The 144,179-nt window shown below is 43.1% G+C and overlaps 2 protein-coding genes across 2 annotated transcripts; both read right to left on the bottom strand.

Annotated features, from left to right (window-relative positions):
* Positions 1 to 6,887: 6,887 nt before the first annotated feature.
* Positions 6,888 to 75,378, bottom strand: LOC147637769 (uncharacterized). Its single transcript, XM_086799589.1, has 14 exons — positions 75,079 to 75,378; positions 46,360 to 46,415; positions 46,111 to 46,282; positions 45,809 to 45,910; positions 29,582 to 29,653; positions 28,126 to 28,242; positions 27,954 to 28,031; positions 27,769 to 27,831; positions 27,565 to 27,661; positions 10,880 to 10,958; positions 10,561 to 10,769; positions 9,928 to 10,073; positions 9,706 to 9,828; positions 6,888 to 7,347 (listed from the first exon to the last, which is right to left on the bottom strand). The coding sequence occupies exons 1-14, from the start codon at positions 75,163 to 75,165 to the stop codon at positions 7,198 to 7,200; spliced, it is 1,551 nt and encodes a 516-aa protein (XP_086655715.1). The 5' UTR covers positions 75,166 to 75,378; the 3' UTR covers positions 6,888 to 7,197.
* LOC147637770 (uncharacterized) lies at positions 30,157 to 33,694 on the bottom strand. Its single transcript, XM_086799588.1, has 4 exons — positions 31,546 to 33,694; positions 31,106 to 31,448; positions 30,853 to 31,014; positions 30,157 to 30,718 (listed from the first exon to the last, which is right to left on the bottom strand). Exons 1-4 carry the CDS (start codon positions 33,006 to 33,008, stop codon positions 30,302 to 30,304), a joined length of 2,385 nt encoding a protein of 794 aa, XP_086655714.1. The 5' UTR covers positions 33,009 to 33,694; the 3' UTR covers positions 30,157 to 30,301.
* Positions 75,379 to 144,179: the final 68,801 nt, after the last annotated feature.

Below are 144,179 nucleotides of genomic sequence, written 5' to 3' on the forward strand. Positions count from 1 at the left end.
TAGACAAGAGAAGCATCAATAAAGTTGTGAGTACTACCATATTATCAAATAAAACATGTACACAGGATCCCATAACTTCACTTGTCATCCAAATAAGGTCATGTGGACTAAACACCCCCTCATTAAAATGATATTTCTCAACTGTTACTGAAAGAATAGACATCAATAGAATGAATGAGTGGATCACCTAGAATGGTACCTCTCCATACCAAAAGTGAACATGTGTTGGTGGATACATTGTTTTGTCACCACCACCCAAAGACTTTTCCTTGAATGGATAGTTAAAAGCATAGTGGCGTTGTGTATGACATTTAAAACATGCGTGTCTCCCTTGTTGCGAGCATTAGGGGTCATCGTAGAATCCGATCGAGGCCTCTCACCAAGAGACTTTAATTTAGATTGATCCAAAGATGAGGCCTACCTAGAAGGTTGTGGCTCGCCAAGTCTCGGAGAGACTACTGCCTACTCCTTTGGTAGTTTCTCTTCCCTTTTCTTTTCTTCTTTATTGCTCTTCTCTGGTTAGAAGAACATGTACTATCCTTTTTTGTAGTTACAATTGTATCATTATAAATATGCACAAAGAGCAACACGTTCTCAAAGGACTTAATCGCATTCTGTCTAATACTCCATGTATAGATTTTACCAACGTACACGTAAAGTAAGCTCCGATCACTCGGATTTAGAAAGGCGTCCCAATATAAACCTATCTAGGAGAATTCATAAATAATTAAAAAATATGAAAATATAAATATTACATGAATTAACTCCTCATAACATGCCCTGAGGGGTGACACAAGCAATTGTCATTAGTTGTCACAAAATCATAAATAATCATCATGGAATAGTATGAACATAAGATGTAATTAAGGATGGATACGCAAAGCGAGCGCATGATAAAGTAGTCATTAAGAATCTTTGATGGGGTGTCCTTTATACTTGACTAAATATCTGTTTACCTTTTCTTGTTATTGTGGGAATTCCTAGCAAAAAAGGTTAATAGTACAAGAATAAATTCAATAAAGGAATGTGAATGATATGTGAATAGAAAATTAGAATACAAGATTTGTCATCTCTAATGGATGGTTTATATGCAACAAGTAAAAGTGTTGTTTTATAATCCTCTAAAAACATGTGTATGCACTATGACAAATATCTTTATAGAGGCTAAGCGAGATTCAAGGAAACATAAATGTGTAAGAAAGTGTTCACGAGCGACTGTGGTATCATCTTTGATTTTGTATTCTCGAATGATTCCATGTTGTTCCATTTGACAAAACTTAATGTAAGGAGGAAAGATGTGAGTGTTGCCAAAGGGAATCATGATGAAACATGCTTCATGATCTTGCATCCAGATCTTCGACCATTAATCTTCAAGTTTGTCCTTCAAAATTTGTAGCAATGCCTCAAATAGGTGTGAATTATGTGTGCGGATATATAAGCAAGTCAAGGACATTTCACCATAAGTTGTAGGAGTTCGGATGGTTGACGAGGATTACGAGGAGATGAAAGAATCATTGTGATGCGTCTAAATATTTTGACAAAAAGAATTTCTCAAGTGTGCTAGCTTTAAAAAGTAACAATAAATAATTTACATATTGGTGGCTTGATTGAAATACGCGTAAGTGGTTGAAAACGTGCCCAATTTCTTACATAAGCTCCGAAAAGTTTTTAAAATTTTTTGAAAATTGTTTTGAAAAATTTTAAGAAATTTTTTGGCTCACAAATAAGAATTTTGAATTAAAAATAATGATTTAGAAAGGCAAAAAAACACTCTTGAATTTTTTGAAAAATTTCAAAGAAGGGAAAAATCTGCAGTGTCTCTGTTGGGTTGTGGGCAAGATATTTTTTTCAAAAAAATTTATGGCTTGATGGGGTTTGAAAAAGCTTTTAGATAAGCTTTTTAAAGCTTTAGGCTTTTCAAATCTTTTAAAGCTTTGTATAAGCAAAGCTTATACCATGGAGAAAGGTAATGGCAGCGTGCAGCACACATGTGAAAAAGATGAAAAGTAATTAAGGAGAAAAATTTTGTCGGGTTGCGAGGGGAGAAGATGAAGTGCATGTGGGAAAGATATCAAGAGTGGCTTTGGAGCCTCCAAGGTGGGAGGAATTGATATATGGTGTCAGATCACGAAGATTCAACAAAACTACTTTTGGGTTCTGGGTAGTTTTGGGAAGTGGTTTTCCACCTTTCTTTGACTTGTGGGTAAAAGAAACATGAAAATTGGTTATCCAATGGACAGAAACAAACTTTCTTTAAACCTTTAAATTCCCTTGTAATTTGTGAATAAAAATTACCTTCTCTTGAACTCCAAGGCTTCTTCTTCTAGTTCTCCATCACTTTTAATTTTTGCAATCAATCTTAGCTCTGATCCCACTATTGTGGGAGGTTGACATGAACCCAATGAATTGATTGCAAAATATTAAATGCCAAGCATAAAATAGAATTAACAATTACTCACGATATAAGATTGGGTCCAATTTTTTCCCACACAAGAGTGAGCCCATGCTTTCTCTTGATGTATTTAAATATATTTCTTGAAATAACTTGTGGGGCTCAAAATAGTGTCCTTTTACAAATATGTCGACTTCTTCAAAAATAGTTTGCTTTATTGGACGTGCAAGCTAATCTACTTCAAAAATAGATGTGAACTAAAACCATATAAATATGTATGTCTCTTATAAAATCAAATATGCACAAGGGAGCATTCACATGTTCCAATAAATATATATACATCGTCAATAAATATGGATGACGCCCAAAATGAATTAATAGCGCTTGTTCTCATAAAATTAAATAATATTTGTCAATACATAAAATCGATTATCTCAAAATATTCCTAACCACCGCCAACTTGCCTTCATTATCTAATCCAATTATATGTACTTACATCAACTATGCCAATCAATTAATAAATTAATTGATTAAAAATACTAATAACCATAAAAAACTCATAACATCAAGACGATGCAACCAATACTCCCACCCATGTATACATTCACCTGTGTATGCGTAAAGTAAGCTACGATCATTCGGATTTGGAAAGGCATCCGAATCTAAACTTGTCTAAGAGAATTCATAAATAATAGGAAACGTGGGAATATTAATATTCCATGAATTGACTCCTCATAATAAGTAAATGGCAGGACCAAAAAGCTCTTTAAATTTAAGAAGCTCTCTCTCTCTCACACACACACACACATTGTACATGAAGTTGACCTTGTTTTTGGAATGTTTACTTTCATGTTTTGTTAATGTTCGGCCTACTACCTTTTGTTCTCATGGATCTTTGTTTAGTAGACATTTCAACATATTTCTTTCTTTAACTCTTTCCTTTGTTCCTCAACATGATACATATAGGAAGCCAGAAGTTGTATACATAGCAATATGCTACTTTCCCATATTAGAATCAAGCTCCTATACTTGGATGTGGAGGAATTTTTCTACAAGGGAGAAGTTCTTCTACTTTACAATGCAAGGATAGCACAAAGATGACTTTCATGAGGATTCATTGATCCTTGCCAAGGTTATGCGGCATGACGTAGACACAAGCAGATGCTAAGTTTTGCCCCACTAATGGTGTACTACAAACACTTGATTGAGATGGGTACAACCAATGCATTTAATAGAATGAGATGTTCACCCACACCCTCAAGTTGTACTTGTCATCTACATGAAGATGAATAAGAGCACACCCTCTACAATATAGTACATAAGAGCATAATAATTGAATATCTCACGGGGTCCCCCGGGACTACCTTGGGCAAGTCATGGATTATGCGCATTTAAAAAGCTTATGTGCACCCTTTTTGTCCTGCCATTGGAGGATTATTTGAAGGGTTGAACTACCTTGGGAAGTCATGATGGATTAGGCAAAATATTGGATGATCCTATAGTGTGTTCTTTTGTTGAGTTTTTTATTTTCTAATATTTTTTAAAAGAAGTAAAGTCTTGATAAAGAGTTTTAGTTGAAGTTTTTATCTCCTTTTGAGATGCAATAGAGTTAATGCCCTTTTTGGGGGGTAACTTGTAATTGCGCTTATTATTATTATTATTTAAAATGTCATGCCAAACTAACTAATTGAGTGTGTCACATTTAATGTGATTCTTGGTTTCATTAATGGACCGTTTTAATTATCCAGATCATTGTCATATTACAAAATTGACTAAGCAAAACCCAAATCGTTCTCCCTTATGTTGCTTATCACATTGCACAAGTGCATATGATAAAGTTTTGCTTTAGTGATCTTATTTGAACTGTGCTATGCTCCTAGAGGTCCTAGAGTAATGAGGTGTATTGGTTTCAGTGAATCAACTTATTTAAGCATTTTGTTGAGGTAAGAAGCTATACATTTCTCAAAATTCCCTTACTTTTCTATCTTATGATATTGTACAAGCCAAACATCCATAAAAAAACTCATAAGAGTGTAAACAAGGAATGCTATTATGATGTGAACACAATGATTTGAAGATGTAACTGTTTAAAACGTCTTTTCTATGTAGATGTAGACATTGGTATACTAGAAGTAGCAAGGGAGTTCTTGGCAAAGCATTGCAAAAAATTTAACATCGAGCTTTAAACCTCTTTATATAGTTCTTGAAACACCCCCAATGAAAGCAATCCAAAATTTGGAAATCATGCTTAGAGTAGGTGGGGGAAGGAGCACTACATACCCTCTCCACCGGTACACATGCATATGTATTTCCATATCACTTTGGAGCACATATCCTATATTGTTTGACATAAGATACTTGGGTAACATTGAGCTTCATGTATATCTTTCTGTGGACTCACCTATGCTCGCCATGTGACACATTTACTATTTATAAAGAGCATGGGTGATAAAGATCGAGCCCAAGCTGAGCTTAGGATGTCGTGTGTTTGGAAATGGCTTACTCACTCTTAAACACACCCCATGTGTGACAAGCTTGTGGATGAGAGCGTGTGTGTGGGTTTGTCATTTGCTCATTGCCATATGCTCGTCATTTGCTTGAGCTGAGTTAGAAGTGAGTGTAGTGTGAGATGCGAGTGCTCCTTTCCTTAGATTAGGTTCATTCCCTCTTGTTAGCCTCTTTCCTTACATTAAGTTATTCATTGTCCATTAATCTAGATTACAACAACAAAGATTAGCATATTCTCATTCTTTTATTCTTTGCTTGAGGGCTTGCATGAGAGACAAGCTCTAGAGCATCTCCCATCAACCTACAAACGTTCAGATTAGAGAGCATCTCACGGGTGGGTTAACAATGGTTCCGTTGTGGGGACAAGTTTGCAAGGAGACATCTTCATCAAAAGAATCGTCAACAACAAACATCTTGGCTACATCAAAACTCTTGTGTTATTTTGTACTTCCATAAATGTAATCTCCTGACGGAGTGCAAGGAAGAAGTTTTTTATTTATTTTAAAGAAGTATCATAGAAGGCCAGTGTGGCTTGCGACCAAAGAGTCCTACCTACACCACCATATATATAGCCCAAGGGGCGGGCCACCAAGAAGTAAGCATAGCGCCGAGGCCTCGCACACAATGCCGTTGAGGCCGCCGTAGAGCCACATGTATGGTGCGCACAGCAAAGGGGGTAGAGGTCGGGCAGCTCAACCAGGCAAAGAAGGGTCATTCGTGGCTCTTCGGCAGCAAGCAGCAGCAGCGCGTGGCACAGACACAGAGGCAGACTAAGCAAGCAAGGTGAAGGTGTAATGATGGCGGTGCTGAAGCGAAGCGCTGTCAAGTAGCAGCGACGTCGTTGGCCAACGGCGTAGCGTTGAAGAGAAGGCCCTGTGAGTAGTAGAAGGCGACTATCGTGCAAAAAAGTAGCCCGTCGGCGCTGTTGGGAAGGTTGTGGTGGCAGAGCTTTGAGAAGGGCTGCACAGCTCAGCAGCAAGTGGAAAGCCCGCTGAGTCAAGGTGGAGGTGGCAGTGCTGCTGGCAAGGAGCAGCGACGCCGTTGGCCGCTAAAGAGAAGGCAGTGTGAGTCGTGGCAGGGCAACAGAAGGCGACTATCGTGCCGTCAGAACTGTTCATGGCAAGGCTTTGAGAAGGGCTGCGCAGCTCAGCAGCAAGTGGAAAGACCGCGGAGTCGGCTCCAGCCGTGGGAGGGGTGAGGCCGGCGCCAAGAGGCACCGAAAGGCAGGGGATGACAAAGCCCGCCATCCAGAGACTGGCTCGCAGAGGCGGTTGCATACACTGTAGCCATGTCTGGAAGCAGCAGCAAAGCAAGGTGGTGTAGCCTAGCTAACCAAGGCGCAACTGGTTGTAATTGTGGCAAGCAAGGAGAGAGGAGGTTGTGGCTTACCAAAAGGAGCAGGAGACAGCTGTCGGAGCCCAACGGAGAGAAAGAGATAAGGCGCGGTGACCTGACGTTGAGCTGCGTCAGCGGCGTGGAGAGAGGAGGCATACTCTGTCTCTGCACCAAGCTAAAGAGGAGAAGGCGTAGTGTGGCGGGCCTAGCTGAGCAAGGCAGCGCAGCAAAGCAGAACCAGGTGGTCGCTGTCGTGGCCGAGCAATGCAGTCGACGGGAGACTGGGTGGCCGTCGTTCAGAAGAAGGTAGCGGCTACAGCTGTCGTGGAGAACCAACCACCTTCGGCTGTCATGAAGTAGCGCTGCAGTAAGCAAGGAACAGTGCCACAGAAAAGCAAGCTGTTTCAGTAGAGTTAGTTTTTTTGTATTTCGAGCCATTTAATACAAAACCCATTTGCTTCAAAACTTTTTGGGCGTGCAGTTTGTTATTAAAATGTAAACACTCGTAATGTCCTTCTATAGTCTTATGAATGGGGTTTGAAAATCTTTTTTTTCTTTTTGAAGAAAACACACGCCATCACCATCACCACCACGACTCAAACAAAAAAAGAAATCCTGAGATTAATATCAAATATAACGTAGTTAACAATTCAAAAAAAAATCTCGTTGAAAAATGAGTTTTCATCTATAAATGTTGTAGTAGAAGGTACAACCAAACTGCCATGAAAAGAATTTCAACACCATATCTAAAAGAATTGCTGTTAAAAAAATGTAATTCAACACCTAATCATGCCTAAACTGGATAAGTACTTGGTTCTCTAGACAAGAGCATGTCACTGTTCTCTAACCTTTTGATACCTTGACTATGCTCAAAAGAATGTAGTTGGCCTAAGACTTCATAAGCAACAGTGGTGCCGAAGTAAAATAAACACATTATATAAGCCAAATTAGGAACCACGAACCTAGTACAATTCTGCTCTCGAAATTCTCACCATCTTCCTGAGCTGCTCAGATGGTCGATGCAAAAACTTTTGCCAATCACTTTTGATTGTGTGAGCAGTCCTTCGGGTGGTTTCTGACTTGTTGCTTGTGTCCTCAATTTTCCTGTCTATCTGCAGACATTTCCAAAACAGCATTTATATCATTTTTTCACCAGTGAACGATAGTACTGTTATTTTTTTTAATACAAACAGAATGACCCCTCTAGATTTTATCAGTAAACAACTACCCCTTTTAAGCAGATCAATGACAATAATCCAACCAAAAATTAAATCACTTTACTTGACGGCTAGAATATGTAAGTGAAAGGATTTTGCATTTCCTTAGATATCTCCTGAGGCTATGTTATGCTTGAGCTCTGGTAGTATGCTGATAAGGCTTAGGTGACGGAGCTGGAGACGGAGGGATCTACAATTAACATGGGAAGGGCAGTCGATTGTTACACAGTTAATAAGATGATCCCATAATAGCAAGGCGATTAATAGGGTCAATGAGCCTATATAGGTAAATGCCATCCATGTAACCAGGTTATGAGCATCTCTGTGGGTCAAGGGCTTTGCCAAATACTCCACGCTCCAAATGCTCCAGGGTGGCTGTCAAGCCTACTTCCCCTCCTTACCAATGATCTGACACTCACCCTAGATGTTGGGAGGGAGATATCTCTGCTGCAAATTCTTGACAAATCTCATCTTTTCAAACCTCACCCTTCTCGTTGATTTGCCAGTGAGGTGGATTGAAGCTTTGCAGTACCTTCCTATTGTCTTTGATCCTAACTATCAAAGTCACGCAGCAACAGCACGCACACCACCCTAAGGCACTGAGCAACATCGGTGGCTGGTCTCCCATCTCCCAACGGCGGTTTCTCCCCCAAAAACCTGGCCAGAGGAGATATCTATGACAAGGTGCCACCACACCCTATATATGGCTCTTCGACTTCCCATGCTCTAGATAATCCACCACAACTAGTCATGTGACAACCCCGAGTAGCTACGCAAATTGCCACCTCCAACACCCTCCTTCAATTCGAGCACCTCAATCAACAGAGGTTAGGACTGCCCAAGACCACACAGGTTGAGCTCTGATACCATGTCAAAGTCACGCAACAGCAGCACGCACACCACCCTAGGCCACTGAGCAACGTCGATGGCTGGGCTCCCATCTCCCAGCGACGGTTTCTCCCCCCAAAAACCCAGCTGGAGGAGATATCTATGACAAGGTGCCACCACACCCTATATATGGCTCTTTGACTTCCCATGCTCTTGCATATGGGATAATCCCCCACAACTAGTCATGTGACAACCCGAGAGTAGCTACGCGAATTGCCACCTCCAACACTAACCACCTAAAAATGAGGTGCAAACTAGTGGCCTCAACCAAATAACTCAGTTGGAGAAACTTGACCCAAATAATGTGTTCTCAAGGGTGGTTGATTTAGCAGCAAGCTCTGCTATGGAGGCACCAACCAGTCCACTAGGATAGAAAGCTGAGAAGAAGTGTAGATCTTGAAGCTCCCCTGCTAGAACACTCTTTGTCTGTCCTGCATGCAAGCTCCCACACCCCAAGCCCTTCTGCACACTAGCCCCTTACCCCCCCTCCCTCCCTGCTTGCTCCCAGGCCCCCTCCCCGCCTGCCCTCTTCTTGCCCACCCCCACCGATTTGCAGGTAGCAGACCCACCCAAGGACAGATTTGTGATCTCCTGCAAGCCTTGCTACTTGGTGAGCAAGACCAGATCACTAACATCTAGATCCTTGGCAATGGCTACATTCAGATAGAGTTCGACTAGGTCGCCCTTGTGGAGAGTTTTGCAGCTGAACCCCATTGTGGTATGCAGTGGACATGCATATTTAGCTAGACAGCACCCTGGCTTCCACCCCCAACTCTGACCTGCTTGCCTTTGTGGTCGGCTACCCAGTAATCATCTGATTTCTGGGCCTCCCAAAAAGAGTACTTTTGAGCTTCTTCTGATGATTGCCCACAGACAACAGTAGCAGCCGTGGCATGGGCAACAGTACTCCCCTCCCTCTGACTGGTCACCATCCCCTCGCCACAGAACCTTCCCCAGTTTCATTTTCTTCAGTTGGTAGAGTTCTCTAGGCTACCCAACTAGTGCTCGGTGTGCTGCCGATAGGGCAGGGCACATTACACCGTCAAGCCCCCAGGGCCCACCAGCCACCCTAGCACCCTGGCAGGGGACGGTAAAAAGGCCAGTTCACAGCAGCAGGGAACATACCCCTAGGGCCCTACCCCCCTCTTAATGTTGACCTAACCGTAAAACTTAGGGCCTGCCCATGTATTTGTTTTTTTTTTTTTAAACTAATCTCTCTTTCTTCCCATCGCATGGCCTTCAAAAGCATGCAGTAATCCTCTTCTTTTACTCATTGAGTTTTTGAAAGAAAGCTCATAAGCAACATCAACATCATCATAATTCTTTCCCTTCACTTTCACTCACCCAATCCTTTTGAGTCCTTACCTTGTAGATCTTCCCATTACGGAGATGGTATTGCACACCAGCCCAGTCAATTGACTGGGTAAAGTGAGAGTATATAGCTGACAGAGGATATAAAAAGTTGTCAACAATAAGAGCACAAAAGACCTGCAAAACCATGCAATAACCCCATGTGTTAAACATTAGGCTTTCTCAAGTGATGTGTGCATTTCAGCTCTATGAAAAAGAACGTAATTCTCTGCTTACAAGGAACCAGTTAAAGGATTGGATTGAGAATGGCTCCTGCTCTGGTGACAAAGCATTGCATAAATCTATCTCCACTCTTGAAAGATTCCAGAGCGAAGCCATCTCAATCATGACACAGAGAAGGTGACTGCATGCCAAGACAGAACCTGCAGAATCACAACACAATGGAAGCCTTACAAGGCATGAAACTCTGAAAAAGTATGAAGCTATTTAGGATCTCATTCAGATGTTTTGAAGAGGGTTGGCATCTTCAAGTGATCTGTCTGCCCACCTATTAACCAACGTTGTCTGTCTATATGCAAACAGAGACAATGCCATATTTTGGTTCACAACCATGGCTAAAGGCCTCGACACATCATTCCCAGCCCACCATCAGATGGGCCAGGGCTTAGACCGGGAGATCTCCTGGCCAAGAAGGATGGGCAACCACGATTCCCCATTTTCACAGGAGGAAGTGTGATTTGTGAGCACCCTAAATAGCCCATGTGGTATTGCAAGAACCTACTGTCCCAAGAGCAATAGTCAGTGGGTGGTAGCTGAGATGCAAGGCCTAGGTCTGGGTCAAGGCATAGGATTCATCCCATATTTTCAAGTGATGAACGGCATGCCAAATTCAAATCGAGTTATACAAACCAGTGGTAATTAAGTCTTTCTCCAGGTAAGGGCTGCCAATCAAGAATCTGAAGAGGGATGATAACTGCACTGCAGACATCACGAAGGGCAGAACAAAGCTCCATGATAACCAGCAGTGTGAATAGAATAAAGCCCGGTTCATCAACCAATTCACATGTGTGTTGTATGACTCTAAGACAAATGTTTGCTTCCTCAAATAGTTCCAGTACCTGAATCCAATAGAGTTACAGACAACACAAGCACTTTACTACCTCTTAGACTTACTAAGGCAAAAATCCCCACATTATTGAAAGAATTTCGAGAGCACATGTTTACTTACTGTGAGAAGGTGATATTTTTGGCGAGAGGATGGAAAAAGATTGCTACTGGAGGAGAACTGATTATCCTCTTATTGGCTCCTGTTGTACAACAAACAACCGTAGATGACTAAGCACAAGCATGTACACAAGCCAAAGAAAAATAACGCAGTCAACAGACAATACCAAATCACAAGACACAGAACAAAATTGACAATAAAGATATAACTATATTGCCATTTATTGAAGCATATGCATAGTTAAAAAGTGTGCACTAAGAGAAATGTGGTTGTCGTCCTCCATGATTAGAAATAATACCCTACCTTCAAAAACAATTGTAATCAGCACACCAACAGTAGAAAAGGTGCACACCTATGACACACAAAGTTAGACAATGGATAGAAGTGGTCTCTACTGGAGGCAGTTGCATTGATAATTTGATTAACAGGACGAGATAGTCTTGGAAAAATGACTCCTCACGACAAACCCCCTCATTCATGGCTCTATATCATTTTTTCCCTATTCATATTTGAACCTATACCCACCATTTTCACTATGATCAAAACTCCTTCGTTATCCACTGCTGCTCCTCCTGCACCATTTAGAGAGAGGTCCAATTGCTAAGAGACGCTTAACTTCATAACTTTTTCAATCTCTGGTTGGTAAACATGAAGACGACCCAAACACCCACCTTTTAATTAACACCCCTGCTATGTTCATCTGTTGGTCCTTGTATGTGGCATGTGCTACATTGATCCCCTGCTTGACTGACTCCAAGATTTGCTCATAAGTTTCTGCCACCCATCAAACCGCCTGCACGATCCTACATACATGTGGCTAAAGACATGAATGGACAACCAAAATCTGCCTTGTATGGCATTCTCCCCATGGTTGAAGAAAATAAATTATTCAAAGTGGCCTGTACTGATGGCCAAAACTCTTCCCACTTACACTGCAAAAGCCAGCTTATTATAAATTCACATCTGACCATCTGATTGCAGATGAAATGCACTTGCAAACTACTCTCCAAATGTCAATGGGAGAGGTGAAGGTAATTGTCTTCTGGGGATATGAACCTGGTAGGACCGATGAATATCCCTAGATAGTACATATTATCCTCCCCCAAAAAAAACTACTCTCCAAAAGTGTCAAGCAACCTTACTGTCACAATCTGTCAAAATGGCTACTACAGATTCTTGAACACCAAATTATATAAAAATGAGTGCCCTATACGAAGTAACGAATGGCTACAAAAAAATGTGCGCCCTATACAAATGGCTACTATAGACTCTAGAACACCAAATTATATAAAAATGTGTGCCCTATACACACAAGTCCTTGCAAGAAATCAGCATCACAAACTTGCTTCAACGTCAACAATGATTTTGGATTGAGCGTTGCTTGGCAATTCAAGGTGGGTGGTGATAAAATTCATGCTAAAAGGCATCACGAGAGACACCAGCATCCTACCCTGCTGCACTTCAACCTTTTGACAAATTTAACACTGACTCCCATAATTGTAACACCGTTTGTGCATCCAAGGCCAGAAATATCAGTGTTCGAACTTTTTGACAGAACAATTAGGCAGCCTTTGTAGAACAACCATCTGTCATGATACCCTGTATGTACATGGAACCATGGCTTACCAAATTCTGACAAGTATCCAAACTTACCCTCCTGCACTATGCTAAATTGTAGAGAGGACGTACCTTTCTGCTAAGTGCATCTACTACTACATTCTCCTTCCAGATGCATTTAACATGCCACCAAACTCCTAGACAATAGACTTTATCAATATTATTTTCTCCATCGCCACTCTTTTGCAGGCATGTTGCACTTCCACACAAGACCAGTGAGCATGTAACATGTGGAAGCTTATGGGAACTTTGGCTTGAAAATACAAGAGAGAAGCCTGTGTATTACCTTGCAAGAATCAGGAGAGAAGAATAGAGAAGGAAAAGACAGAGTAGGGGTGTTGCACAGTACACCAGATGGGGTCCCAACTACCCATTGAAGGGCCCCCCTCTCTGAAGAGAGTATTTGCTTGTATTGCTCCAGTAATGAGTGAGTACAAAAAGGACAGCAATCTACCCTGAAAAAGGACTCGACTGAATGTGTAAATTACCTCATATGATGAAGGTTTATGCACGTACCAACGGTGGGCTGGATCTGGGACAGATTGGGCACACCTCAAGACTTGCATTGTTCTCCCTACTGGCCAGGGTAGTTGGCGACCAGAGATCATCACCAAAACAACCTTCTTCTTTGCATTTTCAGCAATTTGCGGGTGCACACAAGCAACCAAGGCTGAGGACTTGCAAAAACAAAAGATGGAAATGAGGGGGAGGCTGGGTCATAGTCACATGGAACGTCGTTCTGGAATGCAGGGAACGTAGGAATGCCATGTAGCTTGCGTAGGGAGCGTGGAAACGTTTGAGGCGGCCTGTCACATAGTGTGCGTTCCGAGAACGTCTGGAACGCGTTCCACAACCGGCTGGTTTGAATGGAGCGGATGCGCACAAACAAAAAGATAATGGCAACATGGCATAGTTTTTTGCCGTTTTTGGTTATTGCCAGGTCTTCTTGGCCACGCCGCTCAGTAATGAGCGCCTAACGTGCCTGCAAGCAGCGGCCAACCACACAATTAGAAACAGTGCTGACACAAGTCATTGGCCAGCCACACAAACTCGAAATTACACACAAGAAATACGGCCACACAAACTTTGAAACGGCCTGCACAAGAAATACTTCAAAATTTTTTTAAGAAAAAAGAAAAAAGAAAAAAAACGCATTGCCACCTTGCATAACATCCTACGCTCCAGACAGGGGGGGACATATTCGAGACATAGGCCAACGGACCCTTATCGACTTCTTCAGAGCAGCATACCACGAGTCGACTCGGCCCACACAGCCACCTCGAGGAGTCACCCTGGACAGGGCTGGAGAGCTATGTAGAGCACGGCGTCCACGACCCGCTGGGCCGCGGCTCCAACCGAGACATTATCAAAGGATACAAGCGATATTGGCTGTAGTGCATGGTGACAAGATAGCTCATCATCAGTGCAACATTGTACAACAGTAAAACCCTTTAGGACTTGATATTTGTCGTACGTTGTGACCCCATTGTAATCCTCAGTCCAGGATATGTCAGGCACGAGCTACGTAGGTCATTCCTCTGCCTTGGTGAGTCAGTCAGTCAATCGAAGTCCCTTAACCCACTTGGGGAGAATCATTCATGCATATAAATGCCATAGAAGCCTTAGAGTTTGCATTAGGACATGTGTGCATTCTTGCATAGCATTCATCCCATATGCATTTAGGCCATCTAGAACATTGCAGAAGCCTCAAAATATTATCTGATATTTTCCCCATATTTTATAGTATTTATTTAGCATTTTTCCACATTATTATCATCATTATACAGTTATTGGCAGGACATGAAGCAGTTGGCTAGTTTCAGCCAGCCGACTTGCTCATGTAGTGCATATAAATAGCACAGCCATTCATTCATCTCATATAATTCAGCATTAAAGGTCTTCAAGCGTTTAATCCTTCAGCACAAGGAGCATAAACGATTGAGCATTCAGTCCTCCATCAGCAAAAACACAGCAACATACAGCATTCAGCCCACATAGAACCTTACGTTTTCAGCATTCAGATCTTCATCGTTTTTCTACAGCCATCCGGTGAAGGGAAAACGCACGCATTCATTCATTTTCAGCATTCATACACAGCCTAGAAACAGTCCCAAACAGCCCATATCTCAGCCTCAGATTTGCAGCCTTCCTACATTCCATTGGGAAGAGTGCATAGGCTTGAGATCAGTCATCATTGGTGCTTCTGCAGCCCGACTCTTGGCCTTCAGAGATCTTGTGTTTGGCTTATCTACAGTCCAAAGTCATTCTCTTCAAAGTTAATAAAGCGAATACTCCTAGCAATAGGAGGGGGCCCTTCAGTGGGTAATTCGGGACCCAATTTGGTGTACAGTTCTCTCTCTCTCTCTCTAAATCTCTTAAAGTTTGAAGTGATAAAAGTGGATTGCTAAACTCGCGAAACTTAGGATAAAGGCGGCGGTGTGAGACTTGTGTGACACGATCCTTGATTACAAATACTTCCATTGCATGTTACAGGGATGAGTCTATCTCAACGGCTTCCCCTAGCCTACCATTTTTCCAATTCCACACTTTTATCAGATATACCTTTTTCTGGCAGTTGTATTAGGCCACTAGTTCCTCTTTGGCCACATGTTATAGCTAGTTGTTTTTCAATTTATGCTTTTCATTTTCTACTCGAGACATTTAGTTTCCTTGAGTTTTAGATGTATTGGTACTTTTGTCTCATAGGCCACTTTGGCCTCTTGTAGACGTTAACCTATGGCCCCTTCATTGATGTATACCATTTTATACCCCCAGTATGGTACAGGATGGAGCTAGCTAGGTTGCATATCATGATTGTATACTCCATGCATATAGCTTTGCATTCTCCTAGTAGTAGAGCTCCATCCCCTTCACCACTCACTGTACTTATTGCACACCCAGATTCAACTTTTTAGTTCAGTACTTTTTCATTTTGTTGGGATGACAGAGGATACCCCATCCAGGTACACCGATTTGTCTCATAGGCCGAGTTCGGTCTTTTGGAAGACATTAATAATCTCTCTCTCTCTCTCTCTCTCTCTCTCTCTCTCTCTCTCTCTCTCTCTCTTTTCGTGAAATGGTGTTTTATATTATATGTAAAATGTACATCAGCCACATGGCTCACACAGAACCTATGGCCCCAAAAAAAACCCCACAAAAGATCCTCTAAAGGATCATGACCATGCAAACCTGTACACTAATAAGAAAGCCTCCTAGCCAAATAAGCATCCCAAATAAAAGCATCAAAGATGAGCCAGCCAAGCCGCCGTAGACCATAACAAAATAACATCTGCATCCAGTAGAGCTGAGCTGAGAAAAGAGAAGAAAACTGCCAAAGCAGCAAACCGCAGATACGTAGAATGTGCCCATGTATTCCAGACAAGGAATCAAAGATGAACCCATTCCGTGTAGTCCAAATATGCCAAAGTCATGTCTATCTAAGGAAATGGAATATCACAAGGTGACTGTCCGAAGTAATGACTTGAGGACAAATCCCAAATATCCACTGATGAGCTGAAACAGTGGACCTCTCTACTACCTCCCAACCGTGAGAGACAAAAGACCAAATCTGACGGGCCACTGGACAACTCATGAACAGATGCATAACTGTTTCAGTGCATGTCGTGCAGAAGAAGCAAGAGGCCAATGTACTTTTACGACGGCTGAGCTGATCCCGTGTAGGTAACCCTCCCACCAACATCCTCCAAATGAAAACCTTACCTTGGTAAGGGAGTTTAGACTGCCAACCACGCATAAGATGGCTCGGTGGGGACAGCCAAGACTGTGGGCTTGCCCACGGCTGTCATGGTTGGGAGGTGAGTCAGGCCTGCACCCCCTTGTTTGTTTGTTTGCTTTGTTTGCAGGATTCGAGTCTCGAACCAAGGACGATCACGAGGAGATCCGTGGGGATTTGACAAGAAAGCCATGCATTGGTAAGGTGTACGAAGGCATCGACAAAATGGTGGAGCACATCAAGGAGCTGGAAGTAGATGAACACAAGCGAGAGCAACTCCGAAACCTATGTCAGGATAGGTGGGATCAATACCATTCAAATATGCATGTGGCTACATTTGTGCTAGATCCAGAGTTCCAGGGCTATGGGCAAGAGAGGGATAGTGAAGTCTCTGAAGGTTGGCATCTTATTCTTGAGAGACTGGTTCCAGATGCTCTGGTACATAGAGCAATTAGAAGCCAGCTCTCCTTGTATAGGAGCAAAGCTAGAAAGTTCGGTTCTACAAATGCACAATGGCAGGACACCTGTGAGGGCCTCTTTGGTGGGAGGATTATGGAGCAGCAACTCCATATCTTCAACGTCTTGCCATCCGCATTCTTAGTCAGAATGCAAGTTCCTCTCCTATTGAGCAACTATGGAGTGCCTTTAGCCATGTTGCCTCAAAGAAGAGGAACCGCATGTTAACAACTACAACAAATGATTTGGTGTATGTAGCAGCCAACTTGAACCTTTTGGCTCAAGTTGCAAGTGGTAATCTTGACAATGAGAGCTTCATATCCATGAAGGGAGATTCAGATTCAAATTCCAATAAGCTTCCAGCTTCACCAACTCATGATGCAGCTACAAATGAGAGTTTGGATGATATTCTAAGCTCTAATTGACATTCTCCTTTTTAGAGTGCCTTAATAGCTCTTTGTATTCATTTCCTTAGTTATGCAAGCCCTCAGTTGTACCCTTGTTTTCTTCATGATAAACATGGCTAGCTGCTGCTACTTTTGAAAATTGTTCTCTTTGAAGTTTTTCCCAGTTTGTACGTTGTAAATTTATTGCATTCTTTACTCTATTTTCCTATCTTGTAGCTTGTTCGCGACATAATTAATGTCTTATTCCTATCTAAACTCTATCTCATGATGATGTGTCGTTCCCGTTCCGAGTCCAAATGTCCCCGTTTCCCGTTCCAAAGTCGGGCCTCATTCCCGTTCCCGTTCCATGTTCCATGTGACTATGGGTTGGGCCATGTTTATATGCTGCCCTGGAGCCTGGTCAAGCAGGCCAACCAGGCATGGAGGACTTGGGGACTGACAAACTTGGGAAAAAGGGCCCCTTTTGTGTTTTTATTGAGCACCCAGGCTGGCTGCTCATGGGTGCTGTCCATGGCCCTAGAAGGGCCCAGATAGGTGCATAGAAGCCAGGTACGGGACAGGACATATAATACAGCGAAGTATAATACGTGTACTGGACGTCTTTTATGCCAGATTGAAATATAATACGTCATTTTTTTATATATATTTTAAAGGGCCTAGGAGTATGGTCTTGTCAAGTAGATCATAGATGATAAATATTAAAATCATAGATGATTCTTTCTTCCCATGATGCTTAATTGGGCCAAACTCTAGAGAGAGAAACACACACGGGAGCATTCGTTGAAGTTTCAAATGTTAAAACATTCTCTCTTTTACAACCTTATAAAACTGATTTTTTTTTTTTAAGAATACAAAGGCTCACGTTTTTTTATCATGTAGACATTTTTTATTAAAAAAAACGTGACATACAGTTATATAAAATATACGTACTTTAGCTTCTATGGATAGGTGCACATTTGGCCTTCCAAGGTTGCCCACAGCGTCCTTCCTCCAAACAAGAGAGGGGCAATGGAAAAAATAAACAAAGAAGACCCCAAAGCCCAGATCAAGAAGCATTTCGAGCAAATCAGCAAGGAAGACCCAAATCCCAGTTTTGGGGCCACATTGGAAGGCCAAGGAAGAATCCCAAGCACCCAAATCAGCCGCCCAAAGACCCCATGCCAGAGAGCTTTGAAGTTTGACTGTGGGCCAAAAGTCCTTTAAAAATGAGTGAAAACACGCCCAAAGGCCTGTTTTCAAGCCCACAACTGCAGAAATGTCCCTTCCCATCCTCATTTAGACATCACCAACCCTCAGCCCTATCAAGTAAAATGCAGCCCACGTGACCTATCAGCAGCCCAGACACCAGAAATCATCAGTTGGCAGCAGCCTACCCCGTCACAGAAGACAGAAAGTGAGACGAAATCGGATGGAAAAACGACGGATGGACCAGATGAAAAGTAAGAAATGGAACGAGACAGTAGTGCAACAGAAATTTCATAGTTGTTCAATGCGCTGAGAGCACAGCCGTTGGGGGCACCCTGGCAATTGGGGCACAGTAAAGTGTCTCTGTAGGAATGCACCTGCTTTGATTCCAGTGTTCACCCAATCTTGTGCGTATGTATATTGTTAAGTAATCACCTCCACCATACTCTCTAACACACAATGACCTCTGCCCCATACAAGAAATTTTCAAAAGGACCTCTTAAGCCACTTCGGGCTCTGTTGAACTGTCTTCAGAATGACCTCTGTATCATACAGGAAATCTTTCCAAGTCTGCTTTGATTCCAGTGTTCAACCAATCTTGTGCATATATATATTGTTAAGTAACCGCTTCCGCCATACTCTCTAACCACAATGACCTCTGCCCCATACAAGAAACTTCGGGCTCTGGTGATCTGTCTTGAGAATGACCTCTGCATCATACAAGAAATCTTTCCAGTCCTCGCATCGTGGATCATTGCCAAAATCTCTTCGTTAAAGATTCAACTTAGGTCCTTTCAACTTCTTGCTTTCATCTTCTTGCGACACTGCCCAACAACATGATGTTGGCTTCCCAACTGCCTCAAAAGGCTCCATAATAATGATATGATAGTGGAGCAACAAACAAAACAGACATGACTAACACTGCAAAAACTCTGCCACCTCTGAAATACCCACCTGCTCATCTACCAGCACCTCTTAAACCAGCCCCCACAAGGCACTAACCACCCCTCTCAAAACTTCACTACCCCTCACTGAACTCCTTATATTAACCTTGTAATGAGGGGTAGCAGAGCCTTTACTGAGCCTCATCCTTGTGAACCTTGATTCAAGGGGCTCGTTTGGAAAGGGTGAGAAGAGAATTTAGAGGATGTCCTGCTGGGTAATGCGCCGGCCCAGGTCGGAGTCACTGAACGATCTGCTCCTGCGAGCTCCGCCTCATCCCCCCCCCTCCCGTCTACCTTCCCCCTGCAGCTTCTCGCCGTCGTGCGCCCCCCTCTCCCCCCCCGCCATCCCCTCCGCCTCTCTCTTCCGCCTCCTTCCTCGTTTCCCCCCCCCCCCCCCCCCCCCCCCCCCCGCGCCATCTCTCCCCCCCCCCCCGCCTTCTCCTCCCCCGCCTCCTTCCTCGCTTCCTCCCCCGCCATCTCTCCCCCCCCCGCCTCCTGCTTCGCTTCCTCCCCCGCCATCTCTCCCCCCCCCCCGCCTTTTCCTCCGCTTCGCGGCTCTTCCACCCGCCTTCTCCCTCTCCTCCCCCCCCTCCGTCTCGCCCCTCCTCCCACCGCTAGCTCCCCCGCCTCAGCTCCCCCCCCCCCCCCCCCCCCCCCCCCCCCCCCCCCCCGGCGCTCCGCCCCCGCTATCCTCTCTCCTTCCGCCTCTCCGTTTCCTCGTAGGGCTGTGTCCCTCCCGTTGGTGACCCCGGTCTCTGGCCTTTTCCCTCTGGAGGACTCCATGGAAGCCGCTTCGACCACCCCTGCCGATTCCGGTCTCCGTCTGGAGTTCACAGATGCAGATCATCAGTTGTTTGTTTCCACAGTATCCGCTCTTGAGGCCTCCTCCTTGGTCTGCAAGATAGTGGGTAGCCGTCCGATGCGGAGAGAGCTTCGCGACCTTCTGCAAGGCAGCCTCGTTGGCGTGCCTGCCAAGATCGTCAGCGTCGATTTTTTGGGACGTGACTACTACCAGGTGGATTTCGAGTCCCCCCAGGCAGCTCAGACAGTGCTGGCTCGGAGCCCCATTGCCCTCCGCTCATCCCGGGCGTTCCTGGCGCGATGGACTAACCGTTTCGACCCCGCTTCTGACCCGCTAGCAGGCACGACAGGTTTCCCCATCACTATATGCTTTCCTGGACTCCGCAGGGAGTACTTGCCCCTCTTGTCATCCATTGGCAAGGCGTTCGGGCAGGTGGTGGAGACGCCTCAGACAGCGGCTTCAGTGATAGCTCGGGCAGCAGGACTCCCGGCCATTCGCGTTGTGGTTCCGTCACCGGAGTCCCTCCCGAAGACGATCCTCCTCCCTTGTCTTTCTGGAGGACATCTGATACAGCGCGTGGAGTATTCGGGCCTCCCCGGCCAGTGTTACATCTGTCGGGAGATGGGCCACCTCGCACGCGCCTGTCCCAGCAAGGGGGTTCATCCTTCACACTCTGCCGCCTCTGGACCCCCTTCAGGAGGCCCGAGGGGTGGCCATCCACCTCAGAGACCGGACATCCCTGGCTCGTCTCAGCAAGCGCCATCATCTGACGAGCAGGCCCCGGCGGAGGATGCTGCGCAGACCCAGGAGGCTGGCGGATGGCAGGAGGTTCGCCAGCGGAAACGCCCAGCCCGCAGGGACCGCCGCAGACGCCAGCAGGTAGCACAGGCTGGCGGACAAGCGACTCCGGCTGGCGTCCAAGCACCTACCCGCACTTATGCTCCAGTCAGGGATAGGCGGCCAGCAGGTCCCACCCCGATGGATGAGGATTCAGTCTCAGTGCCCGTTGAGGCCGCCGGTGGAGCCCCCCACGTGGAGACCCCGCTCCTGCCTCCCCCCGCGAGGGGCCCCGTCCCCTCCATGGAGGGGATTCCTGAGGATCCCGGGCCGCACTCTGCGACCCCCGGCCCCTCTTCCCCTCACTCGGAGAGCACTCCTTCCACCCCCCCCCCTCTCCCCCCCCAGCCCCTCCCCTCCCGCCTCCCCCGGCGGCCCCCCCTGACACCTCTTCTCTGGCGGATGCCTCTCCATCCTCTCCTCGCTCTCCCCCCTCCTCTCCGCGAGCCACCATCCCTCCCTCGGCCTCTCTAGGATACTCCTCCAGACCACCCATTGCCCTAGGGCAGCGCAGCTGGGTAGGCCAGCGTTCAGTTCAGCGGCTGTTCCACCGCCACTCCGGGCCGGTGGAGATGGCGATCCTAGCTTCGCCCGCCACAGAGTTCTCTCCAGCCTCCCCTGGGGGGCCCCCGCGAGTGATGGGGCTCCCAGTGGATTACGGTTTTTTCAGGTGTCTCCAGCTGGATGCTGGCCCTTTTGAGTCACTGGTCGCGCCCTTGCGAGTTTGCGTGGTGTGCCATCCCTCTCGTTCCCCTTCAGTGGTGAGCAGCATGGTGGCCTTCTCCTTTCCTCTTAGTGTTGCCCCAGGCACAGCTTGGGATTGCAACTCTGTAGAGGAAGTTTTGCGTGATCAGATACTGGAGTTTTCTCACCACTTCAGTGACTTGGGGCTCACAGACCTATTGCAGACCCGATTACACTCAGCCTGCATGAGCTTGTTTGGTATAGGAGATTGGCGGGCGGATCCGGTCCACACCTCAGTTGAGGCGGTGCTACTGATTCTCCTCCACGCCGCCCCGAGGATGCAGCCTACCTTTAGATACATATATGCAGAGGATTGGTCTCACGCCTATGCCCTGGACAGGGCGAAGGCGGAGTGGGGCTGGACACAGAGACAGGTCACCCTCTTTTTGGAGAGACTCCGCACCCGGACAGACAGTGACTATTCTCCCTCCAAGCCGGCGCCCAAGACTCACAGAGTGGAGGGCAGCTCATCCGGGCCGGCTGAGAGGGGTGAGCCAGTGGCGGCTGCTTCACTTGCCATAGCTCATCCATGAGGATCCTCTCATTGAACATCCAGGGTCTTGGTGGACCTCGCTGCTACATTGGTCGGGGCAGACTTTGCCAGGAGATCCAGAGGGCTCTCGTTGGAGGACCCATAGATATCCTTTTCATCCAGGAGCACCACCTTTCTGCCGGGCGTACCCGCACCTGCGGGAAGATCTTGCCGGGCAGGAGTCACACTTTTTGGTCACCGGCATATGGCTCCCAGGGGAACCAGGGTGGAGTATGCATCTCAGTCAGCGAGCAGCTTCTATCCGAGGTTGTGGATTCTGGCACTCTGGTCCAGGGTCGAGCGCAGTGGATCATCCTTCGGGTTGGGGAAGACCGCATTGGCTTCCTCAACTTCTACGCTCCTAATGGGGCGACCGGGAGAGCTGAGTTCTGGAGCACCATTAGGCAGTCCCTCCCCATGGCAGACCATTGGTGCCTAGGGGAGGATTGCAACATGCTGGAGGATGCAGCGGACAGGATGGGGGGCAGCCAGGAGACCATTCATGGGCCGGAGCTCGCTGCCTGGGAGGAACTAGTGCTGCAGGTGAGAGGCCAGGATCCGTGGACTCTCTCGGAGTTTGGCAGGTTGCAGGGGAGTTTATCGTTCTCGCGCTCGGATAGACGGGCCACAGGAGTTAACCTTTCTTGCATTGACAGGTTTTACATTGATGAGTGGGCTTGCGATAGAGGTGGCACTGTGGGTATACTTGCAGGCTCCTCGTTTTCAGACCACTTTCTAGTGCTTCTCCAGATCGAGGACCCTACGAGAGGAGAGCGAGGCCAGAGCGTCCGGATCCCAGATTGTCTCATAGAGGAGCCCGAGATTGCGACCAGAGTTGAGCAGGTCTGGCAGGAGCTTCAGTTCAGGAGAGGATCGGCAGCCAGCGATCTTGACAGGGGTTTGCAGGAGATCAGTAGGATGCTCAGACAGGCTGCCCTGGACCGTCTGGAGACTTTCAGAGAGTAGGAAAGGAGCCTGCGGAGGAGTCTAGCTTCCCTTCAGAGACTCCAGGAGAGGAATCCTACGAGCCCTTGGATTTCAGAGCAGATGGAGTCAGCTCGCACAGAGATCAGATCCATCGAGGAGAGGAGGGTGGAGTTCCGATTCCATGCTCGGGCTTCTTTTTGGACACAGGCTGGAGACAGAGTGACTCGAGATTTCTTTGAGGCGACAGGGCCTCGCTTCAGACGAGAGGGTCTCAGGCGTCTTCGGCAGGCTGATGGCCAGGTAGTGGTGGATCCCCCCAGGGTTCGGGCGATCGCCACAGATTTTTACAGGGATCTGCTCTCTGCTGAGCCAGCAGATGACAGGGTGAGAGAGGCCCGGGAGGCAGTTTGGAGCTTCACGAGACCGGTTGTGCCGGCCCATTTGCAGCACTCCCTTCTCTCCCCTTTCTCGGATACGGAACTGGAGGAGGCTCTGCACGCACTTCCTCAGGGCAAATGCCCTGGAGAGGACGGTCTCTCAGTGGCTTTCTTCCAGAGGTACTGGGGTCTCTTGCATAGGGGCTTCAGATTGGCATTCCAGGAGATCATGGAGTCGGGAGACATGCCGGACAGCATGGCAGAGGGGTTGATCCACTTGATCCCCAAAGAGGGAGGAGATAGACTAGAGATTAGACAGTGGAGACCGATCACCTTGCTAGGCACGGCCTACAAGGTCCTAGCTAAGGCGATCAGCAGGCGGCTTCAGCCTCACCTTCCGGACATCATCCACTCCACGCAAACTGGCTTCATCCAGGATAGGAGCATCCTGGATAACATCTTCTCTTTCTGGGAGGCTACGGCTTTGGCTAGATTTCGGCAGGAGGATCTGGCAGTGCTCCTACTCGACTTCGAGAAGGCATATGATCAGGTGGACTGGGCCTTCTTGGAAGGCACTATGGAGAGGATGGGCTTCCCCCCTCAGTGGATCCGTGGGGTCTCTGCACTCTACACGTCGGCTCATAGCCAGGTGCTGATACAGGGCGTGCGCGGAGAGAGGTTCCAGCTCTCGCGCTCGGTGCGACAGGGGTGCCCCTTGGCGCCCTTTCTTTTTCTTTTTGTGGCGGAGGCCATGAGCACTTTCTTGATGGCACAGGATACAGGTTTGCGGGGCCTCCAGCTCCCCATCCGCACCTCGGAGGAGCTCCTAGACTCGGAGTTCGCGGATGACACTGCTGTTTATCTTCAGGGAGGGGAGGAGAACCTCCGCCGCTTCGCCTCAGCCATGGAGAGGTTTTGCAGAGCCTCGGGCGCTTTGATCAATTGGCACAAGTCGTGTGGGTTGTGGGTCAGTTCTGTGCCCCCCCCCCCCCCCCCCCCCCCCGACTTGGAGGCCAGTTGATGGATTTCAGTGGCTGCCCCCCGGCACTACAGTGCGCTATTTGGGATGCTATGTGGGCATCGACATATCTCCGGAGCAGCAGATAGCCCCCCTTCTTCTGAGCATTCGGAAGAAGCTTCGGTATTGGAGTACCGCTCGTTTATCTCTGGCTGGCCGAGTGGTTGTGGCCAACCATGTTCTGCTTGCTACCATGTGGTACATCACTTCTTGCTGGGCCTTCTCTCGGGCGTGCATTGGCCAGGTGCAGAGGCTCATCAGGAACTTTCTTTGGTCCGGTGGCGACGGGCGGCCCGCCAGGGCCAAGGTGGCATGGGCTGTGATCACTAAGCCGAGGGAGAGAGGCGGCCTGGGCATAGATGATCCTATTTGTCAGAGCCGGGCTTTGCTTGGCAAGTTGGTGGTTCGTGGCCTCCTACCAAGCGTTGAGCCGTGGAAGGAGTTTCTTGTTTCCAGGATTCTCAGCCGCACTCCTTCTCTTAGCGGCCCCTGGACCCCAGCATCAGGTGGATCTTTACAGAGCAGTGATCCAGAGGAGTGGGCCTTGGTTTCGAGGAGCGTTTTGCAGCTAGCCTTCTGAGGGCCTGGGAGCATCTGAGGCCGTCACTCTTCCAGACTTCCCCGGGCACCGATGAGGAGCGCCTGAGGTAGCCATTGATCTGGAACCCCTTGATCCAACTTCCCAGTGGTCATATGGTTGGATCGCGATCTCATGTGTCGTGGGGCCCATTGAGCTCCGGCCCAGCCCAGTCCTTAGACGACTGGATATGTTTTCAGCAGCTGCATCTAGAGGTTCAGGAGAGGAGACTCAGTGGGATGAGGGGCAGAGAGTTGATGAGGCAGGACATTGAGGCGGCCATCCCCCGGGAGTGGCGGACTCCAGTACAGGACCCTCCACCTCCACAGTGGATGGGCGTCTTTACTCGGCATGAGATCCTTCTAGCGGTCTGCGGCTCAGCAAAGAGAGTCGCCCCACTCACCTTCAAGGTGGGAGAGGGAGGCCAGCTTCAGAGGACCCGACTAGATTTGGATGAGTTCCAGGGTTGTATCTTTCAGAGGGTGCGGGTGGTCGGCTTTCATTAGAGACAGTGGCATGTAGACCCCTCACCGGCCTCGATAGGGGAGGACTATTCTTGGAGATTATGGGCTTGGGACAGCAGGCCTCTTATTTGCCTTCAGTGGGATCCAGGCGAGTGGCTTTGGCGAGATCCCTACTCGGCTCCTACCAGCCCAGGCACCCCCTTTTTTCAGTACACAGCAAGGCTGGGGCGGCGGATCCAAAGGCACAGGATAGCGGGCACCCCGGCGGCGGCCGAGCATTGGCGGCGACAGGGGCTCTCCCCTGCCTTCCTTAGGGACTTCTGGCAGCGCCTTTGGGCCAGCTTCTGGCCCCGGAAGGTGACGCTTTTTCTCTTGCTTACAGCGCATAGAGGACTGGCTGTGGGGGCTTGGCTAGCTTTTGGCAGACACCCAACGTCCTGCCCGCGGTGCGGCCATGCACAGGAGTCGCAGCGGCACTGCTTATGGGATTGCCCACAGGCACAGCAGGTCTGGCAGCGCGCTCTCAGGATGGTTTTTGCAGGCTCGCCAGGTGAGATGATGGTGACGTGGGGTGCGGTGGCTTGGGCCACGGACAGCAGCCCGGCCCTTGGATACGAGGACGTCCCTGGCAGTGTGACCATCCAGGTCTCTGACAGGGCGATGGCGGTGGTTCCGACGCCAGACTTCTCTTCGGCAGTTTCCCAGGAAGGGGACGGGCACAGCTGGGAGATGATCAGCAGCATGACGGCTTGGCACATATGGAGAGCCCGATGCAGGGAGGCCATAGACCGCCAGGCGACTCCACCGGCGGAGGTCATACAGGCCCTCTGGGTGGACATCATTCACACCTTGAGAGGACACTGGGGGAAACTTCAGGGCGACTCGGATCGCATGAGAGATCGCCGCAAGGCGTTCCTCCGCACTTGGCAGCCTGGCCCTTTCCTCATCGCGAGGGGCGAGGAGGTCACTTGGCACTACAGGCCTCCAGTTTGGCTCCTCACCTCCCGCATGTACTACTAGGTAGCCCCCCCCCCCCCAGAGAGCGGCCAGCCACGGGGGTGGAGCTCCGGTGTTCACTGTGTTTACTATCCCTCCTTGTGAGATGAGCTTTGTAGCCTTATGGCGTTTTCTCATTAACTAATAGAAGGATCGTTTTTCCCCAAAAAAAAAAAAAAATAGAGGATGTCACTGCTGCAGAGATGGAGAAGACAGATAGACAGCTTATTTAACCGTCTTTCTGTTGCTCAACACCAACTACAGGCCATAGTCTCTCTATTTCTACATAATGGAGGCTTACTACAAAAGCAAGACCCAGGTGTGGCATGGCATGGGAGGACAATATGCTTTCCCAAATGTGGAGGTTGACTGCTTGTTGACATTTGCAGCCATGGAGTCACCCTAAATCTGCTAATACCTTTACACATGTATTATTATATTTTAAAAGTTAAAACTATCGGCCTCTTGTGAAAAATGCTGTGGGTTCTCCCAGGGGCAGTTTGGGCTTCTTGTTGACATTCCTGGACATCCCTAAATCTCCACCAGGAGAGATTCACTAAGATCTTTCAGGGGCAATTCAGGACCTTAGATTGTCTCTGTGACCAGGCAATGACACTGCTGATCGTTTCCCACTGCAAATCCACTAGGCACATGCTGACCCCAGGCCTCCTACATGTCAATAGGACATATGTAATGCTGCTCTATGCCTTGTGCCAACCATCATCTAGTAGGTGAACAACAGATCAGTTGACTCCAAACCAGCTGAGCTGCATGGCAATCCCATGTGTTGTGTCTCTGTGTTTCAATTGCAGCCCCAGAACTTGCAGTCATGCAAGCATCCCATCCAGGCGAACCAGTCCCTAACTACCCCTTACTTGCAAAAAGAAAAGCCTGATGTCTCTTCCTTCATACTAACACAAAGATCTTTTCTTCATACAAAACACCAGAGGGAAGCACCAAACAAGAAGCCAAGAGAAGCGGATATAGTCAACATCAAGTTTAGAGAGAAGTGGACAATCTGCACTTCCAAGCAAGAGCAATGGCCATGCTATATGTGAGGGAATAGGCATGCCTGCCACTGCAGCAAGTGTCATATCATCCGAGTAGCCACCATACCGCAATCCAGTCACCATACCATATCTATCCTTTCGAAAATCATCTGCGTGCATCTGCAGTCAATAACTTGCTTTCATTACCTATCTCCAACTGACATTATCGTTGAAAATAAAAAACAAAAAATGATGCATTTGCTTAAGTCACTTGTGATATTTTTTACCATCATGCAACCTCCCCACAAGAAAAATGTCCGCCCACCAGTAGCAAAGCCCATTGAGCAAGGCTGCAAAGACGAGTAAAATATTTTAGTAGAGACTAGACGAAAAGAAAGAAAAGGCCCCACAAAGACCCATGGTTAGGTGAAAGGAAGTCCACACTCTCTTGCATATTGAGGTCACCAAGTACCATGTGGTATTCAAACATACAATAGCTGCCCAAGCTCCCTGATGGAATGTCAAAAGGATAGCCTGTCAAAACAAAGATCTGCACATTAAAAAGTCAGTGGAGAGATTAGTAACCTCCCACAAACGCAAAAAGGTGACAAACGTATGCAATCTGAAGCATTGTAAACATTGACCTTTGGATTCTCCTCTATGCACGCTACAAGAGCTCCTATTGTGCCAGGATGAAGCCGAACATCATCGTCTAAAAACAGTACATACTTGGCCTCCTCGTGCATTGCAGAGATTCCTGCCTTCAAAGTGAAATTTACTTTCAGCACCACATTTGTTTAGTTATTCTTTTACTTTGGTATTCATCTCACATTGATAAATGAATCTAATTTATTAATATATAGACCTAATTGCCCAAGACTTGGACAAGGACTTGACACTGATTTAGCCTTTCCAGAAACCCAACCAATTGGCCTAATAAGTGTCCGATTAGGCTTGTACCACCATTACAGCTTGCAAAGAGGGTTACAAAAGACTTGTGCCACATGCACGACCAGACCAAACCCTAACAATCTAGACGGTGCCTGGGGACCTATTCCTTGGACTAGGGCTCCAACATGCTTAGGAGGAAAGGGATCCTCTGTCCTAGATGAACAAGAATGTCCACATAGCACCCTAGGATAGATGGTGCACATGACACATGTTTTGCAATATACAGTAGATTAGGTCTCTCTCTCCTTCTCTATTGTGCCTTGCTAAGTTTTGATTAGCCTTAATTTCTCGTGTGCTTAGCGTTAATTACAGGTTTAAGTCTTTCCACTGCATCACTCATGTGAAAGTGTTAATAATAGACAGGGCTGATCTATAAAACCTAGGCAAGCACCCACTGGCAAAGACGCCTACAGGGAGCATCTAGGCATCGGATATGTCTTGGTGGCATGAAATGCCAGGGCTACTAATACCATGGTGGAGTTGACTCTGAGCAATCTGGACCTCAAGCTCTAGAGTGGTCCTGAACCTAACCTATGGCTGGGAGGTGAGAGCCACTAGCCAAAACCTATCACGGTCACATCACCAAATCTTTAGAAGTATATGTGATCTTTACAAAGACTCTCTTGCAAGTATACAAAAAACATTAAGCTGGTTCTTTTGCAATTATGTATTGTTTGAAATTTGCATGCATATCCCTTATCCCTTTTTACAAAATGAAGTACGTGCTTGAGCTCTATATAAAAGAGCTCAACTTGCCTTTGCTACTTCCGATGACAAAGCTGATTACATTCAACTTATCTTGTCATATTTGTATAAAAACATCACCAGAAAAACCATGAAACCCACTTCTTTATGTTTCAAACATTAGCTTATGAGCCATCTAAAAAAATCCCTTTAACAAATCTTTCAATTGTATATACATGCACACATGGACGAACACAAGCACATAAAATATGTATGCCTGTCGACATGCACATGCACACACATATAAACAGTGAGCGAGCACCTGTGTGCATGCACATACAGCATGAATTTATACATAGATCGTAACAAATATACACAATACAGGGCTGGTGAAGCAAATACTGAGAAGATTCAATTAAAACTTTCGTTCAGCAGGGAGAAAAACAGAAAGTGCAATTATCAGACCAGTTGATTGTGTATTTTCTGGCTGCACGTTGTAGAGAGACCAGCCACAATTACTTTTGCGTCTACTTGTCCCTGAAAAGCATAAAAGGTATTAGCTCAACACAGACCAGACCCAATATATGAAAAAATATTCCATCCAAGAGTACATTACTGCAGTCAAAACAAAGTAAAAATATGTGTAGGAAACACCACAGGCCCACCATTTCTTGTTCTGGTGTTGTTTTAAGTGTGGTGGCACATGGTCACATTGTGTGCAATGTCAATGCAGAGCCTTGACGGAAGTATGGTTAAAAAAGTGGCTGTGTATGGGCACATGTGCATGTGTGTGTGTGTGGGCTCCTATGGCTCCTATCAAGGTAGGTCCATACGTACGGTACGTACGGTACGGTACGGGTACGGTACGCAGTACAGTACGGTCTTCGAGCAAAAGTACGTAAAGTGCGTCAATATAATATATATATAAATTAGATCCACTAGTACATATCATTGAATGTCATTCATGAAACATAAACTTTGAATGGTTTAAACTTTAAACATTGAACATTGAAAGAGTAGAGATTCAAGAAGGATACAAATGAACATAAGGTAAAATCATGATTACAGAAACTCTGAGCATGCGCAAAGCGCTACAAGTAAAGAAACCGATACAAAGGACACGGGGGAAAAAACCTCTCCTAAAGAGAGTAAAAAGTGCCCCGGTCAACCTAGGTCCTGCAAAGGCTACTCATCATCATCAACACCTGATGATGAAGCTGAATCAGATGGGACGTCTCCATCGGTAAGGACATTCCCATCAGAATCATACTCAGGCTCTACATAGGGTACTCTCTCATGATCATCTAGCATCTCCTCTGTAGCTACTGTCGATGTCTCCGCATGTGATGTGGTAGATGTGCGTCGTCCTCGTCCTCGACGAGTCCCGCGCCTAGCGCCTCGTCTACCTCGCCCGCTCGACTGCACAACATGCGCATCACCACTGGGCTCAATGTCATACGCCCTGGAAGAAGCCCGAGTCACCCTGCGGTCTATACTCTCCAGCTCTCTGTGCAACATGCGAATTATCTCCTCCTGCTCGTTTCTCAATGCGGTCTGCGCCTCTTCTGCGGTAGCAACGTGCTCCAGAGATAGAGGATCAACCTGTCAACAACAATAAACATGTTCAATGCGAATTGTCTGTGACCATGGCATGCCAAAAATGCTGGCAGCTGCATGCATCATAATATTGTTACTTGTATATACTAATGTCTAGACTCTATGACACAATCAGTCACCTGCATAGGATGCTCAAGTTTCTTAAGATTTTGAACCAATCGAAGATTGGCTCGGCAATAAACCAAGCGTTCCAACTGGCTGGTCTTGAGTTTATTGCGGATCTTTGTATGAATAAGAGAGTAGGCACTCCAATTACGCTCACACGCACCAGCTGAACAATCCTACAAGTAATAAAAGTCTTAAAGTAATCAAAACCTATTTATTATCACACATCGTTTTCCAAATTCCATTTAGGGAGTTATTGTCACTCACTTGAGAGAGGACGCGCAATGCCACTTGTTGGAGTTGGAATGATTGATAACCATAAATCAACCACCAGTTAATCGGGGCCTTTGCCTCGTCTTCCTTGTTGCATGAGGTTCTGCTAAAAGCGGCACCCAAACTATGCATGTAGGATACCATGGAGTTGTTTACCTCTGACTGCTGCTCCTGAGGATAGGTTGCCTCCAAGTACATGTCGCGCATGGTAAGAAGCTCTGGATTGCTTATGGTCTCATCCTTTCGATAAAGAGGATGAAGCAGTGCAGCCATGCCATGAATTGGGCGAGACATGTACTCCCAACGCGTCTCTATAATCTGATTCAGTTCTCTAATTCTAGAGAGGAAAAAAGAGTCAAGACCAAAGTTATAATAAGAGCAATTTAAAATGATTGGTGCGATAAACATGTGACGTGCACTTGACAATGGCTTACCTGTCTTGAGACACCACTGTGGACCGGCTAATCTCTAGCCGCATCCTCCTAAACATGTGGTAGAGGAGACCCATGGTAGATCCCTCCATGTCTGTCATGCGCAAGAGAAAGAAGAGCGGCTTCAGCAACTTGACAATCTTTGCTGTCTCCTCCCAAAAATTCTCGTCCAAGATCTTACGTTGGACATACTTTGTAGGCTCTGAATTGCAATGTCGTGGATCTTTCCACGTTGGATCAACCACAGTGGCTTGTAGAGGATCATGGAGCCTCTGCAAACGCTCCAAGACCATGTATGCATAAGCGAATCGAGTCTTGGAAGGCCGTACCATATCAAGCCCGGGGCTCTTGCTGCGAAAGAGCGCCAATGCTTTGTGTTTTTTTCTGAAAAAGGTGGTGATGCGATTGGCATCCGCCAACACTGGCTGCACCCAAGTAAGCTTCCCCACATCCTCCATTAATAAATCCAAGCAATGTGCAGCACATGGAGTCCACACAATGCTTGGGAACTCACCTTCTACCAACTCTCCCATCCTCCTACAGTTGGAGGCATTGTCAGTGACCACCTGTACAACATTTTCTGGACCCACCTCTATGATGGCTTGCCTAATGTGCTGATATATAAATTCAGCTGTAAAACTCTCACCTGCCTTACCAGCATCCACCGCACGCAAGAAATAGGTGCCAAAACATGATGATACAAGAATGTTTATCATGTGGCGCCTTCGGATGTCGGCCCATCCATCAGACAAGATGGTGCATCCAAACTTTCTCCAGCTGTCCCGTATTGGTTGCAGCGCCACATCTATCCTGGCTTTCTCCTCATCTAGCATGCGTGTCCTCATTTGTTTGTATTCGACCCCGTGCCAATCCTCGCACGAACCCACAGCGGCTATTGCTTGAACCATCTTCTTCCATTGGTCCGTGCGAAGCACATTGAAGGAGATATTGCATTGTATAAGTGTGCGTGCAATCTCTATCTCGGCAACCCTTTGCCGCTCCTTTACCCATGCGGTGCTAAAGATGCGAGATGGGAGAGTGGTCTGCTGTTTAGAAGAACTATCACAATGCATGTCGGAACCTGCACCTTCCTCCATAATGCTCTCCTCTACTCTTGCCCTCTTTCTACTAGGCTGCCCCATTGCACTAGAGGATCCTGTAGCAGCCGTTGGATTAACAAATGCAGCTCGAGGAGGAAGAGGATCCAACAAATCCTCGTCTTCAGCTGCCATGGCTGCACCCTGTGAAGCCTTCAAATTTTGCTCGGCTATCACCTTATTTGCTATGTCGCGTGGCACAGATTTGCAAGCTGAAATGCCATTGCCACCGAGACCCGATACATGAGAGATGAGGCGAGTAACTGAACTTTTGAAGTCACCTCCACAATACCGGCATCTCCATTGGTTGCTCTTCTCATCATCTTGGAGTGTGTGAAGCTTCCAATAGGCATGTCGTTTCTTGCCCATGGCACAGAGAGAGAGAGAGAGAGAGAGAGAGAGAGAGAGAGAGAGATTATTCAACCTTCAGTCGTGTGTGTGTGTGTGTCACATGTTTGTGTGTGTGTGTGTGTGTGTGTGTGTGTGTGTGTGTGTGTGAGAGAGAGAGAGAGAGAGAGAGAGAGAGAGAGAGAGAGAGAGATTATTCAACCTTCAGTCGTGTGTGTGTACAGTGTGTGTGTGACATGTTTGTGTGTGTGTGTGTGTGTGTGTGTGTGTGAGAGAGAGAGAGAGAGAGAGAGAGAGATTGCTTGCAGCCTTGCTGAGTGTGTGTGTGTGCGCCAATACTCTGCGCGCTGCTGGCCGCGTGTTTTTTTTTTTCATTTTTCTTCCCGTTTTTTTTTTCTCTCTCCCGTTTACTTTTTCGTTTTTTAATAGCGCCCGTTTTCTGCAGCCCGCCGAACCCGTTTTTTTTTTGTTTTTTTCTACTTTAAGTTTGGCCCATTATTTGGGCCATGCCTTATAAATAATAAGGCTAATGAGCCCAGCGGCGGCCAGCCCAGCCCCGCCCCAAATAAATGACCACCTACGCGCAGCATTAAAGAGACGACGCCGCGTGGAAAAAAAAAAATAGCAAACGCCCTTAACGTTCCGTACGTACAAAAACGTACGTACGTTTAGAACGCCTCAAATGCAAGAGTACGCGTACCTGACCCAACCTTGGCTCCTATGGATCGGCTTATGGATTGGCAGCTGCTTTCCTCCACTACAGGCACTCATCCTGTTCCTCTCCCCGCTCTAACCTCCATTAAAGCCTATCATTTACTTCAGCCTGCTCCATGGATCCAGCAATATGGCAATTCTTTATGGCATATAAGGAAACCCCTTTCATGGTGGAGGAAGAATATTCGAATGATATGGAAAAGTAAAATGCCTTTGAAACAAAGACTTTTCCTCTGGAGATGTTTGACAGGTACATTGTCAGTGGGGGTTACACTTGCAAGACGCCATATTGCATCATCCACCTGTCTAAGATGTATGGCTCTTTCAGAGACAATTCCTCATTTGCTTTGGCATTGTCCTTGTTCTAGGATCCTCCTCAGGCGTATTTCTCATTATCTTTGCCTTCACTTCCCAACTCATAGATTTGGGAAACATTTCTGGCTCTTTGGCAGACATCTCAGAACTTTGTCCCAATACTCACTTTTTCTATTTTGGGTGAGATATTGGGCCCTATGGACCATCTGGAGTGAACACAATTTTGCATATTTGGGAAGGCACAATCTCCAATCATATGAATCTTTCCGAGCCTCATTGCGACAGTCTGTATATGCTGCTTGCCTTGAGGGTGACATGGATGCATCTTGTATTCAGCTTTTCTTCGAGTGCTTTTGATCTTTGGATATTCTCCACTCTGGAGAATATGATTATGTAAACTTTCTTGTGTGCTTCCATTAGGCTCTCCTTTGGAGTCTAATGTCTTGTATATTGACTTTATGAAAATATAACAATTACTGGTTTTACTAAAAAAAAAAGTGTGTGTGTGGGTGGGTGTAGGAGCTCGCCTGCGCCTGCGTCCTGTCTGGTAGCTGATCGCCTGTGCCTACAAACTGTGTGATAGCTGCTCGCTTGCGATGTGTGAAGACTAAGCGTGCTGCTCGCCTGTGTGTGTGTGTGTGTGTGTGTGTGTGTGTGTGTGTGTGTGTGTGTTTCAAGTCATGGAAATTCAGCAATATAAGAGAGGTGATCTCATAATCCTGAGCTGCAGCCCTTTGCTGATACTTTGCACGAGGGTTTTTCTGAGATCAATCAAGCATGGGGAGATGAGCCTGTGCCCGAGTTTCATGTTTCTGTTCCAAGGTAAGTGTTGTAAGCACCTGTTATGAGTTTGTCTCAGCGAGCTGTTGTATTATTCTTCCCCGGACGCATGCCTGATGCTGGAGATGTTGCACAATGGCTGAAATCTTTGCTTAAAGGCTGTGTTATTGCGGGATGCTACAAGGCGGCCAGAGGCTTCTATGAGGTTATATTTACTACATATCCTTGGTTGCCTATCTTGGACTATCAAAGTCTTATACGCCACAAATGTCCTGTTTGGATTGAGGTAGTTGATCAACCATTATATTGCAGGCCTGCATTGCCGTATCTAGCAGAAGCCCTTGGAAAAGTGGTTTGCCTGCCACGTTCTACTGGAAATGTTAATCGTTTTTGTGTGTTGTGGGACACAGACAACCCCACTACCCCACATGTGGCATTGCAAGTAGACATGATGGGTATGCCCTCACAGCAGGTTTTCTTTAAATTGAAATGGGGTAATTTTGCGGGTTCATGTTTTGAGTGTGGAAAGTTTGGCCATATGCAATCTGAATGCCCGCAGATTTTATTGAAACCTCCTCCTGCAACTACTCATCCAAATGATGATTCTATGTCAGGACCCACTGAGATGCCAAAGCTCGTGGTTTGGGGGTTGGCTCATCCCCCGCTGCAGCTGAAATGTGTTACTTACAATGTCCAAGGCCTCTGTAATATAAATAAATGGAGGCTACTTTGGGATTACATAAATACAACTAAGCCGCATATTTGTTTGTTTACAAGAACACGACCAACACTCTTTGGCAGGCAAGGAAGGTTACTTTGCGGGATTTCGTATCTTTTATGCAAGCTCTCATGCTTTTTCTGGTGTAGCTATGTTGATACACCATGAATTACAGCCACAAGTTGCTTACAACGACCCACATGGTTGTTTCCTTGTGGTCCAATGCATGATTGATGGGGTTATTTATGAATTTGCTTCCTTGTATGTTTCTCAAACTTCGGCTCACAAGGCTGCTATGTGGCATTGTTTGGCTGCTTACCCTTGGATGGGCAATGCCTTTCTTTTTGGGGATTTTGACAATTCCCCTGCTCCTGGGATAGTAGTACGCAACGATCATATATGCTTATGACAAAACACCAAGCTTGGGGCCAGATGACTGATTCTTTACATGCTTGTGATTTGTGGCAGCATTTATTGCCTGGTCGTACTGGGTTTACTTTTCATCACAGCGCATTTACTCAGTATTGGGTTCGACTAGATCGATGGTATATGTTGCATGCAATGCAATTTGATGCTTTCACTTGTGAGATGAACTTGCGGTTATCGGATCATTTTCTGATTTGTATGACTTTGTTTTTTGGTCTCCCAGTGCATGATGTACCACTACCATGCAAGCGCTTGTTATTGGTCAATAACAGTTACATCAAACATCAGGCCTTTAAAGCTATGGTGCTTGGGCTTATTGACCATCTTGCATTACATGCCTCAGTGGATGCAAATTGGGCATGGCACTGTTTTACTGTGGGCATGCAGGATGTCATTCGAGATTATGGCAAATGGTATATGGTGTTGGGAATAAAGTCCCAGTTTCGCCTCCGGACCTTGATCATCGCGTAGCTCTTTTCGAGAGCTTCGCGGCCATATATTTACTTGTACATTTGGCCCCCATTTGGGCCTTGTAACGGCATTCTTTGTATTTGGTCCGCCGGGCGCCCCATAAGTTGGGCGCCCGCCCATACCCTTGTATCACTATAAATACGAGGTCTCCCTTGAGCCTCATCAAGACAATCAAGATATTCTTGAGCATTGTGTGAGTTCTCTCTCTCTCTCTCACTCTCACTCTTCTCTATCTCCTCTGCACTTCCTTGGCTGCAAGCTCTTGTGTTTGAGTCATTCTCTTCCAACAACTGGTATCAGAGCTATGGAGGGAAGCTGTATGCAGAAGCTATGGAGTTAGAGGTGTCTTCCACCACTTGTCTACGGGATCGTCTGCGTTTTTCGCGTCAAACACCTCCCTTCTATCATCAAGATGGTGCGTTTTTTTTAGAGTGCTGCTCTCTTTTTTTTAACGCAGGAGACTGTTTTGCTGTTTTTCTTGCTCTTCCCTCTCCTGCGTTTTCTGCTCCACCCTACGCTGCCCTTCTGCTGCGTTTTCCTCTCCCCTGCTGCTCCCTTTGCTGCGTTTTTGCTGCTGTTCTGCTGCAATCAGCAGCGTTTGCTGTCTGGTTCTCTCCCTGCTCAAGGGCTGCCTTCTGTACGGCTGCCATCAGCAGCTGCCAACGCTGCTGCCAGCAGTGCCACGACCACCAGCAGCAGCTAGGGCTGCAGCCAGCAGTCCCACGGCCACCAGCAAGCAGTCTGGGCTGCAGCCAGCAGCCCCACGGCCACTAGCAGCAGCCGACGCTGCCTCCAGCAGCCAGGAACTACGAGCAACCCCCAAAGACAGCAACATACTGCCCCTCGGCGGGTTTACATCGACATCCGGTGATTCTCTTCCGCCGTCTCCTTCACCTGAAGTTGTTTCATCAATCTACGAGCATCCTACAGTCAACCCATATCTGGTACATAACATCTTGCTATTGCTTACTTTCTGAAGTGTCAGTTTGATAAGTCATGGCGTCTACAAGTGATCTTAAGGGTCTACTAGAGATTAAGAAGTTTGCAGGCACTGGGTTTGATCTTTGGAAGGTGAGGATTCAGAATATCCTCTATCTGCGGGAATGTGATACTGCACTTGAGCAGTTCAAACCCGCTGCTATGACAGATGATGAATGGGGAATCCTGAACAGAAAGGCCGTTGCCTATCTCCAGATGGCTGTTGCTGATGAGGTTCTTGTAGACCTCAAAGGGCTGACAACAGCCTATGCCGTCTGGGAGAAGCTGAGAAGCACCTATGAGATCACCACACCAGTGAACCAGGTACATCTCATCAGGAAACTCATGAATATGCAACTTGATGATTCTAAGAATGCAGTAGAGCATATTACTACTTTCACAGGGGTGCTTAATCAGATGCAGGATTCTGGATTGCCTGCTTTTGATGATAAGTTGAAAGCTATCTTTTTGCTCACTACTTTGCCTGACTCTTGGGAAACACTTGTGGTGTCACTTGGGACAAATCCCAACCTAACTTTTGATGGAGTCAGGGGTGCTATTCTCAATGAAGATATCCGGAGGAAGACCTCAGAGACTAGCGGTTCTGCAAATGTCTCACGAGGGAGGACGACCAAGCGGGGAAATACTACTACCAATTCAAAGGGTAGAAGCAAGAGCAAGGGCCAGCAATCTGATGTTACATGCTACCAGTGTGGTCGTAAAGGCCACAAGAAGCCAGATTGCAAGTTTTACAAGATGGAGCAAGACCGGAAGAAGAAATCCAGTCATTCAAATGACAAAAAGAAGAAAAAAGAGAGTAATTCCAGCAAAGCAGAAGAGTTCGAAAAGGACAAGAGCAAGGCCAATGTGGCCTCTGGTGTTGTCATAGAGGAACTGTCTGACTCAGATGATGTGCTATGTGTTTTTTCTGCTAATGCTCTTGATGTTCATAACTTGCATGTCACAGAACCAGATGTTATTCATGCCTTGATGTATGAATCTGATGTGCTTTCACAGACTTGGATTATTGACACGGGTGCCTCTTTTCATGTAACTCCTATCAAGGAGTGTTTTGCAACTTTCACTGCAGGCTCCCGAGGAAAGGTGTTCTTGGGGAATGATCATGCTTGCAATATTGAAGGTATGGGCACCGTGAATTTGACTTTGCAGGATGGTAGTGAGTTTGTGCTGCCAAATGTGAGGTATGTGCCTGGTTTGAAAACCAGTCTCCTGTCTGTGGGCCAGCTTGATGCCTTGGGATACACGGCCATATTTGGAAATGGCACATGGAAATTGACCAAAGGCACAAGGCTGATTTCAAAAGGATGCAAGAAAGGAACATTATATAGCCTTCATGGTCAGGCTTTGTCTGGTAAGTTTATTGCTTTTGCAGAGGTACGCTCCCACATGGAGCTTTGGCATAAGAGACTTGGCCACATGAGCCATAAGGGTCTCTCCATTTTGTCCTCCTTGAACAAGTTTGATGCAAAAGGAAGCAAGCTTGATTTTTGTAATGATTGCTTGTATGGGAAACAGAATAGGAGTTCTTACTCCTCTCGTGCCTCTCGCAAGGCTGAAAAGTTGGACTTGGTCCACTCTGACATATGCAGCATGCCCATTAAATCTAAAGGTGGTTCAAAGTACTTTGTGTCTTTTGTGGATGATCACTCACGAAAAGTATGGATCACTTTGTTGAAATCTAAGGATGATGCTTTTGCTGCATTTCAAAAGTTTTATGCATTTGTTCATACTCAAACAGGAGTGAAGATTAAATGCTTACGCACTGACAATGGGGGTGAGTTTGTTAGTACTAAATTTCAGAAATTTTGTGATGATAATGGCATTAAGAGGGAACTTACACCCCCTTATAGCCCCTCTTCAAATGGTGTGGCTGAAAGGTATAATCGTACACTGTGTGAAAGAATTCGATGCATGCTGTCCACAGCTAATCTCTCTCAGGATTTTTGGGGAGAAGCCTTGAAAACTGCAGTTCATGTTTGCAATCAATCTCCACACACAGCTTTGAAAGGTGGAATCCCTGAGGAGGTTTGGTCTGGCAAACCGTCCTCATATGACCACTTACGCATCTTTGGTTGTGATGCATATGTGCATATCCGCAAGGAAGACCGGAACAAGCTTGATGCTAAGTCCGAGAAGGGCACCTTCGTTGGCTACGGTGATGAAGGTGAGATGGGCTACCGTGTGTGGTTGCCATCAACCAACAAAGTGGTTCGCAGCCGGGATGTTGTATTTTATGAGGCAAAGCTGCTCCGTAATGTTTGTGCCTCTCATGGTGATCAGAAAAAGGTCAAATTTCAGCAAGGGCAGCCACCCATTGATGCTGAAAATGAGCCCCAGGATGCTTCACAAAGGGCTGAACATAATGAGTCCGTGATATTTGAGCCAGAAGAGGTTGGACAGCCGCTTCATGCTCCTGGAGGTGTAGGGCAGCAACCCCTATATGCTGAAAATCAGGCTGTTCGTGAAAACCCGCAGCCTTTTGATGCTGAAATTTTGATTCCTCCCGATATTGACCCCCAACCAGCCAATGATCATTGGGTACGGAGGTCTACTCGTTTTCAGAGGGAACCTCAGCGTTTTGATCCCTCTTTGCAACATGTTTTGCTTACAGATGAGGGTGAGCCTCTTACTTTCAAAGAGGCTAAGTCTTGTGAACTCCGAAACAAGTGGGAGCATGCTATGCAGGAGGAGATTAAGTCTCTACATGCAAATGACACTTGGGACTTGGTTGAGTTGCCCAAAGGAAGGAAGGCTATTCCTAACAAGTGGGTGTACAAAGTCAAGACAGTTGACGGCCAGCCTAAGTATAAAGCCCGCCTTGTTGCTAAGGGCTATGCTCAGAAGGAAAGGATTGATTTTCAGGAGGTCTTCTCCTCTGTGGTCAAAATGACCACCCTTCGTGTTTTGTTTGCTCTCACTGCTGTTTTGGATTTAGAACTGTATCAGATGGATGTAAAGACAGCTTTCTTACATGGTGATTTAGATGAAGAGCTGTATATGAAGCAGCCTGAAGGCTTTGTCATTCCTGGCAAAGAACATCTGGTTTGTAAGCTGAAGCGTAGTCTCTATGGGCTGAAACAAGCCCCGAGGCAGTGGTACAAAAAGTTTGATGCTTTCATGCTTAACCAGAAGTTTAATCGTAGCCATGCAGATCATTGCTTGTATACTAAAACTGATGCAGATGGCAGACCAGTGATACTTGTGCTGTATGTTGATGACATGCTTCTTGCCGGGAAGAATAAGAGCATTTTGGAAGCTCTTAAGGACCAGCTGAAGTCAGCTTTTGCTATGAAGGACTTGGGTTCAGCTGAACATATTTTGGGTCTTCGGATTAGACGGGACAGAGCACACAAGTTGCTTTTCCTCTCGCAAGAGAAGTATATCCAGAAAGTCCTTGATAGATTTAACATGGCTGATTCTAAGCCTTTGGGTGCTCCATTGCAGCCCTATGTTAAACTATCCAAGGATGATTGCCCAAAAGATGATGATGCAGCCAGTACTATGCGTGGGATCCCTTATGCTTCTGCTTGTGGATCTCTTATGTATGCTATGGTTGCTACACGGCCAGACATTGCTCATTCAGTGGGAGTAGTCAGTCGTTTTATGTCCAACCCGGGCAAAGCACATTGGGATGCTATAAAGTCTATTTTGAGGTACTTGAAGGGGACACAGAAGAAATGCCTTATGTATGGTAAAGGTCCACTTGAGGTGCAGGGTTATTGTGATTCAGACATGGCAGGTGATTCTGATACCCGCAAGTCTACTAGTGGGTACATCTATACTCTTGCAGGTGGTGCTGTTTCTTGGTGCTCTAGACTCCAGAGGATAGTAGCACTTTCTACTACTGAGGCCGAGTACATCTCCGTCACAGAGGCTTCTAAGGAGACCATTTGGTTAGCACGCCTTGTCACAGAGTTTGGATTGCCAGAGAGGGCTCCGGTCCTTGGTTGTGATAGCCAGAGTGCCATATACCTGGCTAAGAATGCCATGTTTCATGCTCGTACCAAACACATTGATGTCCGGTACCACTTCATCAGACAGGTGCTAGATGATGGCTTGGTCAGTTTGGTCAAGATTGGCACTCATGAGAACCCTGCAGATGCTCTCACCAAAAGTTTGCCAAAAGCACAGCTTGATATGTGTCTACAGCGGGTGGGAGTTACATAGCTTAGAGGAGCTTCACTGGCCCTTTAAGTGGGAGGTTGTTGGGAATAAAGTCCCAGTTTCGCCTCCGGACCTTGATCATCGCGTAGCTCTTTTCGAGAGCTTCGCGGCCATATATTTACTTGTACATTTGGCCCCCATTTGGGCCTTGTAACGGCATTCTTTGTATTTGGTCCGCCGGGCGCCCCATAAGTTGGGCGCCCGCCCATACCCTTGTATCACTATAAATACGAGGTCTCCCTTGAGCCTCATCAAGACAATCAAGATATTCTTGAGCATTGTGTGAGTTCTCTCTCTCTCTCTCACTCTCACTCTTCTCTATCTCCTCTGCACTTCCTTGGCTGCAAGCTCTTGTGTTTGAGTCATTCTCTTCCAACATATGGGAGACTTGCGCCGATATGTCGCAAATGCTAAGAATCAAATTCAATCTCTCACAGATATTTCTCAGCATCGCTCTTTGTCTTCTCATGAGCACTCTTGCTTTCAGGCTGACAATGATTGTCGTAAGCTCTCCAAATGGCAATTGTGTTCACGTCAGAAAGCCATGAAGGACACGCATGCTCCTCTAAGGCTTTTTTTTTACAAGCCTTCATACCTCCCGTCGGATGCACTCACTTCATCGGGTCCAAAGGCCAGATGGTTCCTGGACAGAAAATAAGCACCAGCTTGATGATAACACAATTATTATAATGACTTATTTGCTGCCCCTGGCCCTTTTTCTTCTCCTGAGATGGATGCCAGAAATGTATTCCTTGGGCAAGTCCAACCCATTTTATCTTTGGATGAGGCTATTTACAGAGGATGAGTTGTCTATTGCATTGGCACGATTGGGATGCTCTAAATCCCCTGGATGGGATGGTCTGACAGTAGAATTCTTTGCTGAATTGTGGGATCAGTTGTGCCCAATTCTGCTACATATGATCAATCATGCAGGGATCTCTGGTTCTTTGCCCTCTTTGTGGAAACAAGGTTTGTTGCAATTGATCCCCAAAAAACAGTTATGTGCACGATTGTCACATTGGCACCTAATTACACTAATGCCTGTGGTGTATAAGTTGGTTTCGAAGATGCTGGCTATTAGATTGTCGCATCTTCTCCATCGTGGGTTGCATCCAGCATGGGTTTGTCCCACACAGAGTAACATAAAAACCCATTTTGCCCTCTCGAAACGGCACGAAACGTTTCGAAACAAAACGAAACCTGCCCATCGAAACGGTGTTTCGCCCAAATGTAAAGTGAGGTCAAAAAAAAGGACGAAAGGTTGTTTTTTGCAAATGCGATTTTTGCCGTTGTTTCCGTCCTTGTTTGCTGCCCATTTACCACTTCACGCATCTGATGCTTCTTCTCGGCCGCAACCTGTTGCTCCACCACTTCTCCTCGTCCACTCCTCCTTTTCGCTCCTTCACTTCTTCTCCTCCACGCCTCGTCTTCCTCTTTCTCTCTTCTCCTCCACGGTCCACCCCTCCTCTTCCCTCCTCCTCTTTCTCTCCTTTTCTTTCTCACCTCCTTCCCTTTTCTTCACACCTCCCTCTTCCCTTCCAACTTGTTTCTTTCCTCCTTTCTTCCTCTCCTTTTCTTGGGCAAATTTTGAAAATACCAAAAAACCTACTCCCAACATCATGAATTTCATACCCACTAGTCCCAAAAAATGTATCTTCATCTTTTTGTTGGCTATGTTATAAATTTGGTATGTGTATATAAGAAGAGTCATTTCGAAACCTTTGCGTTTCATCCAAAACAGACGAAACGAAACGAAACGAAACGAAACCTTTGAAACGATGAAACGGACGAAATGTTTCATGTTACTATGGTCCCACGTAGGCAAATCATGGATAATATTACCAATGCTTTTATATATATTGAATATGCCAAATACACAGATCAAGATGTTCTCATTATGCAGGTGGATATTGAAAAGGCTTTTGACACAGTTCATTGGGACTTCATTGCTGCAGTCATGGCTCGATTGGGGCTTGGGTCGAAAATGCAGAATGTCGTTTATTGACTCTATGAGGATGGCACTGCACGTTGCCTATTGGCATATGCCCTTTCCTCCTCTTGGACCTTAGGCCACTCTATGAGGCAAGGCTGTCCATTGAGTGCTTTGTTATATGCTATTGCCACTCACCCCCTGCTATTACACATGGATGCCCTGGTTTCAATGCAACATTTACAGGGCATTAACATTTCTCGGAGTTCTCCTTTTGTTAGTCAAGCATATGCGGATGATTCTTTTTTCTTTTTACAAAACTCTGAGTCAGATCTTCAACAGATTATGCATGCCCTTGACTTGTATGGTCTAGCAGCGGGTTTAAAAGTAAATTTTGACAAATCCAAGCTCTTGGCCTTGAAGGAGCGTGACTGGCATAAATTGTTGTGGCCAGGTCTTTTGATTCCTCCAGATCAGGTGGTGCGGCATTTGGGGTACCCCATTGGATGGCATATTTCTTTGGCACAAGAAAGGCAGTGGGTGCTTCATAAGCTTTATCTCATAAGCTTGATTAATGGAAACCTTCTACTGGCTGCTTCATTTTTGCCTTCGGATTGTTCAGTCTATCATTATGGCGTATGTCCAGTTCAATTTGCCTCTCATTCATTGGTCCTCTGCAGATATTGATCGATTCATGTCCAAAGCAATGGAATGTCTCTGGCACACTAAAACGGACCGTAAAGCGGTTCGTCTACTTTGGTATAATTATGTATGTACGCCAAAAATGCATGGGGCTTGAACATTCTTAATATTCATTTTCATGTATAAGCGAGGAAGGCAACACTCTTATTGACATTTGTGGAGCAGCAGAAACCTTGGACACTTCTGCTTTCTAGTATGTTAGCCTCCCTTCGGACAGGTGCTCTTGGGCATTGGATCCCTAGTATACAAGATGTCATATTTGGGTATTTTCAGGGACGCGTTCCTGGTTGTCCCTTTTCTACTCGTCTGCTTCATGACTTGGCAACAATTACTCTCTTATTTGAAATGGTTGGGCCGCCCTCCAAATCATGGCAACACCCTTTGCCAGCAAAGCATACATTGGAGCCATGTTTTTGATTGCCCATTAGCCCTTTCTCAACCACAAAAGGCTTATTTTCTTCATTGCAGGGGAATTTGTACCATGGCTGATGTGATCGATGAAAGGGGCTGCACCCTCTCTTTCCCTCAAGCCAGGAGGCATCATCATTTGGGTATGCACCATGGGCCTGTTTGGCATGCTATTATTACTATGTTGCAGACGTTTCAACTGGTTCCGTCATTGTTCTCTACTCTGCCACTCCTAGATTGGAGGTTTGATCGTGGGCTCCCAAGTTATTCCTCCTCCTCTGCAAATCTGACAGCTAAAAATGCCTATCACATTCTTCTCCCGCAGCCATGGATTAAGGAGCATGGTAATCAGCTATGGTACTTGGACAAGTCTCTTGCATGGTGGAAGACTTGTCTTCATCACATCTGGAAAAGTAAACTTCCTTTGAAGCAGCGGGTTTTCCTTTGGCGGTGTTTGGTGAGTGCACTCCCAATGGGTTCTTTGTTGGCTGTCAGGCGGATTGCTTCATCAGTTTGTCCGACTTCTTCACATTCACGTGGGACTGTGCTGCATCTTTTATGGGCATGTCCTACAGTTCGTGATTTTTTTGCTTGTTTGACAACTCTACTCCATGCTCGTTTTCCCAGCCTCACTTTTGGCAGGCATTTCTAGCTCTTTGATAGATTTGCTTCCCTCCCTGATTATGCTCAGTTCTTCTCCTGGTGCCGCTAGTGGGCTCTATGGACCGTATATCATGCACGGAACACAATTATTTCAGCATACCTCAGTGGATGTTTATGCTTATTTTCATTGTTCTTTGCTTCAGTCTCTTCAAGATGCTCATTTCCTTGGACAGCTTTCCTTGCCTCAGCTGGAAGTGTTTTATCACTGTTTTTAGCTTTTTGCTACTGGCTGTCCCGAGACAGCCATGCATGTACATTTTAATTATAATGAAACAGTGGATTTCACCAAAAAGATAAGTGTGTGGGTGTGTGGGTGGGTGGGTGTTTTAGAGCTTTGAGTTCTTCCATTTGGATGTGTGTACATGCGTTCTGAGTGTTGTGACCTCATTAGAGTTTTACTTGCTTTTTTCATTTTTAAGAATAGCCTTGAGTATGTTAAACAGAGCCTTGACTCAAGAAGCATCACTAAGGCCTACCCATGACAAGCCAATGAAACAAAGGCACAATATGGAAACATTTATTTGTGCTGACCTTCAATGCAAATAGCAATTTTGATATTGCTGCATACGCTTGATCGTCTTTACTCTCGACAACAAAAAAAAACTCCAGAGGTCCCCCATATAGAGATATAACCTAGCACATGGAAACCTATAGTTATCAAGTGTTTCAACGACAATAATTGCTCTTCAAATGACATTAGCTGATGCTAGAAGTTAAAACTGTAGTGGATTTTTACTTGATAACAAATCAAAATGCTAACTTTGGGGTTGTATCGATATTTGTTAGTGAGTACTGGCCAAATAAGGCCCGTTACGTGAAGTTCAAAAACTTGCCTGACTTTTCCAATTGCTTATACTATGCTCTGAAACACCCTTTACGGGCATCACAACAGAAACACGAGGCAGCTTCTCTTGCACAGAATACTCCAAATCATTTAAGTCTGGATAAAGAAAAGCAAAGCTGTTCTCTGAATGCCCTCCCTTATTTCGTTTTAGCTCCTTGCCTCTGCAAGGCAATACACATAAGACCACTCTACAAGGAGCATAAAATTCAGAAAACCTGTGATAAGCATTATCTCTTACCTTACTGAAGCCGCAAACACCCAACCCAATGCAAGGAACAGACATATTACACAGCCCTGTGGTGACAGTACCATTAAAACATTTAGAATTAAAAAACATCAAAAGTCTACTATAAAGCCTTCAGTATTGTAAACCCCCCCCCAAGAATAAAAAAACCCACCCCATCCCCCCATAAATGCACAAAGGTAGGGCACAAAGGTAGGGTTGTGAGTGTTAATTTAGAATCGAACAACGTCCACACTTCCCATGAACCATTTAAATTCTTGGACCACCTTCCGAGTTTTGAACCTGAGCCTAAGCCATGCTAGATGTTGGACGTGTAGATTCGAGCTATTTGCATCAGATGGTTGAGCACCAACAAAATAAAATTGCAGATGACTTGCATGAAAACACAAACTGCACAAACCCTAAACACAGGCAGCTACAAACTGGTGTTTGATGCTATTTGAATCACAAATTGACGCTAGAACCTCATAAATCTCAAACCAATGCTGGACCCTGTTGGGTATTTCGGAGTATCGTGTGTGTCCACCTTCTATATGTGTACCCAAGTTTGTGTGTTTGTATGTGTAAGTATGTGTGAACCTACCCTTAAATGGGGATAAGATAAGTATGCCATGTGTACTCATCTTATTAGTGTGTGTGATGTGATTGAGTCAAAAGATAAGATTTTTATACCTACAAAAAGGCATGTACTCTATGAGTTCTAAATCAATCACTCTAGTAATCGTTGAGTCATGCAATATCATCTCTCTAGCATTCTCTCTCTCTCTTTTGACACCAACTTAGTGAATTTGCTCTCGCATGGCCAACTTGCTGCCCTTGGCATATACTTCATTAAAATTCTCAAGCACCGTGACTACCTTGTAACGCAATTGGCCACACACTAGTCTCTTTTTTTTTTTTCCCCTCCCATGAAAGGAGGAGGCTTTGTTTACAGCTTTTGTACTTACTTCGTGGGAGTCCCATGGGCCGTTTTTCGGCCTCCCGAGGATGATAATATATTCTTCTTCTTCTTCTTCTTCTTCTCTCATGGATGGCAGGTACTAGAGAAACTACTGGTGACTATGATCGCACGCATGATTCGGAGCAAACCATCGGTACCTCATGAGATTCACAGCAGAGATAGGACCCGCACTAGTCGCTACCGAAGCCCTGTTCCAGTCAGTGACATTTTTGCAAAGGATATGGGAGCTCCCCAAACAGAGATACCCACACCTAGCACTTCTCTCTTCCAGGCAGTTAGCAGCAGACGGCGATACGCGATGTTGGTACACCCAGATGTGTACCTGGCTGAGATTACATGGCATGACGATTGATGCACTCCCTCCATTTGATTACAGCCTGGACTGCCCCTTCTTGGACCTTAGTCGCTCTGAGCAGAGTAGGATGATCAGGATGGACATCGTGAGGCTAGATGCAGAAAGGACATGGTCTAGTCCCTCCCTACCACTAGGCACGAAGATGGCCCACTATCGGGACCATTTTCTACATCTCTCCCCAGATGGCTTTGTGACATGGTCTACATACATGGACATCCATCTCTCACATGGCATTCGCAGTGCCATTGGACAGATCCGCACTTCATCACATCAGTTGAGGGTAGAGACTGGCAGATACGAGGGGATGAAGCCAAAAGGCCACATTTATCAGCTATGTCACCAGGAAGTGGAGTCAGAGGAGCACTACATATGCCGATGTACTGTGTACTATGAGATACGAGGGAGATACTGGTGTCTCTTCCGAGAGGGTTTTGGACCATTACGACATGTGATGGAGTATGAGGATCAGAGGTGTTTGGGGCTTTTCTTATTGGAGCTCAGACACCATCAAGAGGCTCTCCTACGAGCCAGGACAGTAACCAGAATCCACCCCGCAAGCAAGCCATGACAGATTTTTTCAGGGCTAGGACCACCCCGGCAGATACGACCAAGACCTCCACTAACCCCCTCGGCAAGCCAAATGTCCCATAGACGTCCTTCAGGAGGAGTCACCCTTGACAGAGCCATAGCACTTTGTCGAGCGAGATGCCCACGCTTACCAGGACCTCGTCCACGGCCGCTTCATCACCGGTGGATTAGAGCCATCATCACCCGCCACAGGAGACGACTGCCCCGCCACTTTAGTTTCTCTATCTTACAGCACCCCATGAGAGAGATACTGAGATGAGCAGATTACACCACTCTTATGCTAGCTGTAGATATTACACACTTTTGTTGTACCTCAGCAGGAGTATTTTCCTTTCATAGCTGTTTAGGACTGTTTTAGGACTTTTTTAGTCCTTTTTGAGTTACTTTTGATTGAGACACCATCAGCTGTGTACTATGTTTCGGTCTCATAGGCCACTTTGGCCTTTCGCACACGTTAATCTCTCTCTCTCTCTCTCTCTCTCTCTCTCTCTCTCTCTCTCTCTCTCTCTCTCTCGTCGAGATGGAGTACCACCCTCCATAGCTCTCAGTTGGTATTAGAGCAAGGTTCAGAAGTCAGCAATAGTAACAGTGACCATTCAACCACCAGTCCTCTGTGTCCTGGTAGCCAAGAGCGTTCGCTGGCCTACCATCACCATCGCATGCTCACTTCATCCCACATCTGACTACTTGGCCACACTTTGATGCTGCTATTTGTGCTTCGACGCCTTTGAACTCAGCATTGAGCGCCTCTTTTTCAAACGCCACGTCTTCATCATTTTTTTTTATGTGTTAATACACTAACAACAACACAAAATAGCAAAACAGAGAACTCTAAACTCTAGACCTAAAGCACTTACGAGCCAGAACCAAACATTAATCTAAACTTTAAAAAAGACTTTGACTCAAAAGTGCAACCAGTAACTCCCATGTCTGTCCGAACATGAAGTGTAGGTTCATCAACTCTATCATGCATGGAGTGGACAGTAAGCTATGAAATCCCTACTCACGTCATCAATGCCCAAGAGTAGGTGCAGGTTTGTATAAGGTTAGTCCAAAAGAACATGCTTTATAAAACCAGCGAACTGAGTTTCTATCACTCTCCGGAGGTGATGGGCAAACCGTCAGTACCTCATGACATTATCCGAGCAGAGTTTGCTGCGCCTCCTATGATGGTAGAGGCCATATTTCGGACTATATGCCTGCTAGACAGATTCAGAGAGATGCCACAGGACAGATTATCATACAGAGCTTTTGAGGCATCTAGACAGTTGGCTAAGGCAGGAGACAGAGGATCATGGTATGCACAGGTCACACATTGGTTCTCACAGCATGGCCTAGACATGGATCATCTACCACCATTCCAGTATGACAGGGATGCACCACATATCTGTCTCTCTCATAGTGAGAGGAACAGAGTATTGAGACAAGATCTATGGCAGCTCTATACACGAGAGACATGGATATCGCCTACACAGCCTCTTCCACCGAAGATGCTATACTACAGAGATCACTTCATGAGTATCACTGATGATGGATTTATAGAGAGGCCTAGATACATGGAGGGCTTTTTACCACACGGCTCCGAGTGGCTATTGGTCAGCTCAGAGTTTCATCACACCGATTGGAGATTGAGACTGGCAGAGCAGCACGGATCCCCCGAGAGGAGAGGGTATGCAGATTGTGCAGAGAGGAGGTGGAGAGTGAGGAGCATTATGTATGCAGATGCAGAGCATATACAGCCATCAGAGAGAGATATCCCATTTTATTCAGAGAGCCACATTCCCTACGCCAGATCTTTGAGGCAGCACACCAGCGCATACTGGGGAGATACATTCTAGACATACAGCGCCACAGAGAGACATTATTACAGGCTCAAACAGCTCCAGAGGGGGGGCGACAGACACAGATTACTACATTTTTTCAGAGATCCATCCCCCTCCCAGCCCCTACACGACAAGGAATTACTCTCCAGAGAGCAGAGACACTTAGAGCCCGCAGGAGACAGAGGACACCTGGCTTTCGGACACCACGCCTATACCACAGAGAGATGACAGAGATCAGAGCTCAGTTTCACAGAGAGGGTGCGGCGCGACTGGCTCGCTTCAGAGCACACCCAGGCATGTTCTTCAGGGAGCTGTGGACACCCCCTTCACTGATGTATACCATTTTATACCCCCAGTATGGTACAGGATGGAGCTAGCTAGGTTGCATATCATGATTGTATACTCCATGCATATAGCTTTGCATTCTCCTAGTAGTAGAGCTCCATCCCCTGCACACCCAGATTCAGCTTTTTTTATTCAGTACTTTTTCATTTTGTTGGGATGACAGAGGATACCCTATACAGGTACTCCGATTTGTCTCATAGACCGAGTTCAGTCTTTTGGAAGACGTTAATAAAATCTTTCTTTCTTTCTTTCTCTCTCTCTCTCTCTCCTAATGCCTCCCAAGGGTGGACACAGAGAGGACATGGACTAGCCCCCTTGAGGCCTTGGGCACGAAAATGGCTCATTACAAGAGCCATTTTCTACACATGTATTCTCAATTTTGGTCTCATAGGCCACTATGGCCTCTTAGAGACGTTAATATATCATTTCATTTCATTTCTCCAGTCGAGATGGAATACCACTCTCCATAGCTCTTAGACCCTACGAATCTCAAACCAATGAGTGGATGCTACTGAATACCAAATACCAAACTGAGATGAACTCTCACTAGCACATGCAACTGATGGAGCATCAATTGGCTGAAGAGCAACATGCCCGTGAGCAACACTTGTCACCCAAAACTTCTTGAGCAACAGCTGCAGTTGGAGCAGGACAGAGACAAGCGACTTTGAAAAGAAGCTGATCAAGACCGACATCATCAAAGTAAGGAGGTAAAAGCCAAGCAAAAGCGACACATGGAGGAAGATAAATCAGAAGCTCAAGAATCTTGCCCTCATTTGTTGGACTGGCATCTAGGAGACACCATCACATCACAAAATAGACCTCTGCATTAAAATGCCCCTGACATGTTCTCAGGCAAGACTTCTCCAGGCGAGTTATTCACATGGCGAAATCAGTTTGAGTTGTCATACAAAGGAGGATAAGACAAGCATCCATCTATCTGGGAGGGGATGCAGCCACATGGTGGTGCCAGCTTGAAGTGCAGCATACGATGAGCTTGGTCCAGTTGTTTACAGCTGGAAGACATTTCTCGAGGCTCTTCAGCCACATTTACTCCTATCCTTGAGGCTTGTACTAAGTTCAAGGTGCCAAACAAGTCCACTGACGTGGAGTCCAATTCAGGGACCAGAGAAGAGCCATCTTGTTTGACAAAGCTTTGGCGCTGAGTCAATTGTGATGAAAAAATGCAAAGAGGGGACAGGTTTCTTCATCCAAGCCTCAGCAAGAGCAGAAGCCTAGTACCATCAAGAAAGAGGAGAAGGCCATCCCAGACAAGAAGAAACAAACTTCCAACTTTGTCTTAAGAGGGAAGATGGAATGCCACTTCAGAGAGTTGTCATGAAGTTAGTAATTCTGAGAGAGATTACCCTAAGCTTCAGGATACCACTCAGATCAGATAGCAGGCAGCAAGTGTATCAAGCACAGATGGGAAAGTCAGCACCATTGTTTCTCCATATAGTTCAAGTTGGCAGAAGAGAATTTCTTTGACAGGAGGATTTTGTAAGATTGGACATAAATGTTTTCTGTTTTCTGCCCTGCTGCCGCTGCTCCTGTGTGGCCTTGCCTCCATTTCGTCCCACCTCATTTGAGTCCCCCTTGCAGCCCTTCCTCTCTGCCTTCTCCCACCTCTGTGTTGCCTACTTTTCCCTCCTGTGAGCACCCCCTTTGCCTTGCCTTGCTTTGCTCCTCGCGCCCCTGCCTCGCTTTCTCCCCCTCACCCCTTCTTCACAACAGGTTTTTTGCATTTGGGCTGTTTTCTTTTTTCGGCAAGTGTTGGCTTCCTTTGGCCTTCACCCCTTCAGGAGGCAGCCGCTCCGTCATCCCCAACCGAGGCCGCTGTCCCCCTGCCTCTTCTCCGAAGCGGACCACCAGCTCCTCGCATCAACAGTACCATTGGTTTGCAAGATTGTGGGTAGCCGTCCCACGCACAGCCAGGTTCGTGACTTGCTCCAGGCCAGCCTCCTTGGCGAGCCGGACAAGATCATAGATATCCATACCCTCGGGGGTCGCTACTACCAAGTGGAGTTCGACACCCCAGCAGCTTCAGACTGCGTGCTTCAGCTGAGCCCCATTGTGTTGCACACGGCCCAAATGTTTTTCGCACGTTGGTAGAATGGTTTTGATCCCGCCTCTCCGACCCTCTAGCTGGAGTATCTGGATTCCCGATCACAATCTGTTTTCCAGGCCTCTGGAAGGAGTACCTTCGCTTCTCCCTGTCATTGGGAGAACGAGTGTTGGAATCCCCAGCAACAGCGGCCTCGATGTTGGCACACGGGTGGCTGGGATTCCTTCACTCCACATCAGCATTTCCTCTCCGGAGATAGTACCGCATGTCATCTCTCTTTGATGCCTGCAGGGGGACCCCATGTTTCAACGGGTGGAATATGCAGGCCATCTTGGCTAATGTTTCATTTGTTGTCAAATGTGTCACGTTGCCAGAGCTTGCCCTCATCACCAATCTAGGCGAGCTCCGTACGCCGGTCCAGCCCCATCCCCTCCGCAAAGTGGCAACAGTGGACCGAGCGCCTCCACGCCACCTCTTCCCTCCATTGAGACAAAGCCCCAGCACCCTACCCCGAGGATGAGGATGGGGGTAGGTGGCAGTAGAGAGGGTGGAGGCAGCACCACCCACCCCAAAGGAACCCAAGTGGAAACAGTCGTGTCAAAGAACCGTTTCAAGCATTTATCTCAGGATCATCCGTCTGGAGTGGAGGCCCCCCCACCCTCCAGAGCGTCCCAATGTCAAAAACCATTTCGAGCATTTATCTCAAGATCATCCGTTTGGAGTGGAGGCCCCACCCACCCCCCAAAGGGTCCCAGTGTTAGGTCCAACCTAGCGATTGGTCCCATGGAGTGGTCCGGTTGTTAGAAGTCATCTCCTGTCCAGTTTTATACACCAGGGCCTTTGTTGTGGGTGTGCCCGCCCTTATCAGGTGTTTTATCATTTTTCCTCACTCCCCGCATTTTTCCCCTATTTTTTCCCATTTTTCTGTGGCTTGGGAGGCAGCCCTGTAGTGGCAGGTGGACACTGAGCCTGGCCGACTACATCTGTGAGATAGCCGACTGCACCTCATGAGTCGTGGGACTCTCCTGCTGCTGGCCGACTGTGGGCTCCATACTCAAAGAAGGGGATGTCGGGGTGCCCCTGGGGGTGAACAGATTGTGCCATTGCCACTCACCCGGATCCCACTACAGCCACATCAATGATCAACCCTCCCATGACAATAATCTCCACAATCTCTCTCTCGTCAGATTGCCTCAATTTGCCCTCTAGCCCTATAGAGAAAGTCATGAGGGTGCCTCCATCTGCACCATATCATGTCTGGTAAAAATCCCTACCCAATCGGGACGGGGGGGGGGGGGGGGGGGAGGGGGGGCACTCAGGAGGGATGGAAGAGTTGATGTGGAGGGTGACCTTGTATCTGCCTCAAATCCCAGCTAGGCTCTGCTCCTAGGCCTCTAGCTCTGGCGGGAGCCGCTTGAAGGTGAGCCACTCTCCAAAAGACTGGGCCAATACCTCGCTTGTAGTATGCGGAAGCTTCAGAGAAGGATCGGTACTTCAAAACTCAGAAATCAGCACTCTTTTCGCGATGGAAATTAATGCACAAACTGAAAGGAGATGTGCAGAAAATAGAGAGAGAGAGAGGGAGAGAGACGGAGAGGACACAATATTGGGTCCCAATTACCCTCTGTAGGGCCCCCACTACGGATGGTGTATTTGCTTTATTAGAATGATGTAAATCTGAAAACAAATACAGGAAACTTGACCTTTTCTTGGCTGGAAAATCCTGCCCTTGACCTGAATCCTTCACCCCTTTGCGTTAGCAAGCCCTTGGCTGTCTTGGCCCCTTGGTTTGCTTGAGCACTTGGTGAAAAATGAGATGACTGATGGGATTGTGGACCTTTTCTATTTATACTACCCTTCAGGGGCAGTCAGCCAGCATAAAAACAGGCGGCCAGCAGCATATTCCCACGACTGAGTATTTTCAGCATTAAATGCTCAAATAAATACCAATAAATGCTGCGTAAATTCCCTAGCAAGCTGGGGAGGCAGGCGCTTGCTTCTAGAAGGCTGGGCATAGCCTTTGCCCACAATCCATGGGCTGGGCAGCCTGTATGGGCTGCCCCATACTTGCCCTACAGCCCTATGAAGGCTGTAACCTCCTGAAAATGGCCTTATTCTTGCCTTAGGACTATCCCACGGCCCTTCCATGGCTGGTGGGTCCAGCCTGGGCCTTACTGGCCCACATGGGGATGGTTTCACACCATTCCTATGCCCATACTAAGCTCCGGGGTAGCCCTATGGGCTGGCCCCTTGTCCTAAACATAGTCTACTCAGTGATCTGGCATCCGGTACCATACCAGATACACAGAGCCACTGACATCATTCTAGAGGGAGACTCACAGCGCGGACTGGCACTGTTTCATGTGCAAGACAGTGCACATCTGACCTTGGACTCATGTGCAGGACAATGCGCACCTGACCTCGGACGACTGAGATGGATCCCTGGCTGACTCGTCCCGGACTAGGCTCACATGGGACCAGTTCACCATCCCAGGTCCTGCACCTTCTGTACAAAAATGTCTACGTGGCATCCAAGTGCGGGATGCACGTGACATCCCCTTCTCCTTAACTTGACGGAAGCTGCATAGCCTCCAAATAATCCGTCAATAATGCCGGATAGTCTTCGAAAAATTCTTTGTCGAGCCATACCGCTTCATGAGTTCCTCGGTCTTGAAACTTCGTGAGGAACTGTCGTAGTCTTCGGCCTGAGCCATGCTTGAAACGGTGCAGAAGGATCTGTTCTGGAACCATTACTACTCCTTCATCCACAATGTCTGGTTCCGCTTCGTCTTTGACCTCTGAAGGGGGTGGACCTGCATATGGCTTTAGCCAACTGACATGAAATACATCGTGCATAGTCCAACTCGGAGGTAGCTTTAACTGCATAGACACCTCATTAATCTTTTTCCAGATGGGAAATGGTCCGAAGCTCCTGAAAGACAACTTTGGGCATCGCTTGCCCACCTGCTTCAAGCTTTGCTTCATAATCCGAAGATACACCCAATCCCCTTCCGAAAACTTCATATCCCTTCGGTCTTTATTGGCCTGTCGAGTATAGGTCTCTTGCGCTTTAGCCAATCTGTCTTTAACTGACTCTAGGATCTCCTAGTAAGACTCCGTCACTCTGTTCGCCTCCGGTACTGAAGAAGAAGTCCTGGTTACTGGAAAGGTCTTCCAAACGCTGCCTCATATGGAGTCCTGCCAATAGCTGAAGAAAAAGAGTCATTCAAAACAGCTTGAACTAAAGGCAAAAACGATTCCCACTTACCTTGTTGATCATGGACACAACACTTCAGCACATCAAAGGCCAACTGGGGTTGTGGGTGGAATGCACTGAAAAAATTCAACTTAGTACCAAAATTATCAAACAATGCCCTCCAAAAATAACAGGTAAACTTGGCATCTCGGTCTGACACTATGGTTCTAGGAATCTCGCCAATCGGGTACCAATGCCGAATGAATAACTGGGCAACATCCTCGGGCGGTCACATTGGCCCTGCAAGGAATAAGCATAACAAATTTGCTAAACCTATCAACAATAGTTAAGCACTGTGTATTACGCTTACTCGGACTGGGAGGCAGATTTGTGACAAAGTCCATCGAAATGTCCTGGAAAGACTCTCAGGAATTGGCAAGGGCTGTAACAACCCTATCTTCTTTCCACGAGAAGCTTTCACCTTTTGACAAATGTCACAGCGTTGTACATATGTAAACACATCACGCCTCATCTTTGGCCAATAGTATTGCCGTTCTAATTTCTCCAAAGTCGAATTCATGCCCCTATGACCACCTGTAATGGCGTCATGGGCATCATGGAGAAGAGCTGCCCGGAATGATTTCATGATACATAGTCGGCCTTTGTAGAAAAGCCAACCATCGCGTATCAGAAAATGGCATGGTCCTGTGGCATCCAATGCCTGTTCCCACTGTGTACCGAATTCCTCGGAATCCGCGTACGTGTGCTTCATGTCTTCTAGTCCTGTACCAACAAGGTCAAGTCTAGTGGTCTGAATCGTAGATACTTGTCCCTTCCTGCTCAAAGCATCAGCAACTGGATTGGCCTTTCCTGGAAGGTACTTGTCATGTGCATCAGCAATGCCATGGACCTTCTCAAGACTAAATCCAGAAGGGGCAAGCAGATAAAGACTATGAACCAGTAGAAGATGGACATGGAGCAGGACTTGGAGCAAAGCATGGATCAGAAGGGCTGTCGGCTGCATAGAGGCTGACGTCAGCAGTACCAGAGGGCTGTCGGCTGCAGGACAGAGGGTGCTGGCAGCTGGCGCATCCAGAATACCCAGTCGGCTGTATTTATGAATTAGTAACTGGCCGACTGCTGAGTCGGCTGTATTTATGAATTAGTAACTGGCCGACCAGCAGTCGACCAGTTTCCCACATACTCCAAGGCCTATATAAAGGCACACTTACTCTTTGTTTGAGTCATTATCCCACTAGGGGTTTGGATCCTTAGAGGTCCCATAAGGGACAGATTTTAGGGTTAGCCACCTTTTTATGAAGGCAGCCAAGGGCTGCAAAGATATGTACCTTTTTGTACCATAGTATATACTGAATTTCCAGCACTTCACTCTCTCTCTCTACTCTCTCTCTACTTGCGTTTTTCCATCAGATGGTGCTTTTCTGCATGAGAAGGTTTTCAAGAGTGTTTAGGGCTGAAAGAAGACTACCCAGAGCTTCCGCGCGTTGTCGTGCCATGGCACGTCTATGGTGTGAAACCATGCATATGAGACTATCAAATGCAAATCTAGATGCATGGGATTAAGTGTTATGACGAGTCATTATATGATGCCCATGTACATATGTTCATATTGTAAATGAGGTTCAATAAGACGAGCTGAGGCTGAGTCAGGCCTCGAAGCTTCTGTACATAAGTGTGGTGTGAATTATGGAGCTTTATGCTTATGGTAGACCTTGTAGTAGGGAACACCCTTCTCGACATGTATGGAAATGTGAGATCAAGAAGGCTCTTGGTTTGCTGGAGATGATGCTCCTAGGGCAGTGTTTCCAAGTATTGTGGGTCGTTCTCGGCGCACTGGTGTTATGGTGAGCATGGTTCAGAAAGATGCATATGTTGGTAATGAGGTCCAATCTAAGTGGGCAATATTGACCTTGAAATATCCTAATGAGCATGGTATCGTAACCAACTGGGATGACATGGAAAAGATTTGGGATCATATATTCTTTAATGAGCTTCGAGTTGCTCCTAAAGAGCATCCAGTCTTGCTCACTGAAGCTCCTCTCAATCCAAAGCTAATCGAGAGAAGATGACTCAAATCAAGCTCGATACATTCAATGCGCCAGCTACGTATGTTGCTATCCTTATGTGGCAGCCTACGTGGAGATATCCGAATTTAAAGCTACATAAAAGGTGGCGCAGTGTATTGGCAACGAAGGAAATTTCGAAAAAATAGCTGCAAAAGGGATGCGCGCCGATTTCCTTGCGGGGAAAGAGAGAAAAACCAGAGAAGGGGGCGCATATTGACGGTGTGTGCAGAAAATGAGAACCAGGGGTGTCTTCTACCAGTGATTTTAAAATCAAATCTGCAGCTGCTGTTTAAAGCTTGTTGGGGTTAGAATTACGGAGGAAATTGAGTACTATCTAAGGAGATGATTTTCAGATCATACGTATTCTCTTCCTTGCGCAGTCTGCAGCGAAGCGAGCATATAGGGATTAGCGAAAATCAAAGAAAAATTCGCTTTGTTTTACTTTCAGATAAGTGATTTTTTATTTTTATTTACTATTACCTACGATTTGGAAAATCGTATAGCTTATAAACCCTTAAAGGTTTTGGAGAATGAGAAGATTTTGGGTTTGGAGAATCGTGGAATAAATGTATCAAAAACACAATAAGGTTCCTGAAAATTGGGTTTTATTTTCTACTCGATTGGATTTTGGAATGCAAGTCATGGAGTTTCCTAAAATCACATGAGCATGTTATAGATATGCCATATGTCATCTTTTGTTTGTGAGTTATTGGAATTTAAAGGCAGGTTTTCAGGAGATAAAGAGACACCTTGAAATGATGGAATTGGAGTCACTTGATGTATGTGATGTGAATGGTCACATGTGTGTGGGATTTTTTTGAAGATTATGTTGTGCCTACATGTGATTGGTTTGAGGCATTCGGAAAAAGGAGTCAGTAAATCTATGCTTGGAACGGGACATGCACTTGATACACAATTTATGTGCAATCATCAGGCTGAATTTGGGGATGTATTGAGGTGAATTGGCACATGTTTATGTCATCAAAAATGGAGATGTCTTATGCTCCTTGGAGAGTTATGTGTGTGAGTTTCCTTGTGGAGATTGGTACCTACTCTCACAGCTAGGAGACTCGTACTTTCCCAGCGACACCGTCCACGTCACGACAGCACTTTGGTGAACCCGACGTGAAACTGCTGGGGTGAGAGTGTGGTGAAATACACAGGGAAGCTATGGCTGAGAATCCTGAGGGTCAGGGGGTTCATTTTGACCCCGGGGTTATGCATTTGTTTCAGATGTTTACTATGTATATGCAACAGCAGCAAGCTGTTGAGAGGGGACAAATTTCCACGACCAAAGCACTGCAATCAATTGTGAAAAAGGTGGATCAATTTGATGGTAAGGATATCACAAAGTACCTGCGCAATTACACAAAGGAAATGGAGCTAAATAGGGTGACTGAGGAGGATATGGTTCGAAGCTTTGAGCTGGTATGTGTTCCTGAAAATAAGAGAGCGCATAAGAGGATTGCAGACAGCACATGGTGGCAGAAATTGGGAGGAGTTCAAGCTTGCTTTAAAGGATGAGTATTTCATGGAAGATTCCGAGCGAGTGACCAAACGAACTTTCTTGGAATGGGTCACAAAACCCAAAATGGGAATTTCTGCCACACAGAGTTGCTAAGAGAGTTTGAGAAGCGATATGCCCAGCTGTCAAGGATTGAGCGCACAACTTTGGATGGGGAAAAAACAGAGCTCTTCTTACAAGCAGCTGGGAAAGATCTCCAAGAAAAACTGGAAATTCTCCTTGAGGATAAGGATACAGAGCAGGGACTAGAGAGTGATTGGAATGATGTCGAGGATGCGGTCACCATGCTAGCAAAGCGGCAGCGAAGGAGAGATAAAATGGTGATGAGCTCGGCAACTCCTATAACTGCTGTTTCCCCTGAGAATCTACCAAAACCAGCTGCTGCAATCCCAAAGGTAGAAGGGCCGATGGAAGAACTTATTAAGGGCATGCGAGACCTAAAATTGAAGATGTCCAGGATTGAAGAAAAGGGGCTACCATTAGGGCAGGCTTCTATGCAAAGGCCTCAAAGCAAAGAAGGGTTTACATACAGATGCATATGGTGTGATGACCCAGAACATGCAAAGACAGATTGTGCTAGCTATAAAGAAGCCCTTAGAAATCAACTTGTGTTTTTCAAAGATGGGAAAATTCACCTTACAGAGACTGGTCTTCCATTAAGCACAAATTTTGGAAAAGGAGGGATGAAAAAGCTGATTGAAGACATGGTTGTTGGACATGCCATCTCTATGGTTGAGGCAGCAACCTATGGGTTAAAGGCTGGTCAATCAATGCAGGGATCTGAGAATGATGAAGATTATGAGAATGAAGATTTTTGGCCATCAACAATGGAATTAATTGCGTCAAAGAAGGTGTCTAAGCAAGCTTTGCATGAGGCAGGTGACTGTATACGTCTTGAGACTGGCTGGGAGGAGCCTGTGGATTCTTTATCTGTTCATGCCTACATTGCTAAATGTCAGAATAATGAGGCACAGGTAGAGGAGAAGCGTAAAAGGGAAAATGAGGAAGGAGGACCATAAAAAAGAGTTACCCGTGGAAGTGAAAAGAAGGATCCTGGGCCATCACATATGCCTCCATCACATAGCAGACCTCCACAGGAAGTATCAATGGAAGAAGTGCCAGCAAAAATGAAGCATGAGAAGGAGAAGGGTAAAGGGAAAAGTCCACTCTACAAGCTTCAATCTGATATTGAAGCCGCAACAGATCTCAAAAAGATGCTTGAAGAGAGGATTCTAAACAGCAGGGTGGAATTTACACTAGGGGAAGTCTTGGGGATTGCAAAGAAAGAATTCCATGATGAGATAATTGATATTATACGAAGGAAAAGGCAGTCCATAATTGAGTCTATTCCATCACAAGGGGAAGCAAGCACTTCCAAGACTCATGGAGTACAGGTACAGCAAAGGGAAGAGAGAGAAAATGTGGTGGAATATAATCACTCTGCTGAAGGGGCACGCAAAGAGTCATTACTCCAGGAGTCATTGGGCAAGAGCAACCACTGAAACCCTTGTCAAGATAGGTGACTTGGAAGAGCCGTATGTCGCTCTAATTGATCATGGGTCTGAAATAAATCTTATGGCTAAAAATCTCTACAACAAATGTAAGTGGCCAATGGATGTAGATCATGGGTGGATGATTAAAGCAGCTAATAACTCATCTGGAGAGCTCTATGCAGCCTGTCCAAATGTAAGGGTAACTATAGGGGATGTGAAAGATGATCAGAACTTCTTTGTTCAGGAGATGTCATCGTATCCCCTCATCCTTGGGCAACCCTACATTACAGCTGTGAGGATGGAAACAAAGGTTTTGGATGATGGCTCGGCATATGCAAGAATAAGGAGTAAAGATGGTAAGAAAGCTGTTCAGTTCTTGACAGTTTGCATTAACCATGAAAGGAACCGTGAGTCTCTTCGAGCACAGTCACTCCCAAAGATAAACAGAGAATTTATGAACTACAGGGAGATGAGGGATTTTGGCCAGGTGCCATTGTAAAGCGAGATTCCAATGGTACAAGGGAAAATGAGTTCTTGTAGGACTCAATCAATGTAAATAACTTTTCAGCAAATTTTCAAGGATTTTCTAGCTATGGGTCACTGGTCTTTGTAAAAAGCAAGGATTTGAAGCGGGGTATGCGTCGACATGTACAAAATGAACAAAAAAGTCTTGAGCAGTATGGTCTTTTGGAAAAGAATGAGTTTATTTCAGGGGTGCTTGATGAGGTGTCATTTGTCGATACTATGGATGTGCTTTTTGCTATGGAAAGAGCATGCTTACAGGGTGGAAATGAGATGATAGAGGTGTCATCTGTGGGGATGTATGATATAATCCCGGAATTTGAGGGGATGGAATGTAAAAATATGAATTGTGAGATGGATGCTCATGTTGATACAAAGTACAAAACAGTTGCAAAGAAGGTGAAACCAGTTGCCTTGCCCTTGCCACCAGGAAGCAAGGAGAAGATAGATGAAGCCTCTATGCAACCAAATCTCAGAGATCCGAAGAAAATTGGGCATAAGTTTACACATGAAACCCTAAAAGAGCTGAAGATTGGTGAAAAGGATTTTCTGTTGCCAGTTGAAAGGGAATGCTTTGAGGAGATGCTTGTAAAACATGGGAAAGCCTTTGCTTTTCAGCCGCATGAGATAGGCTGTGTTGATCCAAGTGTAACAACGCCAATGGTGATCTTCACTGTTCCACATGTGCCCTGGAACAACCTGCGGCCGATTCCAGTACCAAAGGCTCTCTTGCCAAAGCTGATGGAATTACTAAAAGAAAAGATCAGGATGGGAATTTTGGAGCCATCATGTGCTCCATATTCCAACAGATGGTTTACCGTGCCAAAGAAAAATGGAACATTGCGCTTCATTCAAGACATGCAACCTGTAAACAAGGTAACAATCAGGAATGTGGGAGCAGGTCCGATTGTGGACGAGTTTGCAGAAGCATTTGCAGGGAAAGCTATATATTCTATGGGTGATCTGTATTCGGGATATGATCAGTTTCAGCTGGATATACAAAGCAGGGACTTGACCACAATGAAAACTCCTTTGGGATTGGTAAGAATGTGTACCTTACCACAGGGAGCCACCAACTCAGTGGCGCATATGATGAATGGAATGAATAAAGTCTTGCGAGACTTCATACCACAAATAACTATGCCTTTTCTGGATGATGTGCCAATAAAAGGCTGTGATGAGAAAGATAAAGATGGGGATTTGGATTCGAGAGGGTGCCGCAAGTTTGTGGCAAATCATATAAAAGATTGTGATATGATTCTATCCAGGCTTGAAGAGGTGAATCTTACTTTGTCTGGATCGAAATCAGTGTTTGGGGTTGGTGAAGTGCTAATAGTGGGGCATCTTTGTAGTACTAATGGACACCGACCTTGTCCAGCCAAGATAGATGCAATACAAAGAATGAAAGAGATATGCATTAATGTTACAGAGCTGAGGAGATTTCTTGGTGCATGTGTCTTTTATGTTATTTGGATCCCACATTATGCACATGTAGCAGATCCTCTTTATCAACTTTTGAGGAAAAATCAAAAATTTTTGTGGAGTGCAGTACATATTAAAGCTATGCGGAAGCTGAAATGTTTGCTCCAATCATCACTACTCTCAGGAAGGCAGAATATGAGTGTGGCAGGCCTGTGATTATTACAGTTGATACTAGTCCTACTGGGATAGGATGGGCAGTAGGGCAAGATGATGAGGATGATCACAGGTATGTAATCAGATTTGGAGCAAAGGTATTAAGCATTCGTCAGCGAAAATATCCGCAGATTAAGAGAGAGTTATGGAGAATAGTCACTGCTCTAAAATGTGAAAAAGAATCTCTTATTGGGGCATCTGTACTTGTGGAAACTGATTGCTTGCCACTGCTTGGGATGATTGCAAGCTGCACCACTCCAGATATCGCTATGCTTAGGTGGATTGCCTATATCAAGTCACTAAATCCTGAGTTTGAGCATATTGCAGGAAAAGATAACCCAGTTGCAGATATGCTATCAAGAGCTAGGTATGAAGATGAAGAAGGGATGATTAGTGATATTGATGATGTAGGTACAAAGTTCTATACTACTGCATATGCAAAAGGGGACCATACTTGCCTATCAAATGCACTTGAGTCTTTTACTGAGGAAATGTATGAATGAGATTGGTTGCTTATTGGTCAATACTTGAGTACTCTGACAAGACAGGAAAATTGGTCTGACTCAGAATTTAAGAGGATCCGCAGAAAAGCATACGGGTATTTTCTAAAGGATGGGTACCTGTGGAAGCATCCTAAGCAAAGGAATACTATGCCACAGAGAGTCATATGTGATAAAGAGACTCAAGGGAAGCTCATGAAAGAATTCCATGAGAGTCTCTGGGCTGGACATCGAAGTGTGTGGGCCACCTTTACCAAAATAAAGGAAAGATATTGGTGGAAAGGAATGTACAAGGATATTTCCCAATATGTGGAAACATGCATGGTATATCAAATGTACTCAAATGTGCGACATCGTGATGGCTTGCAACCAACCTATCCACCTGCCATGCATTACAAATGGGTAGTGGATCTAGTTACAATGCCTTTGGGAATTTGGCAGATGCGGTACATAGCACTTGCAAGAGAAGATTTGACAAATCAAGTGGAAGGGCGTGCTCTTAGAACAAAGAGTACGGAAACAGTATGCAAATTTCTCTTGGAAGATGTGATTTGCCGGTATGGTTGTGTTGGGAAAATAACAGCCGACAGGGGTGAGCTAGATGTTGAAGAAGCAAGGGAATTCTTCTCTAGAATTGGCATCAAACTGTCCCTAACATGTGCTTACAATCCTGAGGGCAATGGTAAAAGTGAGCGAGGACATCCTCCAATCATTAAAGCTTTGGCTAAGGCATGCAGAGAAAGAATGCGAGAGTGGCCAAGGCTGCTACCATATGCTTTGTGGGCTGACCGTACAACTCATAGCTCAGTGACAGGATACATGCCTGCAAAATTAATGTATGGTCAGAAGCCAGTAATGCCAGTTGAAGAAGTAGTTCCAACTTGGAATGTATTACCCTGGGTGGAAGGATTGAACAGGGAAGACCTCCTTGCATTGCGAATAAGGCAGCTGGAGAGGAGGCCTGAAGATGTAGAGCTTGCTAAAGCTCGTTTGAAAGATGCAAGGTTGAAAAATAAAGGAAGATTTGATAGAAGACACAGACTCCGGCCAAAACCTATTGAAGAAGGTGATTGGGTCCTAATGTATGATAGTAGCCTTGACAACCAGTTCACTGTTCAAAGAAAGTTTGCAAAAAGATGGTTTGGCCCTTACATTGTCAAGCATGTGCATGGAAATGCCACGTATACCCTGTGTGAGCTTGATGGAACAGAGATAAAGAATCTTGTAGCAGGCAAAAGAATCAAGATGTTTAAAAGAAGGCATGACAGTGATCCTTTTGATTCACAGGGAACTCAGGATGAGAGGCTTGATAGTGAAAATATGGATATGGCTGAAGAGGAAGAGGATGATTTCCCTAATAATGTAGAAGATCAAGACGACATCCAGATATATGTGGATCTTGATGATGATTTGGCACATACCAGAGGATGTGCAGGTTTAGAGGGGGTGGATGTCGTGCCATGGCACGTCTATGGTGTGAAACCATGCATATGAGACTATCAAATGCAAATCTAGATGCATGGGATTAAGTGTTATGACGAGTCATTATATGATGCCCATGTACATATGTTCATATTGTAAATGAGGTTCAATAAGACGAGCTGAGACTGAGTCAGGTCTCGAAGCTTCTGTACATAAGTGTGGTGTGAATTATGGAGCTTTATGCTTATGGTAGACCTTGTAGTAGGGAACACCCTTCTCGACATGTATGGAAATGTGAGATCAAGAAGGCTCTTGGTTTGCTGGAGATGATGCTCCTAGGGCAGTGTTTCCAAGTATTGTGGGTCGTTCTCGGCGCACTGGTGTTATGGTGAGCATGGGACAGAAAGATGCATATGTTGGTAATGAGGTCCAATCTAAGTGGGCAATATTGACCTTGAAATATCCTAATGAGCATGGTATCGTAACCAACTGGGATGACATGGAAAAGATTTGGGATCATATATTCTTTAATGAGCTTCGAGTTGCTCCTAAAGAGCATCCAGTCTTGCTCACTGAAGCTCCTCTCAATCCAAAGCTAATCGAGAGAAGATGACTCAAATCAAGCTCGATACATTCAATGCGCCAGCTACGTATGTTGCTATCCTTATGTGGCAGCCTACGTGGAGATATCCGAATTTAAAGCTACATAAAAGGTGGCGCAGTGTATTGGCAACGAAGGAAATTTTGAAAAAATAGCTGCAAAAGGGATGCGCGCCGATTTCCTTGCGGGGAAAGAGAGAAAAACCAGAGAAGGGGGCGCATATTGACGGTGTGTGCAGAAAATGAGAACCAGGGGTGTCTTCTACCAGTGATTTTAAAATCAAATTTGCGCAGCTGCTATTTAAAGCTTGTTGGGGTTAGAATTACAGAGGAAATTGAGTACTATCTAAGGAGATGATTTTCAGATCATACGTATTCTCTTCCTTGCGCAGTCTGCAGCGAAGCGGGCATATAGGGATTAGCGAAAATCAAAGAAAAATTCGCTTTGTTTTACTTTCAGATAAGTGATTTTTTATTTTTATTTACTATTACCTACGATTTGGAAAATCGTATAGCTTATAAACCCTTAAAGGTTTTGGAGAATGAGAAGATTTTGGGTTTGGAGAATCGTGGAATAAATGTATCAAAAACACAATAAGGTTCCTGAAAATTGGGTTTTATTTTCTACTCGATTGGATTTTGGAATGCAAGTCATGGAGTTTCCTAAAATCACATGAGCATGTTATAGATATGCCATATGTCATCTTTTGTTTGTGAGTTATTGGAATTTAAAGGCAGGTTTTCAGGAGATAAAGAGACACCTTGAAATGATGGAATTGGAGTCACTTGATGTATGTGATGTGAATGGTCACATGTGTGTGGGATTTTTTTGAAGATTATGTTGTGCCTACATGTGATTGGTTTGAGGCATTTGGAAAAAGGAGTCAGTAAATCTATGCTTGGAACGGGACATGCACTTGATACACAATTTATGTGCAATCATCAGGCTGAATTTGGGGATGTATTGAGGTGAATTGGCACATGTTTATGTCATCAAAAATGGAGATGTCTTATGCTCCTTGGAGAGTTATGTGTGTGAGTTTCCTTGTGGAGATTGGTACCTACTCTCACAGCTAGAAGACTCGTACTTTCCCAGCGACACCGTCCACGTCACGACAGCGTTACATACCCAGAGCTTCCGCGCGTTACACTGATTCAGTCCCAGATGATGGTGTACAGGTCCAAGGTACAGGAAAGTACACGGATTCGAATCCCAAGGCAGGAACACAGAAGCGGGAAGAACTCCCAGGAGGTTTGTTGGTGGTGTTCCACAGTGCCAGATGGGGATGGCAGTTCCGTGAGCCAGATAGGTTCTAAGGGAACGGTCCCAAGGGAGGTTGATCCTCCAAGGGTGATGTGAGAGTGCCAGACTCAGTTCCAGGAACGAAGACCAAGACGGTGTTCAAAGTCAGGGCAGGAATGGATTGTGGACTAGAGGAAGACCAGATGCATAGATCTTCATCAGAGACAGAGTGGTTTGGAGAACAGACCGGATTTTCAGAGAAAAAAGGTTTGCCAGGGATGGATGATGACAGAGGGACTTCGGAACAGGATTGGGATGATGACCGTCATCCAAGAGCAGGTTGGATTCCCGTCATCAAGTTTAGCAGAGGGGGATGTCATGTGCATCAGCAATGCCATGGACCTTCTCAAGACTAAATCCAGAAGGGGCAAGCAGATAAAGACTATGAACCAGTAGAAGATGGACATGGAGCAGGACTTGGAGCAAAGCATGGATCAGAAGGGCTGTCGGCTGCATAGAGGCTGACGTCAGCAGTACCAGAGGGCTGTCGGCTGCAGGACAGAGGGTGCTGGCAGCTAGCGCATCCAGAATACCCAGTCGGCTGTATTTATGAATTAGTAATTGGCCGACCAGCAATCGGCCAGTTTCCCACATACTGCAAGGCCTATATAAAGGCACACTTGCTCTTTGTTTGAGTCATTCAATCCCACTAGGGGTTTGGATCCTTAGAGGTCCCATAGGGGACAGATTTTAGGGTTAGCCACCTTTTTATGAAGGCAGCCAAGGGCTGCAAAGATATGTACCTTTTTGTACCATAGTATATACTCAATTTCCAGCACTTCACTCTCTCTCTCTCTACTCTCTCTCTACCTACGTTTTTGCATCAGATGGTGCTTTTCTGCATCAGAAGGTTTTCAAGAGTGTTTAGGGCTGAAAGAAGACTACCCAGAGCTTCCGCGCGTTACATTGGTATCAGAGCATCAGGCTCAGCAAAGCTAAACAATGATTCAGTCCCAGATGATGGTGTACAGGTCCAAGATACAGGAAAGTACACGGATTCGAAGCCCAAGGCGGGAACACAGAAGCGGGAAGAACTCCCAGGAGGTTTGTTGGTGGTGTTCCACAGTGCCAGATGGGGATGGCAGTTCCGTGAGCCAGATAGGTTCTAAGGGAACGGTCCCAAGGGAGGTTGATCCTCCAAGGGTGATGTGAGAGTGCCAGACTCAGTTCCAGGAACGAAGACCAAGACGGTGTTCAAAGTCAGGGCAGGAATGGATTGTGGACTAGAGGAAGACCAGATGCATAGATCTTCATCAGAGACAGAGTGGTTTGGAGAACGCACACTTGCTCTTTGTTTGAGTCATTCAATCCCACTAGGGGTTTGGATCCTTAGAGGTCCCATAGGGGACAGATTTTAGGGTTAGCCACCTTTTTATGAAGGCAGCCAAGGGCTGCAAAGATATGTACCTTTTTGTACCATAGTATATACTGAATTTCCAGCACTTCACTCTCTCTCTCTACTCTCTCTCTACCTGCGTTTTTGCATCAGATGGTGCTTTTCTGCATCAGAAGGTTTTCAAGAGTGTTTAGGGCTGAAAGAAGACTACCCAGAGCTTCCGCGCGTTACAGTACTCAATCATACCACCAAACTGCTGGAATATCCGACTCCAGCGGTGTTGTCGATCACTCCACTGTGCACTTGGCATCGTCTGAATCCAACACAATGCCTGATGGTCAGTGCGAGCCTCGAAGTCATGGCCATACAGGAAATGTTTCCAATGTTTCAAGGCCTGTATAACTGCTAGGAGTTCACGATCATAGACTGAGTAATTCTTTTCGGCGGGCAGTAACTTACGAGACATGTAAGCTACTGGATGACCATTCTGTTGCAATACACCTCCAATTGCGATATTACTCGCATCGGTGATCACTTGAAATGGGTCGTCCCACGAGGCAAGGGCTAAACAAGGCGCTTCTGATAAAGCCACCTTGAGGTTCTAGAATGCCTCCAACGCTCGTGGAGTCATTCGAATCTTTTGCCTTCTTGTTTTCACTCCCTTTAGCAGATCGATGAGATCTGCCGAGAGATCAGAAAACTTGTCAATGTGGGTGGAATATGCCTGGCATGTACCCACAAATGATCTAATGTCATAAGCTGTCTAAGGTACTTCCCAGTTAACAATCTCGGCCACTTTAGCCGGATCAAGTCGAATGCCTTCAGCACTAATTATATATCCCAAGTAATGTACCTGGAACAAATAAAATTCTGACTTCTTTTCATTGACATAGAGCTCGTTGCTTTCCAGCAACTAAAGGACTTTCTCCACATCAATGTCATGCTGCTCAACTGTAGCTGAAAATATGAGTATGTCGTCCAGAAATATGAACACACACTCTCCAGTCAACTCCCGGAAAACACGCATCATCATGCGGTTAAATGTAGCTGGGGCGTTCGTCAAACCAAATGGCATGACCACAAATTCATAGTGGGCCCGTTCTGTATGGAAGGCTGTCTTGGGGGTGTCCCCCTCTACAATCCGTACCTGGTGGTACCCACTCTTTAAATCCAGTTTGGAGAACACCTTTGCTCCATTCAGCCTCTCGAGAATACAGTCAATTCGAGGCATCGAGAATCTGCTCTTGATAGTCAGCTTGTTGAGTGCACGATAATCGACACAACCGAGAAGACCCATCTTTCTTCTTGACAAACAAGATCGGTGCTGCAAATGGCGACACGCTGGGGCGAATGAAGCCAGATTGCAACAATTCTTGGAGTTGGCGGTCCAACTCCGATTCCATTGCCTTAGAAAGGCGATACGGAAACTTGCTCGGGGGTTCCGAGCGGCCTGGGAGGAGGTCAATCCTGTGATCCTCCAGTCTGGACAGGGGGAGCTAGGGAGGGAGACTATCCCGAAGAAAAATCTTCTGGAACTTTTCATGGAGACCCGAGTACTCCTCGGAAGCACTGGCCACCGTCTGGGCTGTCTGGATGTAAATCATCGCACACTGTGCGCCTTTCCTGACTGCTCGCTTAGCCTGCAAGTGGCTTATGAGCGGAAAGTTTGGAATACCTGGCTCACAGTTAAGGGTCACCGGGGTGTTTGACACATTCCGATTGATCTAGAACGTGTGCTGGTCCCACTTAACCTCAGGAAGAAACTTGTGAAACCACTCGATACCCAAAATTATGTCTGCTCCTACAAGAGGGGCAACCATAAAGTCACGCACAAACTCTATGCCCTGAATCACTAACTTAGCACCTAGAGCTTCATACTTGACGCTCGTTGTCATACCTGTGCTAAAACCCTCAACCTGTTTGTCCACCGGAGTCAGCTCGAAACGGGCACGCCTAGCGGCCTGTTCCGTGACCACCATCCTCCGTGCTGCCGCTGTCAAACAAGACAACGACTCTCTGGCCACCTATGTAGCCAAAGGACTCGAGCAATTCGTTGCGCTCATACTTCTGGTCATGGGCGCCCTTCTCCTTATCTTCGAGCTCCCGGCTAATAATTGCTCCAACTGAAGCACCGGGGTTTGAAGAACTAGGGTTAGCCGCCCGCTGGGGTCTGTGTGGGAGCTGTGCTCACCACGGAAGCTGTGGAGGCGGCGGCGGCCTTTGGAGGCTTCTTCGGACAATCCCGAGAAGTATGTCCTTTTGTATGACAAAAGAAACATCTACCCTCCTTGTTGTACTGAGAAAGCTCCTCAGCACTCAACTTGCCACCTGTCTTGCCTGCCTCCGCTTTCTGGTCTGGAGTAAGCTTAGACGCATTGTTCGAGTTCTTGGAGCCAGAGGCTCCCGGGCTTTGTCCTGGGGAAGACCCCGTCTCGTTCTGGCTTTTGCCCCCCGAGGTGTTAGCTCTGGGAGAAGCCGGCTGGGAAGTCTTGGGCTTGCCACCATTGTGTTTCATTTCTGCACTCTGCGCAAGCGAGAGTGCGTCCTCAAAGGTGGCTGGCCTAAACATACGCACCTCCCATTGCGTGTCCAGGCCATACAAAAACTGCCCCTTCTTGTCCGTATCAGATAAGCCTAATTGCAGACACAAGGTCGAAATTTTATTGGCAAACTGAAGGACTGGTTGCGCGTTCTGACGCGCTCCCCTAAACTCGTCTTCAAGTCGCTCAAGGTAGTGGGGCGGTAGAAACCGCTGCTTAAGGTCGCGGACGAACTCGTCCCACACATAAGCTGCCATACCTACTCTGGTGTGGGCATGAACCCACTGAGTCCACCAAGGAATGGCCTCACCTTCCAAGTACCAAAACTGGCTAAGATCACTCTGTCAGTATCTGTTTTTCTCATTGCGGCAAAGTAAGCTTCAAATTGATGTAACCATGAATAAAGAGTTGTGGGATCGAGTTTACCATTTTACTTACTGAAATTCATTTTCTCGGGAAAATGATTCGAGGGCGCCGCCGGGGTCAATCTGGCGTCCAAAGCTCTGAGGTAACGCTCGTGTTCCACGTGTCGCATGGCGTCGTCTTCTCATTGTCAGATCTCCAATGCACGCATCTGCAACTCAAGCAAGGAGCAAGGCTGCGACTGTGACCCCACGAGAGGGTCCCTGTGACGAGGATCTGGTATCTGGAAAACGGAAGGAGAGGGAGGAGGAGATGGAAAACGCGACGCTGGAGGGCGGGTACGCTCCTCCAGAGCCAAGATCCGCGCCTTCTGCTCATCCAACTTGGTTGTCTGTTCTGCGAGTGCTCGCATCATCTGCTGGAACATGTCTGTGACACTCAAGCCGGGTGCCCTGGCTGGGCTGCCTAGTGCACTCTGGTCCCATGGTTCTGGTTCTCTCTCGTCGCCAAAGCTCGCCATAGTGGGAAAATGCAATTCCTTTCTGGAACGCAATCTGACCATCCACTATCTGTGTGGGAGACTTCCAAAGGCTTCCGGAGGCTAACCTTCGAGGGACAGGAGTCACTCCGAAAGGGGTAGTCCACCGGCGTCTAAAAACCAAACACACGAGCGAGAAAAATTTTCTGGTTTTCTTTGCTGAATCTTTGTCTTTGAAGTAGGCTCTGATACCACTGTAGTATGCGGAAGCTTCGGAGAAGGATCGGTACTTCAAAACTCAGAAATCAGCACTCTTTTCGCGATGGAAATTAACGCACAAACTAAAAGGAGATGTGCAGAAAATAGAGAGAGAGAGAGAGAGAGAGAGAGAGAGAGAGAGAGAGAGAGAGAGGGAGAGATGGAGAGGACACAGTATTGGGTCCCAATTACCCTCTGTAGGGCCCCCACTACGGATGGTGTATTTGCTTTATTAGAATGATGTAAATCTGAAAACAAATACAAGAAACTTGACCTTTTCTTGGCTGGAAAATCTTGCCCTTGACCTGAATCCTTCACCCCTTTGTGTTAGCAAGCCCTTGGCTGTCTTGGCCCCTTGGTTTGCTTGAGCACTTGGTGAAAAATGAGATGACTAATGGGATTGTGGACCTTTTCTATTTATACTACCCTTCAGGGCAGTCGGCCAGCATAAAAGCAAGCGGCCGACAGCATATTCCCACGACTGAGTATTTTCAGCATTAAATGCTCAAATAAATACCAATAAATGCTACATAAATTCCCTAGCAAGCTGGGGAGGCCGGCGCTTGCTTCTAGAAGGCTGGGCATAGCCTTTGCCCACAATCCATGGGTTGGGCTGCCCCATACTTGCCCTACAGCCCTATGAAGGCTGTAACCTCCTGAAAATGGCCTTATTCTTGCCTTAGGACTGTCCCACAACCCTTCCATGGCTGGTGGGTCCAGCAGCCAGCCTAGGCCTTACTGGCCCACATGGGGATGGTTTCACACCATTCCTATGCCCATACTAAGCTCCGGGGTAGCCCTATGGGCTTGCCCCTTGTCCTAAACATAGTCTACTCATTGATCTGGCATTCGGTACCATACCAAATACACAGAGCCACTGACATCATTTTAGAGGGAGACTCAGCGCGGACTGGCACTGTTTCATGTGCAGGACAGGGCACATCTGACCTTGGAGTCTTGGACTCATGTGCACGACAATGCACACCTACCCTCGGACGACTGAGATGGATCCCTGGCTGACTCGTCCCGGACTGGGCTCACATGGGACCAGTTCACCATCCCAGGTCCTGCACCTTCTGTACAGAAATGTCTACGTGGCATCCAAGTGCGGGATGCACGTGACATCTCAATGCACCCCTTGAGATGTGAGGACGAGAGCCTAACATGTGGCCACTAGGAAGGGTAATGAAGGGGTTCCAAACGAGTGGTTGATGAAGTCTCTCCTTGTCTAGGACCGGGGGAGATGAGGTGATAACGCGACATTGCGATAGCACCTTTTGATGAAATAGTAGTCTTTTACTTTGCGCTTTTGTTGTATGATACGGGGCGCTAAGTAGTGCCAAGAGGCTTTTCTGAGGATTTGGAGCAACAATCATTTTCCTCAAGATCAAAGATAGCGAGGCTACTTGGCATTATAGGCCACATGCTTGGCTCCCCCCCACCTCCCCCCAATTGTATGAGATAGCCTTCCTTCAAGAGCACCCAGCAAGGAAGAGCCCCTCTCTATCCCCAACTGTTTTTCTTGTCTCCCTTGATTAAGATTGGATCATGTACTTAGCCCTTTCAACTGTATTTTTGGTAACTAATGAAAGGATCTTTTCCATGGCAAGATTAGACATAAATCGTGTTACAAATGTTACTACCTTTCTTCAAAGTCATTTCGCTTCAACGGCCAAAAACTATGCTACTATACTAGCCCATCGTGAAAGACTATAAATCTCTAGATCATACCTCCTCTCAAAGCAAATGGTGCATCTTGTAGCACTTCACAAACCAAGTTATTGTTGGCTGAGGACTTCTTATCTTGCATAGCAAAAGTGATCACCTGCCACCAAGCTGCTAGGATCTACGACTATTGGTAGGTTCTCAACATGTCTTCCAGACAGCTTGAAGCACACCCGTCGAGCGAAATGGCAGCTAGGTTATACCCTTGCACAAAACTATGTCATGCTGGCCCAATGTCATTAAGATATAATCAAGGTAGAATACTCATGACACCTAAAAGGATGGGAGCTTCTAGGGTCATTGTCACTGAAACAAAATGCTATCGTGGTGTTAGACTTAACTTTCACTACCATTGTTATCCGTGAAGTGAAGTAGACAGGATGTCACCCCTCTCGTGACGCCTACCTATTGGATGCAATCTCTTACGGAAATCAAGGCTCCCCCCTGATACTGCCCTTACTTGGGCTGCCCCAAACCTGCTGAGCTGCTCTCTATGGTCCATGATCTTGTGAAGCGTAAGCAACAGCTTGTGAAACACCTGGGATATTCATTACCTACTTATTAAATTGCTCTTGCTTGTTTAACCATTCGCAAATGCGAGAATGATGCTTGGTAATTGCCCACTCAAAAAGGGCTCCCGAGTCAATAACACCGAAATAAGATAAAGTTGAAACCCATCAAAGCTATCAACACAGCATTCGATTCTCTGACCCAAATGATCTCCTTATCATCCATCAATGGCTTCAACACCTTTCGACATGAGACCTCCCCCAATGGTGCTGTGCAACTGCCTTGCAGGAACCATTCCTAGGTCTTGATTTAAAATAAGAATCAGAACAAAATGGTCGAGAGCTCAATATTTCAATGAAAAAATAAAGAGTGATGCTTCTGAGAACTTCAGTGTCAATGATAGCAAGATCGGGAGCGAGAGGGGAAGAAATAACGGCAGCCCAACTTCATGCGTGAGTTCTCAAAACCCCTAAGCCTCAGTTGGCCATTCCTGAGAAAGCAGATGCTCCTACGGAGACAGGTCGAGTTAAAGCACTTGCATGTTTTGCCCCACCTTCTTGTCACTCTGTTGAGAAAATGTGCACGCATAATTGGCTGGGCTTCACTACATTGTACACTGATTGCCACCTGGAATAAGGAACTGATAGGTGTGGGAGTGATTTCTTTGAATGTTTTCTCGACATGCTAATGTGCCTGGAATCCCCATGTTCAAAGATAAAATCACCAAGTTGACAACCGTCTCATTCAATAGCTACTCTGCGTCCTCGGACACAGGCAGCCACACAGCTGAAATGGATGAAGGACCCATGTAATGCAAAACGATGGCAGATCCGGACAATTCCCTCTATTCATATGCATGTACATGATGGTACTTCCTTATGACACAAGGTATGGCTTCTTGAATTAAGGGATTTGGCATGTTGAACTAGGAAAACGCATACAAATTTTCTTGTACATGTTTGGATACTAGCATAAAGGCCTGGTTTTGACACGTGCAGATGCTTGCACATGGTTGAATAGAGAAAAGCAGAAAGCTACTACAAAATCAGAGAAAAACATGGAAAAGATTATGTGTTATTGTACCTGTACTTGGATTGCAGTGCCGAGGGGGTGGGAGCAGAGGGCACTGGCCCAAGCCAGCCACAGATCGATGCGGTTAAGGAGACTCATTGCCCAGAAGACAGCGGGGAACTTTGAACGCAAGATCTAGCTAGCGTTGTAGGATCTGCAGGACCACACAACAGCAGGACCTGTCATTGAGTTTTATACCGCTGGCGGGCAACTAGAATAAACGCTTACGTTGGGAAAATCATAATCAAAAGGCGGGAGGTGCAGGTCACAACGGGGCGGACACATATTGCCCCAACAAATGTAACCTTCACTATATATAAACAAAGCTTGGTTATAAATTATCCTACTAAATGAAGGCACATTGTAAATTTCAAAAAAAAAATGGCAAAAAACACCGGTTTATATACACTACTCACACACCCAACTCCGGTTACATGGATGCGCAACACCGTAGAGAGCACGAATCGAACCCGCACCATCGGTTGCGACTTCGTCCGCTTTAACCACTCCACTACAACCGTGTTCATCACTTTGTAAATTTCCATTTGGCCATGCCTTATCAAGATCAAAAATCCCTTTTAAAAAGTAACTTGAGCAAAATTTTAAGAACCATGCCTTATCTACACAAAGTATACCCTAAATGTAATTACACATACCCATAAGAATCATGGCATATTCACACATGCAAGAACTTGTGCACAAGTTGGGATAGAATGGGTTTGACACTAGCAATGGTCCAAATCCAAATAAGTTTTATGCACAACAAAGGCTTCCTTGCCCCCACACACACGATGTAGCAAATGAAAATGAACAAACGAAAACATCTCATGACTATTTGCTTCTTCATTCAGCCCGAGGTCCTCATATTCCTTTGTGTTGATGAAGCCACCGGTGACATGGTCTCTAAGCTGGGCATTCACACGGGTCGATGGAATACCCATGGGAGGCACTCAAGAGCTTGTCTCTCACCAAAGCCCTCTAGCAAAGAATAACAAATTTAAAAAAATATGAATATGCTAATCTTCATTGTAATGTAAATGAATGGATAATGAATAACCTAATCTAAGGGAAGATGGTAACAAGAGGGAATGAACCTAATCTAAGGAACTCAACACTCACACCTCCAACCACACACTCTCACTCCACACTCACCTCTCACTCACAAGCCTAAGCTTAAGCAAATGACAAGCACATGGAAATGAGAAAATGGCAAAACACACACACGCCTCTCACACATGGGGCATGCTCAAGAGTGAGCAGGCCATGCCCAAACACACCACATCCTAAGTAAGAGAATAAGGAGGAGATAAACTCACTCAACTCACTAATCTAAGAAGGAACACAAGGACGAAATCCACAACTTGGGCTAGAGAGAATTAAAATCTTCCTCACCCATGCTCTCTATAAATAGTAAAATGTAGGGATTTCCATATGATATGTGAATACATGTGCATATACATTAGGGTTTGCTCCTGTGTGTGTGTCTCCTCCTCCTCTACCGTTCTTTCAACAGACACCGGGTTCTGGACATCACACTCAGCATTCCGAAGAACCCTCAAAAAGCTTCAATCACGTCGTAACTTCTATAGACATGAGTTCGACGACAAGGTCTTTCGGCCTCGGTAAGAGGTTCTGAGGACATAACCTACATCAAGTAGGGGGGGGAATCCACTTTGGATGACAAAGATGCTCCTTCACTTGAGGACATTAATAAGTGTTATGTAATGGTACTATAAAGGTTGTACATTATGAGATACTGGCCAGCCAAGGCTTTAGTTAGTAAGTTTGGGCACCCAAGTGTGAATAAGGGCTAGTTGTATCTAAGGCAATTTCTCATAATGGAAAGACACAATCCCCCTTTGTGCTATGAGAGCTCTTGTATTTTTTTATCTTGTGTATGAGAGAGAGAGAGAGAGAGAGAGAGAGAGAGAGAGTACTTTAATGCATGTGGCTCTTCTATGCTTGTGGGAGAGTGAGAGGACGATTTCCTTGCATTGTGGTGTGAGAGACTCCGCGCGGTGTGACAGAGTGGAGGTGGAGATAGGAGGATCAGAGTTTCTACAAGCAAGCTTGGAGAGCCTCAAGGGACGTGAGCTCAAAACATAGAAAAGTACCGTATGACGGTGTTCTCTATTGCTTATTTCATTGGTAAATGGGTGGAGCTCTCTTGGGAGGTGCAAAAGGCGATAATTAACTAATGGTACTTATTATTACAATGAAGGTTATCTCTCCTTTGAGATGAAATGTGTATTAACACAACCATTTAGACAGATGGTCATGGAAGAAATGCACCAACCACCATATATGGGACATAGAGGCGTTTCATCAACTCTCCAAGTTGTTCGGCTATATAATTTTTATTGGCCTTCTATAAAGAAAGACATTGCTGAATTTGTAGCTAAATACATTTTTTGTCAAAAGATTAGAAGCTATAAAGGAAAGACTAAAAGTTTATTAATGCCTTTATTCATTCCTACTAAGTCTTGGGAGAAAATATCCATGGACTTCATTATAGGTGTACCTACTTACGGTTGGTCATAATAATGATATGATTTGGACTATAGTGGACCGTCTTAGTAAACAAGCCTACTTCATCCCTTGTAAGAAGACCTAACATCCCAACAAGTCGCGAAACTATTTATCAATCAAATTTTTGTACATCTTGGCTTATCCTCAGTCATAGTTTTTTACTAAGACTCAAAATTTTGTAGTCACTTTTAACCACCTTGTTTAACAATTTGGGTACTAAGTTAGGTTTCACGACTTATTTAAAGCCTATACATCTTCTTAACCAAAGCTCTGGGATTAATATGTTCATCTTTTACAGTTTGCTTACAACAATACACCTCGTTCAACGTGACTGACCGTGCTCCATTTGAGATCATATATGGAAAAGCCTTACCCATTTTGGATACCAGGCTTTCACATAGAATCCAGGGTGCTAATGACTTCACAATTGACTTTAACAACATACTTCATGAGATACATACAACCATACTTTGTGCACAAGAGCGCTATGCGACTCAAGCAAACAAGAAACAAAAAGATATATCTTTCAAAGAAAATGACTATATACTTTTGCGAATTATAAAGAGATGTTTAAAAAGTGTGGAAAAACATCCAGTGGTGAAACTTGCACCGAGGTTTTATGGACCATTTAAGATAATTAAAAAAATCAACAACCTTGCCTATAGACTAGAACTGCTGTCACACTGGAAAATTCACAACTCTTTTCATATTAGCCTTATGAGACCATTTAAAGGACCTTTACCTTCCCATACGATTTATGAAGAATCACCTCTACTTGTGATGAAGAAGAAGTTCTTTTACTAGATTCTATTATTGATCATTAGCACACCCATATACGAACATGAAATCTTTACACCAAGTATTCAAGAATCATCTTATTGAAGATGCTCGATGGATTCCTGAGTGTTTTTTTCGCCAATATCATGACCTTCTTCATTCATACAAAGTAATACACAATTGAGGTTAGTTGCAACCCAAGTAAGAGGAAATGTTGCATATATTCGCTCTATGATTCATCTCAAGGAAGCTTGATGTGTCATTATGCTTAGTAAGGGTATCTTGGAATTTAATACTAATTGATGAGTATATGCTTGCACACCTTGTTGACACTAACACAATATCGTGCATTCTAATACTTTCCATCATGGGTGGCCTTATGTTCATGTGTTTGAGCCTATACCATGCTATATGTGAGAATTGATTAACCCTAACCATAGAGGGAAGCCATGTCCACTCTCACACAAAGCATAATGCACTAATCCATAATCCACACAACACACAATGAGGTGTCTCCACACTCTACTAACCCTAGCTAATGTCCACACACTATGACCAGCTGGACACGCGGTCATTTATGTCTCACACATGTTCCTACCTAATCTGCCAGCACATAGCATAGCTGGCTCACACTGACATCGAGCTTGAATCTCAACAGCCCCTCTCAAGCTCATGATGTACTGCCGATGAAGATGTAGATGAGCTTGGGATATCAACACTCTCAACACTCCCCCTCAAGCTCATCCCATGTACTCCCAACATAGTCCGGAAGTACTCAAACTTCTCCCTGCTAAGTGGCTTCGTGAAGATATCAGCCACCTGCTCATCAGTCTTCACATAGTGAAGATCAACTGTACCATCCAGCACCTTTTCTCTGACAAAGTGATAATGGACCTCTATGTGTTTGGTCCTCGCATGAAACACTGGATTCTTTGCCAACTGCATACTGCTCATGTTGTCACAATGTATGACAACTTTGCCATCAAGAGGCTCACATAAATCTGCCAAGAGACTCTTTAGCCATATAGCCTCGCAAGTAGCAATGGCTGCACCTCTGTACTCAGCCTCTGTACTGGATAAAGCAACTGTAGGTTGCTTTTTGCTACTCCAACTCACCACAGCACTTCCAAGTGTAAAAGCATATCCACTAGTAGACCTCCTGTCATATGCGCTACCTGCCCAATCAGCATCTGTGTAGCCATGAATGTCCAAGCTTTTACCACTCTCATAAAATAGACCATAATGTGCTGTGGTCTTCACATATCTCATGATGCGTCTCACTGCATCCAAATGTGGTTTCCTGGGGCTCTGCATAAACTGACTAACCAGCCCCACTGCATAACTCAAATCCGGGCGTGTGATAGTCATATATATGAGACTACCAACCATCTTCCTGTACATGGAAGGATCATCCAATTCCTCGCCATAATCAGCCCGCAACTTCACATTTTGCTCCAATGGTGTACTCATAGGTTTACACCCTGTCATGCCATACTTTGCCAACATATCCAAGGCATATTGGCGCTGTACTAACCAAGTACCTGCATGATCTTTCACCACTTCAATTCCAAGGAAGTATCTCAACTCACCAAGATCTTTCATGTCAAATTGCCCACTCAAAGCTTTCTTGACATGCATCACATCTGCACTATGATCACCTGTAATAATCAAGTCATCCACATAGATGACTAGTAAAACAATCCCATGCTGTGTCTTCTTCACATACAGTGAAGAATCTGCTGTAGAAGTCTGAAAACCAAGTGAGATAAGATATCTGCTCATCTTATCACTCCAAGCACGAGGTGCTTGCTTTAGACCATACAATGCCTTTTTCAACCTGCATACGTGAGTGGGATATCTAGGGTGTACATACCCTTCTGGCTGTGCCATGTATACTTCCTCTTGTAGATCTCCATTCAGAAATGCATTCTTAACATCCATCTGATGCATTTCCCAGCCATTAGCTGCAGCCATAGCAATGACTGCTCTCACTGTGCCCATCTTAGCCACTGGGCTAAACGTCTCATCATAATCCAATCCATGGGTCTGTGCATAACCCTTTGCTACCAATCTTGCCTTATGTCTTTCAATAGAACCATCAGATTTGCACTTCACTTTGTAAACCCATTTACATCCAATAACATTCTTATCCTTTGGTAATGCAACCAAGTCCCATGTATCATTATGGACCAATGCGTCCATCTCTACATCCATTGCTTTTTCCCATACATGCTCTCCAATAGCCTCTGTATAGCATGTAGGTTCCACATGCTTCACCATAGATGTCATGTATGCATAGTGCATAGCAAAATCTCTGTATGTCAACCTGTCAACAGGATATCTGACCCTCTGGGATCTCCGCAATGCATGCGGGTCACTCTGTACACCTGTGACTCTAGCATGTGGTGGCACATATCTGTCCTGTCTAGCACCAGGTGTGCGTAATACAGGTATGCCAAGCTCCTCATCCAAACTCTCGGAACTAGAGGACTCATATCCTGTGATTCCAATTCCTTCGACTTTCTTTTTGCCTTTGTCCATAGCACTACTCCCAGTGCTTACACTTTCATGCCTCAAACGTCCTGACCATGGACGTACACTGCTACTCTCAGCTTCTGCTGCTGGCCCAGACATAGTAGTAGAGCTAGAACTTGCTTGTGATGGCAAGTTCACATGTACATCAGCCTCAAGTGATTCAATAACACCTTCATCTTTTGCTTTATACCAACTAGCAAGCTCATCAAACACTACATCACGTGAGATGACCACTTGTCTAGTTTGTGGATTATAACACTTGTAGGCTTTTCGATCCTGTGCATATCCAACAAATATACATTTCTCTGCCTTAGGATCCAACTTTCTTCTTCTTTCATCAGGCACATGCACATAAGCTATGCATCCAAAAACTTTAAGATGTCCAATGTCTGGCCTGTAACCTATGAGCTGCATCTCTGGCGTGCTTCCATGAATGGCTGCTGTAGGTGTTTTGTTCAATATGTATACTGCAGTAGCACATGCTTCTGCCCAATAGTAATCTGGCATGCTCTTTTCATTAAGCATCGCCCTTGCCACTTCACATATAACTCTATTCTTTCTCTCAGCCACACCATTCTGCTGAGGTGTATACCTGCATGTCAACTGTCTCCTTATTCCATGCTTCCTCAAGAAATGCTCAAAGGCTTTTGAGGTGTACTCACCACCTCCATCTGTCCTCAGACATTTAATCCAACAGCCATACTGCTTTTCTGCAAAAGCTTTGAAATCCATGAATTTTTCCAATACTTCACTCTTCTCCCTGAGAAAGTATATCCATGTCATCCTGCTAAAGTCATCAATGAATGTAACATAGTATAAACTGCCTTTGATAGATGGGTTTTGTGCAGGACCCCATACATCACTGTGTACTATCTCAAGTGGCCTGTTACTCATATTTCCTTCTCTAGGAAATCTCAACCTTGCCTGCTTTCCAAACTGACAGGCTTCACAAACATGCATATGTCCATCATATTTGAACCTAGGCAATCCATTGACAATGCCTCTTGTTTGCATGTTCTTTAATCTCTGTATATTTACATGGCCAATCCTCTTGTGCCACATATCAATATCCTGTACCACATTCCTGCTCTTTGAGAACATGGCTGATTTTAGCTCAGGAATTCCAGCATCCAGCTTAAACAATCTTCCTTCTTTCTTGCCTTTAGCAATCACTCTACATCCATGTTTGAAGTCTTCAACGAAGCATCCATGCTCATTGAATCTAACCTGTAATCCCTGTTCGACCATTTGACCAACTGAGGCCAAGCTTTTAGTGATCGAAGGCACATACAGCACATCTGACATAGACTTTGTCTTACCATTATGCATGACCAATGGTACACTTCCAACATGTGTAATGACATGCTGGGTATCATCACCTGTTTCCACATAGCCCTTGACATCCATTGGCTTCATCTGCTCAAACCATTCACTATGGCATGTCATATGATTTGATGCTCCTGAGTCCATATACCATGTATCATCGTTCTCAGCATTTGTTGTCATAGAACCCACAACATGCTTCATGGCAAACAAATGATTTGCAGTTCCATCATTGCTACTTGATGCATAGTTGCCACCATGTTGTGCATAGTTTCCACCATAATGACCACCACGTTGTGCTCTTCCCCCTCTCAAATCATTCTGTTTGCGAAAGCAATCTCTCGCCATATGACCATATTTGCCACAATAATGGCATTCCACATCTTGCATAGAATTTTGTTGGCCTTGCCAACGTCCTCGACCACGGGGGGTACCTCTGCCTCGCTGAGGTGCATAACCACGACCACCTCGAGCACCATATGAAGGCTGAAAATTCTGTTGTGGAGGCCTATCCTGCCATCCACGACCATTACCACCACGTCCACGTGATGCAAATCTCCCCCTGCCTCTAAAACCTCTCTGCGAGTAGAAAGCCTGATTTCTGCCATCATCATGGCTAGTAGATGCATCCAAAAATGAATCACTGAGCTTGATTTCCTCAACCAATAAGAGTGAAACCAACTCATCGAAGTCGGGTAAACCTGTACTCCTCACTGAGATAGATGTATCAAAGGATTTGTATTCCTTGCCAAGACCGCGCAAGGTAATATCCACCAAATCATCATCAGGCATGGGGGCATTTATTGTGGCCAATGCATCTGCAAACTTCTTGATTTCTTGCACATAATCATGTATGCTCCTTTTATTCCTTTTCACATTGTGTATCTGCTGTCGCAATTGAGACTTGCGAGCACTCGTATCTGTATCAAACATCTTGACCAAAGTATCCCATGCATCTTTGGGATTCTCAGCATCCTGAATGTGTATGAGCATAGCATCAGAAATGCATATAGACAAATAATGCAGCACTTTGAATGCTCTCTCAGACCACTGCTTATGAGCAATAAGCTGTTGCTGTGTAGGTTGCCGAGGTAGCTCAGGCTCTGGCTCAGCACCTGTAATGAGATTCCAAAATCCTTTCCCTTTCAAGAAACTCTTTATCCTGTACTTCCATGCCTGGAAGTTCTTCCTATCCAGCTTTTCACCAACAATCTGAACTGGATTGTCCGACATGTTGCTCAATGCGTACACCTTCCGCACACTTTAAATCTGTAAATGAGCCTTCCTCAGCTCAACCACACTCCAATTAATGTTCCAGATACTCCAATGTAGCCAACAAACTCCAAATTTGATGTAGAAAATCAACCTGCCGAGATGAACGGACTCACGCAGTGCGGGATACCCTAAACTGACACGCCTTCCAAGGCTCCAAATCGCAATGTAATGGTGCAATCAAGTATAGGCAACTTGCATTGACACCTAATGAACATCAATGTTGAGTATCAACTCCATTTGACATGTGTAATTATCAATTTTTGAAAACCCCTTTCTCTGTTTTTGGAAAAACCAGAAAAACTAGAAAAACCAGTAGAAAATTTGCTCTAATTCCTTCAATATTTCACCAAATTGAGCAACCAAGCATTCATTGGCTTAGCAATAGTGTCCATCAAGTCCATGTAAGAGGAATTTGTCCAATTGTAAAACACCAAAGATTAATTGCTCAATTAAAATGCTCTATTTCTCTGCAACCAGTGGACAGCCTGTTTTAATCAGCTCATTCCCAGCTCAATTAAGCATCATTGACCAAGCAAATTACATAGCCCTCTTCTCCAAGATGTAAAGCATCCAATTGCTAAAGACTTTGTGGAAGATATCAATCAACTAATGAGAAATCAAACTCCTTGTAATCAAAATGACCAAAAAGTGCTCTGTTTTCCCCTGTCTGGCTGCGCCGCCTGCATTCAGGGTGTTTGGGAGTGATTGAAGTGACAATTGATGTTTTATTTAGGTGCCCAACACACTTGGGTATGTGTGCAACCCACCAATGCTTTGATTTTCACCAAAAATAGGCCCCAAATGCATCAATTTTTGACTTTCTTCTCTCTGTTCTGTGAGAGCTCAAAAAACCAGTAATTTCTCTCAATTAAATGCATGTAAATTGCTCCAAAATCACAGTAGGGCTTGCATAAGAGTTGCCATTACATCTCTCATTGTCAGATACATGTTTGCTTTGCCAGAATCACACATATTTCCACCATACATCAATGTTCCCAAGCTTTAATGGAAAGCTTCAAAAACCAGAATTTTGCTTTGCTTTGATTTGCTCTAAAATGCTTTGCTTTTGCCTGTTTCACCTGCAATCCGCTCAAGGATGTTTAGAAGACCTTACCCGGTAGGCCTAGCTCTCAGATCTGATAGTATTTGGTGTGCTCCAAGCTTCACAGCTCCAATGGCAGCTTCACAGCTTCTTTTCACAGCTTCTTCTTCTCCCTCTTCACTCACTCACTCATAAACCCTAATAAACAGCACAAGGCTCTGATACCATGTTGAAAGAACGGTAGAGGAGGAGGAGACACACACACAGGAGCAAATCCTAATGTATATTGCAAACCCTAACCATAGAGGGAAGCCATGTCCACTCTCACACAAAGCATAATGCACTAATCCATAATCCACACAACACACAATGAGGTGTGTCCACACTCTACTAACCCTAGCTAATGTCCACACACTATGACCAGCTGGACACGCCGTCATTTATGTCTCACACATGTTCCTACCTAATCTGCCAGCACATAGCATAGCTGGCTCACACTGACATCGAGCTTGAATCTCAACAGTGTCTACCATATCTTCAAATGTGATATGCATGTAACCTGGTAGACAAGTGGAGGAGCATCTTTGTCATCCAAAGTGGAATCAATATCCCCCCCCTACCTGATGTAGGTTATGTCCTCAAAACCTCTTACCGAGGTCGAAAGACCTTGTCGCCGAACTCATGTCTATAGAAGTTACGGCGTGATTGAAGCTTTTTGAGGGTTCTTCGGAATGCTGAGTGTGATGTCCAGAACCTGGTGTCTACCATATCTTCAAATGTGATATGCATGTAACCTGGTAGACATGTGAGGCGATAATAATAGAGCATTATCGCTTGTTCATTCGGGCCTATGTTCATGGTCAAAACATAGCTACTCCCACATCATGTCTATCATATCTTTCCTTTGGTTGATCGACAAGAATGACGATCAACTTCAGAAATCTAATGGTAGACACTATATCTGGATTTGGGATTCTTCGCCAGGCTCGAATCCATGTGAGCATTTAATTTCTCTGACTGGATATATATGGAAATAATGATGGCAAGAATACTTGCCCGCCTTGCGGGCCTCCTGTATAGTCACCATGGTCTCTTGACAATGTGCTACCTGTGCGGGAGTTAAATCATGTGTGCCCTTGAGCATGACCCCTCTACCTAGGAAGGCCTTCCATCTAGTGGTGTCAAGGAAGCGGATGAGAAGAGGCCTTTCATGTGTCATATCTTTCCCGGTTCTCCACACATCTGCAAAGGAGGTCCCATTACACCATTTGAGCCTACCTGGAGAATCATGCCAAAAACATACTCTACTATGGAGTCAAGGTGGCAACCATATATACCATACCCTCTCCGAGCCCCAATTCCAGACTTAGAGAAGTTGCTACCAATGGGTAGAGAAGTCACCTTCTTGTCGGAGAATATGGCACGGCACACCAAGTTAGCAAACCCACAATTAGCCGATCTACTAGAGATGCGCATTGTTACTGAGAGGGTTACTGTATACAAAAACAAAGTAAGAGTTTTAGAAGGGGCCCGAGGAGTCAAAGAACCTATCTTGTAAGCACACTAGATGTGAGTTGGTGTAATGCGTGTGTCTGTTCATGTCTTTGAGGCCTTTCTTTGAGAGTAAGCTATTGCTCCAATTCCTGTATCCTTCAGTCTTTGTCATTGATTAGTACAGAAATAGTAGCTTCTCTGCATTCCTTGCTGCTGTGAGCTCTATATACCTTCTCTATGTTTCGTTTATTGGCGGAACTATGGGTGGCTACTTGGGCCTGTGCTTCTTCTAGCTACTTTAGGAAATCTTGTGCCAGTGCTTGGCTATTGTGAAGCTGTGCTGGTTGACATGTTCGAGAACCTACTGGTGAGTCTCCATCATCTGCTCCATTGCCTTTGTCTTTGTAGTAATAGTTTCATTCAGCTTCCTTATCTTCTCTGCATGTGTGTTATGGCTCACCCTAACCCTCCTTGAAACACATCCAAAAAGAGATTACCTGGTGAACCACAACTATCGTGAGGATCGTTCGAATGGCCGAGCTCACAACCCTTGAGGTCTCCAAGCTCTACAACTCCTTGAGAAGCAATTCCACCGCGTCTCCGAGCGTTGTCACACTGCCACGCTACACTACGGGTCCTCGTCCCTCCTCTCACCTCACTTCACTAGCATGCATTAGGGAGAGAGATTAGCAAGAGGATTAGCAAGAGCAAGACTCAATTGCACAATGGGAGAGTCTGTTGTATTATGAGAGAAATTCACTTATATACATGGCCATAAGCGTTCACACTCACTTAAACTGTGGGCCGACCGGGCACTTTAGGCTCATAAGAGGCCTAATGCTATTACAATGACTACTCTCATAATATATCCATGAAGTACATCACTTAGGACTTCCTCCTATCTTGCTACCACTTGCTCTTGAAGTGGGAATCGCCATAAATACTCCGTCACACCATTACGGCCGGCGGGCACCCATCCAAGTTGTAGCTTTGGACACTATTGCTTCATATCTTGAATGTATGACACTTTGGTGTATCTACCGTGACTCCTTGGATATATCTACCGTGACTCCTTGGATGTAAGATAATGGCAATAGCTCTTGTTAATCCTAGAATTGGATTAACATCCCCCCCTTCCTGATGGTGATCGTGTCCGAGTCACGTGATTGCATTGAAGACCTTTGTATGGGAAGAATGAACAAGTTTTATTGATGGCATCGATGTTGAGTGACGTTCAATGCTCTTTGTTTCTCCAGAAGGAATAAGAAAAGCTAGTTAATGAATGAATAGGTTAATGGTGTATTGGGAATTCCTAACAGGGTGGGGGGTGGGGTTTTTTTTGAATGATTGCATTTTTATATTTGTGTGAGCCCTTTTTTTAAAGGGCTCAATTTGTTTTTGGCAATCATCAACAAGGTTACATGTGATTTTTGTTAGTGGGGACACTAAGAGATGTTAATAATGGGAGAGAAGAGAGGGAAGGATTCCGGAGGAACGTAGACTTAATCATCAGAGAACGAGATGGTGATTCTTAGTTTCTCATTTGATTCATTGAAGCGACATTCATCATTTGAAGTAATTGGCTTTTGATGATGTCTCTTTGTGTGGTAGGATTCTTATCAAATCAATAGGACCTGTTCCTGACTTTTTCTACCTATGTGGCTTTTATGTTTTTATGTTTTTATGTATATTTAAGTTGTCTTATGAAGCAGATTTACATCAAGTACAAGAATTGAGTCATACAGACTCTTATTGAACTACTTTGTGTTGAAGCAGCCACTTGTTGGTGAGGATTGAAAGAATTACGTCGACTTGCGAGGCTAATATAGATATCTTCACTAAGGATTGAAGAATCCAGGGATGTACCTGGAAGTTATTGATGATGAGGCTTTGGTGCAAATGTTCTCTAGTGCATGAGTATGGATACGTACTCATGGAGCAGCTGCTACATTAATTTAGCCAAAAGAATAGTACGTAATAAGCTTAACAAATATATAGTGGCTATTGCATGATATGGCTTAATCCGTGATGGGGCTTAAATCGTGAAAGTGAAGGTTCTTAAGCCGTGAGATGGAGTTCCGTGATGATGGGGCTTAAATCGTGAAAGTGCAGGTTCTTAAGCCGTGAGATGGAATTCCGTGAATTTGCAAGTTTTGACCTCGAGTTTTTATATATATAAATTTTATGGGTCATCTAGGTCATGATTTGCAAGCAACAGCTTCTTGTGCGCTCATTTCTCAGTTCCAAAGGGGTGACAAGAGCATTGTTATTTTGTTCTTGATGTGCTCCTAAGTCTCCGTATTGATTCTTGAATTTGTTGTTGAAATGATGTCGAGGCAGTAGGGAAGACTGTTGATTGTTTGCTTGAATAGACAAGCTCTTGTGTTGGTGCTGAATGCATGAGAGTGGTTGAGTGATTTGCTTGCTGTGGTTGAGTGATTTGCTTGCTGTTGCTTGGGTCTCCATTCTTGTCGAACTTTAGGTGAAGTTGTTGGGGTTGAAGTCGGTTGTGAGGTTTTCTTCACATTGTTTGATTTTGGCAACCATATGATGGAATTACCATCATAGTATCCTTGTTAAAGTACATGCACAGGCACCCATCTTTGACGAACACTGTAATCTGGTGGCCGATGTGCTTGGTGTTGAGGCTTTCTTCTTTGTGCAAGCTTAGGGGACTTTGTGATGCGCTTGGGGACTCAAGATTTGGTATTTCTTTGGTAGTACCCTTGTACTTGCAGCAATGTTTTTGGTACCCACACTTGTTGCATTCGTGTTCTTTGAGGAACTTGCATAGGCTTTTGTGGACGGTGTTGTGGAGTACTCTTCTTTTTCCTTGGCCTCTGAGTGCTGCATTGAAGTAGAGGTTTTGGCTGTCGAGGCACCCAAATTTGATTGGTACCTTCATAGTAGCCTTGAGCTACAAGTAGCTGCTTCTCCACCCACATTTTTATACTATTCAGATATCGTGATTGTGGGACTCTTGGTGGAGTTTTCTTTAGGGTTGATGTGGAAGGTTTGGGACCCTCCTTGACTTTGGTTTTTGGCGCTGAGGCTGCAAGTTTGAGACTCATGGGCATTGTTGATGATAATGAGGTTAGAGTCTCTTGTGGAGTGGTTGTCGATCACGAGGCCTTTGAGCATGTGGTTATCTCCTTTGGTGAGGTTTGTCGATGAAGATGCATAGGCTCCGGGGTCTTGTCTTTGATTTCCTTGTTAGAGATAGATTGTTTAGCTCCAGGAAATTCTTTAAGAATAGCTGCTGATTGCGAGGTTTTGGCATCAAACTTCGTAGGTGAGGATGGGGTTGAAGGAGTAGATGCTTTATCGGAGTCGGTCGTTGATGCAGATTGTAGGTCATTGTGTAGAGGGGCTTTTGTGGAAGAGGCATGTATCCTTTTGTGTAGAGGGGCTTTTGTGGAAGAGGCTTGTATCCTTTTGTGTTCCGCATCATAGATATCCATTAAAGTTGGATCCTCTTCCTTGCAGTATGGTATTGTCAACTTTTTATCTTTGACCATCATGAGTGATGACTCTATCGCTAGTAAAGCACAATGGTGCTTGGGTAGCAATAGTCCATTTATGCCCTAATATCAAATCTTCTTCCAACACATAACACAAAAAACTTGTAAGTAAGGGAGTTAGTTTTAATATACATTGTATGTTCAAACTTGGCATGTTCAAGTCTTGTGTAAAGGTAATCCTTTCAGGATGTGCCGTGAGTGTTGGTTGACCCAATAAATTCCATAGCCTGAGGGTCATGAGATTGTGTTCTCGTGTTGGATAAAGTTGTGCTTGAGCTGTGGTGATTTTATTTGAAATTTCTAATCCCACCAAAATCATAAGAATCTTTTCAGTAAAATATGTTGGAAGATCCAGCTCTTGCAAGGTTTCTTAATAGCAATTATACATTGCCTATAGGAGTGTTCAAGGCGACTATTTACATGGAATATCTAGTGAATGCAATGATTCACCTATCCAAGTTCCACCAAGGATGACATCACACTCAAGGGAATCTAGGGTAACGTGGAATGTAAATTCCATATCGCCATCGATTGTTTGAATAGTGTAGCTAAATTAACCTGGAACCTCAATGTTTTGTCCATTGGCTCCTCTTGCAAGACTATTGCTTATAGGGATGAGTTTAGGTTGTCCCAATGACACCCAAGTGTCTATTGTCATGATGTTATGACTAGCTCGAGGGCTAATCAATGCGCATTTGTGCTTAACATCATTGCCTGTATGGAAACCCAACCATACCATGATAGAATCTTCCAAAGGAACCATGGGTGTTTTGGTTATTGTTTCAGCTTCAGATCCTGTGTCTGTTTCATATTCCCATTCACTTTCATCCTCATTTTGGCTTTCAATTTTTTCAAGAGTACCCAATGTGTACATTGGCACACTTGGCCCTCTGACAATTTTTAATGAGGTCTGTTTGAAAACTTGCGAATTGTCATAGTTCTGTTTTATGGAGTTCTTTATGTCTTGGTATAACTCAGGTTGAGCCATTAAAGGTGCAAGTGCTGATGTGATGCTCGCTTTATCATGAGAGAAGAGCATTCCTTGCTTTATCATGAGAGAAGAGCATTCTTCCAAATGAGGTTTTGAGAGACTGTTTTAATCTTATAAGGGAATTATTGAATTCCTCACGTGATTTCTCAAGTGTATAATTCGTATATTTTGTTTCAAATGACTCTTCTATAGAGAGTATGTCTTCCTCTTGAAAGGGGAAGCGGTACTCCTTTGGGCTTTGTATTTAGTTGATGTTTTAGGATTGACATTATGAGGCTCAATCACACAACCGGTGACCCTGTAAGACATTCAACCAAGCTAAGCTTGCTTTTTGCGTTCCACATACGTCATGTGATCATCATTATCCATTTGGGGTAGTTGGGTGGGTTCTAGTTTTTTGATTGGTCTATGTTGTGCACTGAGCGAAGAGTAAGAACTCGTTTCATCCTCACTTAGTGATGTACTAGAACTTGTTTCATTCTTCTAACTTTCTTTGGTTTGTCAGTTCTTCATTATGTTTACCCATGCAACAAGATCGAATTTTCCTTTGGGTTTTTGTATCGTGTGTCGCACATATGGGTGTCGAGGTTTGTGTGGTGGTCTTTGAGGTGGATGCTTTTGCATCATGTATAGCTTTTGGCCCTTTTGTGTTTATGTCCCTTTTTGGGTTTATGTCCTTTGCAGACTCCTTTTCACTATCTTTTAATTCGACCTTGGTTTCGACAGTTTGTTGTGTTGCCATATATATAGGCAGTGATGTGTGTGAACACACTTAGGACCACCGGGGCACTTTTTCCCTCTTTAGGAGGTTTTTTCCCCCGGCTTGTAAAGACGCCCATCATTCTAGGGCTAACTTATCTTTTGTACATTGACACAATCTAATACATTGTGTGTTGTGTGCATTCTTGCTTCTTCTTCTCCAAGCTTTGTGTGCTTTCCTGCAACCCTAATTACAGAGGTATCAGAGCAAGCATCGGCTCCCAGGGCTACACCGCTAGCACCCTCCGACTCACGTTCTCCGATTGAGGTGAGCTTTCACGAGTGCTTGCAGATCCCTATACTCTGCAGATATGCCCTTAGGGCTTAGCGTTCTTGGAAATTGCAATCTGAGGTCGTTTCGGGCTCCGTTTTTGCATTTCAATTTCTGCACAGGTGTTTTCGTCATTTTGTGCAGAAATTTCGATAGTGCAATTTTCTGCAAAATAGGTATATGTATTCTATTGTGGACCGTGCTACATAGCACGAGTTGTTTTCTGTTCAGTCTTTGCTTCATTACAGGTAGCTTTTGCATCAGTTTCAGTCAGTGGCCATGGATGATAACAGCAATGATGTATTTCGCATGTTGTCAGCTGCTGATGACAAACTGGATGGAGTACCCACTTTGGGCATACATGATGTAGCATGTTTTGGTTGCAAAAGAAGTGTGGAACATTGTGCAGGGTATGGATGTACGTCCAGGTTCTGTGGATGTAGGATCTGTTTGAGGATGTTGCAGGTTCTAGCAGCTCTACTGTTGCTGCTGTTTTACCCACTGCTGAACAAGCTCGTTGGGATGGTAAAGATGCGCAGGCTCATGCCTTGATTGCACTTTCTGTCAAACGTAACATCACTCCACATATTCGTTCAGCTAAAACAACAAAATAGGCTTGGGATATTGTAGCTGGTTTGTATACAGCTCGTAACGAGGCAAAAATCTCTTACCTGCGTAAAGAGCTAGAATCGAAGATTATGCAGGAAGATGATGACATGAATGTTTTTCTTGCTGAGATTAAAGATCTCAAGGAACAGTTGATTTTTGCAGGTGAGATTATTCCTAATCAGTCTCTTGTGCAGACTGTTCTTGATGCTTTACCTAAGTCATATCAGACTTTTGCTTCCACGTGGAGACTTGTTAACTAAGGACAGACCTGATGTTGTCAAGTATGATACTTTAGTCAACAAGCTCTTGCAAGAAGCGCAATCCAGGCAAAACAGGGCTAGGCAGCATGTGCAGTTGATCAGGCATTTGTTGCCGCCCAGCAGAGAAGAAGTGGTAAGGCAGTCCCTTCCACTGTTTCTTCTCCTATAAGTAGGTCTGTAACTTCTTCTCCTTCCACAAGTAGCAACAATAGGTCTAAGAAAGCTCTTAATAAAGGCAAGAAAAAGATCAGGTGCAACTATTGTAAGGTAACTGATCATGTCATTAAGAATTGCCCTAAGCTAAAGGTAAACGAGGCAAAGAAGAAAGAGTCAAATGCAGCCACAATAGCGGATGCTTCTACAAATGCAGATTCTGCAAATGTTGTGCAGGATATAGAATGGGTGTTTAGCGTGTACTGCCAGTATGAACCATCTGTACATGGTGCATGTTTGGCAGTTTCTGTTGACTCTGATGTATGGTATTTTGATAGTGGTGCTACAAAGCACATTACCTCGCATCGTCATATGTTCACTTGTCTTGAGGCTGTCCTTAATGGGAATACTGTCACATGTGCCAATAATGCTTCTTACCCAGTGAAGGGCATTGGTAAATTTATGCTTACTGCTGCAAATGGCAGCGCTTTCACACTTTCAAATGCTTTGTATATGCCAGGGATAAAGAAGAATCTATTGTCTATCTCTGCGCTTGCTAGACTTGGACTTGTAGTTAAATTTGTGGATGACAGATGTACTGTTGATGATTTGACTTCTGGTGATACGATTATTGTATCTGGCACCTTGTTTCGTGGGCTGTATAGGCTCAATTCTTATGACAAGTGTGTGGAAGATTCAGCAAATGCAGTTTCTGATGAAAAGGCAGTTTCAGATGCAAAACTATGGCATGCTCGTTTTGGTCATCTGAGCTTTGCTAGTTTGCTGCGTTGCAGAAATTTGATATGGTTGCTTCATTGCCCCCTCTTGAGGCACCATTGAAACATGTTTGTGAAGGCTGTATTTTGGGCAAAATGCAGCGTTCTGCGTTTCCAAAGGATGGTTCTGTGCGGGCCACTCGCAAATTGCAACTTGTACATAGTGATGTATGTGGGCCTATGCAAACTCCGTCATTTGGTAAACACTTGTACTTCGTGACTTTCATTGATGATTACTCAAGGCATGCATGGGTATATCCACTGAAGGCAAAGTCCGAAGTGTTTTTGTGCTTCAAACAGTTTTTGCTTATGGTTGAAAATGTATCCAATTGTGCTGTGGGCACCCTCCATTCTGATTGAGGGAGGGAGTACATGTCTAAAGAGTTTGATGCATTTCTGGCTAGTCGTGGGATAAAACACCAATGTACAATGCCGTATACCCCTCAGCAAAATGGTGTTGCTCAGAGGAAAAACAGGTCACTTATGGAGATGGCACGATGTATGGTCAAGAGCCAAGCTTTGCCACATGCGTTTTGGCTTGAGGCTGTCATGTGTACTGCATATGTACTCAACAAATGTTCCACTAAGGCCTTGCAGTCTATTACTCCATACAAAGCTTGGCATGGTAAGAAGCCTTCTATTGGTCACTTGCGTGTCTTTGGTTGCTTGGCCTATGCTTTAGTGTCTGTGCAACAACGTATAAAATTGGATGATAAGGCTATCAAATGCATTTTTGTTGGTTATAGTGCTGAGAGCAAGGGTTACAGATTGTATCATCCGCAGTCAAAGCGTATCTTGATTAGTCGAGATGTTGTTTTTATGGAAGATGCTGTGCAGCCTTTGTTATCATGTACCAAAGAGACATGTGTGAGCTCACGGGATGTATTTGATACGTTGTTACCTCTATTTACAGGTGGGAATTCAAATGTAAGTCCTAATGAGGCAAATATTCAGCCTATGTAGATTTCAAACAATATCATAGATCAGCCTATTTCTGATGCAGATTTACAGGATGTAATTTATGAGGATAGGACTGAAAATGAGCAGGCTAGAGGTATGCCTAGATGGCTGGTGCAAACCTTGCGTGATAGTAAAATTGATGCACCTATGTCTAGTCGTACTCGTTCGGGTTTTCAACATGCCTCTTATGCATTAGATTGTTATGCTTTGGCTGTGTTTAGTATGTGTGAAGAGGAAGAACCTCTTTCATTTGATGAGGCACAAAAATAAAAAAATTAGTTGGTTGCAATGCAAAGCGAATATGATGCTATAATGAAGAATGGTACATGGTCTTTGTGTGATTTTCCTATTGGTAAAAAGGTCATTGGATGTAAGTGGGTTTTTAAGTTGAAACGAAAGCCAGATGGCAGTGTTGATCGCTATAAGGCTAGACTTGTTGCAAAGGGTTATGCTCAAGAAAAGGGCATTGATTTTGATGAGACCTTTGCTCCCACTTGTCGTACGACTACCATTCATAGCATTTGTGCATTGGCAGCTCATAATGGTTGGAATGTACATCAGTTGGACATAAAGACTGCGTTCTTGAATGGAGATTTGCATGAGGAGGTGTATGTATCGCAGCCTCGTGGTTTTGTTCAAAGAGGGCAGGAAAACAAAGTGTGTAGGTTGAAAAAGGCTTTATATGGTTTAAAGCAAGCTCCACGAGCTTGGTATGAAAAGATACATGCATATTTGACTGCATATGGTTTTCAGAATAGTCCAACAGAAAGCACTTTGTATGTTAAATGTGTGGATGATGTACATCTAATCATTGCTCTCTATGTCGATGACATGTTGCTCACAGGACCAAATGAGAGTCATATTGCTGATTTTAAGGCTGATTTGAATGCCTCTTTTGAGATGTCAGATTTGGGGCATTTGCATCATTATTTGGGGATACAATTTAAGCAGTGTGATGGAGGTATTGCTTTGTGTCAGACAAAGTATATTGAGACATTGTGGCGGAGATTTGGCCTTGAAGACTGCAAGCCTATTGCTACTCTAATGGAGACAGGTTTGAAGTTGAGTCTTCATGATGCTGGAGATCACTTTGATGTCACACTCTATCAGACAACTGTTGGTTGCCTCATTTATGTATGCATTTCGAGGCTGGACATTCAGTTTGCAGTCTCACAGGTGAGCAGGTTTATGCATAGCCCAGGGTCTCAGCATTGGAAGGCAGTTAAGTGCATCTTTCGCTACTTGAGTGGCACCATACATCTTGGGTTGTTTTATCCTAATGGGGGATCATTGCCGCCAGATTTACATGCTTTTTCGGACTCAGATTGGGCTGGTTGCTATGACACAAGAGTGTCCACAAGTGGTTTTTGTTTCATGCTCGGTAGCTCATGCATATCTTGGTTGAGCAAGAAGTAACCTACTGTGGCCACTTCTAGTTGTGAAGCTGAGTACAGGGCAGCTTTCACAGCTATGGTTGAGTGTGTGTGGCTCAGACGGCTTATGGCTGACTTGGGTGTTTGACAGGAGTCTGCCACCTCTATCTATACTGACAGTCAGAGCGCATTGGCAGTTGTGCGAGAAACCCAGTTTTTCATGCTCGCACAAAGCACATTGAGGTGCATTATCACTATGTCAGGGAGAGACTCTCACCAGGAGAGATCATCTTGGCCTATGTGCCAACACAGGACAACCTCGTCGATCTTTTGACAAAGGCGCTTCCTCGTGAGAAGTTCGAAGCTTTCCACAAAGCTTTGGGCTTGCTCCCCTTTGTGGAATGATCTACTTTGGGCATGGAACTTCCCTATACATGAGTGCCAGCTCTCGTTCACACCATCACTCCCAGGGAGGATTTGTTGCCATATATATAGGCAGTGATGTGTGTGAACACACTTAGGACCGCCGGGGCACTTTTTCCCTCTTTAGGAGGTTCTTTCCCCTGACTTGTAAAGGCGCCCATCATTCTAGGGCTAACTTATCTTTTGTACATTGACACAATCTATACATTGTGTGTTGTGTGCATTCTTGCTTCTTCTTCTCCAAGCTTTGTGTGCTTTCCTGCAACCCTAATTCCAACATGTTGTCCTTTGTTTTTCTTGGTTTTAGAAGGTTTTCATCTTTCTTTTGGGTTCCGTTTTGAAGCATGTTCTTCTACCCATGTTGAGGTATTGTCTTTTGTGTTCCTTTTGACTGTTTCTTATGCTTTGGCTTATAAGCGTGTAATTCAAGGGTACCGTGGCCAGTTGCCTATTTTGTATACTTAAGATGTTAAGAGTTGTATTTTGTGCGACAAGCTGCATTGATGCAACTTGTCTTGGGCAATCTTGGAACATGTTATCAATGCCACATCGTTCACATATTGGTCGTCCTCGCAAGGTGTCAGTGACTATGGGCATGGAAGTATTCCAAACTGTGCAGTCTGCCACCTTGTGAGGTCTCCGATAATAGAAACACTGAAGTGTTCAATTAACTGCTTCCTGAGCAGTTTCTACCCTTTGGACTATTTCTGTTTGGTGCACGGGAGATGGAGGTTTTAAGTCCATTGTGGATGAAATGGGACACTTTTTAGTATCATGGTCAAAGGTTTTACAATATATGCAGTATAGAAGAACAGGTGCTTTGTATGCACAATGAGGATTGGGATGATGGGATGATCGTAGTGATTGCACTTAACACAAGGCATCTCGTTCCTCACTTTTAGAGGCATCTCGTTCCTCACTTTTAGAGGCATTAAGGATGTCTGGGTTTGAAGGTTTTTTATCCTCTCTTAGAGATGTTGGCTGTAAGGTTTCAAGCAAGGTTGCATAAAATTTTAAGAATTTCAATTCCGAGATCGATGTCTGGGTTTGAAGGTTTTTTATCCTCTCTTAGAGATGTTGGCTGTAAGGTTTCAAGCAAGGCTGCATAAAATTTTAGGAATGTCAATTCCGAGATCGATCTTTCTTTTGCCATTGCTTCACTTGGTTTAGATGAGGAACATCTCATAGCATGATCATCTTCTAGCATGTTGTCATCTAAACGTATTGCTTCTTTACAACATTGATCGAATGTTTCTAGATTGGATACAATGATTAAGTTGTGTAAGCTGTTATTCTTCAAGTCCATCATGAAACATCTCCTCAATTGAATATCGTTTAATTTTTCCCATGACTCACGATGTGAGTCCAAGAGTTTTATCCTAAGGATAAAATCTCTAATGGATTCATTTGGTTGACGCTCAATTGAATAGATTAATCTTGGATTAATCCTTAATCACTTTTTTACATAACTTATTAAGACTAATGAGCATTCAATGAGTAGATGCTCATGAGTTGTCAAAATTGTCCATTTTGGGGGTCATTTATCAAGGGTGTAAGGGGTGTCATTAAAAGGTTGACTTTTTTTATTCTCACTTACTTTTTTGGAAAAATGTCCATACCCCTTTCATTTTAAATTCAAATATATTCCCTCCCAAAAAGGAAAATTTGTATTTTCCACTAGACTTTTTTGTAAAAAAATCCGACCGTGAACGAAAAAATTTCGTCTGTGAATGGAAATATGATCGTGAACAAAAAAATTCTAGTCATAAATGGAAAAATCCGATCGTAAACGGAAAAATTTCGACCATGAACGTTCAGACGTTTAAAAAAAATTCAAATCGAATTTAATATTCTGTGGAGTCTAGTTCACGGTGTGAACCATTTTCTGCAATTTCACAGAACTAGAATTCACGCAAAAAAAAAAACCAATTTGATATTCCGTGGAGTTCGTTCACGACGTGAACCATTTTCTGCAATTTCACAGAACTAGAGTTCACGCGCCAAAAAAAAAAACGAATTTGATATTTCGTGGAGTCCGGTTCATGGCCTGAACCATTTTTTACAATTTCACGGAACTAAAGTTCACGCGCCAAAATATAAAAAAAATCGAATTTGATCTTCCGTGGAGTCCGGTTCACGGCGTGAAACGCTTAATTTTTCACGGCGTGAAAGCCTACTAAGGTTTCATGCAAAAAAATAAAAATTAAAATTTATAAAACTCGTGAAGTTTGTTGACGTGAAAAGGGGTCCATTGGCCAAAAAAAAAGACTTTGGAAACCACCCCTGTTTGGAGGCCCGTATTTCCTAAACCGTATATCCGATGAAGGTGCTCTAGGGCTCATCGGACAGCTGACATCGAGCTCTTCGACTTTGGACCCTCGTCCGAAGTCAAAATCGACCATTTTGGCCTCCGACTAGCAGCCTCAAAATTCGACCCAAAAATCGAGGCAAAAAACCCCCAAAAACCATAAAAATTGGTAAAAAATAGCGTGAAAATGACGACGAGCCATATTCAAGCTACTTTTTGAGGGTCTAAACGACAAAATCACGGACGATTCAGGAAAACAAAGTTGTAGTACTCTAAAAATACTACAACTCCCTCATACACAGTTTTTCAAAATTCTTTTTGGAACACCCTAAAAAACGTGCTACGAAGTAGGGAAAAAATTCTCAAAATTTTTTCCCATCTTGAGACAGTGATGGAAAATAGATTTTAGGACATCCTCTTCCATTTGGGAAGTTTCTAGCATACGTTGTTTCTGGAAAAATATCTCTAAGAGGTCGTTCATGTACGTATAGTGCCTAAGCTAATTAGGGCAAACGGACATTTCCCTCTCTTATACTAATCAAGGACTCTAATTAACCACTAATCCCTAATTATTTCACACAATTGAGCACATTTTTGGACAGAGCAAGGGAATGTTAATCTTTGTGCATCAACAATTGTGTGAATTAATCTAAAATAGGAGATTAATTGGTCTCCTCTTTTAAGGTAAAATTAAGCAAAGAGAGTCAAATTGTGTAAATTAATCTAAAATAGGAGATTAATTGGTCTCCTCTTTTAAGGTAAAATTAAGCAAAGAGAGTCAAATTTTTCCAATTGATGTGATTAGGTGTTTTGATGCATCTAGATGCTCTCAAAACACTCAAAAATCCCAATTTCGACTACTCATATGATCAATTTAGACCACAATTAACACATTTTCTAATTTTTTGGTCTTTTGAACAAGATTAATCGTCCTTAATGATAAAAACAAGTTCATTAAGAGAAATTAGTCAAATGCAAGGATTTTTTAATGGTTTTAAGAATTTTTTTTAAAAATTAAGCTACTTCTAATGCTTGCTAACACTATAATCCAAATAATTTCAATAAAAACATACAATTAAACTAAAATTAATGATCTTAGTTCTATGTTTAAACTAAAGAGAGCTAACATTCACTAAATATTGCATTATATTACATTGTTTGATGCAATGGATGCAAACTAAGCCTAATACAAACAATGTGCAAGCCCTAAGAACATGAAAAACCACAAAAATAACAAATTAATCTAAAAATTAAGCTAAAAACATTCTTTTCAAAAACAAAAAAGAGAGCTATTCTACACCAAATCTCACACAAATCAACATCAAATCCACATCTTTTTCATAGGAAACCATTAATCAAGATAATGGGCAATGGATTATGCATAGATTAGAGGCAAAACGATGAAAAAAGCCAAGGGATGGCTCCCCGACAGCGTCAAAAATGTTATGGCTCACCCTAACCCTCCTTGAAACACATCCAAAAAGAGATTACCTGGTGAACCACAACTATCGTGAGGATCTTTCCAATGGCCGAGCTTGTAACCCTTGAGGTCTCCAAGCTCTACAACTCCTCGAGAGAGGCAATTCCACCGTGTCTCCCGCACGAGAGTGTTGTCACACTGTCGCGTTGCACTACGGGTCCTCATCCCTCCTCTCACCTCACTTCACTCACACACTCACTAGCATGCATTAGGGAGAGAGATTAGCAAGAGGATTAGCAAGAGCAAGACTCAATTGCACAATGGGAGAGTCTGTTGTATTATGAGAGAAATTCACTTATATACATGGCCATAAGTGTTCACACTCACTTAAACTATAGCCGACTGGGCACTTTAGGCTCATAAGAGGCCTAATGCTATTTTAATAACTACTCTCATAACATATCCATGAAGTACATCACTTAGGAGTTCCTCATATCTTGCTACCACTTGCTCTTGAAGCGGGAATTGCCATAAATACTCCGTCACACCATTAGGGGCACCCGTCCAAGTTGTAGCTTTGAACACTATTGCTTCATATCTTGAATGTATGACCCTTTGGTGTATCTATCATGACTCCTTGATGTAAGATAATGATGGTAGCTCTTGTTAATCCTAGAATTGGATTAATAATGTGCTTTATTGAGAGTAGCTCATGCTTAGTTTGCAGGCTTGTTACCTTTTGTTGAGCTGCATAATTTTCTTCCTTAAGCTCATTTATTTGTCTCGTAAAGCCCTCTTCTTTAGCTTGAAAGGTGTCATGAGCTTCCTTGAGTTGGGTCCTATGTTGTGCTTCCTTTTCTTTGTTATGTGTCACTTCTCTCTAGAGTTTCTCTTTAGCCTATTTGAGCTGTGTGCTGAGAGTCGTCAGTTGATAATTGTTTTGCTCAACAGCATGTTATGTTCCTTCAATGCTGTTATCTTTGCCTCACAATCCCCAACAGCCTTTAGACCTTTAACTATTGTCTCTGTATGTGTAGTCTTTGTTGTAGCTAGTTGGTCTTTTAGGGCTTGAACCTGGCCTGTTGTGGCTTGGATATTCTTCCATAGCTTAACATGCCGATTGTGCAGTAAATGTCATAGCAACTGGTCGATTCCTTCCAAGTTGTCTTGTCGGAGCCAATTGCTTTAAGAATTAACTTGCGCCTTCGAGGTAGTCAAATTCTAGGTATCTTCGTTTGCTAGGGCTTGGACTATCCTCCTGCCTTTTATGCTTCTCAGCATTTGTGGCCTGTTCTTCCATACCTTGCTTGGGCGCTTATGGGGTGGTGCTTGTGGTACCTTCATTGACCTTTGTCTGTGACTCGTGTGGCTCCTCTGTGTATGGTAGCTCTCCCTTCTCAGATGATGGTGGCAGATCTGGAAGAATTGTATCATGGAGAGGCGAGAGGTTTTTGAAGACCAAGGCTGTTGGGTTGGATAGTGGGGTTTGGATTAAAGATTCAGGAATAGCATGCTCCCCTATTGCCAAAGGTAACTACTCGGTGAGACTGATTGTATCCACTCCTGATTCAACTTCCTTGGTTGTTGTCACTTGCAAGGGAACTTCCTAACTTTCTAAGGCAATGTTATAATTGGCGATCTCTTTGGCCATATCTGCTTGCAGTCTCTGGGCTTCCTCCTCGATCTGTTATCTGGTGACCGGCCTCCGTGAGGTTTCTTTAAGGCGCCCTCTCATATGCTTTGGTTTTTCTCATTGTAGAACTTCCTTAGCACCTTTGGACATCTCCTGTATGAGCTCTTTGGTGTCTTTGAGTACAACTTGTTCTAACTACAGATATGTTATTAGCTATACATGAACCGCTATCACCACATGTTACTGCTGGGCCTATGAGACATCCTGTTCTTGATGGCCTGTGGGTATCGAAATGTTTCTTGCATGGCTAAGAATCTTTGTTTTAGGAGGTAGGGTTGCAAACCTTGGATTGGTGGGACTTGAGGTAGTGCTCCATTTCCTTGTGTAGATACCATATCTAATCATCTTCCTTCTTCTCATGCACTCTAGCTATTATGTGAAGAGGTATGCGATTGTACCTGTCCACTGGCTTTATCTACATGTCATAGACATGGCATGGTAGGCTCGCTCATCAACCTCTTCCTTTATGTTATCATATTCCACCTCATTAGAATTGTATGAATTCTTTTTCAACATATTCTCTATTGGCATTTGATCAATGTGATGGAGATGTGACATGACAGGAGGTGGCAATTGAAGTGCCTTTCTGATCATATTCTCTATGATATGTACTTGTTCCTTGGATCCATCTAACTTTATGATTGTTCCCCTTTTGGTATTCTTGTTGTATGATTTGAGGTACTCTGCACACAATGTTTGATTGAATGTTCAGGGAAGTACTTTAGCCATCTTTCCCAAGGCCACCTTTTCTAGCTTGTGCTGCACATATATGTCTTCTAGAATTTTGAGGCATTCGGGGCTATGGTACTAAAAGAGGGTTTTTTTACTCTGTCTAGATATCTTCTTGGATCAATGTCCCCTAGAAGTCCTTGGCATAGGGGCCTAGATAAGTGAGCTTGGTGCCGCAAAGCCCCCTCTTTTGTGATTCTAGCCCCAGATCCTGCTTTGTCCTTCTCTTTTTTTTCACCGCCGTAAGAGATTCGGTGGTGCTGGCTTGAGTGATTTCCGGGGTCTCTGGATACTCCGGGTCGGAGTCTTTTGTGGAAGCCATTTGTAAGAAAACCAAGAGAGCATCAGCCCGCTGAGGATTGGTAGAAGTTCATGAGCTCTTGGTACATGTGTGGTATGCTGGCGTGTAATGGCAGTAAGATCCTCTCTAAGATTTGTTTGATGATGGGAAGAGGTTTAGTACAGTGAGCAACAACTAAGTGTAGTGATGTCGTGAATTAGCCGAGTTAGTTGTGAAACAGTAGAGATGTGAAATGGTTAGCTCGTGAAAATGCAGGGTGCATCTCATAACATGAAAATGTTAGCTCGTGAAAATGCAGGGTGCATCTCATAACATGAAAAGGTTAGTTCGTGAAAATGCAAGGTGCATCTCATAACATGAAAAGGTTAGTTTGTGAAAGTGCAGGGTGCATCTCACGACGTGAAAAGGTTAGTTCATGAAAATGCAGGTGCATCTCAAGACATGAAATGGTTAGTTCATGAAAATGCAGGTGCATCTCAAGACATGAAATGGTTAGTTCGTGAAAACACAGGGTGCATCTCGCGATGTGAAAAGGTTAGTTCATGAAAATGCAAGGTGCATCTCACAACGTGAATTTGTTAAGTAGTCACGTGTTGTTTTGTTTATATTTTCTTAGAGGTGGTGACTTTTGTTATATCAAGAACTAACATTAGACGGAGATTTTAGATGTGGAAATGGTTTAGACGTGAAATGATAGGTTGTGAATCTTAGGCTGTGAAATAGCAGATTGCTATTTCACGGGCTAGAGATCTTTGAGGTCATAAGGGAGAGCATTCTAGTACATGACTTTAGACTATGCAAGGTAGGAGTATTAAGATAAAAAAGGTAAAAAAGAAAAAGAAAAGAATCAAATGCAAGCATAATAGCATTGAGAGAATACGAAATAGGGTCTCAAACATCATCGAGCTTATTTTACATGCGAGGAAGCATAGAAAAAAATTGAAGTATCCACTTGTGAGAGCGATGATCTCCCTGAGAAGTGGAGGTGGCGAAGTGTTAGGTTGAAGGAGCGCAGGCAATGGAGGTAATAGATAAGTAGAATTCGAATAAGAAAATATGTGAAGTGCACAAAAAAGTAAAGGGCATTGATTTTATAGTGTAGCCGTCGGCATGGTGGCCATCTTAATTGGGGGACGCCACATGACAAGCTATGATTCGCTTGATTTTTTGATCGTTTCATGGCATGAAATCCCCTAGCGCTTCACGACATGAAACATTTTGAAGCTTTTCACAGTGTGAAATGCTAACAAGCAGAGGTTTTCAAATCATGAAATGGTTGCTTTCCCTTTTGCATGCAAATGGAGATACCCTAGATAGTCCTACATGCTCAAGCATTCCAAGGCCAAAAATATGCATTTAGAGGAGGAGAATTGAGCATGTGAAACGTATGAATCTATTTCATGATGTGAAATGCTTAACCTTTTACCTTGTACCCATTGAAAATTTAAGATTTGCTTGGTATCTAGGTACTTGACCCTTGTCACCTTCCCTCTTTATTATTTCTAGGAGGACCAAGTTGGAACTCTGGAGCTTGTTGGTATTTGTATTTGTAGATGCTTGAGTTTGGAATGAGATTTCCTTAGTTGTCCTGTTGGAATTAGGGTTGCAGGAAAGCACACAAAGCTTGGAGAAGAAGAAGCAAGAATGCACACAAAGCTTGGAGAAGAAGAAGCAAGAATGCACACAACACAAAGTGTATTAGATTGTGTCAATGTACAAAGATAAGTTAGCCCTAGAATGATGGGCGTATATACAAGCCGGGGGAAAAAACCTCCTAAAGAGGGAAAAAGTGCCCCGGCGGTCCTAAGTGTATTCAAACACATCACTGCCTATATATATAGCAACAAATCCCCCCTGCTGGGAGTGATGGTGTGAACGAGAGCTGGCACTCATGTATAGGGAAGTGCCATACCCTAAGTAGATCAGTCCACAAAGGGGAGCAAGCCCAAAGCTTTGTGGAAAGCTTTGAACTTCTCACGAGGAAGCGCCTTTGTGAAAAGATCGGCGAGGTTTGTCCTGTGTTGGCACATAGGCCAAGCTGATCTCTCCTGTGCTGAGAGTCTCTCCCTGACATAGTGATAATGCACCTCAATGTGCTTTGTGCGAGCATGAAAAATTGGGTTTCTCGCAAAAACTGCCAATGCGCTCTGACTGTCAATGTAGATAGAGGTGGCAGACTCCTGTTCAACACCCAAGTCAGCCACCATAGGCCGTCTGAGCCACACACACTCAACCGTAGCTGTGAAAGCTGCCCTGTACTCAGTTTCATAGTTAGAAGTTGCTTCTTGCTCAACCAAGATATGCATGAGGTACTGAGCATGAAACAAAAACCACTTGTGGACACTCTTGTGTCATAGCAACCAGCCCAATCTGAGTCCAAAAAAGCAAGTAAATCAGGCGGCAACGATCCCCCCTTGGGATAAAACAACCCAAGATGTATGGTGTCACTCAAGTAGCGAAAGATGCGTTTAACTGCCTTCCAATGCTGAGACCCTGGGGGGGCTATGCATAAACCTGCTCACCTGTGAGACTGCAAACTGAATGTCCGGCCTCGTAATGCATACACAAATGAGGCAAACAACAGCTGTCTGATAGAGTGTGACATCCAAGTGATCTCCAGCCTCATGAAGACTCAACTTCAAACCTGTCTCCATTGGAGTAACAATAGGCTTGCAGTCTTCAAGGCCAAATCTCCGCAGCAATGTCTCAATATACTTTTCTGACACAAAGCAATACCTCCATCACACTGCTTAAATTGTATCCCCAAATAATGATGCAAATGCCCCAAATCTGACATCTCAAAAGAGGCATTCAAATCAGCCTTAAAATCAGCAATATGACTCTCATTTGGTCATGTGAGCAGCATGTCATCGACATAGAGAGCAATGATTAGATGTACATCATCCACACATTTAACATACAAAGTGCTTTCTGTTGGACTATTCTGAAAACCATGTGCAGTCAAAATATGCATGTATCTTTTCATACCAAGCTCGTGGAGCTTGCTTTAAAGCCTTTTTCAACCTACACACTTTGTTTTCCTGCCCTCTTTGAACAAAACCACGAGGCTGCGATACATACACCTCCTCATGCAAATCTCCATTCAAGAACGCAGTCTTTATGTGCAACTGATGTACATTCCAACCATTATGAGCTGCCAATGCACAAATGCTACGAATGGTAGTCATACGACAAGTGGGAGCAAAGGTCTCATCAAAATCAATGCCCTTTTCTTGAGCATAACCCTTTGCAACAAGTCTAGCCTTCTAGCGATCAACATTGCCATCTGGCTTTCATTTCAACTTAAAAACCCACTTACATCCAATGACCTTTTTACCAATAGGCAAATCACACAAAGACCATGTACCATTCTTCATTATAGCATCATATTCACTTTGCATTGCAGCCAACCAATTTTTTTATTTTTGTGCCTCATCAAATGAAAGAGGTTCTTCCTCTTCACACATACTAGTGTTTTTCCTCTCAGCAACACCATTTTGCTGAGGGGTATACGGCACTGTACATTGGTGTTTTATCCCACGACTAGCCAGAAATGCATCAAACTCTTTAGACATGTACTCCCCCCCTCGATCAGAATGGAGGGTGCCCACATTACAATTGGATACATTTCAACCATAAGCAAAAACTGTTTGAAGCACAAAAACACTTCGGACTTTGCCTTCAGTGGATATACCCATGCATGCCTTGAGTAATCATCAATGAAAGTCATGAAGTACAAGTGTTTACCAAATGACGGAGTTTGCATAGGCCCACATACATCACTATGTACAAGTTACAATTTGTGATTGGCCGCACAGAACCATCCTTTGGAAACGCAGAATGCTGCATTTTGCCCAAAATACAGCCTTCACAAACATGTTTCAATGGTGCCTCAAGAGGGGGCAATGAAGCAACCATATCAAATTTCTGCAAACGCAACAAACTAGCAAAGTTCAGATGACCAAAACAAGCATGCCATAGTTTTGCATCTGAAACTGCCTTTTCATATCAGAAAATGCATTTGCTGAATCTTCCACACACTTGTCATAAGAATTGAGCCTATACAGCCCACAAAACAAGGTGCCAGATACAATAATCGTATCACCAGAAGTCAAATCATGAACAGTACATCTGTCATCCACAAATTTGACTACAAGTCCAAGTCTAGCAAGCGCAGAGACAGACAAAAGATTCTTCTTTATCCCTGACACATACAAAGCATCTGAAAGTGTGAAAGCGTTGCCATTTGTAGCAGTAATCATAAATTTACCAATGCCCTTCATTGGGTAAGAAGCATTATTGGCACATGTGACAGTATTCCCATTAGGGACAGCCTCAAGACAAGTGAACATAGGACGATGCGAGGTAATGTGCTTTGTAGCACCATTGTCAAAATACCATACATCAGAGTCAACAGAAACTGCCAAACATGCATCATGTACAGATGGTTCATACTGGCAATACATGCTAAACACCCATTCTATATCCTGCACAACATTTGCAGAATCTGCATTTGTAGAAGCATCTGCTATTGTGGCTGCATTTGACTCTTTCTTCTTTGCCTCTTTTACCTTTAGCTTAGGGCAATTCTTAATGACATGATTAGTTGCCTTACAATAGTTGCACCTGATCTTTTTCTTGCTTTTATTAAGAGCCTTCTTAGACCTATTTGTTGCTACCTGTGGAAGGAGAAGAAGTTGCAGACCTGCTAATAGGAGAAGAAACAATGGAAGGGGCTGCCTTACCACTTCTTCTCTACTGGGCAGCAACAAATGCCTGATCAACTACACACGCTGTCTAGCCATGTTTTGCCTAGACTGCGCTTCTTGCAAGAGCTTGTTGACTAAAGTATCATACTTGACAACATCAGGTCTGTCCTCAGTTAACAAAAGTCTCCACGTGGAAGCAAAAGTCTGATATGACTTAGGTAAAGCATCAAGAACAGTCTGCACAAACAAGAGAATGATCAGGAATAATCTCACCTGCAGAAATCAACTATTCCTTGAGATCTTTAATCTCAGCAAAAAAAACATTCATGTCATCATCTTCCTGCATAATCTTCGATTCTAGCTCTTTACGCAGGTAAGAGATTTTTGCCTCGTTATGACCTGCATACAAACCAGCTAGAATATCCCAAGTCTGTTTTGCTGTTTTAGCTGAACGAATATGTGGAGTGATGTTACGTTTGACAAAAAGTGCAATCAAGGCATGAGCCTGTGCATCTTTACCATCCCCAACGAGCTTGTTCAGTAGTGGGTAAAACAGCAGCAATAGTAGAGTTGCTAGAACCTGCAACATCCTCAAAACAGATCCTACATCCACAGAACCTGGACGTACATCTATACCCTGCACAATGTTCCACACTCCTTTTGCAACTAAAACATGCTGCATCATGTATGCCCAAAGTGGGTAGTTGCTATCTTCATCCAGTTTGTCACATCAGCAGCAGAGCAGATAACATGCGAAATACATCATTGCTGTTATCAGCCATGGCCACTGACTGAAACTGATGCAAAAGCTACTTGTAAATAATGAAGCAAAGACTGAACAGAAAATAACTCGTGCTATGTAGCACAGTCCACAATAGAATACGTATGCCTGTTTTGCAGAAAACTACACTGTCAAAATTTCTGCACAAAATGATAAAAACACCTGTGCAAAACTTGAAATGCAAAAACGGAGCCAGAAACGACCTCAGATGCAATTTTTGAGAACGCACGGCCCAACGAGCTTATCTGCAAACGCTCGTGAAAGCTCACCTTAATCGGAGAACGTGAGTCGAAGGGTGCTGGCAGTGTAGCCCTTGGAGCCGATGCCTGCTCTGATAGCAATTGTTGGAATTAGGGTTGCAGGAAAGCACACAAAGCTTGGAGAAGAAGAAGCAAGAATGCACACAACACAAAGTGTGTTAGATTGTGTCAATGTACAAAGATAAGTTAGCCCTAGAATAATGGGCGTATATACAAGCCGGGGGAAAAAACCTCCTAAAGAGGGAAAAAGAGCTCCGGCGGTCCTAAGTGTGTTCACATACATCACTGCCTATATATATAGCAGCATGTCCTTTCATCCAGTGGATGAGAACATCGACCGAATCTTCATGAGCTTGTTGTTTTTCCTATGCATGTGGGTTCACTTTAACGTTACCTTCGTCCAGGACTTGGCCCTGCTTAATCTCTTTGGCGGGTGACGTCTTTACTGGTGGTGTTGCACTCTCCTGTTCACTTGGGTGAATGGTTTTCTTCTTCCAAACTAGTTTTGGTGTTGCCTTGACACATGAATTAATTGGGCTCTGATCGTGTTTGTGCTTGTGCTCGTCTTCTGTTCTTTTGGAGGTAAATGCCGCACTGGATTTTTTTTTGTCCCTTGGTACCCATACTTTCTTGGCTCCTTGATAGTATCCCTAGGCTGCTAGGAAGGCCTTTCTTATCCACCTCTTTTGACTTCTTAATGGTGCTCGGGCTTGCCTAGGTTGCTGCTTTCTCTCCTTGGTATGGTTCCCTTGGCTCTTGCATGTATCTTTGTGTCTTTGCCTTGACACTCATGAGGTGTTGTCATTATCATAGTATTATTGGGCTTTGAGCTGGGACTTGGGGATCCACTATTGTCTTGGTGGATACATATAGTGGTTTTGCGGCAGTCCCCTTGAGTGGTGTTATTTGTTAGAGGTGGATGCATGTTCCGTGGACCCTTCTGATTTGTTTGTCATTTTGGCAGCTCCATGTCGAATGTAATTGCTTGCTTTCTCTTATTCAAGGGACTCCATAATGGGATGGTCAAGGGTTCTTGGCCCTCGTTGAGTTGCATTGTCTATTCCTCCCATTGGATTATACAGTTGGTGGCATAAATCTAGGATCTTCCTAGAATCATCTCCTCTTTCATTGTTCCTTCAAGCATAACAAATACCTTCCCAACCAAGGGATTATTTCTAATGGAGATGTTAACATCAAAAAACCCCATGGTTTGTGTAACTAATAGATGCACACTGCAAACCTGGGCATTAGTTACCTCTAGGCGAGGTTTGTTGAGAGCTACCCAAGTTTCATAGGAAATCAAGTTGTGACTTGATCCCAGATCAATCAATGTAATGTTCTTTGTTTGATTACCCTTTGTAGAGACATGTACACTAAGGCATGCAGGTTCAATATCCAAGTTATCATCGTCAAGAAGTGTGAGTGAAGCCATGTTTACATGTAGTGTTCTCCCTTGGAGTTGCTGTTTTGTTTTTGTTTCTCTAGCCTTGGCCTCCTCTTGAGCCTATTTGATTTTTTCTTTTTCTAGTTTTTTCTTTTGTTTTAAAAGATGCTCTTGTGCGAGCATTTCTTGGGTCAGGGGTCCATAATTTTTTTTTGGCTTGCTTCCCTTGATATACCCCTCCATTTCTACCCCATCGATAGTTTCAATTCTAACTGACCCTTGTGGTGTGATCTCAGACACTTTAAAAGGTCATAACGCTAGGTATTTCAATTTCTTTTTCTTGGTGCTTCCAAAACCATATACGAGGACAAGGTTCCCTTTTTCAAGTTCTTTATATTTTATGGTCAAACCAATGTTTTCTCCATAGTTTCTCGACCATAAGTCCATGCGATGTAATTAGTTGTGTTTCAAGTCTTTTGAAGTCAATCAACCTCTTGGCTAACACATTTTTTGTGTACCATAATACGTAGGCTTGGAACTAAGAATTACCATGAGCATTACCACATCAATACCATAAGTTAGAAGAAAGGGAGTGTATCCCGTCGCTACCTTATACGACATATGATAGGCCATAATGCTACAGTCAGCTTGTGTTCCCAATCCGCTCTACTGGATTCTAAGGTCTTGGTTGAATCTTGTTAGTGCTCTTAGCTTAGCCATTTGCTTATGAATAGTAAGGTGATGATTTACGATGTACCATACGGAATCCTGTGGGGTAAATGTTTAATCACCTCATTAATGAAATGCAAACCTCGGTCCTGACTAATTCTAGTGGGCAGCCAAATCTGGAAATGATTCATACAAGAACTTGGCCATAGTTCAAGCATCACCTTTTCTAGAGGTGCTTGCCTCTAGCCACTTGGTGAAATAATATGTGGCCACGATCACATAACAAGCTTGTGAAGGATACGTTGCTAAACTAATGAGTCCAACAAAATCAATACCCCATTTCTTAAAAGGTTGCCTCACAATTACAGGGGTAAGTGGCATCCTGTCTTTTTGTTATGGAATAGCAAATTGTTGACATTCTTTACATCTCTTTACAAGTTCTATGGCATCTCTGAGCAATGTAGGCCACCATAGAAGCACCTTGCAAGCTGTAACTTCTCTAGCAAAATGTTCTCCGACTATTCCCAAATGTGCTTCTTCTAATACTGTGACGAACTCATCTTCTCGCACACACGTCTTTGCCCTACATATTATTCTCCCACAATCAATTAATATGGTGTGGCCAGCTTAATAAGCCGATGCATCTTACTTTCTTACATGCTGCCAGCTCTATCACTCTGACATCTGCACACGGCCAGCTTTTGTATTGAATGCCACCTACTAGTCTTCTCCTCTGCAAATCTTCTTCGACCTGTAGATCTCACACTTCTTCGCATGGCTAGTGGCCTTCTCTGGTATCGATCTAATACATGTTTTATCTACAGGATCATCACCAAGCTTTAATGGAAACCCTACTTGTAAGTTAGCCTTCTGCATTGGAGCTGCACCTCACAACGATCTCTGCACCTATTTGCTAGAGCTCTCCTTATCTATAATAACGACTCTAGTGCTTCCATACTACAGCCCTTTGCTTTACTGATCTGCAAATCAATGTTTTTTTCTTGTCATATATTTCCTTCGTCATTCCAATCTCTTCTCCCGTGTTTGATGTAACATCATGCTGGCCATCTCTAATGATGTACATTACTGCACCCACTCTTGGTGCCACCTCACTGTTTCTTATACGCAACCCTTGCCTAATGACTAGCTTAGCTAATATTTTCCATAGTTGCCTTGCCACCTCTCCAAACTTTCCATCTTAAGCCTGGACCTTCATAGTCTTTGCCCATCTATAAAGAATCCATGGGATCTTCTCATCCCATAAATCAGCAACCCTTCTTTACATTGAGCATTCTCTCATGCTCAACTGAAAAATTAATGAGATAAACAATCACAAAATACCTTCTTTGGTAATCTTCTTGCATTTGCAACTCTCTTGGGCAGCTTCTATGCAACATCCTTGTTGCAAATCTCCTCTCAAACTTGAGAATGGCAGGTCCAAATCTCTCTCAAATCCTTGCAAATCTCCTCTCAAACTTGAGAATGGCAAGTCCAAATCTCTCTCAAATCCTCACAAATGCAAATCTAAATGATAATATGAGTGTGCTTAATTTTTTTTATAATAAACTAAAAATAATGCTTAATCAAATAAACACATAACCAAGAAACTATACATAAGTATTCACCACCATGACCAAGAGCCCACCCAAGCTCTAATACCATGTTAAATAATCTTAAAATGGGATTGATCATGGTGATAGACATAGAAACATAAACCACACAAGAAACTCCATGACGAGAGAGAGAGAGAGAGAGAGAGAGCCTTGGTTTTTCATTATTTATATATCTCTAAACCACTTTCCAAGACTGATTATATGGTTAGAAGCACTTGAATCAACATACCATACATCTCTAGGATGCTGCATCACAAAAAAGCCGCTCACTTCTATCGTTAGCTTGCTTGCTTTAAGATATATACTACCCTTGTTTTGTTGCATCTTCCTACTTTTAATGTCATTCTTCTTTTTATATTACCTTTTTTGCCACAATGAGAGCTATCCATGCTATTTACACTTTGATTTCTTTGCTATCCTCCTCGGCCTCTTTGGTTCCCTCTACCTCTAAAGTAGTAACCTCTTTCACCTATTTGTGCATTAGATTTCTGTTATTGTTAAAGACCATGATTTATGTTTCCAAAATGGTATGCACCTCGGCCTCTAGATGATGATATGCCTCTACCTCTACATGTGTCAGTGTAGAAGGCATGCTTGTGTATATTTCTTAAGACGATTTTACTTCTTACATTCGTCTCTTATTCATCTCCTTAATGATATGAAAGGTTGTAATGTCCTCAAAATTTGGGAATTTTTTCCGAGTTCGGATGGATAGATGTTTGAAATTTATCATACTCTTTGCTAAGCTCATTGAATGTGACCGATACCAAGTGGTCATCAGAGCTCTAATGGAACCAAGGGTATCTACAAGCCCTTTAACTTTCAATGAGTAATCATGATACTCATTTTATTCCTTCGCACATTATGCAATTCTTGTTTAACTGCATCTTTCTTGCCTTGGTACTTATGCAATAAAGCTTAACTAAGGAGCTTAACCAAGGTATCGCATGCATCCTTAGGTATCTCTACATCATGTATATGACCAATTATAGAATCTTGTCACGCTAAACAGACAACCAATACATCACTTTACTAGCTCTCTCATACTATGACTTAAAAGCATGCACCTCTTGAGGAGTGACATTTCCTTGTGGAAGCTCTGGCTTCTTCTCGTCACGTGAAATAAACTCTCAATATCATTTTCCCATGAGAAAGTTTCTCATCCTGAACTTCCATGCTTGGAAGTTTTTCTTGTCTAGCTTCTCACTCACAATCTTGGATAGATTGTATAGCTACTAGGAACTTCTATAACAAAATTATAATCTCTCCTACAGAGTCACCTCCTATGTGACTACTATAAGTGTATATAAAGTAGTCATATAAAAATCATCCACTAATAACCTACACTGTCAAATTCTCTGCATAGACTGTCTTGCAACCAAGTTTTTGTCGTAACTTTGCACCGAACCAGAAATTAGGCATACACAGTCAAAATTGACACTTTTATAAAATTTCTACATACAACTTTGTAGAGCTAAACATGGCTAAAAATAACCTCAAATCCAAATTAGTCACTTCACCATGAAGGGTGCCTCAATATGTGACTATTGTGCATGCATGCTTCTCTTGCCTAGCAACTACTTGTAGAGATTCACTTCTAACTTAAAGGGAAAGACATGGACCCTTACCCATGTACCACTTCGTTTGCTTGCCTTTAGAGATCTTCATGCAAGCCGATGCTCTAATATCATGAGAAGAATGTGAGGGAGAGGGTAGCTTGAGCTCCTTATTACAAGCAAACACACACAAGAGTAGACAAGAACATAAGAGAGATGGATGGTTGAATTTACTTCTATTCTCTTCTCTTCTCTACAACCATAACATAAAGATAAGATTGTATACTATAAGGGAAATTACTCTCCTACTATATGTTAAGATATCGAGCTCATCTAGTGAGGCAGTGGACACTGATGACCCACCTGGGGGATAGGCCCCACACTTACACCATTGGCATGGTTGGTGAGATTAGGGGTGATATACGGCCAGTGGGATGACAGGCTGTGTGACAGCCATTCTAGAGATTGGCATAGTTATAGCGCCAGCTCATTTAGTTGGGTTCACACTATAGAGAACCCTAGTATGTATTTAGTTGAGTACCTTTTCATATGTGTACTCTTATCTTTGTATATGGTGTGTTGAGTGTTGTGTGAAGAAGAAGAAGATTTTTAGCCTCTCACCTTGTGTGTTCTCTTTTAGGGTTTTGTGAGTGTGTGTGTGCTTGCAAGAGCTCAAGCTCTCTTCTCCCCTACATCTTTTCATGGTATCAGAGCGCCTGGTTCATGCTAAAGGCTAAGCTGCAAGCAAAAGAAGCACAGGAAGCGGTACGAGGGTAAGAGCTTCAACTACTCTTCCCTATTTGTGTTGGCGACTACACCCTTGTCGAGAGCTCTACGGGAGACACTGGCAAACGATCTCTGATTGAGGAGCTTTCTTCGTGGGAGTAAAGCTATAGGGCAACTATAAAGTCCTATCGGATAAGATTTTTCAGAGCAGAAACGTGTTTCGGGCACGTTACGACCTCCGTTTTTCAGAAAGCAGGCGATTTCAAACACTGCGAAGAACTCTGTTTTAAGAACTGCAGGAAGACAGATTGGTTGTGTAGACATTATGTGTGCTGCAAACAAGGAGGTCAACAGTTACCATTGAGTGTATGTATGCACATTGAGGTCACTGGTTGTGACATTTGAGTGTAGTATAGTACCGCTACAGAAAATACAGCAGTTTGTGTAGGACAAACCAGAGTGCTGGTTCTGGTAAATTTGTGTGTCTGGTAAGATGTCAAGTAATGGCATAAACTAGATGGTTGTTGAGAAGCTTGATAAGAACAACTTCCATGCTTAGAGGTTCATGCTCGCAAATTTCCTGATAGGAAAGGGTTACTGGGACTACATAAAAGGTGAGCATGAAGAGGCACCGGAGATACCGGAGAACAATCTGACTGCTGTAGATGTGAAAAAGTTCAAGGATTGGAACCAAGGAGCCAGAAAAGTTATGTATTGGCTCTCTATCAGTATACAAGACACCATGATTGGGCACATTTAGGATGCCAAGTACCCCAAGGAGGCATGGGACACCTTGGTAAAACTTTATGAAACGAATACCAAGGCACGAAAGATACAGTTGAAGAATGAACTTCATACTGTGGAAAAAAAGAGTATGTCTGTGAATGACTAGGCATTGAAGATCAAGGGTATTGTGGAATCCCTTACATCTATTGGCGTTTCAGTAGATGATGATGATAAGGTGGAAGTCTTTCTATGTGGTCTCGTGTAAGATTCCTCCCCAGCCTCTCAGGATGTCCCGTATCTTCCCCTGTAGTCGAATCCCTCTTCAAAAATATAAAAGATCTTGTTTCTACCTGTGGCCTAGAGAGAGAAAATATTTTAGAGAGAGATTATTCAAATTTTGGATATTTTTGGATGGAAAAATATCTCTTCATATTTAAGTAAGTTCCCCTGAAACAGAAGTTCAAAAAGATTTTCAGAAGGTGCATTCGAAATAAATTATAATCTGTTCAAGAGGCCTTATCCTAAGGATCAAGATTTTTTTTAAAATTTTAAATTAAGGTTCCTATGGACCAATAAGATTCATCCAAATGTAGGGAGGAGATAAATAGAAGAATAAAAGAAAAATCTCCCAAAAATGAGTAAATACTCACATAAGATGAAGAGTTGACTAAGGACAAGGTTAATAGTTAAAAAAGAGAGATATTTAGAAGAAATGATGAATTTTTGACACCTCAGTATGGGGGAATTTCCCTCATAAAGCAAGCGCCTATTTCACATGTGTGGGAGAGTTTAAACTCCCAAATAATGAGATATTTTTATCTCTCCTCTCTCTTGTTTCAACTAGATCCAAAAAGTGAGCTAAACTGACCAAAAAATGGTCAAATTTTTAACCAAACTGATCTGGAAAATTCTAGAATCAGTTTGCTTGGTTAGAGGCTCACTCTTTCCTATAAATAGAAGCCTTCCCCTTTGTTGAAGCTTAATAGTGTTTTTGCACTGTTGCCCTGCTTCTCCCAAGAGCCAAAAACTGTGAATTTACTCATAATTCATTAGTTTTTGACCTTCCCTCTTCTAAAGATTGGTGGCCACTCTTGTTTCAAACAAGAGTAGATCCCTCAAACCATCAAGCCAAAGGAAAGCTCTCAAATTCCTTTGTAAGTTGGAGATTCTTCTCTTTTCTATTCATTTTATGGTTCTTTATGATTTTTATCTTCTCTAAAATGAATATGATGTTATGCCTCAAAAGGCATTCCCCTCTCTTCTTTAGTAAATCCAACCATTCTTTATCCTAGATGAATGATTAATGGATAAAATCAAGTTTTTCATAATGTTTCTCTTTGATAAGTAGAAAATGTTTACATTAGAATGATTTAAATACTCTTGGTGAATTTCTAATTAATTTTAGAGAGTTAAAAATTGAAAAATGGTCAGCCATACAAAGGAGGTTATGGCAAAATTTTCTAAAATTGTGAAAAATATGTTTTACTTTTTTTTATTCCCATCGTATATGTATTCTTAAAGTGTTATTTTTCATCCTCGGTATAGAAAAATGATTACTAAAAATATTTTATAAAAAAAAGTGTTACTTTCTTTAGAATTAAATTCTATGCATAGAAGGAAGCATATTGAAATTTTTATTTTGATCATAAAAAAGTGATTTTTATCATAAATGAATTCTATGCATAAATATATGTATAAAAGATATTTTTTAATATTAAAAGAGTGATTTTCATCATAAATAATTTGTATGCATAAATATATGCATAAAAGATATATTTTTTAGATTAAAAGAGTGATTTTCATCATAAATGAATTGTATGCATAAATATATGCATAAAAGATATTTTTTATATTAAAAGAGTGATTTTCATCATAAATGAATTGTATGCATAAATAATTGCATAAAAGATATTTTTTATATTAAAAGAGTGATTTTTATCATAAATAATTTGTATGCATAAATATATGCATAAAAGATATTTTTTATATTAAAAGAGTGATTTTCATCATAAATTATATGTATGCATAAAAGATATTCTTTTATATTAAAAGAGTGATTTTCATCATAAATGATTTGTATGTATAAATATATGCATAAAAGATATTTTTTTATATTAAAAGAGTGATTTTCATCATAAATGAATTGTATGCATAAATATATGCATAAAAGATACTTTTTAATATTAAAAGAGTGATTTTCATCATAAATGATTTGTATGCATAAATATATGCATAAAAGATATTTTTTTATATTAAAAGAGTAATTTTCATCATAAATGATTTGTATGCATAAACATATGCATAAAAGATTTTTTATATATTAAAAGTGTGATTTTCATCATAAATGATTTTTATATGCATAAATAGATGCATAAAGAATTTTATTTTTATTCCAAAAGAGTTATTCTTATCAATTTTGAATTTATGCATAGAAAGATGCATAAAGAATTTTATTTTTAATTCAAAAGAGTTATTTTCATCAATTTTGATTTTATACATAGAATGATGCATAAAGAAATCTATTTTTATTTCAAAAGAGTTATTTTCATCAATTTTGATTTTATGCATAAATAAATGCATAAAGAATTTTATTTTTAATTCAAAAGAGTTATTTTCATGAATTTTGATTTTATGCATAGAAAGATGCATAAAAGATTTATTTTTATTTCGAAAGTATTATTTTCATTGAAATTGAATTTATGCATAGTAAAATATATAAAAGATTTATCTTTAAAGTATTATTCTCATTAAAATGGAATTTATGCATAGTAAAATGCATAAAAGGTTTATTTTTAATTCGAAAGTGTTATTTTTCTTAAAATTGAATTTATGCCTAAATAGATGCAAAAAAAGGATTTTTATAAAAGTGTTATTCCTACTAAAGTTGTCTTTATGCCTAATTAGATGCGTAAAGAATCTTTATATCAAAAAATTAGAATTCTCTTACATTCTATAAATAGATGTGATGAGATGTGATAGGAATCAGATAGATATAAATGGATGGATGGATGGAAGTGATATGAATCAGATAAACGAAAATGGATGAATGGATGTGATGTCCTATGAATTAGGATGTGAATGAATGGTATAGGATGTGAAGGAATGTGAATCGTGATATGAATGAATGATAAGGGATGTGAATGAATGACGGCATGTGAATCGGATGTGCATGGATGATGTGGTTTGATGTGTGAATGATATAGGTTAATGTAGAATGATGTGAATGGATGATGTGGTTTGATGTGTGAATGATGTAGGTTAATGTAGAATGATCTATGGATGATGTGGTTTGATGTGTGAATGATGTAGGTTAATGTAGAATGATCTATGGATGATGTGGTTTGATGTGTGAATGATGTAGGTTAATGTAGATTGATGTATGGATGATGTGGTTTAATGTCTGAATGATGTGGGTTGATGTAGATGGATGAATGGATGATGTGGATGTGGATGTATGAATGTGGATGTGGATGTGGATGTGGATGTATGAATGTGAATGGGGATGTGTGGATGTATGAATGTAGATGTGGATGTGGATGTGGATGTGAATGTGGATGTAGATGTATGAATGTGAATGGAGATGTTGATATATGAATATGGATGTGGATATGGATGTATGAATGTGGATGTGAAAATGGATGTATGGATGTGAATGTGGATGTGAAAATGGATGTATGGATGTGGATGTGGATATGGATGTGAATGTGGATGTGGATGTATGGATGTGGATGTGGATATGAATGTGGATATGGATGTATGGATGTGAATGTGGATGTGAAAATGGATGTATGAATGTGGATGTGAAAATGGATGTATGAATGTGGATGTGGATGTATGGATGTGAATGTGGATGTGAAAATGGATGTATAAATGTGGATGTGGATGTATGGATGTGGATATGAAATTGCATATATGAATGCGGATGTGGATGTGGATGTATGGATGTGTATGTACGAATGTGGATGTGTATGTAGAATAATGAATGCGAATGTGTATGTGAAATGATGTGACGTCGATATGAGTGAATGGATGAGATGTGATGACATGTGAATTGGGATGTGAATAAATGATATGTGATGTGAATGAATCTGAGGTGATGAGATGGAAAATGATGTGATTGGATGACAATGAGTACACATATGAATGGAACGTGGAATAAGTAATGTGGACTAATGAGGGATAATGTGGAAAGACGAGAGTTCATTATAGAAACTGTATTTGTGACCTGTTTGAAAATGACTGTTTTATGTCAAGAATGCTAGGGAAGCATTTTGACCGTCTTGTGATTAGGGTTGTGGAGACCTAACTGATAAAGTTGCAATAGCTGACGGAGAGTCAACGGAGGATGTCTCGCGTAGCATGGTCGACGGAGGTCTTGACCAGCCTCGGTTCGATTTAAATGGTGAGCTTCCGGTATGGTGGATGAGGGACCAAGGAAGCGGCCTATGAGTGAAGCGCTAGGTGACATGCGAAGGATCCTACAGGGTGCTGACCATACGGTGCTCGGGCTTTGGGTCGTCGAAGATACCCACACGTGCATCGCCGAAGATATTGGATCAAGGAGTAAGAGTTGTTTTCTGAATTCGGGTGTGGATCTGGTTGATTGACCTTGCTGGTCCTCAACGAATGAGTCCATGACTCTTTTATATGGATTTGTTGGTTGATCTTGTTGATCTTCCACGGAGATTCCATTTTGTTATGTGAATATATTGTCGGTTACTATGAGCTAGGAACTATCGAAAAGGCCCCTGAGTGAATAGGTGGTGAGCGTTCCGGGTTGCCAATGATGCCATAAGTACACCAATGAAGGAATGATTGGAAATAAGGATTCAATCAGAGATTTTGAGGATTGTGATCAGTGATACAATGGTTTCATTAAAGGATTGTTTTAAAGATAGCTAATGCTGAGAGAAAGGCAATTTCATATTGGGTGTGTAAGTGGTGTGACTAGTTTTATGTTTGCATGAACATTCGGCTAGGAGGCCTGGGAACTCTTTTCCCTGGTACCCGGGACAAAACCTAACCAAATTCCTAATTGGATCCCATCACTACAATGCTTGGGCGGTTGGCTAACCCATGGGACTGGATGGGGTTACGCTGGATGTTGGATCCGTAAATCGAGACTCAATTTCTGTTTAGTTCGATAGATGAAGTAAATTCCGGACAAAATTTGTTCTATGGAAAAGAATCAACGGCTGTGCCTCTCAATGAGGAAAAAAGCATTGATCTCTATGATCCAAGTACAGTCTTTTTTCCTGATCTGACTATGGGACTTATGGGTTTGGTCAGATGAGCTCAGTTAGTTAAGGCTTTTGACTACGTTAGGGAAAAGTTATCCTGGTGGAATCGCCCGTGCTTTCCGGGCAAAGGAAGTTTTTTCGTGTTCGGTTTTGGAAAAAACCAATGGATTAGTCTCTTGTCCGGATATCCGTGGGCGAGGCCCTGAGTGTGGGACCCTGCCCCGCGCAAGAAGTGCAACTTCCGCTGCTAGCACCCCTGAATTTGTTGCACGGTGGGGACAGGGATCTCACAGTTGGTATCAGAGCTATTCGGCTAATGAGGATCAACCGAGAAGCCAAATATGTCAAAAATTTATCGAGAAGCACTAAAAGGTTGTAATTGTGTGATAAAATTCATACAATTTGATATTCAAACTGAAATTCGTAAATTGGTAATTGAGTCTTCAGATGGAAGTACCGCAATTGTATGGAATCCCTGACTTGCTTGAGGCCTAGACATGATGGTATTTACCTTATAATTCCAAGAACCATGACTACTCGTATATACCGAGGGTATAACTGCACCTCTTTACTGGCAGTATATACGAGTAAATCTAAGACTTGAAATTATAAGCATTAATGCTATCCAGATGATGAATATGAATGTGGTTGATATGATTCTTAAATTCTGGTTGAGAACTGATGAGTTGAATTGGATTCTGATTGAAAAATGATGATCCCTGAAATTTGGTTGAAATGTAATAAGCTGAGCGAAACCGCAATGAGGATGAAAGAGACGAGTCCCTGTGATGATGTTCTTAACTGGAATGACGTTAATGACTTTAGCCAGTCACTATGAGATTAGTGGATTGTGCTGGTGGCAAATTGCTGTACTGTTAACTTTTGTCCAGTGGATCAAGTTAAGGGATGATAAATAAAAAATCTGAAAATTTGAAATCCCCATGGAGGACTGTTCAGATGGAAAAAAATTAATCTGATGGACCATTATTGTGTTAAAGATATGAATGAGATATTCTAAATGAATTGTTAACTGATAATGCATTCTATAAGAGTATCTTTATCCCTTGATTCTGAGGGGAGCCGACCTATTTAGAGAACCCCGGAATCAGTTGAATCAAAAATCGGATTGAATCATAAATAAAGAGACTTAACAAGAATTTTCGTATTGATAGGAACATGGATTGAGGTCGCCGTGGTAGAAATGTTAACCCCCAACTTGATGAAGAAGAGCTCGACCTGGATGTTCGTAAAACTCTTCATCATAGTTTGCAGCCTGGTCCCTTCAAGGGTGAAGGGGAAAACTTGGGCGTGGCTGTGGAGAAGTGGATCGAATCAATGGAAGAATACTTCGATGTCATCGGGTACAATAAGAAGAGCAAAATGGCTCTTGCAAGGTTGAAGATAGTGGAGACAGCTAGAGTGGCATGGAGAAACCACTGCGAGACAAATCGTCTTGGACCGAAATACCCAAACCTGGACTGATCTCAAAATTTACCTAAGGACGAGGTTTTGTCCTCCTGGCTTTTTAGAAACAAAGATGAACGAATTCTTAGAGTTAACCCAAGGGAGTAGAACTATTGAAGCATATCACCAAGCATACGTCCTTCTCCTCAGATACTCGCCTCCGCTGGATGGAGAACAGCTGATGGCCAGGTTCATTCGGGGACTGAACTGGTGAAGAATGCCAAGCCAGTTTCCATGGCCAAAGCAATTCGGATGGCGAAGGATTTCGCCAAAGCCTTTGATGTCAAAGTCCCGCCAAAGCCAACACCATCACCTTTCAAAAGGTTTTTATTCCCAAAAGATGATTTCAACCTTCCTCCGCCTAAGAGACATCAGGGTCAACCAAACCCAGGATATGGGAAGTTCTAGAATGGAAGAAATGTCCTTTTCCCGAAACTCAATCCCCTGGATTTCAACTTCAGAAGTTCCACCCTTGAACAAGAGAGTGAAATGCTATGACTGTCAAGGATTTGGACATCGCAGTATGGATTGCCCAACTCCTTTTGGATCAAGGTTTTCAGGGCAAGGAAATCAGGGATCAAGATTCCAGACTCCAGCCCCTTTCTTCTAGAGTAATCAGGGTTCTATCCACCAAAATCACGGATTGCCCAACTCCTTTTGGATCAAGGTTTTCAGGGCAAGGAAATCAAGGATCAAGATTCCAGACTCCAGCCCCTTCCTTCCAGAGTAATCAGGGTTCTATATGCCAAAATCAGGGAAATCCCAGAGGTAGACCCTCTATCCAACCTGCAATTTCAATCCAAAGTAATGCAAGACCTCCACCTCAGAATAGGGGAAGTCAAAGAGAGTTAATCCCAAATCGGCCGTCCACTTCCAAGGTAGTAACTCTGGAAGTGATTGAAGAAGAAGAAGAAGATGATGAAAGAGATCATACTCCACCTGCGAGATGAGGACATCTCGCGTTTTTTAAGTGGGGTAGAATGTAAAATTCCTCCCCAGCCTCTCAGGATGTCCCGTATCTTCCCATGTAGTCAAATCCCTCTTCAGAAATATAAAAGATCTTGTTTCTACCTATTTTGGCCTAGTGAGAGAAAATATTCTAGAGAGAGGTTATTCAGATTTTGGATATTTTTGGATGGAAAAATATCTCTTCATATTTAAATAAGTTCCCCCGAAACAGAAGTTCAAAAAGATTTTCAGAAGGTGCGTTCGAAATAAATTATAATCTGTTCAAGAGGCCTTATCCTAGGGGTCAAGATTTTTTTAAAATTTTAAATTAAGGTTCTTATGGACCAATAAGATTCATCCAAATGTAGGGAGGAGATAAATAGAAGAATAAAAGGAAAATCCCCCAAAAATGAGTAAATACTCACATAAGATGAAGAGTTGACTAAGGACAAGGTTAATAGATAAAAAAGAGAGATATTTAGAAGAAATGATGCATTTTTGACACCTCAGTATGGGGGAATTCCCCTCATGAAAGAGGCACCTGTTTCACATGTGTGGGAGAGTTTTAAACTCCCAAATAATGAGATATTTTTATCTCTCCTCTCTCCTATTTCAACTAGATCCAAAAAGTGAGCTAAACTGACCAAAAAATTGTTAAAAATTGACCAAACTGATCTGGAAAATTCTAGAATCAGTTTTCTTGGTTAGAGGCTCACTTTCTCCTATAAATAGAAGCCTTCCCCTTTGTTGAAGCTTAATAGTGTTTTTGCAATGTTACCCTGCTTCTCCCAAGAGCCAAAAACTGTGAATTTACTCATAATTCATTAGTTTTTGACCTTCCCTCTTCTAAAGATTGGTGGCCACTCTTGTTTCAAACAAGAGTAGATCCCTCAAACCATCAAGCCAAAGGAAAGCTCTCAAATTCCTTTGTAAGTTGGAGATTCTTCTCTTTTCTATTCATTTTATGGTTCTTTATGATTTTTGTCTTCTCTAAAATGAATATGATGTTATGCCTCATTGAAAAAAGGCATTCCCCTCTCTTCTTTAGTAAATCCAACCATTCTTTATCCTAGATGAATGATTAATGGATAAAATCAAGTTTTCCATAATGTTTCTCTTTGATAAGTAGAAAATGTTTACATTAGAATGATTTAAATACTCTTGGTGAATTTCTAATTAATTTTAGAGAGTTAAAAATTGAAAAATGATCAGCCATACAAAGGAGGTTATGGCAAAATTTTCTAAAATTGTGAAAAATAAGTTTTACTTTTTTTTAATTCCCATCGTATATGTATTCTTAAAGTGTTATTTTTCATCCTAGGTATAGAAAAATGCTTACTAAAAATATTTCATAAAAAAAAGTGTTACTTTCTTTAGAATTAAATTCTATGCATAGAAGGAAGCATACTGAAATTTTTAATTTGATCATAAAAGAGTGATTTTTATCATAAATGAATTGTATGCATAAAAGATATTTTTTTATATTAAAAGAGTGATTTTCATCATAAATGATTTGTATGCATAAAATATATTTTTTTATATTGAAAGAGTGATTTTTATCATAAATGATTTGTATGCATAAAAGATATTTTTTTATATTAAAAGAGTGATTTTCATCATAAATGAATTGTATGCATAAATATATGCATAAAAGATATTTTTTTATATTAAAAGAGTGATTTTCATCATAAATGAATTGTACGCATAAATATATGCATAAAAGATATTTTTTTATATTAAAAGAGTGATTTTCATCATAAATGAATTGTATGCATAAATATATGCATAAAAGATATATTTTTATAATTAAAGAGTGATTTTTATCATAAATGATTTGTATGCATAAATATATGCATAAAAGATATTTTTTATATTAAAAGAGTGATTTTTATCATAAATGATTTGTATGCATAAATATATGCATAAAAGATATTCTTTTATATTAAAAGAGTGATTTTCATCATAAATGAATTGTATGCATAAAAGATATTTTTTATATTAAAAGAGTGATTTTTATCATAAATAATTTGTATGTAGCATAAATATATGCATAAAAGATATTTTTTTATATTAAAAGAGTGATTTTCATCATAAATGATTTGTATGCATAAACATATGCATAAAAGATTTTTTATATATTAAAAGTGTGATTTTTCTCATAAATGATTTTTATGCATAAATAGATGCATAAAGAATTTTATTTTTATTCCAAAGGAGTTATTCTTATCAATTTTGAATTTATGCATAGAAAGATGTATAAAGAATTTTATTTTTAATTCAAAAGAGTTATTTTCATCAATTTTGATTTTATACATAGAATGATGCATAAAGAAATCTATTTTTATTTCAAAAGAGTTATTTTCATCAATTTTGATTTTATGCATAAATAAATGCATAAAGAATTTTATTTTTAATTCAAAAGAGTTATTTTCATGAATTTTGATTTTATGCATAGAAAGATACATAAAAGATTTATTCTTATTTCGAAAGTATTATTTTCATTGAAATTGAATTTATGCATAGTAAAATGTATAAAAGATTTATTTTTAAAGTGTTATTCTCATTAAAATGGAATTTATGCATAGTAAAATGCATAAAAGGTTTATTTTTAATTCAAAAGCGTTATTTTTCTTAAAATTAAATTTATGCCTAAATAGATGCAAAAAAAGGATTTTTATAAAAGTGTTATTCCTACTAAAGTTGTCTTTATGCCTAATTAGATGCGTAAAGAATCTTTATATTGAAAAATTAGAATTCTCTTACATTCTCTAAATAGATGTGATGAGATGTAATAGGAATCAGATAGATGTAAATGGATGGATGGATGGAAGTGATATGAATCAGATAAATGAAAATGGATGAATAGATGTCATGTCCTGTGAATTAGGATGTGAATGAATGGTATGGGATGTGAAGGAATGTGAATCGTGATATGAATAAATGATAAGGGATGTGAATGAATGACGGCATGTGAATCGGATGTGCATGGATGATGTGGTTTGATGTGTGAATGATGTAGGTTAATGTAGAATGATGCATGGATGATGTGGTTTGATGTGTGAATGATGTAGGTTAATGTAGAATGATGTATGGATGATGTGGTTTGATGTGTGAATGATGTAGGTTAATGTAGAATGATGTATGGATGATGTGGTTTGATGTGTGAATGATGTAGGTTAATGTAGATTGATGTATGGATGATGTGGTTTGATGTCTGAATGATGTGGGTTGATGTAGATGGATGAATGGATGATGTGGATGTGGATGTGGATGTATGAATGTGAATGGGGATGTGTGGATTTATGAATATAGATGTGAATGTGGATGTGAATGTGGATGTAGATGTAGATGTATGAATGTGAATGGGGATGTGGATATGGATGTATGAATGTGGATGTATGGATGATGTGAATGTGAATGTAGATGTATGAATGTGGATGTATGAATGTGGATGTGGATGTATGAATGTGAATGGGGATGTGTGGATTTATGAATATAGATGTGGATGTGGATGTAGATGTATGAATAGGAATGGGGATGTGGATATAGATGTATGAATGTGGATGTGAAAATGGATGTATGGATGTGAATGTGGATGTGAAAATGGATGTATGGATGTGGATGTGGATATGGATGTATGAATGTGGATGTGGATGTATGGATGTGGATATGGATGTGTATGTATGAATGCGGATGTGAAAGTGGATGTATGGATGTGGATGTACAAATGTGGATGTATATGTAGAATAATGAATGCGAATGTGTATATAAAATGATGTGACGTCGATATGAGTGAATGGATGAGATGTGATGACATGTGAATTGGGATGTGAATAAATATGATATGTGATGTGAATGAATCTGAGGTGATGAGATGGAAAATGATGTGATTGGATGACAATGAGTACACATATGAATGGAATGTAGAATAAGTAATGTGGACTAATGAGGGATAATGTGGAAAGACGAGAGTTCATTATAGAAACTGTATTTGGAAAATGATGTGATTGGATGACAATGAGTACACATATGAATGGAATGTAGAATAAGTAATGTGGACTAATGAGGGATAATGTGGAAAGACGAGAGTTCATTATAGAAACTGTATTTGTAACCTGTTTGAAAATGACTGTTTTATGTCAAGAATGCTGGGGAAGCATTTTGACTGTCTTGTATTTGTGACGTGTTTGAAAATGACTGTTTTATGTCAAGAATGCTGGGGAAGCATTTTGACCGTCTTGTGATTAGGGTCATGGAGACCTAACTGATAAAGTTGCAACAGCTGACGGAGAGTCAACGGAGGACGTCTCGCGTAGCATGGTCGGTCGAGGTCTTGACCATCCTCGGTTCGATTTAAATGGTGAGCTTCCGGTACGGTGGATGAGAGGGACCAAGGAAGCGGCCTATGAGTGAAGCACTAGGTGACCTGCGAAGGATCCTCGAGGGTGTTGACTATACGGTGCTCGGGCTTTGGGTCGCCGAAGATACCCACACGTGCGTCGGGGAAGATATTGGATCAAGGAGTAAGAGTTATTTTTTGAATTTGGGTGTGGATCTGGTTGATTGAACTTGCTAGTCCTCAACGGATGAGTCCATGACTCTTTTATATGGATCTGTTGGTTGATCTTGCTGATCTTCCACGGAGATTCCATTTTGTTATGTGAATATATTGCCGGTTACTATGAGCTAGGAACTATCAAAAAGGCCCCTGAGTAAATAGGTGGTGAGCGTTTTGATTGATGCCATAAGTACACCGATGAAGAAATGATTGGAAATAAGGATTCAACCAGAGATTTTGAGGATTGTGATCAGTGACACAATGGTTTCACATTAAAGGATTGTTTTAAAGATAGCTGATGCTGAGAGAAAGGCAATATCATATTGGGTGTGCAAGTGGTGTGACTAGTTTTATGTTTGCATGAACATCCGGGCAGGGGACCTAGGAACTCTTTTCCCTGGTACCCGGGACTAAACCTAACCAAATTTCTAATTGGATCCCATCACTATAGTGGTTGGGCGGTTGGCTAACCCATGGGATTAGATGGGGTTACGCTGGATGATGGATCCGTAAATCGAGACTCAATTTCTGTTTAGTTCGATAGATGAAGTAAATTCCGGACAAAAATTGTTCTATGGAAAAGAATCAACGGCTGTGCCTTTCAATGAGGAAAAAAGCGTTGATCTCTATGATCTAAGTACAGTCTTTTTTCCTGATCTGACTATGGGACATACGAGTTCGATCAGATGAGCTCAGTTAGTTAAGGCTTTTGACTACGTTAGGGAAAAATTATCCTGGTAGAATCGCCCGTGCTTTTCGGGCAAAGGAAGTTTTTCCAGGTTCGGTTTTGGAAAAAATCGATGGATTAGTCTCTTGTCCGGATATCCGTGGGCAAGGCCCCGAGTGTGGGACCCTGCCCTGCGCAAGAAGTGCTACTTCCGCTGTTAGCACCCCTGAATTTGTTGCGCGGTGGGGACAGGGATCTCACATCTCGGGCCACAATACAAGGCATTCAAGACGTCTATTCAGACTCGGGAAAACATTCCCAATTTCACAGATTTGGTATCTATGTTGATTATAGAAGAGAAGAGCTTGGGTAAAGACCAACAGTCTTCACAAAACAAAAACAGTTCAGAGCAACAAGCCTTCTACAAAAGTTCAGGAAGAGGACGAGGTAGAGGAGGCCGTGGACCCGGTCAAGGAGGTGGCCGAACAGGTAATCAGAATTATGGCCACCAGCAGCAGCAACAAACAACAGTCCCAGAATTCACAACAACAACAACACGCAGGTGGAAGAGGCCAATTCAGAGGCAGGGGGAGTCAAAGAGGTCGTGAAAATTGGCAAAAGCAGTATAATGATACACGTGGATGCTATTATTATGGTAAGCCTAGACATGTGCAGGCAGATTATTATAAGAAGCAGGCTGACATGTGATCATTATGGGAATCTATGTATCTAGGGCTCTTTTAGGGGGGAAAACAAGTTGAAGCTTTAGCTTGTTCATATTCATCTCTGTGGATAAATAAATTATCTTATGGTTGGTTGATGATCAACATGAAAATTGAGCCTCTCTCCCTCCCTCTCTCTCTCTCTCACACACACACAAATCAATCAACAAGACTACACAGTGAAGAACTTGTTCTTTTTAACTCCACATAACTAGTAATAATTTGCATACAAAGCTAAAAGCAGCTTGATGTGTATATTAATAATGCCCGCTTGTGCAAGCATTATTTAATGACCTTAGTCATAAACCAAGTAATTGCCTTCTCTCTCTCTATCTCTCTCTCCCGTAGTGTGTGTAATAAAAGAGGACCCTCGCACTCACCCACAAGTGCGAGGGCCCTTATAAAGGCCATGATCCACCCGAGTTCAAGTCCCGTCATTGGTCGTATATGCCCTCGTGTTGCATTCCACCGACGTTAATACCCCTCTCTCTCTCTCTCACTGTCTGACACACACAACACAACAACAAATAATCACCTGCTCTCTCATCTCCACCAACAGGGAGAGAAATGAACACCTGCTGCTTCAATGCACTATTCCAGAAATGCTGCTTATACGTCGCAATTCCACCCGTGAGCCATGTTAACAGTAAGATTTCTTACCTAATATTAATCTAAAGGAGATTATAATCAGCATCAGAACAGGCAATAATTCGCAGAAACCCCTCTCTCTCTCTCTCTCTCTCTCTCTCTCGATCAAAAGAGAGACGTGTGAAGGATTAATTAATGGCTTTTGATGCAGACACAATAATAATACCTGGAAATACATGTGCATGATTAATCAGCACCAGGTGATTAATCCGCTGGGCTGTAAATTTTCCTCAAATCTGATATGTACAAGGGCCATCCAACGCAACAAGCTGCAATCAGCCGCCATAGCATACTATGTACAAAAGAAGCTTGCAACAGGCACACAGCTAATTCCACCCTGTTGCAACAAAATTGATCAATGGGGCACAAGCTGGTCGCCCCGTGTTTTGATGTAAAACAATCTAATGGCTCGATTTGCCCTCAGGCTTGGCCAAGAGGGGAGGGGAGATGGGCGGTTGCCATTTGGGCGGCGGGGGGCGTTTCGCATTTGGGCGCCGCCATAGCTTCAAGGATGTCGTGGGCGAGGTGCAGGGACTCTGCACGCAGCTTCTGCACCTGGCGATGGAGGAATCGACACTCGTGGAGGAGGAGGAAAGAAGGGGGAGGGAAAGGGTTAGAAACCTTAGGAGAAGTCATTGAGAGAGAGAGAGAGAGAGAGAGAGACAGAGACAGAGAGGCACAGGAATTCAGCGATGGTGAAGCGTCGTTTTAAGAGTGCGCAGCGCAACCACCACCCTCGCCAAGTTTGGCGGCCCGTCGGGCCGAGCCCGCCAAATTTGGCCGCCCATGAAAAAACAAATATTATCCCCCATAAAATCGCCCTTGCTTCTCCACGTGGCACCATGTAATTTCTCCTTATATATAATAAGAAATAAGAAATATCTTTGATGATATCTTTGGAAAAGATTTTAACACCAACAAAATAGCTGATTTTTCTCACCTCAACACAATATATAACACTAACCATTGGTAGACTTACTCTAACTTATTATACTTCAATCCTTACAAATTACCCTCTGAATCCCACATTAACACATGCAAAGTATACATCTCAATGGGTGAGAAGGGTACTTGTTTATTACACTCTGTACACAAGCGAACTCTATATCGAATTAATGTATGTGTGTGCATTGTGATTGATATTAAGAATCGTACATGGCATTGTATAAAATCCATCACCCCTGAAAAATCACAATAGATCACAGTAACTCACAAGTTCATGATATATCCTCATCGACTTATGGAAGTATTAAACTACCATGAAGAAAAGCAAACAATTTAAGATAATCTTGTTTTTTAAAAGAGTTTTTTGGTAGATACTTTATTTTTTTAATTTTATTATATTGTGAATATTGGTGTGTGAAGAAACAAGTTATATCCCATCATGTCACCTTTAATCATCTTGAAATAATATGAGAGAGCCAAAATTATAAGTCTTGTTGACCACATATATCAATTTACCACTATCTTTCACCATTAACAAAAAGGGCAAGGGTTGCCAAAATCCACCCTTTGACTTGGTTAAAGGGCGCTTTGTTAGCCACCCTTTTGAATGTACCTTTTTAAAAAAGGTGGCCATGTATTGCTATAAAGGGTGGCTGGTACTAGATCAGAACCATCCTTTGGAAACGCAGAATGCTGCATTTTGCCCAAAATACAGCCTTCACAAACATGTTTCAATGGTGCCTCAAGAGGGGGCAATGAAGCAACCATATCAAATTTCTGCAAACGCAACAAACTAGCAAAGTTCAGATGACCAAAACGAGCATGCCATAGTTTTGCATCTGAAACTGCCTTTTCATATCAGAAAATGCATTTGCTGAATCTTCCACACACTTGTCATAAGAATTGAGCCTATACAGCCCACAAAACAAGGTGCCAGATACAATAATCGTATCACTAGAAGTCAAATCATGAACAGTACATCTGTCATCCACAAATTTGACTACAAGTCCAAGTCTAGCAAGCGCAGAGACAGACAAAAGATTCTTCTTTATCCCTGACACATACAAAGCATCTGAAAGTGTGAAAGCGTTGCCATTTGTAGCAGTAAGCATAAATTTACCAATGCCCTTCATTGGGTAAGAAGCATTATTGGCACATGTGACAGTATTCCCATTAGGGACAGCCTCAAGACAAGTGAATATATGACGATGCGAGGTAATGTGCTTTGTAGCACCATTGTCAAAATACCATACATCAGAGTCAACAGAAACTGCCAAACATGCATCATGTACAGATGGTTCATACTGGCAATACACGCTAAACACCCATTCTATATCCTGCACAACATTTGCAGAATCTGCATTTGTAGAAGCATCCGCTATTGTGGCTGCATTTGACTCTTTCTTCTTTGCCTCTTTTACCTTTAGCTTAGGGCAATTCTTAATGACATGATTAGTTGCCTTACAATAGTTGCACCTGATCTTTTTCTTGCCTTTATTAAGAGCCTTCTTAGACCTATTGTTGCTACCTGTGGAAGGAGAAGAAGTTGCAGACCTACTAATAGGAGAAGAAACAATGGAAGGGGCTGCCTTACCACTTCTTCTCTACTGGGCAGCAACAAATGCCTGATCAACTACACACGCTGTCTAGCCATGTTTTGCCTGGACTGCGCTTCTTGCAAGAGCTTGTTGACTAAAGTATCATACTTGACAACATCAGGTCTGTCCTCAGTTAACAAAAGTCTCCACGTGGAAGCAAAAGTCTGATATGACTTAGGTAAAGCATCAAGAACAGTCTGCACAAACAAGAGAATGATCAGGAATAATCTCACCTGCAGAAATCAACTGTTCCTTGAGATATTTAATCTCAGCAAAAAAAACATTCATGTTATCATCTTCCTGCATAATCTTCGATTCTAGCTCTTTACGCAGGTAAGAGATTTAGCTGTTTTAGCTGAACGAATATGTGGAGTGATGTTACGTTTGACAAAAAGTACAATCAAGGCATGAGCCTGTGCATCTTTACCATCCCCAACGAGCTTGTTCAGCAGTGGGTAAAATAGCAGCAATAGTAGAGTTGCTAGAACCTGCAACATCCTCAAAACAGATCCTACATCCACAGAACCTGGACGTACATCTATACCCTGCATAATGTTCCACACTCCTTTTGCAACTAAAACATGCTGCATCATGTATGCCCAAACTGGGTAGTTGCTATCTTCATCCAGTTTGTCACATCAGCAGCAGAGCAGATAACATGCGAAATACATCATTGCTGTTATCAGCCATGGCCACTGACTGAAACTGATGCAAAAGCTACCTGTAAATAATGAAGCAAAGACTGAACAGAAAACAACTCGTGCTATGTAGCACAGTCCACAATAGAATACGTATGCCTGTTTTGCAGAAAACTGCACTGTCAAAATTTCTGCACAAAATGATAAAAACACCTGTGCAAAACTTGAAATGCAAAAACGGAGCCAGAAACGACCTCAGATGCAATTTCTGAGAACGCACGGCCCAACGAGCTTATCTGCAGAGTATAAGGACCTGCAAACGCTCGTGAAAGCTCACCTTAATCGGAGAACGTGAGTCGAAGGGTGCTGGCAGTGTAGCCCTAGGAGCCGATGCCTGCTCTGATAGCAATTGTTGGAATTAGGGTTGCAGGAAAGCACACAAAGCTTGGAGAAGAAGAAGCAAGAATGCACACAACACAAAGTGTGTTAGATTGTGTCAATGTACAAATATAAGTTAGCCCTAGAATAATGGGCGTATATACAAGCCGGGGGAAAAAACCTCCTAAAGAGGGAAAAAGAGCTCCGGCGGTCCTAAGTGTGTTCACATACATCACTGCCTATATATATAGCAGCATGTCCTTTCATCTAGTGGATGAGAACATCGACCGAATCTTCATGAGCTTGTTGTTTTTCCTATGCATGTGGGTTCACTTTAACGTTACCTTCGTCCAGGACTTGGCCCTGCTTAATCTCTTTGGCGGGTGACGTCTTTACTGGTGGTGTTGCACTCTCCTGTTCACTTGGGTGAATGGTTTTCTTCTTCCAAACTAGTTTTGGTGTTGCCTTGACACATGATTTAATTGGGCTCTGATCGTGTTTGTGCTTGTGCTCGTCTTCTGTTCTTTTGGAGGTAAATGCTGCAGTGGGATTTTTTTTTGTCCCTTGGTACCCATACTTTCTTGGCTCCTTGATAGTATCCCTAGGCTGCTAGGAAGGCCTTTCTTATCCACCTCTTTTGACTTCTTAATGGTGCTCGGGCTTGCCTAGGTTGCTGCTTTCTCTCCTTGGTATGGTTCCCTTGGCTCTTGCATGTATCTTTGTGTCTTTTCCTTGACACTCGTGAGGTGTTGTCATTATCATAGTATTATTGGGCTTTGAGCTGGGACTTGGGGATTCACTATTGTCTTGGTGGATACATATAGTGGTTTTGTGGCAGTCCCCTTGAGTGGTGTTATTTGTTAGAGGTGGATGCATGTTCCGTGGACCCTTCTGATTTGTTTGTCATTTTGGCAGCTCCATGTCGAATGTAATTGCTTGCTTTCTCTTATTCAAGGGACTCCATAATGGGATGGTCAAGGGTTCTTGGCAGTTGGTGGCGTAAATCTAGGATCTTCCTAGAATCATCTCCTCTTTCATTGTTCCTTCAAGCATAACAAATACCTTCCCAACCAAGGGATTATTTCTAATGGAGATGTTGACATCAAAAAACCCCATGGTTTGTCTAACTAATAGATGCACACTGCAAACTTGGGCATTAGTTACAGGCGAGGTTTGTTGAGAGCTACCCAAGTTTCATAGGAAATCAAGTTGTGACTTGATCCCAGATCAATCAATGTAATGTTCTTTGTTTGATTACCCTTTGTAGAGACATGTACACTAAGGCATGCAGGTTCAATATCCAAGTTATCATCGTCAAGAAGTGTGAGTGAAGCCATGTTTACATGTAGTGTTCTCCCTTGGAGTTGCTGTTTTGTTTTTGTTTCTCTAGCCTTGGCCTCCTCTTGAGCCTATTTGATTTTTTCTTTTTCTAGTTTTTTCTTTTGTTTTAAAAGATGCTCTTGTGCGAGCATTTCTTAGGTCAGGGGTCCATAATTTTTTTTTGGCTTGCTTCCCTTGATATACCCCTCCATTTCTACCCCATCGATAGTTTCAATTCTAACTGACCCTTGTGGTGTGATCTCAGACACTTTAAAAGGTCATAACGCTAGGTATTTCAATTTCTTTTTCTTGGTGCTTCCAAAACCATATACGAGGACAAGGTTCCCTTTTTCAAGTTCTTTATATTTTAGGTTATGGTCAAACCAATGTTTTCTCCATAGTTTCTCGACCATAAGTCCATGCGATGTAATTAGTTGTGTTTCAAGTCTTTTGAAGTCAATCAACCTCTTGGCTAACACATTTTTTGTGTACCATAATACGTAGGCTTGGAACTAAGAATTACCATGAGCATTACCACATCAATACCATAAGTTAGAAGAAAGGGAGTGTATCCCGTCGCTCGCTACCTTATACGACATATGATAGGCCATAATGCTACAGTCAGCTTGTGTTCCCAATCCGCTCTACTGGATTCTAAGGTCTTGGTTGAATCTTGTTAGTGCTCTTAGCTTAGCCATTTGCTTATGAATAGTAAGGTGATGATTTACGATGTACCATGCGGAATCCTGTGGGGTAAATGTTTAATCACCTCATTAATGAAATGCAAACCTCGGTCCTGACTAATTCTAGTGGGCAGCCAAATCTGGAAATGATTCATACAAGAACTTGGCCATAGTTCAAGCATCACCTTTTCTAGAGGTGCTTGCCTCTAGCCACTTGGTGAAATAATATGTGGCCACGATCACATAACAAGCTTGTGAAGGATACGTTGCTAAACTAATGGGTCCAACAAAATCAATACCCCATTTCTCAAAAGGTTGCCTCACAATTACAGGGGTAAGTGGCATCCTGTCTTTTTGTTATGGAATAGCAAATTGTTGACATTCTTTACATCTCTTTACAAGTTCTATGGCATCTCTGAGCAATGTAGGCCACCATAGAAGCACCTTGCAAGCTGTAACTTCTCTAGCAAAATGTTCTCCGACTATTCCCAAATGTGCTTCTTCTAATACTATGACGAACTCATCTTCTCGCACACACGTCTTTGCCCTGCATATTATTCTCCCACAATCAATTAATATGGTGTGGCCAGCTTAATAAGCCGATGCATCTTACTTTCTTACATGCTGCCAGCTCTATCACTCTGACATCTGCACACGGCCAGCTTTTGTATTGAATGCCACCTACTAGTCTTCTCCTCTGCAAATCTTCTTCGACCTGTAGATCTCACACTTCTTCGCATGGACTGTGACCTATGCTCGTGGTCATCTTCTCTCAACACGTAATACAGGTGCGCTCGTTGCCTACAGAGTTCGTCACCGCCATGTCTAATTCCTTCATAAGCCTTTGCTCTAGTGGCCTTCTCTGGTATCGATCTAATACATGTTTTATCTACAGGATCATCACCAAGCTTTAATGGAAACCCTACTTGTAAGTTAGCCTTCTGCATTGGAGCTGCACCTCACAACGATCTTTGCACCTATTTGCTAGAGCTCTCCTTATCTATAATAACGACTCTAGTGCTTCCATACTACAGCCCTTTGCTAGAGCTCTCCTTATCTATAATAACGACTCTAGTGCTTCCATACTACAGCCCTTTGCTTTACTGATCTGCAAATCAATGTTTTTTTCTTGTCATATATTTCCTTCGTCATTCCAATCTCTTCTCCCGTGTTTGATGTAACATCATGCTGGCCATCTCTAATGATGTACATTACTGCACCCACTCTTGGTGCCACCTCATTGTTTCTTATACGCAACCCTTGCCTAATGACTAGCTTAGCTAATATTTTCCATAGTTGCCTTGCCACCTCTCCAAACTTTCCATCTTAAGCCTGGACCTTCATAGTCTTTGCCCATCTATAAAGAATCCATGGGATCTTCTCATCCCATAAATCAGCAACCCTTCTTTACATTGAGCATTCTCTCATGCTCAACTGAAAAATTAATGAGATAAACAATCACAAAATACCTTCTTTGGTAATCTTCTTGCATTTGCAACTCTCTTGGGCAGCTTCTATGCAACATCCTTGTTGCAAATCTCCTCTCAAACTTGAGAATGGCAGGTCCAAATCTCTCTCAAATCCTTGCAAATCTCCTCTCAAACTTGAGAATGGCAAGTCCAAATCTCTCTCAAATCCTCACAAATGCAAATCTAAATGATAATATGAGTGTGCTTAATTTTTTTTATAATAAACTAAAAATAATGCTTAATCAAATAAACACATAACCAAGAAACTATACATAAGTATTCACCACCATGACCAAGAGCCCACCCAAGCTCTAATACCATGTTAAATAATCTTAAAATGGGATTGATCATGGTGATAGACATAGAAACATAAACCACACAAGAAACTCCATGAAGAGAGAGAGAGAGAGAGAGAGAGAGAGAGCGAGAGAGAGAGAGAGAGAGAGAGAGAGAGAGAGAGAGAGAGAGAGAGAGAGAGAGAGAGAGAGAGAGATTGCACACTCAACAATAGCTCTATTGTTAAGAAAATGTGGTGCTTATGCTATAGATCAAGTTGAGTAGTGGAGGAGAGAGACCCAAAAAATACAAGAACAAATCTTGTTTATTAAGTTGCTTATGCATACAACTTGGCCTTTGCTGCCCACACAAATGCCTTCTAGCTTTGCCTTTAAATAGGTGAGCTAGTGGACCATAAGTCCATTCACACACACACCCTTCTCCTATTCTTTTACATGACCTTAGTCTTTTAATACCCCCCTCTCAATACCAACTATGAAAAAATTTGGAATAGGTGGTATTGAACATAGGTTGCCTTTATAGCATTAGGCGTACAAGGTTAGGAATATAGGTGTTGTTACATTTGAGATTTAAAACAATTTCTCAGTGGAGTTAGAGGCTGATGCAAAGTTAGCCTCTGACTCTTTGTAGGACATTTAGAAGTGATATGCCCCGTTTGTTTACAATTGTTACATTTCATCTTGTTGTGGGATATTTGATCCAACAATTATTTGCCAAATGACCCACCTTTTTGCAATGGACACACCTTACTTTGCTCACTTGATGTGATAAAGCTTGTTCGATATTTAATGGAGTCGATGCATTTGAAGATTCAGCTCCTCCCTTTGGCCTCTACTCCTTCAAGGGTGGGATTAGGTATGTTCTTCAGGGTGGTGACTAAGGTGGGGTACACCTTCTTGACTACTTTTAACAAAACAGCCCCACTGCATCATCTTCATCCATTCTCGCATTCACTGATGCAAGTTGAGCCATAAGGCCCTTCAAATGAGCCATAAGGCCCTTCAAATGAGAGATAAAGGCTCCAATGTCGTCTCCCTCTTTGAGCTCCAAGTTAAAAAATTCAATTTTAAGTGAGATCTTGGAATTCTTACCACGAGCTCCATAGAGCTTGTCAAGCTCATCCCATTTCTCCTTTGCAGTAGAGCAGCTGGAAGCTGGTCCACATGGTGAATAAGAGCCTCATCTCAAGATGGAGCATGATGATGGCTTGTGCCGTCTCATCATCTTCAATATCTTCAGCCTTAGTTCGATCAATAACCTTAGTGCCGGAGATGAATGGCCAAAAACCTTTGGACATCATCTTGTACTTGACAAGAACTTGCCAAGTGTGGAAGCCCTCTCCTGAGAACTTCTTAATTTGGGTGTTTTCCTTTGACATTGGGTATTGAAGGGGGATTGCAAGAGTGTAATGGGCTGATTTATGAAGAAGAAAACCAAAAAATTTGTGATGTTTTGGCTTAAGTAGAAAGAGAATGGCTTATGAGTGTGCAACCCTTAATCAAGCCAAGGATGTTGCATAAAGAGAGATTAAGATGATGAAGCTTGTGATTTAGCACTTAGGGTTTGTGCCCAACCACTACTTTTGATGGAGATGAGCTTCATTAGTGTCAAAGAACACTTTCTTTGGTGATTAAGATCATCGTTAGTGTTTAGCAACACTATTAGTACTTAAGGGCACATTTTTAGCGTCTAATGACACTTGCATTGGTGATTAGATTCACCATTAGTGTTTAAGAATACTCTTAGTGTTTAGAAACACTCTGAAATGGCTTCCCTTTGCTAGATTAGTTATATCATTAGTGTTAATTAACATTATTAGGGTTTATGAACACTATTATCAAGCTTTTGAAGAAGCTTTCATGGAAAAAACAGGAGCAGCCTGGTCTTTTGCTTCTAGCGCGCATGACGAGCAGCCATTGAGGCTGATTTCTTGGCTGTAGAACCTTGAGGCTTAGGGATTCAAAAGCCCTAAGCTAATGTGGCTTATAGTTGCACATAGCAAGCGTATAGCTGTATGAACTCCAGCGCTGCAGAACTGTGCGCCGGCCTGCTCAGAACACAATGGCGCGGCTGAGAGAGGAGAAAACCTTCAATTGACCGCACGTTCCTGAGCGCCCAATGATGTGCTTCATCTTCCTAGTTGGAACCAAGCCAATACATGGCCTCCACAAGCAGTTGGAAGGCCTCCACTGGCTGGGGGTTCATCTCCACAAGTAGTGAGTTATGGATAACCTAGTCTACATCACACAAACAAGTTGAGTGGAGGAGAGAGACCCAAAAAAATACAAGAACAAATCTTGTTTATTAAGTTGCTTATGCATACAACTTGGCCTTTGCCCACACAAATGCCTTCTAGCTTTGCCTTTAAATAGGTGAGCTAGTGGACCATAAGTCCATTCACACACACACACACCCTTCTCCTACCCTTTTACATGACCTTAGTCTTTTAATATCTATTACATATCTCAAAATGAACCATACAATGAGGCTTCTAATATAGATAGCGCTCATCTCACTTTAAAGGATTTATTTTTATTTCAAAAGTGAAACTATCATTAAAACTGATTTTATGCAAACAAAGATGCATAAAGGATTTATCCCCATGAGGCCTAGGGGAGGGCTTGGAAGGTCTACAGAGACTTTAAAAAAATGTTTTGGATTCTTTGAAAAAAAAATCCTCATTTTTCTAAAAAGATTTGTTACAAATTCAGAATTCAATTGAATTAAAAAAATATATATGAATCTGTAAACTCTCTAAAAGAATTTGTAAAAAATTGCCCTTATGTGTTTTATAACTTGCTGTGAGAAAATTGGTGCAATCTAGTTCAATTTTACACATGGTACATTGATAAAATGAATTTGAAACTTATATATTTCAAAATGTGTCCCAAAATAAAAATCCATGATTATACAAGCTTAAAATGAGATAAGACAAAAAAAACTTGAGCTTTCTATTGAGAAAGATAAATTCTTACATAGCACCACTGTTGATTACAAGTCTTGATAACGCAAAAGTCTAGCTAATTTAAGATCCTTGGTCATTATAGTAACCCTCTTGGCACGGATGGCACAAAGGTTTGCATCCTCAAAAAAGGTCACCAAAAAAGCATCTGTAGCTTCTTGTAAATCTCCCAAGGCAAGGCTTTGCACACAATAGTCTTGAGAGTGACTATATAGGATTTCTCTTTTTACAAGAAGTGTGAAAGTGTCTTGGGAATAAGGAGATCCACAAATTTTTAAAATCTGTGTATCTCTTGGAGTGCCTTAACTCCATATTTCCTCCTCCTTGGTGCACATGGAGGCACATTCGGGTTCTGAGGCCTTGGAGAACGAGGAGCCTTCTTCTAGTCAGGTCCCTTGGGGCAACCACCACGGCAAGGTTGTGGTGGAGGTTCTACTACCTGCTGTTGTGGAGGTGCTTGTTAATATAAAACACAAGGCACACTCCCCTCACTTGTAGAGCCGCCTTATCCTCCACTTGCTTGTTGGACTTCCTCTCATGTTGGAAGGGTATCCATATTGGTAGGGAGGGTCTTCCCAGCACGTTGCCCTCATGGAGGTGGAATATTTTATCCTTCCCATGGTGGAGGACCCTACTCCCACTCCTACTCATTGTTAGTTGATGATTCCATGCTATCGGGATTGCGAGAACGCTTTCAAGTACTAGTAGCAACATTGGTGGGATGAGGAGGTACTCTACGTGTAGTATTCTTAGTTCAAGCAATGGGTGAGAGAAAGTGAGGAGAGTGAACGTGAAATGACAAAAATGAGGCCATAGAGTCTTATTATAGGAGGCACTTGAACATTAGGTCAAATTTTTAAAAATGATAATTTAGTGTGAAACCAAAAGAAAATTAATGTCCATTACAATTTAATATTATTTCACCCAAAATTTACCCTTTCTAACAATTGTAGCACGGCATGCAACATGGCGTGTTAGCCCACTAGTTTAGTTCCATTTAGCCTTATTGGTCCCCTTCACGGAGTTGGTTGCAATTTGACATGCCTTTACTTTCTCCTTCAATAAGCTTCTACTCAATGTGTATCAAAAAACCAATCAAACATTTCAATGAGGTAATTTGTTTGTGTCACTGCTCCACCATGACGAGTGTTCTTGAAATAGATTCCCTTTGTCCTATAATGTGACTTCTCCATCACTTGGGTGCTCCACATGTCGAGGGAACCATACTTTTCCAAGTAATATGATTCATGAGCATAAACAATATGCTGGAAACAAGCAATCGTGTGAGTGATTATAAATACATATAGATTGTAACAACTTGATAATAACAAAAATGTACCATGTAATGGGTGATTGATGTTTCGCCCCAACTGTCAATGCCCAATTAAGTAAACTTGATGAGACTGCTGTCTTGAATATGCTTCGTTGTTCAGCGCTGGTAGTACTTAACAGCATGATCGACACCATCTTATCAAATTGAGCCCAAACATTTGTACGCTTATTATGAAGACTTGCATCCTTGTCATCAGTAATACACTTGCATAGCTCTTTCCACCACAACTCCCATCTTGCTTTGGATTTTTTTCCCAACATGTGTAAAAATTTCCTAGCCTTTGTTCGACTCACTGATACAAAAATGTTAATTTTTAAAAAAAAACTCTAATTTTAGGGTCCCTTATACCCGCGTTTTTTAAATTTGGAGAAGAGAGAGGTGTGGGATCACATATATATGCATGAGATTTGATGGAAAAGATATATGTAGTTATTGACTGAAAATGACCTTGAAAAGGTACTTTTGGGGGTTACATATGATTGAGGGACTCTTTTTTTTATTAAAAAATGTTAAAATTTAAAAAATTCTTCATTTTAGGGTCCCTTATACCCGTGTTTTTCAAATTTGGGGAACAGAGGTGCGGGACCACATAAGAAAGGCAAGTGGTTGAAGGAATCTCTAACATAAAAAATTTAGAAATGAGAATGGACTCTAGAAATAGTGGTAATTTTTTCAAAAAGTGAGTGGACCCTAGAGTAAAATAAAAGAGGACCTAGGAGTTACTAATCTAAAAAGGGACCCAAAAGTAGGGTATTCATTATGTTGTCCCCCACCACTATGGAGTCAAGTTTAGCATTCTAAACCTAAAGAATTAGCAACTTAAGCTAATCTTACAGGACCGTTTTTGTAGTCCATATTTTCCCTAATGGTAAAGACCATTTCTTAGTAGCTACAACCATAGTAAATGACCGCTCTCATAGTTGCCATCCTAGCAACCTGGCTGAAAGTCTCCTCATATAGTCAATACCATAGGTCTATCCCTTGGATTCTAATCTTTCCTTGTACCTACTCATAGGCTCATGTGAATTCTGCTTTACTTTATAGACCCACTTATGTCCAATGTCCTTATTCTTCTTAGGAAAAGGCACCAAATCCCATGTCTCATTTGTATCCAATGCAACCATCTCTTCATCCATGGCATCTTTCCAATGCTTATATCCAAGGGCCTCCTCAAAATATGTGAGCTCTTTCACTTGTATTGCTTTAACCATATAAGCATAATGATGGGACGTATACCCATCATATCTCAAACTTGTCCACTAGATATCCGACCCTCGTCGTAGACTTGCGTACACCTAGATCGTTGCCAGGTTCTCTCAACACTTCTTTGGCTCTTTGTACATGAGGTATATAAAAATGCCGGGATCCCAAACTCCTCATCAAGGATTTGTTCTAAGTTAGTATCCCCATTTTACAGAAGAATGGCATGTTAAAACATGAGGCATTATGAAAGCCTAATCTGCCTTCTCTTTTCCCTTACATGATACATGTGAGTTTGATGAATTTTTAGCACCTGTAGTAGCACCAAATAATGTTTCAAAATTCTTGGCATTCTGCCTCAACTGTAAGTTTTGTGGCTACAAAGTGAATGGAGAGCAATAATCACATGTGCTTAGTGGACCAAGAGAGTCCTCTAGCAATGGGCATGTTGACATTATTATTCTACATCAGCCTCTATGGAGTTCTTCACTTGAATTTACCAACTACTCATTGCATCAAAAACAACATCCCTGCTCACTTGAATCTCATGTATCTCTCACATATAGTGGGGTTATAGTATCTATAACCTTTCTACCCAATAAAGATACATTTTTCTACCTTGGGATCTAGTTTGTTTCTCACCTAATCTGGTACACACACACACACACACACACACACACACACACACACACACACACACACACACACACACACACACACAACATATCTAAATAGTTTAAAGTATGCCAAATATTGGTTTTTTCTAGTAAATTTATGTTCAAGCATCATACCATGAACTGTTGTGTAGTGTGGGTTTTGTTTATAATGTGAACTGCATTGCTACTACTTGAGTCTAAAGGTAATGAGGCATTCCTTTTTCATTCATCATGCACGAGAAACTTCTACAATATGTCTATTTTTCTTTCTACAACCACATTTTGTTGTGTGGGGTGTACATGCATGATGTAAATTACCTCTTTATCCCATGATCTCTTAGATAATAATTGAATTCATTGAAGAAATATTCTCCCCCACCATCTGATCTTAGGAATTTTATATGCATGCCTTTTCTTTCTCAACCATAGCCTTAAAATTTTTAAAAGAACATAAACACTTCACTTTTCTCTTTCATGAATTATACCCACACCTTTCTACAGTGGTCTCATCAATGAAAGATACATAATTGTGGCATCCTATGATTAATACCATCTTTTCTCTTTCATCAAGTACACCCACATCTTCCTACGATGAAAGATACATAATAGTGGCATCCTATGCCATCTTTTTTGGTCCCCAAGCATCAAAATGCACCACACCTAAAGGTCTTTCACTCACATTCCTATCACATGTGGAAATTCATGCTTAGACTATTTTCCTAATTGCCATGCTTCACATACATTGTGCATTCCATCCACTTTAACCGTCAGCAAACCTATAACAATGGTTTGGGCCTATTTAATTTATTCATTGGATATTGACATGCTTTGGGCCTACATAATTTATCCGTTTTGTGGATATTGACATGCTTTGAACCTACATAATTTATCCTTTGTGGATATTGACATGCTTTGAGCCTACATAATTTAGGCATTTATGAAAAATGTCAATGTTTGTATGTACCATGTGTGATTGCAACTTTCACTTCAAGTATGTCTACATTCGAGTGTAAACATTTACAACCATGCGGCACTAGTTATTGAAACCTTCTACATAACATCCATGAGGATCAAACCTTACTTGGCAAACCCTAGTTGACAATTTGTCCAATAGAAACCATGTTCTTTGTAAAGTTTAGAACATGAAGTATATCATCCAAGTACTATATTTTGCCATCCTACATAGATAATTGCACCTTACTAACATGTGCAATAGGATGCACAGTATTATAACCTATTCCACATACCTTGGTTTTTCATTATTTATATATCTCTAAACCACTTTCCAAGACTGATTATATGGTTAGAAGCACTTGAATCAACATACCATACATCTCTAGGATGCTGCATCACAAAAAAGCCGCTCACTTCTATCGTTAGCTTGCTTGCTTTAAGATATATACTACCCTTGTTTTGTTGCATCTTCCTACTTTTAATGTCA

Source organism: Cibotium barometz, chromosome 6 (assembly GCF_041138505.1).
Source record: "Cibotium barometz isolate CiBa-2024 chromosome 6, ASM4113850v1, whole genome shotgun sequence".
In the NCBI taxonomy this organism is placed as follows: Eukaryota; Viridiplantae; Streptophyta; class Polypodiopsida; order Cyatheales; family Cibotiaceae; genus Cibotium; species Cibotium barometz.

What these genes read in the sequence shown, in the direction of transcription:
- LOC147637770 (XM_086799588.1), bottom strand. Translation starts at nt 33,008, where the DNA reads ATGGGCAAGAAACGACATGCCTATTGGAAGCTTCACACACTCCAAGAT. An exon ending in ACAGTGGTGTCTCAAGACAG is followed by an intron (nt 31,449 to 31,545) that starts GTAAGCCATTGT and finishes TTTCCTCTCTAG; the next exon opens with AATTAGAGAACTGAATCAGA. An exon ending in AACTTGAGCATCCTATGCAG is followed by an intron (nt 30,719 to 30,852) that starts GTGACTGATTGT and finishes TGTTGTTGACAG; the next exon opens with GTTGATCCTCTATCTCTGGA.
- LOC147637769 (XM_086799589.1), bottom strand. Translation starts at nt 75,165, where the DNA reads ATGAGTCTCCTTAACCGCATCGATCTGTGGCTGGCTTGGGCCAGTGCC. An exon ending in AATTGCTATTTGCATTGAAG is followed by an intron (nt 29,654 to 45,808) that starts GTCAGCACAAAT and finishes TATGCTTTTCAG; the next exon opens with GGACAAGTAGACGCAAAAGT. An exon ending in GTATGTTTGAATACCACATG is followed by an intron (nt 27,832 to 27,953) that starts GTACTTGGTGAC and finishes TCGTCTTTGCAG; the next exon opens with CCTTGCTCAATGGGCTTTGC.